The sequence below is a fragment of the Echiichthys vipera genome (genome assembly GCF_963691815.1).
Source record: "Echiichthys vipera genome assembly, chromosome: 16".
NCBI lineage: Eukaryota > Metazoa > Chordata > Actinopteri > Perciformes > Trachinidae > Echiichthys > Echiichthys vipera.
The window spans coordinates 16,253,768-16,374,836 of NC_139841.1; the positions used below are offsets into that span (position 1 = coordinate 16,253,768).

The 121,069-nt window shown below is 39.5% G+C and overlaps 4 protein-coding genes across 5 annotated transcripts; 1 reads left to right on the plus strand and 3 right to left on the minus strand.

The window, feature by feature from the left end:
• Positions 1 to 6,555: 6,555 nt before the first annotated feature.
• Positions 6,556 to 34,061, minus strand: gnaz (guanine nucleotide binding protein (G protein), alpha z polypeptide; the record flags this gene model as incomplete). The annotated part of the gene is made up of 3 exons (XM_083929939.1): positions 33,848 to 34,061; positions 16,018 to 17,357; positions 6,556 to 6,900 (listed from the first exon to the last, which is right to left on the minus strand). Exons 2-3 carry the CDS (start codon positions 16,738 to 16,740, stop codon positions 6,556 to 6,558), a joined length of 1,068 nt encoding a protein of 355 aa, XP_083786065.1. The 5' UTR covers positions 16,741 to 17,357; positions 33,848 to 34,061.
• Positions 34,062 to 42,989: 8,928 nt separating this feature from the next.
• Positions 42,990 to 73,355, plus strand: sppl3 (signal peptide peptidase 3). Of its 2 annotated transcripts, none has more exons than XM_083929937.1 (11): positions 42,990 to 43,443; positions 61,015 to 61,092; positions 63,371 to 63,480; positions 63,584 to 63,703; positions 63,927 to 64,005; positions 64,741 to 64,853; positions 66,762 to 66,868; positions 68,496 to 68,659; positions 69,004 to 69,182; positions 69,369 to 69,478; positions 71,639 to 73,355. In XM_083929937.1, the coding sequence occupies exons 1-11, from the start codon at positions 43,418 to 43,420 to the stop codon at positions 71,708 to 71,710; spliced, it is 1,158 nt and encodes a 385-aa protein (XP_083786063.1). In that variant the 5' UTR covers positions 42,990 to 43,417; the 3' UTR covers positions 71,711 to 73,355. The 2 variants fall into 2 exon arrangements, with proteins under 2 accessions (XP_083786063.1, XP_083786064.1); XM_083929938.1 differs by having other exon boundaries at positions 63,371 to 63,462.
• An 18,691-nt stretch (positions 73,356 to 92,046) lies between these two features.
• Positions 92,047 to 101,216, minus strand: nt5c2l1 (5'-nucleotidase, cytosolic II, like 1; the record flags this gene model as incomplete). The annotated part of the gene is made up of 18 exons (XM_083929936.1): positions 92,047 to 92,120; positions 92,197 to 92,275; positions 92,387 to 92,563; positions 93,663 to 93,723; positions 94,231 to 94,282; positions 94,358 to 94,528; positions 95,831 to 95,897; positions 95,985 to 96,092; positions 96,183 to 96,218; positions 96,647 to 96,730; positions 96,823 to 96,876; positions 96,983 to 97,076; positions 97,229 to 97,286; positions 98,145 to 98,236; positions 99,012 to 99,107; positions 99,764 to 99,881; positions 100,055 to 100,128; positions 101,155 to 101,216. The coding sequence occupies 17 exons, from the start codon at positions 101,214 to 101,216 to the stop codon at positions 92,198 to 92,200; spliced, it is 1,482 nt and encodes a 493-aa protein (XP_083786062.1). The 3' UTR covers positions 92,047 to 92,120; position 92,197.
• A 2,709-nt stretch (positions 101,217 to 103,925) lies between these two features.
• slc2a11l (solute carrier family 2 member 11, like) lies at positions 103,926 to 109,326 on the minus strand (the record flags this gene model as incomplete). Its single annotated transcript, XM_083930133.1, has 10 exons — positions 103,926 to 104,141; positions 104,695 to 104,796; positions 105,031 to 105,141; positions 107,005 to 107,192; positions 107,299 to 107,447; positions 108,125 to 108,254; positions 108,462 to 108,586; positions 108,721 to 108,881; positions 108,985 to 109,083; positions 109,303 to 109,326. 10 exons carry the CDS (start codon positions 109,324 to 109,326, stop codon positions 103,926 to 103,928), a joined length of 1,305 nt encoding a protein of 434 aa, XP_083786259.1.
• Positions 109,327 to 121,069: the final 11,743 nt, after the last annotated feature.

The following is a 121,069-nucleotide window of genomic DNA, read 5'->3' on the forward strand; positions in this document are numbered from 1 at the left end:
GCAGATCAGCAACGATAGGCCGGGACGATGAGACGGGAGTGGGTTCAGGAGGGCAGAAGTTAAATCTGCTCATGGGAATCTTTTTAAGACTTCATTTAGGATGGGTTGCGGGAAACATTAAGCGTCTGTTATAGAGGGGTCAGAGGGGGAGAGGGCGACCAGAGGGTGGCCCAGAGGATGAGCCTATGCTGTCATCACTCATTTAGTGGCGTGAACAGAGGAGGGAGGAGTAGTGACGAGAGGAGGGGATTGAAACAAGCTTCAAGGTCAGAAGCAGACTGATAGTAGTAAAGGGCAGATTTCCTGGCACAGAGAGCGAGAGGAGATGAGATACTTAAAGTATTCCAAAGAAGCTAGACTTATGGAATTTTTCTCCCAGCTGCCTGAAAGCTTGGGCATTTGGATCATCCAGGTGGTTTACAGCCGAGGAACAGGTGGGAACAGATAGTCAAGCATTTAGGAAAGAGGAGAAGATCCAGAGGGGATAAGAGGGCAGGTATAAATGCTGAGGTCACTGACAAGACACAGCAGGAAGAGTTCAGCTGGAGGGAGTAAAGAGGGGAGCTGAGGACCGTTGGGATCAGTGATTTAGCAAGATGTACTTAGCGGTTGTGGTGTGAGGAAGACCAGCTTAGATGAGATCTCACAGAGGGGAGTGAAGAGGGAAATCAATGTTGGTCAACCAGACATGGGTCAAGAGAGGCTAGTGGTAAGGGCCTTCATCTTTAGTCTAGTCTAGTTCTTCTTTTAGAAAAATGTCTGAATAATTCAGGAAGGCTAATAAGCAGGGCCATTGAACATGCCAGGGATTATAGATATTTATTGTCTCATAGCTGTCATCACAGGGCCAAGAATTTCTATTTGTGCCCGTGGTTGTTTGTGAACAACTTACATTTTTAGAAATCCCCCCAATCCCTTTTACTTATTAGATATTGGATGTCTCAATACAGATGAGAAATCTGAGTTTGGCATGGCCCCAGCTTTAATCTTACATCCACGGACAAAGCTCTTGTGATGTTTCTAGAATATTAAAGTTAAAATCGAAAATAGACCAATCCTTATATACAAATCTGTTTGTGATTTGTGATATATATTATTCATATCAGGACACGTTGCATCATGCAGTATAATGGGAAAGAGACATGATCTTTATCTTGTCTTATCTTTTGCTGACGGGTGAGCAGAGACCCCTGAGTGCTGGCCCCATTAATCCCCATGTACTTTAGTGACAGTGAAGTTACTAGCTAATACTAGTGCTAGCTTTGTTAGGAAGGTGCAACCATCAAATGCTGATCAAGACATGTTAGGCAACCAACCACCTTTACAATCAACCCTGATGAAGTGGAAACAAACTGTGAAAGGGTCGAAGTCTTAAAACGACAACACAGATAACACCCAAAAACAAGTTCACCTGATGACAGGTCGCCCTAGCCCCGCCCTAAAGCATACTTTGCTTTGTCATCTATTTTACTCTAAGTGGGTCCATAGTTTTATTAATAAACATCATGCTGTATTGAAGTAGACTTGCTCAATTGAGACCATAAACGGATTAGTAACTTGTTTTACTGCAGTAATAAATCAAGTGAGAACTATGGGCTTTTTCATATTGACTAATATACAATTTGATTTCTCTTTGCCCCATGCTGGAAATTAGAAAGAATACAGGTTCAATGCACTTCCACACTGACCTGGAAGTGGGGGGATAATGGTGTTATCCATCTCTGTGACAATATACCTAAATTAAAACCAAAGAATAGCATCAAACATATAATTAGGCAATGGGCATATTGTATCAATAAAAACAATAGTAGTAAAAAATAAATTCTAGTCGTGAACAGAACCAAACAACTAGTGCACACATACTGTGCTTTGAGCTGTTTTGCAAGCCAAGCCCCATGATAATTGTCCACGCACAATCTGTGCTGGTTCATATTGTGATCAATCTTAGGTAAGTTAAGAGAGAGCAGTCTACTTATCTGTCGATCAACTGATTTGTTTCTTGAAGAATGTGTCTCTTCACATGGTCTTCGGGGTTGACTGAATATTTTGTCTCCGTGTGGCCAGGTCCTAAGCCTCGCTGGGTAGATTTTGTGTGTGGACAGCTGTGCAGATGTCTTTCAACGTTGCTTTGCGCTTCACCATGGAGAGAGGCAATACCGGCAAATAGCGGCTGGAGGAAATTATTTCAGGGGGGCTTTGTCGAAAATAAAGCAGACTTTCTCAGAAACATATTACCTGTTCTGGCAAGAAACAGTGAGAAGATTGTGTCAATATAATATACACAGACATATTGTCCCTATTCCTATCAATAACCTCAAAAATGTAGTTTTAAGATAATGTTTGACACATATTTGTTACTAAACTGAACATGACTAAACATACTTTGCCAATTTTCCATGTTTAACTTTGCAAAGAATTATATTGATTTTTAAACGAGGGATCTCCTTTTTTTTATGTTGCACCAATCTTTATCCAGGCCACTGCAGGAGAATGTCAGACTGCCATTTTTACAAACCACTTGTTAAATGATCGACCATATTATTTCTTCCACTTTTTCCTGTTAATAATAAAATTAAACGATAAATGCCCTTGGCTCTTGTAGGTGATGTTTCCTGCGACAGGTTCTCGTAAAGATGCTTGGCTTCCAGGAGGACCAGGCGATAGTCTTCTCACATCTTACCTTGGCAGGAGCACTTGAGCTTGTACGTATAGATTAGATCAGATTTTTTTTCCAGAACAAAGTGGTACAAAGAAACTTTCTTAGTCTTATTCCTTTACCTCAATTTTACTGTATCATTTACTTTGGTTACTTTTTGCAAATTATGCTGTACTAGTCCTTTTTTTTCTTTTACTATGTATGCAAATCTTCTCAGTGTAACTGTGTGTTGTAAATTTGTCTGTACACCTTTAAATACTATGTTCAGGGTGTGCCCACCGCTAACAGCTAACAGCTAACAGCTAACAGCTAACTAGTGCTCCTCCTGCTGATTTCAACACGGATTTGTTGTTCATGATGTAACATGAGCATTATCAGGGAAAGGGTGCGTCCCCCTAACGTGTCTATAGTGAGTTAACTATGCCCTTTCAGATTCGGAAAGCTGAAAATTCTCTGTCGTGGAGCGCTGTCACTGCTTTCGCTATGTTCTGATTGAAGCAAAACAAACCATTGCATGCTGAGTTTTTGAAAGTCTGGTAATCGAAACCGGTTTTAATGACAATTAAAATGTGAAAAGGTGATACTAACCATGTGTACTCTGCCAGTGTAGTGTCAGCATGTACTGTATGTGAATGAGTCTTGGCGTTTTTGCATTTAGAATTTGAATTGTAGTGCACAATTTCTCAGTCTTCGCTTGAAACCCGCCCCACATGAGATTAATGGATGTGATTGGGGTCTGGTCAGCTGGGAACCTGTTTTACAGGAAGTGGACCAGACATATCTGCCAGAGCAAATAAAAAGTTTGCAGATTCGTCTGGTTCCCAGGCTAAAGACCTGGAGGTATTGGAGCTTTTATGTTACATATAATGTTTTATTTGTATTTGGTTTCCCTTTTTTTTATTATAGTTTTTTCATTTTCTTCTTCCAATTTGAACTTTTGTGAAGTGAGTGAATTTCCAGTCATTTACTTCAACATCAGCTGCTTAGCACCCCTTTTTGACAGCAGTGCTGAGTAAACCCCAGGCCCCACCAGTTGACCATTTATACTTAACAAATAATAAATTGAGAAGATTTCTATACCTCCTTTGATAATTTTTTTATTCTGTAGCTAGTTTTATTTTTATTGTTGGCAACATCTCCTACCACATGACAGTCACAAGGCATGATTTCAGCTCCCTCCTCAATAGTGGATTTTATTTATGTTCATCGCTCAAAACAAATTCCTACTGTTGCTTAAATCAACCCCCCCCCCCCCCCCCTGAAAACCCCCATGACCGGATTATGTTTTCACAAGGATTTAAAGTAAATGAATCTAAAATTGTAAAAAAAATAATATCTGAATTTAAAAAACAATGAAAAACCATCAGCTACACAGTACTGTAACGTGTTATGTATGTCCCATACTGAACAAAATGATCCACATGTGAATGGTGTTTAATAATGAATGATATCACAAGGGCGTTGGGACCATGAGGGGTTACAGGATGGCCTGTTCAGTATAAACATAATCCTGTTACAGTTTTTTTTCATTCAGTTGCAACTCATCATACTAAGTATTCTACGTAAAAAAATCTCAATGTCTAAGCAGTAGTTGAGGTTTGCCAAAACCTCTCTCTGCATACATTTTGCATTAAATAAATGCTCAATTCTATGATAAGTGGGATATTTAACTTTTTAAACCCCTAAAATTGCAAAAAAAAAGAAAAAACTTTTATGCGGGTAAAGACATATTAGCAGTCTTTTTGGGTCAGATGGGGTTTGTATACACTAATTAGAGTGGAATCTGTACGCTGTCAGCCCATCACACATAGGCCAAGTTCATTCAGGATTAATTTGATTGCATATTTCATGTCCAAATTATTCTCGCCCCAGTGGCTTCATTGTATGGCAAGAACAAACACTTTTTATATCATGTTTTTGTGCCCCAAGGATGGAAGCAAGGCCTTCGAAACCATTTGTTGCAGTATAATAATGAAAGGGTAAGAAAGATCGGTTCACGTCCAAAACACATTTAAAGCACTTTTGACACAACCACCACCCAAAAACACATTTGCTACACCATGGAAATTTGCATAAGTTGTTTTATTCATAGTTATTGTCCTCTTTATACTTCTCTTTTAATTGTTTTGTCTTTTGTTGAAGTGGACATCCCGTTAAGTCAAGCCTGAAGCCCTTAGCTGAGTTGTTTGCACATCACCCTCTGAACTGAAAAGAAAGGGTAAGAGGAGGAGTAGAGTGGGGTTTTCCTCCTTCTCTTTCTCTCGCTCACTCTTTATCTCACTCACAGTATATCAACTCAACCTTTATTTTCATTTGTTTGAACAAAGAGTGTACCTTACAGTATATTTACACACCATACTGACTGGCTGTTTAACAATTTCCACTTAGATAATGCAAGGAAGATTGAACTTTCAAGATTTGCTTCTTTGTTTTCATATTTTTCTACAGTCTTGTTCTCCTTTGATCCACTTTCTCCTCTCATACTAACATTGTAGTGAGATTTGCCTTAACATTATTGTAATCGTCATCACCACTATCATCATCATCATCATCAGTCATATTCTTCATCATCCTCATAACATCATATTCAACATTATTGTATTGATATAACTCTTTTCAATAGATTCCTCTCTGACAACTGTACAATCGTACACAGTGTTTGACTTTTATATATATTTTTGGGAATATATTATTTAAACTGGTGAAAAGAGGAACATAATTCCAAAGAAAATATATTAGTATCCCAAAGTAACAAAATCATGCATTTTTTTAATGTAGTTGTCCATAAAAACAAAACAAAAATTAAAGTAATGGATGGGATCTGGTTTTATTTACAAATTGATCTTGGCACTGTTTTTTGTTGTCTCTTGCTGGAAACTGGAATGATCATAAAGAATACTTTTGACTCAACCGAGCATAACACTCCTCTGGTATAATAAGTCAGTGACCTGCTATAAAAGGCAGGCTTGAGAGACATATTCTTTTTTTTTAAAGCACAAAAAAATGATGAAAGAAAAAGGGTAAAAGAACAACATTAGAGAGTCGACCAGGGAGCAAAACAGAAATAGTGTGTAGAAAACATATTTCACTTCAGCTTTACACTGTGGCAGTTTCTTCTTTTAGGCAGAAACCCTGTGACATCATGTCTACTGACATTATTTTTTTCCTCAGAAATACAGGCTCTCCCCGCGTCTCATCAGGTGCACTCATTGGTGATCATTGTTAGGGTGAAAATCCAAAAGAGAATATTGATTCTGTCAAAATTCTTCTTGTAAAGCAGCATTAATTGACTCTGGCAAATAAAATAAAGGAGACAAAAGTAACCGAAAACCACCAGTACAGACCTACTACCTCAGGTTTGGCAGGCAGGTAGGGGTAGCTGTCTAAAATTTCCAGTGTTGCCTTGTCAAACAAGTGCTTGACTGTTGATCCAAAGATCTTGTGTGTGAGCAAACATAAAGATGTGTACCTGTGTGTGTGTGTGTGTGTGTGTGTGTGTGTGTGTGTGTGTGTGTGTGTGTGTGTGTGTGTGTGTGTGTGTGTGTGTGTGTGTGTGTGTGTGCGCGCGCGAGTGTGTGTGTGTTTGTGTGTGTGTGTTTCTGCATACTCATATTCAGTGCAAACACATTGGGTAAAAATCCCCTCTTGACTACGGCCCATCAGCTCTTGTGTTTCGACTGAAACACATAAATCTACAGTGTCGTCCATCCCTGACCATCTTACTACCTCATTTCCTTTGCAGGTCTCTGCTGCACCTCTTCAAAGAGATAAGCTGTCAGGCAGACTGACATGCCTTTTGTTTATCCAGCCTGATAGCGGGCCAACTGCTGCCAAGCAGCCCGCTTTACCCCCCACGCCACCCCGCCACCCCCCACCATCCCCCCAGCCAGCATCAGGTCCTAGCACAGCCCAATGTACTTTAGATTGTTCTGGATGATCACGTCCGTGACAGCGTCGAACACAAACTGGATGTTGCTGGTGTCAGTGGCACAGGTGAAGTGCGAATAGATCTCCTTGGTCTCCTTGTTGCGGTTGAGGTCCTCAAACTGCCGTTGCACATAGACAGCAGCCTCCTCATAGGTGTTTTGACCTTTGTAGTCAGGGAAGCACACTGTCAGAGGAATGCGTTTGATCTTCTCAGCCAACAGGTCCTTCTTGTTAAGGAAGAGGATGAGCGACGTGTTGGTGAACCAGTTGTTGTTGCAAATGGAGTCAAACAGGCGTAAGCTCTCAGCCATGCGGCTCTGTGTGGATGTGGAAAGAGAAAGGAGATAAAAAGAAGATCAGAACATGTGGAAATTATTTCACAGCGACAACCCAAATTGGCCCAATTTATACCACAATCAGGCCTCAATCACACAAGCAGGATCATGTAATTTGGCAAAAACCAAGAAAGTAGATTAGACCATGTAAGGCGAGAATGGAGGATGAAAAAATGTATATAAGATAATTGACTGACTGACCAGTCAAAGGTACGGCTTTTCTGTTATGTCAACAGAAACTCGAGACTCAGACGGATGAAGACCTGCGTTTGAACTCTCACATTCTCCTCTGAAACTGCTGATTACTGCTTTTTAGCACTGCTGTCTTTCTAAGTCTAAAACTGTGATGCGTCAATGAAGATTAGTGTCAGTCGTAATTTTAGCCATTACGGAAAAATATCACTCTTGTGAGGAATAGTTAGATAGAATTCTGCAATAATGATCATATATGAAAATTGGATGTAAGGATGAATACTGTGTTGACAGATCGGCAGTTTACACTGAGGACTGACTGTTCTCTAGATTCCTCCAGTGCAAGTGGTCTGGCTCGATGATATCGTTTTCTTCTTCAGCTTTCAGCTTCATAAATAAATCTTTATGAAGGCCCTTCACGTGTTGATGCATTATCCTTTACAGCTAGAATAACCAAATTAGGTGTCACGTTTTTTCTCCAAAATGAATCGTTAAGATTTCTTCACAATTCTACAATGGAAATCCCTGATGTCTGCCATGTGCTGCAGATAAACGAGTTAGTCATGAGATACGGTTCAGGAAGCATACAGATAAATAGCAGCAAGACTTTGCAGCAAAAGCAAAATTATGAACCATATGACTGGAATCAGCATTAGTCAGACCTTTAACACTGTAACAAACTTAAAATGCATTTATTTTTCATGTTTTGTAACTCTGTTATCATTAGCTTTTTATTTGATTCCACTACACTGGTTCTCAAACTGTGGTACTTGTACCACTGGTGGTACTCAAGCTCTCTCTGGTGGTACTTGAAGGACTCTCCAAAATAAAAATAAAAAGGAAACATTCATTACTAAATAAATATAATACTAAGAAAATACTTAAACTTTTAGGATCCTTGAAATATAATTTAAAATAAGTTTAGCATTTCCTGTCCTATTTTTGTGGAAAAATAGGAAAGTTTCCAGCAATTTACCAAAAAAGTACGCCCCTTTGCAACCCTAGCTGTGATTGGTTACCTACAGTGTCTGAACCGCATTTTAAGAATGCGAGGTAACTGGAAGGCAGGAAATCAATGACACCTCTTGGTATGTTTGATCAAATAGTTCAGTCATGTAATTAGAGCCGAATTACGCGCTAAACTGTGGTGGAAGAAAGTAAGCAGAGGTAAAATGATTGGTTTGAAAACATTGACATGTCAGTTTGGATGCTACTCCTTCCTACACATTGTCTGTTGCTGAAGAAAGTCAACAATAAATCTACTGGTTAGGAATAAACCTTTATGTCTGTAGCTTAACTGTGTAGGCCAACGCTGATGTATTTGAACAGTGTTGTTAGTGGTGGCGCTTGAGAGAGGTGGTCAAAGTTTGAGAACCACTGCACTAGGACATTACAAAAATGTATAATATTTGAATTATTAAACTTGTACCCCATAAGAATTGAGATATGTTGTTTCGAGTAGCATCTTTGGCGGTAAGATCTAATTGAAGGCGAGTCTGTTCTTTCAGAGCTCTCCGTCTTTCACGTTTCACGGTCACTAGTGTTGACTATTTATTTATTGCTCTTTTGTAAACTTTATTTACACACATTCACCTCTCTACTTCCAGTCCGTCCTCTATATGTTACCCTCTTAAATACACACACACACACACACACACACACACACACACACACACACACACACACACACACACACACACACACACACACACACACACACACACACACACACACACACACACACACACACACACACACAATTACACTCTTTCACTTCTGCTCTTACAAGCCTGATTTAAAAGTTGATGTTCCCGATTTCAGATAACAACAAAGCATAACCGTGAAGATCTGGGCCGACAGACCAACCTCTGTCAGCAGCGCCAAGAACATGGTGGCATATTTACATCCAGCCTGGGAATGTCACCACAGACACTCAGACTGGAATACTTGGAAAAAAGGCAAGTAGAAATGCTTTCATTAGTGGGTCATAAGATTATTCACCATTGTTTTAACTCTCTCTTTGATAGAGTGACTTTGCATGTATGCATCCATATGTTTCTTTACAGTTGGTGCTCATGTGATGTTGAATGTATAAGAGAAAACAATTAAACGTTGATTTGTTTATGGCAGCTGCTGGCATGTGGCAACTGGCCAGTAGCTTGTGACCGGGAGACTGTCAGATGTAAGACTGCTGTTTAAAAGGCTACAGAAACAACTTGGTGCTCTGAGCAAATCACAAGATCTGCACAGCATGAAAAGAAGATACTGGGGGGAGTAGGGAAGGAAGGGACAATCATACTGTAGTGCAGATTCAAAGTAAACCCTGATTATTCGGTGTTGTAAATGCCCTATCTTTGGCTTATGATGAAAAGCCTACAGTTATGAGAAATCAATGTTGCATGGTTTTTTTAAAGCAGATTACGTAGGCTAATAAGACAAGATGATTTATGACCATTATTTTTCATGATAATGTATAATATTAAATCATTTAAATAAATTAATGAAATAAATAAAAGTCGCAATCTCGGCAAATAAGGTAACACAATGCTGATTGCGCTAAGGCAACAGACTCACTCTTCACTGACATTACACAGGCAACAATGTTTGGATTTCTGCGTATTGCCATAGGTGCTGCCAAAGAGAACAAACTGGAGATCTTTGAGATGATAACTTTAAAGCTTCCTATTTATAATGAATTATATAGAAAAATAGTTTTTCTCTAAACATAGGTTTTGTCCTTATACAACTAAACAACTAAAATGATACAACATGATAAGGAGGAAATAAACTGAGCCTTTGTTCAATAAATTCATACAAATGCGTAGGTTAAAACTAACCTACGCACCTATGTTCTCCCTATTCTCTCATTTGTTGTTACCCTCAGATCGAAACATAGCTCTCCTTTCTGTATAAGTATGTTTCCCAAGGGACTGACTGGCCCTTAAACATTGTACACTACACATAATCCTGTCAGCCGTTTTGACCTCACTCCTACTCTTTCCAGGGTGTGAAAACAAGAGCCCAGCTGTTAAGAGGGTATGGCAGGAGACAGCCAGCTGAGCCCAGGGAGACTCAAGGCTCTTCACCTGGCCACTACAGGGCTCATACAGTAAGGCTTCCTTAATGGGGGCCGGTAGGAGGGGGAAAAGTTCATCCAGTAGCACTAAAGCATGCAGACCCCCTTCTTTTTTGCTTCAAACACCCACTGACACACACGCACATACCCACAGACACTGCCCCCCGCATCCTCCTCCTGTCATTGTAGTTGAGATGCACAGGCCTTAATCAAGCTTAAGCTTTAATGAGGAAGTTCAACCCTGTGTCATTGCTTTGTTTCCCATAAACCCAAATAACTTAATAAATAATAAAGTGTGCTGCCACGCCTTCGTAATTCATTAAGGTTAATTTTTAAATGTCACAGCCGTACAAGATAGGGGTGCTTTAGTGTTATCTACCGAGACAATTTTCTCAGTCACCATGTTTTTCTGCTCTACCTGAAGATTACATTATTCAGGCTGCTCCCTTTCTGTTTTCCATCTCTTTTTAATTACCAATGTTTCCATTACCGTGGGGAGCAACACTGCTGGGGTTTAGCTTTCATGCATAAACACACTACAATTGCACATAACATTATTATATTACGCGCTCCATTTTCATCAAAATCACATTATGAATTGCCACCTAAGCACGTTTAAATGACGGTTTTGTATATTGTCTGTTTATGTTGTAGATAATGTCCAGATGGAGTGTGAAACAGGAGCAAAACATTATATTCTAGAGTTCATATTTTCTGAATCTTTATTCTTTTATAATGCTTAAAAGTACGATCATGACGTGGATGATACAATACCAGTTTCTGTATTCGCTATCATCCAAAGTGATGACAAATAGCTTTGTTCTATTATGAGGCTTAAGGTGAGAGTAGTGTACTTAATACTACATGTAACATGGATATTCGTGTGCAGCACTAAATCTTCAGACTGGAGGTCATTGTAGAGCATTTCAATAACATTTAAGATAAATTGAATTTGGACAACATACAATAGATAAGCTTTTGTTATTACAGTTTAGTAATTCAATAGTGAGATAGTAGAGCATGTACAACCTGGTAAAGAAAATATTGGCAAGAAAGCATGACATGTTTTTTCACTTGGTGTGTCCTTGAATAAGCTCATTCCGTTTCCTGGAAAGCTCTTTTTTCAAAACACCATTATGTCATATGAGGCAATTCAATTACATGATAGTAATGCCTTTGATAACCCATTAGGCAGTTAAGATGCTGTCGCTCTGTGAGGGAGAACGCTCCTGAATATATTTCGAGACATCGGTCTGACACCTTCCTCCGTGTTTCTGAAGAGACGTGATTTGATTTAAAGTCACCGATCAGGGAAACCGACGCTTGAAAAGGAAAGTGTACACGACAAACCTGGTGATGAATTCCAAGTTTGAGTGATTAATAATATAAGAATTGAAACAAAAGAAATAGAGCTGACACTGCAGTCATTGTCTGCCTCGCTGTTTGGCTAACACAAGCTTAAACAACCACTAACCTCACACCTAGGCTTTTCATTTTCACCGCACATACACACAGAATTCACTGCAGTTGCTCAGCCTCAGCCTTGCATATAAACCTGCACTGCACATTCATAATAACGCACCCACAAACACTCACGCAGGCACACGGTACATGCACAAATACACCTCATATCTATTCTCTCCAGCGTTTGTTGTACCCCCCCACCCCCCAACACACACACACACACACACTCTTCTTCCCTCCACTCCCTTCTCATCCTGCCTTCCCTAGTCACAGCTCACTGTCAACAGTGCAGGATTAGGAGCATTTGACTGGCTTGTTGCTAAGCAACAGTAACCAAGGCAACCGATTCATTATGAAGACAGGGATGGGACAGGGAAAATGCATCAGGGAATGGGTTGATGGGTAAATGTTGTACTGTAATTATAATGGTGTATTTTCTGTCTTGTGTGAGCTGGCGCATTGGAAAACTGAAAGGGCGTCGATCTGGTCGGGTAAAGTTTGTGACGTTGTATGGATCTTTGAAGGTTTAGGGTACTAAGATTATCACTGGACACAACAATCATCGTGCATACAAATGCACATAAAGACAGATGAAATGATTAAATTCCTCATGAACACACTGAGCTTTGTCCCCTTCAGGCTTGTCATTCAACTTCGATAATCCCTGCTGTGTTGTTTTTCTATAAGATAAGACACTGCTCATCAACAAAGCTACTTTGGCTCAAGTTTAAGAAATTGAAGAGACTGAGTTGCACTTGAATTAAAATTGATGAGTCACCTCTGGTCCTGAAACTTGAATCAAAGACTTTGTTTGATTGTTTTTTATTATTGTGTTAGTGCTAAGGTAAAGAAGATCATAGATATATTTGCTGGCGGGTTCCTGTCGTGCTTTCATGAGGACAGGAAGGTCTGTTAATCAGATGTCAGTGTTTTCACAGAGTCAACGAGTAAATATCACTGACGCTAAAGGGAAATGACCTTACCTACCTACATTTTTACAATCACAGCTCCCCCTTAACAATGCAGGGATTGGAATTGACGTTATAACAAATTGATAACGCTGCAGTAGAGCCATTAACTAGCAATCAATGCATAGGCTGTAGAACAGATTTAATGCAAATGTGTTCGACAATTGACTCGACTGAGATGTTTCTTCATGAGAGGTTTAAACCAATACATGTGACATAGGTCATGCCCCTATGGTGCCAATTGACCCAGCTGTTAAAGAAGCATGTTTCTGCCTTATATACTGCAGGCTTCTGTACGTATTGGTTTGTTAAGTCTAAAGAAATAATATTTTGTCTTTGTATCTGTTAATCTGCTGCAGTTTTTTCTTTCTTTTTTTATATCACTGTAGCTTGTTAGTATTATTTTCCCTTTGCACCCGAATCAGGGTCAGCTTAATGACCCAATCTTTTACCATCACACTGTAATGAGCTTCATTCCATGGATTACCTAACCTTAATCTTATATACAGTTATATATATATCATGTATAATGCATAACCAGAGACACACACAGTACACATAACACGCTTCTCTTTCTCACATTGCAGATGTATTGAGCATGTAGTGGCTAGATTATGCGTTAGGTAACAGCTCAGCTTCAGCAGTGTTGTGTCAGCTGACTGGTCGCTTCCAAGATGCAGGAATTTACTGAGGAGTCTTCTGTAGATGTCTGAGGAACCACAGTGACATACTTGCACTTAATCCAGTAACATTTAGATTAGGTGTACACTGCATTCAGAATTGCTGCCGACCGAATGATCCTCCTGCAGAGTTATTAGGGTGTGGCCTGATTTCCTGTATGGGCACCATTACTTGGCTTGTCTGCTAGTACTAACCTGCACTTTTATTTTTAGCCTAAATTACAAATGACTAACATCTCAGCCGCAACATAAATGTGTGTTTACATTACTGTATGAATGTATGTTCAACTTTACAATGTTATTCAGCATTGCTCTGGTGTGTTTGCATAAATATAAACGAGTTTCACTATGCATGGTTGAGTTAATAAGCTTCTACACTTCTGCACATTTCTGTTATGTGCTATCTGTCCATTATATACTGAGTATAATTATACTTGGGGGAATTAAAACCTTGTCACATCTGTTATAAAACTACCTACTGAGAAATGTAATTGGAAGTTATATTAGGTGTAGCCTACTATTTACAATTCTAACTTGCCCGACAAACTGTTTCCTACATTCATGACTTGATGATATTCAATGACAGATGTGTTTATTAAAATCTCTTAAAAGTCATGGATATTAGATTTTGATTTATGTGCGACCAATATGGTGTCAAAGCTACGCTTTTTGATTTTAGTATTATATTGAGTTTCTTCCACAGCACCCATGCAAGAAAACCATTTTGGAAATGCCATAACTAGATTCATTCATGGTATTTTATCAGTTGCATCTTCTCATCAATAAAACAAGTACAACTTGTTTGATGTAGCTCAGTGGTTGGCTCTGTTAGCTGATCCTACTGATGGCTGCATGTGAATAGCATCAATCTTGTAATGAAGAATAACTGTCCCTGGCTAGTTTTGATGTGTGCTATATGTTATTTGTATTTCTGTTAATACTGATGTTGCTACATCACCTGGGCACAGGCAGGTAAAAGGGGAAGTCACAGGTGATCGGCGTTGAGAATTAAACAAAGCCACACCGTTTTTAAATCACAGCATGTGTGCGTCTTTGTTGGTTTCTTCATGTTTCAGAATGAATTTGCGTCTTTGAGTTGTTTTTTGAGTTATAGTTTCTGTAAATACATTTTAAAACGATCATTCCATGGCTGACCTCATTTCTTTTTTGCACCACGACAAGTTGGAAATGACTTCAAGTGGCACCTTTTTTGGTTGTTTGATTGCGACTGTGCTCATCACAGACACAGTAGTAGTAGCAACAACATACAGTATAGACAACAATGGCAAATCTCTGAGGCTTCAAAATACATCTTAATCCAAAATGTACAAGATGTACCATATAAATCCAATGTGAGTCTCTGTGCTGATGCAGTTATTGGAAAAAATAAAGACAGGCTATTTGTGAAAGGGTGTTTTGATCAGATAAGACAACACATCACAGGCTGGCTACTGAAAATTGCAGACAGCAATGATGTCAGTACTTCTATGTCACAAGTTTACCATTGTCCAACTGAAGAAACACTGTTGGTGTGTCCAAAGAGATCTTTAGCTTGGCGTCACATGTTAAAACACATAAAACTTAGGCACTTAGTCATTCAACCACAACCAACTGTGAAATTGTCATTATTTGCAGAGATCTTGCACGCATAGATCTGGTCTGCAGGAGCACAGCTGCTACAATTTCAGGGTGTCTTTCTTTCAGGTACTTTCGATCCACTGCTATCTTCTCCCTCTCCTATCTTAGAATAATAAAAGTTGTTTTTTTCTAGCACCTGTGAACTCCCATTGCTACACAGTGTCTTCACAATCTGTTAATTCTCACAGGTACAGCCTCACACTTTACTCTGTGAACTCAATTAACACCATGCTGCATTTTTCTCCTCAGACTTTATTTTTAACCTATAAAACTAATTGATTTCATGTTCCAACTTGACACAGTGTACTCCCTGTTTTAACCGGGTAACCCATGAATTATCAGGCCAGTTCAGTTACAGGAATGCCAATGTTTCCTCTGATCTCAAATTATTTCTTTCGTATAAAGAGCAGATACTGGATACTGGAACCTCTCTCATTCTTGTGAAGAAATAGAAAATAGCTGAACCTTCATCGTTAGTTTAGTTTAGAAAAGTCAAACTTTATCAATTGTTGACCTTTCATTTTCAAAAAGGCCGTTAAACAAGCAAGAACCAACTATTCCAAACACTCAGATAACAAAACGGATACGCTATGGATAGCAAATTGTTCAAATTCCACAACCATGAAGGGGAGATAATACACGCCACTCTCTTCATTCAGGCAGATTTAAAATAGCTTTTCTGCTATTAAGGCAAAGGGCATGTGCTTTACCCATTTTTACAAAATCCATCCATCATGCCGCAAAAAAACTTTGGCAATTTAGTACAGTAAATGCAGTCAACAGTAAGTCTAACCAAAAAGTGTAGGAAAGCTTTTTTCTGACTTCTGTGGCAAACCTCCAAATAAGGTAGCCTCCTCTCCAAGAGGAAAGATAATTCATGCAACTTCTGATCCCTAAATATGGGTAGACCATTGAAATTTTGCACAGAATGAAAGTTTTACATCTTTAGATGCTGTAGCTGTAGACTTGAACTCAAGGCCCACTAAATCCTCCACTCAGTAGAATTTGCATATGTATGTATGCAACATGTGCATACATTTACTGTGAAAATGTGGGTTCTTTAAAAACAGTTTGTTCTCACCGTCTGGTTGTCCTCGTAGAGTTTGAGGTCATAGCCACTTAGCTCGACACAGAAAATGATTGCGGTCACGCCCTCGAAGCAGTGGATCCACTTCTTTCTCTCCGAACGCTGTCCACCCACATCTACCATCTTGAAGGTGAGCTCCTTGAAGGTGAACTTGTTCTCCACAATGCCGGTGGTCATGTCACGGGACCGTAGGATGTCCTCTACAGTTGGGATGTACTCAAGTGCAGAGATGCGGTCCAGGTCATTTAGGTAGTAGGCAGTGTTGTCCTCTAAGTGGTACTCATTGGATCGCTGAAAGCACTCCTGGACCCCTGAGTCAGCCCAAAGACGTTTCATGACCCCCTGCAACTCTAGAGTGATCTCCCCTTTGCTCTCAGCCGGCCCTGTGAGGGCAAAGAGCTGCACCGCATCGTAGGCGCGATCAGGATTGTGAAAGTCAATCTTGAGGGTGGTGAGGGCTCGGATGATGCGGGTGAGCGAGTCGATGGCATTGTACAGGATGAGGGGCTTATACTCCTTGCAGGCCTCCAGGTTGAAGCCTCCGCTGTGGATGATCTTCATCTGCTTGACAATGGTGCTCTTGCCTGAGTTGCTGGTGCCCAGCAGCAGCAGCTTGATCTCACGCCGCTGCCGCTGACTCTCTGACCGTAAGTGGCGGTCGATTCGCCGAGAGCGCCGCGCCGCTTCCTTCTCCTCCGAGCTCTGACGGCATCCCATGGTCCTCCACCACGTGGTGTTCAAAAACGAACTCGTGCTGCTGATTGATGGGAGAGCAAATTACAACGAAGGGGTACCTAAAAGGAGCTGGTGGAACAGTTGGAGAGGGTTTCCACTAAAGGTAGGAACTCACAGGTAAAGAGGCAGACAAAACTTCACAACAGACCAATTTAAAACTAGACTGGAGAGCCACCACACAGAGGAGTGACTCAGGATTCTTTGATTTCTTCTGTTCGGGGGCAGTCTGTGAGTCCTGTGTGGGCAGAACCCAGACTTGTGGGATGCCCACACAGTGCCTGGCACAGAGGTTGGACTGCCTGCTGAGGTCAATGGAGCTGGGGTGCATAGCAGGGACTCCCCCTGAGGAATAGATCTGAAAGAGGGCTGGGGGAACGTTACGCTTATATCAACAGACAAAGTGTTAGGGCTTGATGCGTGCAAATTGCAAAACCCCCTCACTCTCCTCCCACATGGCTCTTGTGGTACGTTGCCCTTGTTTGGCACTGCAACCATCCACCTCAGTTCGATATTGGCCTACTTTGCTTGATCTTCCTGATAAAATCCTTTCTGTTTCTTCTGCGGTGTGATATCTCCCCAGCAACTGAAAGTCTCCGAGTCTGCCAACAGATAAGACAGAGAAGAGAAATGAATAGCATGTTCCAGACAAATGAGAGCAATGTCTCCACTTTCCATTACATTATTAAAATAATTGTTAAAGGAACAGTTCAACATTTTTAGAAAAATATGCTTTATCGCTTTCTATCGGAGATGAAACGATTGATACCACTGTTATGTCTATGTGTTAGATCAGGAGGTGCCTGGAGTCTGGAAGTAGTTAGCTAGCTTAACATGGAAGCAAGGGGAAACAGCAAGACTGTCTTCCTCCAATGTTTGAAAAATATGTTGACCATCATCTCCGAAGCTCACTAGTTAACATGCATCATGCTTGTTAAACCACTTCGCACACAGGTTGCCTGGTTTGGTAGCAATGTGCCTGTATAGAGACCTGCTCAACCAGAGGCACCCTGCACAGAAGTGCTCGTCAGTTGTGTCAGTTAGTGAGCTTTAGAGGTGCTGGTAAGCAGATTTCAGGAGAAAGGCAAACTTGCTGCTTACCCTTGCTTCCAGTCTTTATGCTAATTGCCTTCTGGCTCAAGCTCCACACTTAACGCACTGATACGTTAGTATTACCAATCTTCTTATTTCAATTTAATAAAACAAAACAAAAATCACATTAAATACTGTGCTTAACCCATCAAATATGCATTTACTGAGTGAATAGCAATGGAAGCAAATACAGTCACAAGCATACTACCTGCATACCTCCCATTCAGCCATTGCTGTGCTACCTTTATTCTGTGTACACTGCCTCTTGAGATTTCTGCTCCTAACAGTCACACACCCAAGCGCTCTCCCTCTGCAGTCCTGTGTTACCATAGACTCTGAACTGCTGACCACGCCTACCCATTTAACACCACCGCACACACACACACACATAGACTCATTATATACACAATGAAGGTCAAACATATACATAGAAACTGGACAAGAAAAACAAACTCCACCATTTGAAAGTAAACGGATGCAGGATTCACATGAAAAATGTGTTTCCTTTCGACCAATACCGTCTTCCGACATTCAAACTACAACACAGCACCTCGGGCTGTCATACTCTCAGAGCTGCTCAGCAAAACGGCATTTGTTGAAATGCTTATTTAAAATCACAGTGGAAAATAACAGGCTCGAGCCAGCAGGTGCCTCTCATGCTTTCATACCGTCAAAAAGCCCCTTTGCCTCGCCCAGACATCTGTGATGTTATCCTTAAGATTCTACACTGATCCAAAAAAGAAGAATATCTTGTTATTCTCTGCTCCTGCTTTGATATATTAGCTGCTCATGAGGCAGCATTTTAATAGAACAAATGCTGAGTTTGAACAAGTTTGAGGACATTAATTCAAATAAAATACTGTCTTATGGTATGTGATAAATTTAAAGCAAAAACAAAATTGGGAGCAGTGAATGCCTGTGGGAGTCTGTGATAAATAGATGCGCATTGAAACAGGGTGTATGCTATTGGCTGAGAAACAAATGTGAAATCATACTGTGGCCTAGTTTTGTTGGCAAAACTACACTCTGCAGACTCGCCACAGAGCGAACGAGGAGAGAGAGAGAGAAAAAGAAAGCATTTCTCAGCTTAGTGAGTGAGGTCCACTCTTTAAATGACTGAGAGGACAAACAGAGCAGAACAAAGCCATAACAAAGCATCACAACACAAACAGAGTGGAGAGCATTGTTTCCTGGCTCCAGGCACCTGACTACCCTCTCAAAATGGCATAGCCCGCCAAACCGGTTAATGCACATCAGTGATTTTGAGAGCCTATGAAACACATTAAAGCTCCGTGTGAAGTCTTTTCAATTTGCTGTTTCAGAAATATGCAGCACTTGCATTTTCGCACTTTTTGAAGTCATACCACTTTAGATAATTGCTAAGGAAGTAGTGCGGCGGCAGTGAAAAATCAGTGTATAATATTATGGCATTAAATTTGTATTAATACTATTGCCCATGCCATTACACAGCGTAGAATAAAACTAGTGTACTGATGGCCTACACCCTAACAACTAGAGCATAACACAGCGGGATGAAATGCCTGGAACCTTTTCAACTAAATAAAATCAATAACAAAAGCGCCTACAGGATAAGAACATGCTTACTCTTTGTAAAACAAATTGCATAGTCTGATTCAAATTTGAAATAGTTTTATTATGAATAGAATAAATATTAAGTTATTGGATTATATACGTATTTCCAGTGTTACCCCTTCTGGTAACTCCTATCTATCCTTATATATGTAAAACCATCTTCAAAAAAAGTGTTATGAGGACACCTGCGCTATCACATGGTACAATGATGAGGCTTGTCACTTTAAGAGTAAAGTGAGTGGAGGTATAGCCACGGGGGCCTCAGGGAGAGGCCAGCATCTCGATGTATCACGAGGGCTGAGGTAATGTGATAGCCAAGATTAGACTGAGCTCGGTCACTTTCCTTCACAGCTCCCGCTGCACATGGCCCGTCAGCTCTCCCCCATCACTCTCCCAGGTGCATTCCTCCTATTATTAATTTACCATGCTGCAAATAATTACAACCCTGCCCTTTTTATAGAGATGAGTACATGTAGTCACAGTATGTTTCTGTTGTATAACGATCTTTTCTTTCATGTTGCGGTTTGTTGAGTACACAAAATGCTTTTAAACCAGGGGTTGATCACATTAGATTGAGTGGTTTTTAATCCATCAAGACTCAATGTTGCTGCTCATACACAATTTGTTGCAAGAAAAAAATGCATTATACGTTATCTGATGATGACGTGCCAGTTTGTAACAGTCTGCGTGCACTTGCAAAGATAGAAATTTCACACTGATGATTAAACACACACACAGGAGGTGCTGGTGTGTTTAAATAGTGCGGCTATTTTTGCAGCCACTTAACACCTGAGAAGATAAGAAAACCTGTTAAAGTGTTCAGGGAGTCGACTACATTCAAACAGCCAGAAACACAACTTTGAAAAAGAGGAAATGAAAGAGAAAGACGGCCGGCTCAGCGAGCAAATTGCCAGGTAAATGGAGACAATGAACTTTGTGTTCCAGGTCAGTACAGCCATTGTTCAGCATATATAGAACATTCAATTGGATCTCATAGCAGCTATTTAAAAAAAAAAACTATACAAGCGTGTTAAATCCGTTATGTGTTGCTGTGAAATTAATCTCACCGTGTGCCACTGAAGAAACCACGGTTTAAATTACATTAAATTAAACCACATAGGATTTCGGAGGAAGAAGGGGAAAAAAATTACACTATGCTATATAAGTCCTGCTTGTGCTCAGGTATGTCAGATATGAGGACGATCAAAAGCAGAAAATGTATCATCCTTATGAATGACAAACAAAAGTGTGTGATCTTAAAAGAAAAATGAAAAGCAAAGGTACGCTTTTAGTCACCTTGTAATGCTTTATGAATGAGGCGTGCAGGTGTGCGTGTCAGAGCTGCGGTCGGCAGGCTTGTGTTTCAAGAGGGATCAGATGAGGTGTTCCAGAGAGGGTAAACGTGCCATGGACAGGCAGCAGGAAGCATACTGCACTTCACAACATGATAAACTGCTGTCTTCTGCAGGGGACCAACAAGCAATCATGTTTCCCATTTATAAGCCAGTTATCCATTTACACCGTACCCAACTAAAGTAAGAAAATAGTCCATTCATCACAGCGAAGCAGGCCAAGGACTTTTGAACAGCAACTTGGGGACTGGCACCTGTTGGGAAAGTGACTGAAAAAGACTAGGTTTGCATGCATGGCCTAGTATTAAGCCAGATTGTTACACTGATTGACAGTGGTTGTGTTTATAATATGAATTTACTGAATATTAATTTCAAAGTCCATCTGCAATTATCTATACTGCCCTACAAAGCCTAAGTGCAGTAACTTCTGTGCAAAATCACTGCACAGCTTTTGGCCTGAAAGTACAGAGGTTATGATTTATTTGGATAAAAATGATACCATGGCAAACTGGTAAAACATAATCCGTCACAGATCTGCCAACTTTTTTATTCATTGGGACAGTAAAGAAACTTTAAAGCCATTTTTTAAAGTTTAAATTCTTTTGTAGTAACCGCACTTTGTAGGGCAGTGTAGTGGTCCCAGTAGGATTTGTTCTTTAAGTGTCTTAAGTAGCATATTATATGGGACATGTGGACATAAATACTGATTGCAGACAAAGGTCACTGCAAGACCTTATGGATCAACCAGCACACTACCATGGCTTTAAAAATAAAAGGAACATTACAACATAAATTAGACATAGTTCACTTGGCAGCATATTCTTTCAATTTGAAAGTTTCCTGGTGGCATTATCTGAGGCTTCTGGTGGTTTGTACGCTCGCACGGCAAGCCCTCTTTTTTTGATAAATGATAGTAACAAGATAGTAGTAATTCTAAGATATGACAAGTGATGCCACTGACACAATACTGAACAAACTGCACACACAGACTGATTGAGCATGATTCTCACCACCGCAAATGTCTGTTAAGTCACTCACGTTCTGTCGCTGAATGAGCTGAAAGAAAAGAAGAGCTATAGGTCGTTGATTCATGCCTTTGCATTTGTACTGCGAACTAAGTGTCTGCGATGATATTTTCATAAAAAATCCCAAGGGGGCATGGAGTCAGTGACACGTTTTCCATCACTCAGCAGTGGTTGATTCACCCCGGAGTGACAAAATGTTGCCAAATTGTTCATAAAGCTAAAATATAGTTTCAGACTTTCGTATGTATTGGGTTTGCCCTGCTTTGCTGCAGTCCATCCAAAAAATAATGTGTGTTACATTTAGTTTTCTCATTAGGATTATACAAAGGGTAGCCTCATGAAACCATCCGGATCTTGCGAGCTCCACTGTATTTTATTCGCAGATCAGGCTGGTAATGTGCGACAGAGAAAATTGTTTTGAGATGGGTTTAAGTATGACGCAACAAGAAGTGACTGTTCAGTGTAAAGAACATGACGGCTTCCACGGATAAGATTAGCGCAGCTTTCGAGCAAATTTTATCAGAATTAGAGTATTCCTTCTCTGAAAGAAGGGCAAAAAAACGGAAAATATCCCTTACCGACATCTGAGCTTTGCCTCAATGCTCTTTTAGTACATCATACGATTTGTTGATCTGATTGGTTGATTTGGCCAGTCTTTAACCTAACATAGCTGGTGATAGACAGATGGTTTATCCAATCAGCAACTAATACTTTCGCCCCTTCCCAAAAGATCTCCAAACTAGATTTCCCAGATGAACATGCAGAGCAAATGCAAATTATGCGAATCAATCCATCTGGCGGAGTCAGGTTAACAAAAGTGCACATGTATGGCCAATTTATCCTTGACTATTCAGAACCGCATGGTGTTATGGAAATGTGACTCTCTGATGACTGCACAGTACAGTAATTCATATCTATCTGCCCCATGGTGATAGCAGATCTATTGAACTTTGTGTGTCACAGTCATTTTCACAAAAGGCCTTGCATTTTGTATTTCAACATGTTATTATATAAATATTAAACTCGTCTTACTGATGGATGTTGACATTGCATAAAGGAGCACCCCAGCAGTCAGACTCCCTCCAGCAAACTTACAAACAGTACATGCACACACAAAAAGAAAACAGCTCACATGTCTCAAAATCAGCTGCACAGCGCTCATGCTTTCTCATCCAGAGGCATCTGTTTTAGTGGCTGGTTGCTTCCTGCTTCTGACTAGCTTTCCCCTGGCTGCTTGACAAGATAAGAGGTTACTGAAAAACTGAATGCTGTCTGGTCAGTGTCCATATACATTGTCAGAGTTTCACTGGAATCTAGCTAAGTGATTCTTACAATAATATCCGCGAACCCTAGGATTGAAACAGTAGCTAATCCCCAGATCTGTACTAAATCCTGCCTTTGTGTCAAGATTAAACAGTTAGAGTTAAAACCATGATCAAACCTTTAGGCTGTGTCGGATATTTATTAGCTCTTTGGCGATGGTCGAGAACAAACTATGTGCAATTTTTGTTGTATAAATACTAACACTAGCTGTAATAGACTAAGAGGTTTATGGACACCTGCAGATAAAAAAATGAATAAAGACAGGTTTGTAAGATTTCTGGGACAGAAAGTTGCCCAGCCGAGCAGGGAAGGCCTCTAAGCGAGACAAGAGGCTCTACTGGAGAGACATTATTAATTTATGTGGTGCCACAGAGGTAGTGAATAAGCAATGCATTAGTGAGAGAATCTGAAGTGATAAATATTTCCTCAGCTACTGTTGTCTTCAACAGTAATCACAGATAAAACTGGTATGGACAGGGCAGACAGTGTTCGTCAAAAATGCAAATTTGACCAACGGTTGATGATCGAGTTAAAAGGACAAAAATTAATACATGGAAAGCTTTAATTTCCAAATGAAGGCATATATAACAGAAAATCTGGTGAACGGATGTTGGAGCAGACTAATCCTCTTTCAGACAGACATGATTGTTGGCATTTTTTCCACACAGGGCAGTGATTTGAAATGCACCAGGGAAGAACAGGCAATGAGATGATGAAAGGACATAGCGTGATAAAAAAAAAAGGAAAAAAATGCTCTGACATGGATTTGCACACATGAATAAGGCAGCTGACCCTATAGGTGGAGGTCAGGGTGACATTCACGGGTTTGTGTAGATTGTTCGAAGCTGTGTTGATGTTATCGAGCCACAGCGACGCATCAGCACTACACACCCGCTGAAGGTTTGCTAAAATTTCCATAGCCTTTAGCATTTCTCTGAAAGGGATGGGAATTTTAAACTCTGGTCGTGATGCTGTTGACAGTTGAAACAAACCCTATCAAAATATCATCTGCAACTGCAAAAACAGGAAACAAAAGAACAGCACTCATTTTGAAAGAGCAGACACGTTTCATTTCAGTATGACACCTACAAAGAGAAATCACAAAATAACTTCTGTGCAAAGCCTGTGAATTCTGTACAAATTTAAGAGATTGAATATTGATATTAACACTTGGTTGGGCATTGACACAGCAATCAGCCTGTAATCACTAGAGGTTTTTGAAATATTCCCTATGAGCAGACATGTTCTAGCAGCGTTTGCCTTTTCAGTTAAAGCGCTGCAGCTGTCAATATTCCCAGGACTTCCAATTTTCTATTTGCATATTTTGGAAGCGATCAAACTCCAAAGTATTCTTTATTGCTTTGTGGCTGATTAATGAATCAACAAATGGCACCAGTATTAGATTCACCTGCAAACAAACAATCTTACTGCCTGCTTGAACCCAATCAAAGAAACCAAATAAATAGAATAATCTAAGAGAGAAATGAGCCTGTCATAAAAAAGCAGATGGGGCCAATAACATCAGGCAAAAGAGAGGATAACTTCACATGAATGAATTCAAACGTACACGCCTTTCATGAGAGAAAGTTCTGATTTGACTTTTATTACAAACAAAAAAGTCTATTTTGGCCTCAAGACATACGGTTTCAATCTTTGTTAAATAGTATGGACCACAACATCTTTGTTGTTGATGGGTTTCACATGACTCAAATCAAGTCTTTAGAGCTCAAACTTATTTTTCGACCGCAGGAACTTCCTCAACAAAACTGCAAACCTTTTAAGTAACTCAGGGATTAAATTAATTTAAACATTCTCCTGTGGTCCTTAATTGGTACAATATTGATACTACAGTACTTCCTTGTTTTATGAATTAAGTCTGTTCATCTAGTTAAGGCAGCCGCGCTGTGTATGTTTGAACAACCAGCGACAGTCTTCCCTGCAAACCCTGAAAGTTCATTTAGGGGATAAATTGGCCCTGGAAGTTAATTTAATCCCTGCGAATGTTTCTCTTTTTTTGGAAAACATTAAAGGTTAATATAGGCTTACTGTCAGCTTCGGTTGCATGTTTCTGGTGTTGTCAGGTAGCCTACTGTATACAAGTAGGACATTATATTAGCAACATAACTAAGGACATCTTCTAAATTAACTAAAGAGCTGAATCAAGACCCGTCTGACACATTGTCAACACAATTAAAGGATAAAGGAAGGATTTATCGCAAGGTTATTATATTGAACCACATTAAGCGACTGTAGATTGTTTTTTAGTGCCAACAATGACCAGTTTGATAGAGCATAGACTTAATTATGAAGGATGGAAATATAAACTTTATTACTTCCCTTTTTCTTAAGTTGATATTATTCTAATAGCTGAAATATTTATAAAATCAGCTGAGCTCATCTCATAGCTTGAGATGTGTAATATTACAGCCACATACCGTATATCTGCAGGCAACGTAGAAACCTTCCTAAAGGTCTGCAGCTACAATCCAGAATAATCAAGATATTTCTCAACAAAAACTGCTATGTTGTTAAAAACATTTACTTCTCATTTAACTCCAAGCTTAAGGTGGAATATTTGAATCAGATATAAGACAATATATTGAAATACACCAGAGACAGCACCACTGACAAACTGGCTAGCAGCAATAAAAGCCTTTTTTTTTAAGATTATTTTTTGGGGCAGTTTTCAATAGATAGGACAAACAGGAAATGAGGTGAGAGAGAGAGAAAGGGAGACATGCAGCACTGCCTCTGGGACCTTCAGCCTCTTTACATGGGGCGGCTGCTCTAACCACTCTGACTTATCTTAACTACAATCTATTTAGGCCTACTGTCTACGAGTAGCTGGGAGGAGTCTTAAATCAGTTGGGCTGCCAGAGCTACTGGAAAGAGTCCTGGAGATGTCACCAGTCTGACAAGGTTTCCAGGAATTCCTACATCTAACAGCTACAGCATGGGAGCTTTGTGCTATGTTCAGACTGCAGGTCCTAATGCACAATTCCGATGTATTGCTCAAATCCGATTTTTTGTTTAGCTGTTCACATTACGTCTTTAAATGTGGCCCGTCTGTGTAAACACATGCTCACGCTCCTGAAGTGAAACACATGTGCAGTTGATCGTTGATGACTTCAACAGTGTTTACGAAAGCAAACATGGCAACAGCAACTAGACTTTATGGCTTCATGCTAAAAACAGTGTGTGGCGGCACCACAAATACTAATGAGGTCTTAAACTTCACTATCCCTCCATCCTCCATGTTTGTTTTGATGCCCGCCTGTGTGCCCACTTTTTTTTTTCAATTAACTTTATTTTCAATTTATTTACAAAACAGTGCAGCACGGGTCAGAATGATGTCAATGTCACATTAAATGCAACCTGGCTGTTCAGATTGTGGTCACATTCAAAAAATTATTTAAGAGTGCCCTAATTCTGATTAGAAAATGACAGATTCAACGCGACTTGTGCTGTTGACACCGTCAAAAGCAAATCAGATATGGGTCACATATGAGCGAAAAAATCAGATTCAGGTCACTTGGAACTGCAGTGTGGACGTTGCCTTTGATAAAATTGAGCTGATTACTTCTGGGATTTTCATCTTAATCTGACAAAATCCTTTTGCCAACTTCATACTAACTAAGACCCAACTGGGTAATGGCATGGTGAGCTGTAGGTAACAGAGTGGATGTTTTTTGCAGTTATAAAGGATAAATACAGAAACTAAGCTTCACCTAAACCGACTTTTATTTTATGTCAATGTGATCATTAGCGCAGTACATGCAAGGCAGAAATCCTACTCTTCAATTTCTGACTTTCCAGTGAAGCTGTCAATCATAGATTGGTGATCTGCAGGACACTACACTGAATGGTTTTAAGTCAATAGACTGGACGTACTGCAACTATAACATTATGGACTCCGGGACAAAAGAGGGACGGTCAGTTTTAGCAACAGAATGATACATCAAAGTCACCCCACTGCAGATCCTCTGGATAACGCGATGTAATGTGATGGTTCTGGAAAATATACTGTGTATCATGTTGACATTAATAACTGAAAAACTGTGCTTTTCTGTGCAATCTTTCAGAGGGATGAAATAATGAAGTCTTCCGACCTAGAAGGCCTGCGTCGGTGTGATGAGTCAGAGCTTTGTGGTAGCCACATCCTACGTCAGAATCATATGAGATATAGGTCGCAGGCCGAGTGAATCTCAGTACCATTCAGTTTGCACCATTTTGTGGCAGATTTAGCATTTGATCCTGCAAGAGCTGCATTCGGAGCTGGTCTTAATATTCCTACAACAATCCCGTCCATTTGCCAGCACTAAATTGCGTGTCCTTGTCTGACATCTACTCTTAGGAAACGATTGAACAATAGAGCGAAAATTTAACAAGCAGGTCACATTGTCATTTAGGCTGAACAAGGATACCTAGTTAACCACAGTTACGCAGTGAAGACACATTTTAAATGGGCTGTCAAAGAGTCTCAAGAATGAGTCTGTCAGCAACCGTGTTTCTCTACAAGAACACTCCTGGGGTAAGGTGTCTCAAAGCCTTTAATGTCAAACAGCACCTTTCGCTTGAACATAATTTGCCAGGGGACATGGTATCTAATGGATTACCCAGGATTCTTGTCACAATTTAAAATGATGTTGTCATTATATCGACTGTGAACACTCATGCGCACCTTCAATTTCTTGTAAAATTGCAGTTTCTAGAGTGGCCACAATGGCTGGCTCCAACAGTGAATCAACCCCTAATGACCCCTTCCTGTTACGATATTGTTTTGACAGCTGTACGGAGGGTAAAAGTTTATATAACTTGCTCGTTTAAATTTTGTTAAGACTTAATGTGAGCAACTGTCATGTTTACATTTTTTTAAGACTTAATGTGAGCGACTCTCACGTTTAAATTTTGTTAAGACTTAATGTGAGCGACTGTCGGGTGCTGTCACAAATGGCCAGCTTTCATATGGCCCACCCTCAGCTCCATCTACGCTCCACCTCTTTGCCCATTTTTGGATTAGCCAGGAGTTACACCACTCATTTTGCAGCTCTACAGAGCATTGGAGACTCTTTTAGTGAATTGTTTTGGTTCTGGGTCATTTATATTTACTGTATGACCCATAGACAGCCTTTCAAGCAAGACATTTAAAAAAAGAGGAATCTTCAAGCTTCCCAATTGTAGACAGACAGTAATAATATAGTTGGTGAAGTACGTCAAACGTCCTGCAAATCATAAGTTGGTTGGGACCAAAACAGAAATAAAAAGATATTGGATTTGTATTCACCAGGAGGCCAATAAACACAGCTCCAAATGAATGCTAATGTTGCTCTCTATTTGCTGGATTTCTATGCAACAGTATGCCAGTGATATGGGCAGTTTTTTTGTGTGGTCCCTAGCAGCTCAAAATTGAATAAAGCAGCTTTAAGAGGAACTCTTTCCTTAGCTCAGGACATGCATGAAATCTTGTCATATTTGCTGTTTCAGTGATTCTTATCTATCTATTCATTATGAATGTACCAAATTGACTGGGAGTTGAAGCTAAATCCAATATAAGATAGTAAACTGAACTGTCTTTCATTGGCTTTATAAAAAAAAAGAGATTCTACGCGAGTGAACTCTTAATTCATCCCTCACAGTTGTTTGTTAAACATTTTGTGCAATCACTTCATGTTATCACTACTGACATGCTGTCCTGAATGTGGACTGTGGAGAAAGATGGCTGTATACTGTACACATGTGAGGACACTACTCATTCATTATTGAAAACAATGGTGGGCAGTGTTCTCCTCTCTACTCCCCCAAAACAGTGGGCTTTTTAGAGGGTGGAGACGTGGTGGGGGTGAGGCCTCTGCATCCTAGATGCATTTTCGTGATAATGCTCTGTTTAACGTTCCTGATCTCAATGGCTGTGTTCCCCCTTCTCCAATTCAGCGGGTCACACTGAGTCACAAGGCCAGCCAGCGATGACAATGGCATGTTTGTGCACAGGCTGAGCTATGGGTAGGCTGTCTGATGTGAAGGGATAAGATGGCACAAGGTGGACACTAGAGTGTGTGTGTGTGTGTGTGTGTGTGTGTGTGTGTGTGTGTGTGTGTGTGTGTGTGTGTGTGTGTGTGTGTGTGTGTGTGTGTGTGTATGTGTGTGTGTGTGTGTGTGTCTGTGTGTGTGTGTGTACACACAAATGTGAGCACGCATGGAAGTCTTCGGATATCTGTCTGTTCAGATCTTTTGCAGCTTTTTGCAGTTTTTTTCTGCTTCCATAGAGAGAACTTCTCTCACTATAGCGGATATCAGATAGATCAAAACAATTCTGGTTACTAATCTTTTCTCAAACATGCCATTAATTTGGGTCATGACAGATAAGATAAATTATTTCTGCAACAGAAGGAAATTGTGGGTAACGGACACTTTCAGGCTTCTATAACCCACAGACATTATCTGCAGTTGGTGCTTCGATAACGGGAACAGGAAAAGAAGAAATAACTCATATCCCAGCACATGCAACAGCCATTACGCCACCCGATCAGCCCTGTTAAATACATTCTATAAGGGACAATGAAGTAGACGCTGAAAGAAATAATAAAGAGTAGAATATCTTACATATTGCAGAGTGGTGGTTGCCCCTTCAGAGATTTTACAAGATCTACACTAAATGATGCAATCACCATCCAAAAAAGCCACTCCTTTATTTTAATTAAATTATGTATAATCTTGTTATATTGCCAAGCCCCCAACCATTGCCAGCCAACAATGCCAGCACAGTTTGAATTGTATGTATTGTGTTTACAGGAAAAATGTGTGAGAGATCTGAGAAAATGTCACCTGTTCAAACAGGGAAAGACAATTGTACTGTTAAACACTGGAAGTCAGAATTGATTTCTCTACAACACCACAGCAGTGGAGTGTAGAGGTCACTGACTTGCACCACCGGCTTCACTCGGCTTTCAGGTATTTTCTTGAAACGCTTTTATCAAAACAAGCTATTTGTTGTGCTTCAAACTTTATTTTTTGGCCGCATTACAGAAAGCCTTTAGTAATATCATAGAATGCAATCCATGTATTCATATAAGACACATACTCATTTCAGCATTTTCAGCATAGACCAGGGGTTCCCATACTTTTTCAGCTTGAGACCCAAAAGAGAAAGCATTATTGTGAGTTTTACTCATAAATAAAATAAAAGGGCGCACAACCCTTTTTGTGCCCCGACCCTAACTTTGGGAAATACTAGCATACACCAACATCCCTCACCAGTGGGTAGTAGGCCATACACTCCCTCATCATCCCCCCTCCCTCTCTTCCACCTCCTTGTTGTCATATGACTGCTGTTATGTGTGTGCAATGGAACACAAAGTTGCTCTGTTAGTCCCGTCTGCTCTGCCCTCTCAGATTTGAGTGCTGGAAGTAAGGCCCTCTCACTCGCCGGCCTCAGGGAAAACAGACAAGCCCCTGTACCAGCAAAGATTAGAAAGGAGGCCAAGGAGAAAGAGAAGGATGATTGGGATGATGTTATTTCATGAACCCCACCAAAGATAACTTAATACTTACTCATTCACAGAGCCCCGTCCTAAGAGTTTGTTCGATTCAGCTGACAGCTTTCCTCATGGGTGCTTTACCGTTAAGTCATTTATTAGTCCTCTTTACATCATTGCCTTTCTAAAAGAAATGGCTGCCAAAGCGATGTCTCACAGCCGTTTGTGTGGAGATGACACTCTGTCCCAATACCTGGCAAGGATTAAAGACCCAAAACAAACACAAATGCTGAGCCAGCTGAATCAGAGCAATGCCCTGTCTGAACATACAGAGTGACAAAGCAACTGAGAGTCCTGAGCTCTAAGGACACATATTTTCTCCCATCAGATATTTCTCATAATGTTAATTCTCACAGCTACTGACGCAAATTTACAAGACTCATGTAGTAATTCTGGTACTCCCTCCCCAGGAAATAAGTGACATCTCAGATTAATCATTTTATTAAGTAGGCTGCCGAGGGAACTAGGCCTGGGCCCCTCGGTACTTAACTGTAATAGAGCTGAGTTTAATTGTCCAAGTCGGCTGTGTGTTCACCTAAAACGTTAAAGATGGCCAGAAGAGTACGTGACATTTGGCCCCTTCAGCCCAAGAGCTCCTACCTCAGCAGCCACTGTCACTTTAAAACCAAGTCTGTCCCCGCTGTCCCCTGCCATTATGTCACCCAGTGGAGTGGATGTAGCAAGTAACAAAGGAGGTGAAAGGAGGTCAACTCAGCATAGGTTTTGTCACTGTTGCTCTCGTTTTTATATGCATAAAGGTCGCTTGAGTGCCATACCATTGAAACAAAACAGAACAAAAAATATTATCTGTTGATTTGCTGTAGATGCGATGTGTTTTCCACTAGTTTGTGAATGCATGTTGATGTTTGTGTAGTTGGATCAAGAAAACCACTTAATCAAAATCAGAGAAATTCTATTTCTTCTAATATTATGGATATGATGACATTTTTCAGTGTTTATGTAAGTGTATGTGTTTGTGTGTGATTGTGTAAAGGGGCTCATTATGTAAGCATGTGATTAACCTTTATGTTTCCCACCAGACCTCGTCATCCATCATTTTAAAGCCAAGGTCATCAGTGACCTCTGACATTTATTTGACAGGTTGCAGATGAAAACTGAACATTTTTGGTGAAATAATTAGGATTGATTAGAGCTTTTGCCACAGTGGGTGTGATCTTGGTTTGTCTTCTAGCTGCCAACCAGTGACTGAGACTATAGTAGTTGATATTGAAAGGAGAACAAGATCACAACTGGACAAAATCGTAAGTTACTCTGAATTGCGCACGCAAAACACAGACGTCTTGTCTGCAAAAGGTTGCATGCAAAACATTGTCATTGACATTGTCTTGAACACAGTTCTGATTCTGGCTGAGGTTTTATAGACCACTGTTTTCCTTTTCCTCCCAGTACTTGACATGGAAGCAACATGACGTGCATCTTCTCTTGAGGTTTAGGAATTAAGTATGTGCACATTTCGGGAACCACCCTAAATCACAACTCAGACCCCCTTAGGTTTTAATGAAACCAATACGGCACTGATTAAACTAACAACAATACATCGGTTTGCTGCACTTTCAGTCCCAATATATTCGAAAAACACATGGGTGTTAATTTGATTCAATACATGAAACAATACAATGGTAATGCAAAAAATACTACTACTAGCTAAATGTCAAAATGTAAAGCATTTTCTTAAAAAAGAACAGTAAATTTGACTTGCAGCTATAGGCATAAGGGCTTATGTCAATCTGTCAGCGTTCCACCATGACAGCGATCAATACTTCTATCCAGTTTTTACATTTTTTCTCACAAACCTCAATCAGGCACCATTACGCAGGTTCAGCAAAAGTATCAATCTAATCTTCCTGATCCATTTTGCTATTAGTAGTGCTGAAGAGATAAGGGCATGGTGGAATTTATCCACCATCTTTGTCTTGTTTCACAGACGTCTTCGGCTTTGATGTGAGCTGCGGCCGGTGGAACTATCGCAGACCCGTTCAGCATTCTTTCTGTGTCACAGAGAAGCGCTGTCTTTACCACTGAGAAATCATCACGGTCTTTCCCCCGTCTCTTTCATCCAATCTGTTCTATATCTTCCCTTTCCTTCTTTCTCTCTCTCTCTTGCTCTCTGCTGCATCAACCTCCGCCCCTCTGCCCCATCTGCCTCCCTACTGTTAACCCCCCCCCCCCACACACACACACACACACACACACAGCCCCTCGACCCCTCCCTGCACTGGTTCTCTCTCTCTCTCTCTCTCTCTCTCTCTCTCCAGCATGTAACACAAACACTCATACAGTACGCACAAATACACATGCTCCCAACCCCCATTGAAAGAAATACAGCAAGGCTCTGTTGAGATATATGAAAAATTGTTGAAACAGAAAAATGTCACAAATCACCCTGTTTTGCCTGCTGAGTAATGAACACACTCTGCACTCTCCCTCTTTTCACCTCTGACCGGTAAGATTCATAAACTAGACACAAACAACTGTAAATGAATTAACCAAATAAATCCCGGCTATGACATTATTAATGAATGCTGATGTATAAAACAGCAGACAGAAAGCTCCACTAGCAAAAATTCTACAGCGTTCCTGTGCCACCGTCAGGCCACAATTTGCCTGTTTTATCCCGGCTGCCTGCAGGATTGTGCACCTCCCTCTGCAAATTCACATTCAATGTCTCGCAGGGCCATTTGTAAGTACTGTAACACCTGATTGTGTGCTTTTACGCTCTCATTTTCCCTTTTTTCCATCATGGCTTGAACACAGAACTGAGACGGACATGTGAACACACACCTACATCTTTGATACATCCTTCACTTGTCCTATATACAGTCATTACATGCACTAAGCACTGAGTTCAGATAGGAGTATTCCGTAAGGATCAAGGATGCTCTGGGGAGATGATGAGTCAAATTGTAAGCATAAGATAGCAGCGTCCGTTGGCACAGAGCTAGCAGGGTGGAGGAGGGGACTGGACAGGCTGCCTGCTTGCCTTGGTGCCATCTCTAAACATCACCTTCCCCATTTTACCAAGAAAACACCCTCGCCCTCTACAGAATAGCTATCATGAAATAGCATCATGCTCTCCCTCTGTGCCCAAACCAGACCAGCCCTGCGGTTATTACAAAAAAAAGCTTTGTGTCTGTCTGAGAGAAGTCAGGCTTACCGTGTTCACAAGCCAGCATCCATTTACAAAGGATACTGCAGACAAGCCCTTGCAGGGAGAGAAAGGCTCTGTGCAATCCACCTTTAGTCCTGCTGCTTCAGCTTCATATCTTCCTCATATTCACAGGGTCATACACACTCACATACATCTTTCTCTCTTGCTCTCTATCTATCTCTCTCTCTCTTTCAGCTCCCCTCTTTCTGTCTTATTAATGTCTGTGTTCTATATCCTCTCTTGTTTGCTCCAAGGCAGTTGAGACACTGCAGCGATGGGGGTGGAGGGCGTGTATATATGTGTGCGTGTGTTTGAGTGTGTCAGAGACAGGCAGAGAGGCAGTGAGAGGGAGTGCAGGACAGAAATGGAGGGAGGAGTCAGCAGGGATAGAGGGAGAAGGGGGGAAATGGTCAGGATTAAATCATGAGAGTAACAGAGAGAGGGAGAGAAAAAAAACAGGCCATGATGGGGTAGCTACAGCATCTAGTGTATCTTTATTTCATGCTATAATAATAAAATATACATCGTCAATGAAGGAATCTGAGCTCTGCTGGCTAGAATGGAGTTAATAAAGTGAGTAGATCTGTTTCTTGAGGTTTTAAATGCTTGCTGAAAGGCCAGCAGTAGGATTGGTTGTGATTTCATTGATGACTGAAACAACATACAAGATAGGGAGAGAGGGAGGAGGAGGAGGAGGAGGAGGAGGAGGAGGGGACTGGAGAGGAGAGGAGAGGAGAGGAAGGGAGGGGAGGGGAGGGGAGAGATGACGACAAAGGAATGGGAGGGGGATTGGACGATGGTGTAATGTGCTGTTTCCGTGCCAACTGTTTCTGTGACAGTAGGACCACTTCCTTTATTGCTATTGGCTATAACCAGGAATTGATAGCGGTTCGGGCAAATGAGGCAGCGTGCCAGGGGGTGTGAATGTGAACATTTCTTCAACTTATTTTAATCTCTATGATCAACACCCCACATACACACATACACAATTGTTTTTTACGTGTTTTTCTTGGCTGAGAACACATGAACACATGGAAACATAATGACCGCAGTGCTGAAGCGCGATGTGAATTATCGCTTTGTCATTATGGATTCCAGCAGTGTGTAAAAAGACCCCTCCCTTCTTCCTGAGTCTGACACACACACACACACACACACACAGACACACACACACACACACACACACACACACACACACACACACACACACACACACACACACACACACAAACACACACACACACACACACACACACACACACACACACACACACACACACACACACACACATACACACACAAATACACTGTACAACAGAAAAAAAATTCCCCTGATCAGGTTGCTCAGGGTGTGTAGTGTATAATGTAATTGCCTGGACACCGACTCTGGTGTCATGAACTGTGAGATAATTAATTGGCTATAGGCCAGAGCAAGCGCACATCTGGTGGGGGTGAACAACTCTGCCTCTCCCTGACCTTTCATCCGACCCTTTTAATCCAGTCTGGCAGGCAGGTGGTTCATTGTCCCCATTCTTTTCCCCTGTCACTTTCTCCCTCACTGCGATCATTAATTACCTTAAACAGACACTCAATCTCAAAATACAGTCCCTTCCTCTTTAGCTGACATTTACTACTGCTTAAATGTATCGTTTCTCTGTTTTGCAGGTGTCAGTCCATGTTCTGAACTTCTCAAAATGTGTAACAGAAACCCGCAGACATAAGGCATGTCAGGTGTATGAAACTGACACCTGCTACAAAACCATACAAAAAAAAAACCACACCGTGAGAGTCAATAGGATACCATTTCTTATACACATAACATATAAAGAAAGTGCCTGTTCCGAGAAGAAGTCCCATACAGTAGCCTTGGCTCTAAATAAGTGGTTTCCACTGAGGGCCTTGGCTCAATAGCTGTGATTTCACCTTCAGATGTCAAACCTGTGAGGGTCTACCTGACCACATCACACAGGGGATAAACGTTTTGATGTTCTGAAATTAAAAATGTCTAACAGCAACAATCAGTCAAGTTCCTGATGATTACAGAGGACGACGATATGCCATATTTCCATTTAACAAACACTTTTGTTTCAAAACTTGCTTCAGCTTGCTCGCAAACTTTTATTTTGGTCTCCTAATACTATAAAGATGCCTTTGTAATGTCCGCTGGAGAACACTTTTGTAACAGTGACAGAGGGAGGGCTGTGTATTTGAGGGTGGAATGACTGAATGTGACTAGAATAGCCTCACAATTAGGACTGTAGTTTAGTTCAGTCTTTGCTTCCCACAGTAAAAACAGATTTCAAAAATAACATATTTTTCATCATTTGATCCCCTTTAAACATTATCTGTTCCTTTGTATTTTCTTCTTTACATTTAGACTACTATCAGATTCCCTTCCCTGTGTGCAAAACTGCAGCAGCGAGGCTGAGGAACAAACGATCATATCATCCCCCGTTAAGCAGCTCAACACTGGTTGCCTGTTAGTTCTGGAATTGATTTCCAGATTTCACTATTAAAGCACAGCAGGGTTTGCCTCCCGGCTCCATATCAGACTTGACACTTCATGAGCTGCAGCACAGCCGGGTCCTCTGGGAAAACTTGGTTGGTAACAGAATGTGGCACAAGCTCCCACAAGGTCCAGACAGAAAAAAACTAAAGCAGCATTATCTTTGTGTTTTAAAGAAAAGCCTTTTTGTAATGTTGTTTTGAATATACTTTTTGTTCTACTCAGTAAACTGCTTTTTTGTTTTATAAATCCCTTCACTGACTTTATCCTCTGTCTTTAGTTTCTCAAGATGTTCTCTGCCAGTGCCTCATGACCCCTCTGTCTCCTTCAACATATTTCCATCCTTTTCACTCTCCATAACCCTCACTATCCCTTTTTGTCTCTCCCAGATTGTTTCTGTGCCTCTCCCAGCTTCCTGTCTCCCTAATCCTTAATCCTGTGGAAATCGGTCAGGCAGAATGAGCCAGCTTTGATCAGGCTCTCATATCAGGCGTGCTAACAGTGTCAGCACACCCGGATCCCACAGAACCCTGGAGCCCAGGGGGAGAGCTTCAAACACACGTTCACCCTCTGACTCTGTTTGAGAGGAAGGGGAAAAGAGGCTGCAGAGTTCCTGTCTCAACTGCCACAGACTCGGCCTCTATTTCTTTTTTTATTTAGCAAACAGTGATTTAGCGCCATTCATCTGTGATAGGCTTTTTCCACATGAGCTAAACTTGCTGTGGGAAAAGAGATCAACAGCCAGTGTAATGTCATATGACGGTGTACGGCACAGAGATGTGAAAGACACTTCTGCTTTTGTCAGCGGTGTCCTTGACAGCGAGCATCGGATCTGTGTCACTGGTTTTTTGGTGTTGTGGTCCACGGCCAGGGATAATACCTGCCTGAGTGGGGGGACATGTCACAAAACTCCTGGTGATCTGGCATAAATGCATCAAGCAGGAAAATTAGCTTTCCTTAAAGGTCAGCTTTGCCCACATCATCTTATATACACAAACTCTGCTAAAGCAATTTGTGTCTGTGCAAACATCCTGCCCTGAAGATGTTTGGAATGATCACTCTAATACAATAACTCAAACAAACCTGCTGCAGATAAGTGTTTTAAGGTGGCAACCTATGTATAAACACGCATTTACTGACTTTGAGTGGATGCCAGGAGTTATGAGTAGCCTAAGTGACACTGCAAATATTGATGTAACCAATTCATTTATCACTGCATTCTTCAATCTTTGCACACAGCCCGCACATAGATGGCACAGACATTTTCAGTGGGAAAGTCATCCTACATTGTTAGTGATTAGGATCGTGTAGAACCAACAGAAAAGGTGCATATAAAGGTTTAGCCTCTCAAAATCACATGACCTGCAGGAACTCTGCAGATCTTCAGCAATGCTGACAGTGAGGTCAGACTCCCCATTAAATCATTTCAGATGTGTAATCAGGTACATTAAATCAGCCAGAGAAATGAAGCATTTAGCAGGTCCAGTCTTTGTACGTAGGATGTGCAACATCTAGCATTTGTGATAAGCTCCATTCCTCAACTGAAGACAGCAGAGGGCAAACTCTTTTTGAGATAATATCTGTATTCATAATCTTGGTATATAAAATGTACATTTTGCAAACAAGACCTCAAAGTAACTGATGTGGGGCCTGCATCGATGACGACATCAAACAATGATTCATAAAAAAGTTCAGATTAAAATGGGAATGTGGTTAAAAGTGTGAATTTATTCAAGTAGAATTACTGGAATAAAACTGTTGAAGAATGTAAATTCTCTTTTGTGTACAGCTCTTTACCTTTTCATGACTGACACTGGTCTGCCTCTCTGCGTGCGTCATTCATCGTTCTTTAAGTAAAGCCTGACATCTAGTGGTTAAATTCATCTGCTACATTGCTAAGAGGGAATATTTTGTATTTGGGTGGGTGCATTTTTATGCACAAAAAAATTATATTCAGGAGTAATATAGCAGCAAACACATATTTTCTGCGTAAACATATATAGGAGTTATAGTGTCCTGAGCAGAGCATGTAGTCACTCTCCCTCTGTGTGCTGTAATCTGAGTTTTTCGGTTATTTGTTGTGACAGACGGTCCGGCCGTGCATGCATTTTAGTACATTTGGCCATGAAAAAACGCTGTTATTTCAATTGTTGGGGTGAGGGCCAGCCTAAGTGGAGGCAATAAAAGCCCACTTTTTGTTCAGTATTTGTAGTAGAGCTAAAAAATATGATTTATATAATGTATAAATCCCTTAATTTAGATTTTTTTAACATAAACTCCCATCAATTCAACCTCAAAGTAAGGAATTTTGATACATGTGCTACACAAACTAAAATTTGAAAGTGAACCACCCAGTAATGTGTGCCAATTATAGTATTAGAATTGTTTAAGTTGCTCATATATTTGTTTAATGATTGCTATACCTCCGTACTAATCTTGAGTGCACTTAACACACAAAAGTGAGCCAGCTACTCTTATCTACGTTTTACAGCTTCATATTTACACTTACACCTTTCTGTAGCCATTATGTAGCTGTCATCAATATGAGATCAGTGCACAACAAATTAAGGCTTCAAATAAATGTCATCCACATGAAGCCTAAATCAAAACATCCTGTCTGCAATAGAGCTGCAATAATAAGTTAATTAATCAATTAGTTGTCAACCATTAGATTAATAGCCAACTATTCTGATCTGATCGTTTTAACTCATTTTTAAAGAAAAACATGTCCACATGGTCTGATTCCAGCCTCTTTAATGTGGTTTCTTTCCTCCTCTTTGACAGTAAACTGATTAGCTTTGAGTTGTGGACAAAACTAGACATTTGAGGACGTCATCTTGGGCTTTGGGGAACACTGATCGACATTTTCCAACATTTTCTGATATTTTACAGACTAAACAACTAATCAAAAAAAGAAATAAATCATTAATGAAAAAAATCACCAGTTTCAGTCCTAGTCAGCGATCAAGACTTAATTAACAAGCTTTACACTAGTCCTTATTTTTCTTTGTACAGTTGGAGCCAGAATAGCAAATTAGTTTATTTTCAACTGCAATACTTCAGTCTTTAGTATTTGGTTCAGATTTCAAATATATGGCTACTTGTTCTGTGCATCTACTCTAACTTCTAAGGACAGCGTCTGGATCCAGGTAAGTTTTGGCATATTTGATATTCATTTCTTTGTAAAGTTGTGACTTCTAATAATGTAAAAGAAGACTTTTAATTAGTCTTTTAAGTTTTAAGGTATATCCAACAGAGACCTGTATTCTGCTCTGATGGTCATCATGTGCACTAAATTGCATACTAAGTAGTTGTTATAAACCACAGAACATTTAGCTCTTATATGGCTTTAGTGATAGACACTAATTCAAACTCAGTTAGCGCTGGTTTTGTGTCACAAGTGCAGGAGCTGAAGAAAACCCTTATTTGCCCTTAGATGAATAAGCCTCTTGGTTAATGTCTTGTGAATATGTGGTTCTGTTGCTGAGGACAGATTGTACATAATCTGTAAGAAAATCAGCTCTTGCAGACTTTGGTAATCCTCACACTCTTTGACTAGAGGGAATCCCATTGACCCCTTTCTAAACCCTAATGCCATCTTTATCTACAGGAAAGACACTGTCTTGTCTGGCATCAGCTAAGCCCTTATAAGAAACTTCTCTATTGTCAGGCACAATGATTTATTTCACTGTGCTTGAATTAGTGTGTAAATCTCACCTCAGACCAATAAATGGACATGGTGGAAAGAAAAAACAAGGCTTTCTTGCATTTTTCTTTGCAAATGTGGACTTAATCAAGAAAGGAAATTAAAAGCTTTGCAAAGCTATGCCTGCAGCCATGTAACAGTCGACTTTCCATGAAAGGAAAATGATTGCACATGATATATAGCATTCTCATGGGCTCACATGGATGGTTTCACAGCCAAAGCAAGAGTCTGTATTATTTTGTTAATGTCACTGAACAACAGGGATCAGAGTAGACAATTGTAGTAAGCTGTGCATAATTCAGGCTTTTTATTCGTCTGACCTTTGTATATTTCATGTTTACCAACACCATTCTTGACATCCAGGCTCCTGCTCCCGTACTGTTGGGAAAACGCATCAGTGCAACCTTTTTTTTTAACAGTACGTCACTGTTTGTGTTTGTAAGTTGCTTTTGAACATTCGGAATTGAACAGAATCACTGTGTGCACTAACAGAGTATGTTACTGATGTACTGATGTCTTACACACTTTGTATTAAGGATGTGTATCCTTCCTTCACTACTCATATCCATCAATGCTTCCATCTGAGCATCAGTCTGTGTATTCATTCATCCAAAGATATTTTAATAGCTAATTCCCCTATGACCTTTTGTCTAGTACCATTTTTATATCACCTGACCCCCTGACCAACCATGACAACGTGTCTCAAGAACAGATGAATTCTATTCCAGAATTACCATATTCTGGGCCCCTAGACAATGAATTGTTGATTGGTTCTCTATCGTAGTAACATTTCCACTTGAACACAAGAAATCTGATGGGCAGATTGCCATGACATTTACTGACCACATCCATGATCCTTAAAGGGTATATGATTTCTATAAACCTACAATGTTTACCTCATGTGGGGCAATAGAGGAAATAGTAGGGGGTGAAAAAAGTCAGGAGACATTTTCCTCTGGAGTCCATGAATGTATGTACAAAATGTAATGGCAATCCATCCAGTGGTTGTTGAGATATATCATTTTGGACTGACACATGTTTTGAAAAACATCCTGATAGCCTCCTGTTGGCTGGCTGCAGTAAAGGTCCCGTACCATGTTAGTAGCTGGGACATGGGTTAAATTAAAAAGTCAAAGTACACATCAAATATTTTTTGCCCTTAAAATGGTTTCTGTCATTTTAGGTAGTTCTTATCACACCAATGCATGTTCATGGGTTTAATTTTTCTGATAAGTTTGGGTTTAATTAGTTATTTGATGGTGTGATTGACACGCTATTGGTCGAATGTATGGACTGGACTCCACCACCTGATCACTACTGCGCAGACTCTGAGTTCGGAAATTATAACATGGTAGTGTCCGTGCATTGAATACTTAGACTTTACGTTTTTACAGCAGGAGGAAGTGGAGACACGTCATCCATCTTTATATAGACCTTTTCAACAGAATTCCATTACTAGACAACAGTCTTTGTCCTTAACTTCCTGTCAGCCGACATCATTCACATTCACAGCAACAGGACACATTTATAATGTTTACGTGTTTATGTTTATGTTTACAACTTTGAAAAGGTCTATACAGTTCCAACACTTTTATATCTAGGGTTGTATATTGCAGCCTTTAGGGGTGCTAGTGGTGCTCTATTTCAACTGGCCTATATGTGGGGATCATCATGTGTGCTTACACACAAAATCTGCATGAAGTTTGAAAGATAATCTATCTTTGACATGTAGAATGGGGCAACAATAAGGATCTGTGCTTTTGTTGAGACTTTTTAGGTCTAACTATGCAGATGCAATATTATTAAAGCCAGAGCAGCTTGAGTGCAGTGATTGGCTAAAGGAGCTCTCACTGAAAAGATTATCCACCCTGAGAGAGCTTTACAAGTAGGCCTGCGAGGGGAATTGGGAAAACTGGGATATCTGGTGAGGATACAGTCTGGAGGGACCAAGACTCCTATTAAATGTTTGCCAACCTTTAAACAGAGGACCTCTCAGGATATGTGCCCAATAGAAAAATATCATATTGCCATTTCTAGCAATTTCTGCTATGATAACAAATTGCAAATACTAGACTAATTGGGGCTCTACCTTTGACCTGGTGACACTGCAATGCTTGCTCACCTCATAGAGTTGCTTTTCACTAAACAGAGGGGAATGATGGCCAGTATTGGAGCCAGCATTTTTGTAATTACAGTGATCAGCCTAAGGGGGCGCTCCAACATACTTTCATCAATAAAAAAGAAAATAAAATTAGTGAGGAATAACACATTTTTCATTATATTTTAATGCATTGGCTTATTGCAACGCGGACTAATGTTTTATATTAAGTTGTTGTGTTGGTCGTACTGTGTTTTTGTGTGCATTTTAGCCTAATATATTTGTCTTTTGGCCAGGGGCCTTCACACCCTGGAGCAAAACTGTTACAGATAATTCTGTAAACCATTTATGTGACAGATACCCCTGGGGCAAGTCGTTCTCTGCTAAATAATACATATATTTATATATATATATACTATAATATAGTATAATATAATATATAAGATCTAAAGCATATATCAGTTATTCTTTGTACAGGCGAAACCCTAGTATTTAGTTGTAATTTGTGCACGTTTATGTAATCCCTGTCTCATCTTAATACTCCTTTAAATGAGTCTGATATCTCGGGGTTGTCCGTTTTTCGGCATTTTGTCATTAATATAAAATCATCTTTGGCGAAAATACTGAAAAATATGGCAGTTAATTAAATATTAATGATTATATATAGACAATTTATCATCGATGTAATGCTCACGGCTTTAGTTGTAGGTGTATATGATAGGCTGCAATGCTGAAGGGAAACCGTTGCGAGCATTTTCAGTGCACGTCCTACTTGTAAAGCTCTACGGCAGGGCAATTTTGCGCGCTCCCGTGACTCTCGCCATAGAAAACAAAGCTGAACGTCTTCCATAACAGCTAAGGGGTGCAGACTTGAGGAATACCCGAATTTACAGTGGATACGTCGGGCTGAATATGGATTTACAGCGGGTGTAGCATTGTTGGAGACCGAGCCTTCTCGGGCTGGGGGTGACGGCAGGACATTAAGCGAAACTGACGAAAATAACATCAGTGTTTTTTTTTTCTCGGGGTGCTTTGTCTTGTCCACCTAACGATAGCAAAACCATCACTCCCAGTTCAATTGCAAGATATTCAGCTGGTGACTACTAGCTGTCGCCGGAGATGTATCATCATGTTGTCACCTAAAAGTAACTGGTAGGACGTTTGGGTTGTGAAGGATACGCAGAAAAACCTCTCTCCGAGGTCCCATCGGGTTGTCACCGGGACCTGAATCTGTGTTAGCCACAGGAACCCACTGTTTTCGGCGATATGGCGGAGCAGGGCTACTCATCCTGGTGAGTGCGCACAGGCATCGCGCTACCGATTAGCAGCAGCTTCCTACTGTTAGCTGCTGCTAGCGGCTAAGCCTGATTGATAATAGGTCACTAAACCAATGAATTATGTTTCTGACAATTCATGAAAACACTTGGCTGCTCTCAAAAGGCGCCTTCAGATGCATGTATCTTTGTGTAGAGAGCAAAAAATGTCACTCATCATATTTTTTCCCCCTGCACCTCTGATATTGCTAACAGCAAACTAGCTAGCAGCGGCTAATCAGCTCCACCAGCTAACGCTATGCTAAGGGTATCCAAGGCTAATAGAAGCAGGCTGGGACACACAAGAAATGTCTGCGCTTCAGGCTTTGACGCATGCGCAGTCACATCTGGTTTACAATTGCCGAGAGGCTCAATAGCTGGCGCATTATCATAGAACAATTAAAAGTATTATGTTTAAGAGTTGTGACCCGGTTCCGAAAGTAATCATACTTGATTTGTAATAGCACTGATTTTGTCACTGTACTGAACTTTATCTGTGTAATTAATAAATGTGTAAAGACTTAGAAGAAAGAAGCATAAGCGCACCCTAAAAGAGCACCTGAGCGGCAACCATCCAACAGCGCAGCTCCAGTTCTATTGCGCAGGTGTCATACCCCAGCGCTCAGAGAGAGAGAGAGAGTGTATGTGTGCGTGCGCGTGTCCCAGCCTCCTTCCATTAGCCTTGCCGCTATTCAGCTTCGGTCAATTGCAATAGTGCTATTGTGAACGAGCGAGTGCTAAAAGAGCTAGCTGACTGGCTAACGGCTTGATAAGCTCATTTGGGTTAGCCAGTTAGGTGAATGACTCGCTCACACTATCAGCGTTTAATTTTCTTTAAAAAAAATTAGATTTTTGCCCGATTAGCACAACGTCTGCATTAAAGTGTCAAGCAGATTATTGCAGGTTAGTTGTGTCAACAAATTAGTGTTGGCTGATTTAGATGGTTAGCAGTCGACGTCGACCCACTGCACACAATAACAAAGGTTCTGCCGTAAAGCTAAAGCTACTAGCTAACACGCATCGCAGGCATCATGTCCCGAAAATGCCAGTTTCAGGGCGAGCTTGGCAGTGTGACACACGACAGGTTCTCATAGATCACGATGGTGTGCAGAACTGCGAGGAACGCACACTTGAAGCCATTTAGTGCTAAAGGAAGAATATATAAAACCAACTCAGATGATGATGCGATCACTGAAATGCCCCATGAATGAAAATGACTAGACTGTGTGGAGGCCTTGCTAATTAATGTACTTCTACGCTAAATTATGCTTGTTTGATCTCAGCAACATGTGTTCAATGTTTATTGTCACTTTTAGAGCCGCATCTGATGCTCATGTTATGTCTGAATAGTCCAAACCAATAACTCTCCAACAGCAGACTAGGTCTATTGAAAGATTGGGGTCCACAGAAATGCTGTGTTTTTATCACAACTCACATTTAATGTCGTATTTTTTTGTGATTATTTTGACTGTCTAATTTTATCAAATCAATTGTATGACTTGAGATCAGTAGACAAAATATCTTTTGGGATATTTGGATACTAGAATATTTGCCAACACTATGACTTTTTTATTTTTGACAATATACTGCCTTTGTGTCATTGCGGTTTTCATAAACAGCGGCACAGTTGGGCAATTTCTTTGTCATGACATTATTCTCAATATTCAGCTAGAGATGCACAGATCCAGTTTTTTCCGATTCAATCTGATACCAATCCGATACTACTGTTGAATGAATGAACCTTGACACAAACATTTGAAATGTTATATAAAATATAGCAGATGCCTGAAACCCAACAAACAATGGCTTAATTAACTTGCTGTGTATGATATTAATAAAAAAGAAAAGACTAATTAGCCAATATCGGAGGCGATATTGGTGCATCTCTATATTCAGCATGTAGGTAACAGCAGTACTTGGATCAGGGAATACAACGTAACAACCCCCCTTTCTCCATTAACATTAATTTAGTAATGTTGATTTTTGGGGGTGTTAACATCTGAGAGGCTCAGTGTATGTCTCAGGTGGTTTCCAGGCAACCTCCTCATGGACTGACAAATTATCATGTTTTGTAGCATGAAGAATAAAACTAGTGAATTAGTTTATTGCCAATAACAGGTGATGGAATCCTGTTTTACATGTTTTTGTTTGTTCTAAGAACAAACAAACAGTGTGGTGGGTCTGGTCAAGTTGTCAACAAACAGTGCTTTACCCAGGTCAAGGGAAGCAAAGCTATAGACGATTGTCATTCATTTTTAAATAATTTTTTTGAGGAGAGACATGCCAACTTCCCCTACTATTTTTAGCTTTTGTCAGGGTTGCTTAAGATAGCAGGAAGAGACAGAGTAGGAGGATTTTTCTTGTAAGAATGTGATCACACTAGGGCTGTACGGTATGGTCTAAAATTTATATCACGGTATAATTTGAAGCATAGACGGTAACAGTATTATATCACGGCATATTTATCTTAAACTACAAGTTTGAGGTTCTTGTTTTTTACTTGCGTGTTTTCTTTTAATGCTACTTTATACTTCTCCACTAAAATTCAGTGGGAAATATTTTACCTCGTACTCCACTACATTTATCTGATAACTTAAGTTACTACTTTACCAATTAAGATTTTTGCTTCATAGACTCGTTAGAGATTAAACACACAGGTTTATTTGCTGGTGAAACACCGTTTTTCTGTGTCAACCTTTCGTTTTTTCAAAGTAGAAAGAAACATTGTGGTGGTGATTTAACGATTGCAAGAACAACAACAGGTGTAAAGGGAAGCGAGCTGTTATTGAGCGGAGCAATGCAGAAGCATGCGAAGAAGTGCGTAGCGCAGCGTTGGGGCCACACTCCTACAGTAAGCGCATGGAGCAAGTCTCCTATCAAGCCGCTATTTGAGACATGTGCGCTGAGATGCAAGAGAGGACAGCAGTTGACATCGGCCTCTATGGCCTTTTTCACATAGGCAAGTAAATATTCCCTCCTGGACCAGATCAGCACGCACGTAGTCCAAATTCATGCTGTAGCGCAAATTCCAACAGGTGTATTCTCTATACCGTTTATATCATACACCCCTAGATCACACGATACAGATTGCATTTATCTTCATCTGGCTGAAATCTGATCAGTATTCTTTGTTTGAAGCACATGTTCTATTAAAATAGATCTATTTGTCTAATTTCTTAACGAAACAAATGCATTTCTTAAAATTGCTGCTGTTTCCTTTAAAAACCACGCAGCCTCGACTAGACATACAAATCCCATCTGAATGGGGCTTGAGTGTGTAGTAGTATGTGTTGATGTGCAAGCTAAGCAGAAAAACATTAAGGACAGTGACGATCTGTTGTTATGTTGTTCTTTCATATTTATGTCTGTAAATCTTGATTGTTTTTAAGAGACATTACACTGTGAGTGAGTGTGCATTCAAGATTGAATTGTAAACCGAACTGAACATTTTCAAATTGCATGATTCTCATCCATCTCTGCATGCAGGAGTTTTAAAAACCTTGAAACGCTGCATTTGGCATGGTTGTAATTTCGGTTGAGATTGAGATATGTTAATGCTGCTGCACTTGTAACTTCATCACTTCTGTATTTTCATTTCTATTACCTGGTCAGTAGGTGGTGTTTTGACTCCATACCAACACCAGGGAGGTAAATTAGCACACACACAAGATGAAATACACAAGGTGCTCTGCAATACACTTTTTATATTAAATATAAAGATGCCAATTTTAAATCAAGCCCATCCAGTATCACAAATCTAGCTTTCCTCACGAACATAACATTCCTTTGGAAATGTTATTTGTGGCAGTTTGGTCTGTTTAATATATCTACCATCATCATATAACATCTTGAGCCATTGATTGCAACGCCATGCTCCCATTAGCTTGAAAGCAGAAACGCATACGGTGTTGTGTCATACCGCTCACTCAATAAGTTAAAGTTCTGCTTTATGAGCGTCTGAAAAAACTATTCTGCATTTTGTTATTGAAATTGTTGCATTAAGCAACCACAGACATAAATGATATTATTAATTGTATTTGATTGAAACAAGTTGTTAGAAGACCTCCAATGACATTGTGTGTTAAGACTGTTTGTCTGTTTAGATGCTGTGCTTGGCAAAATTTGCACGTCTGTTTGCACAATTAGTTTTCTATCTACAGATTACTGCCTGGATAAACTGTTATAAGGCAACCACATCAAGCCCAGTTTAGCCTTGTGGTGACTTACAGGCTAATGCAGTTTTGGAGGGGTTTTATTTGAAAGCTGATAGTCATGGTTTGATCCCACTTTCAACAGCTTTCACAGCAGCAGGTAGCTTGAGTCCTCACCCTCAGTAGATGGCTCCATGTTAACATGAGACTGGTACACATGTGTTCATTGGGTTGTTTTCTCCTAGTTTCTCTTCCTCATTTTCAGTTTTGCATCTTGGCAATTAATCACTCCTGTCTAAGGCAGAACTTTCAACCATACATTTTTGGTGAAATTGTGAATGCGGTACTTTGTGAGGTGAATATATAGTCAGTCAGTCACTGTCATATTAGGTAAGAAGAGACCTCATCTAGTCTGTCATTTTACTTGTAGGCAGAAATTGGCCCTTATTCTGTTTAAATAAAACTTTTGCCATAGTCATTGTTTTGCCTATTTGAACGTTTGTTGAATAGCCAAAGGCTCTTGTCACACAATACCATCATGGCCATGTGATTATTTGACAATTAGGGGTGTAAAAAAATATCAGTACATTTATTGGTTTATGTTTTGTGATACTGTTCGATTCTCAGAAACGCTGTATCGTTTATTACTATCTTGAAGAGGCTGTAGCGGGCTCCGTTTTAAAGCTATAGTGAAGGTATTTGTATACAAATTATATAAACGTGTATTAAAGAAAACTAGACGACCTGAAGAATGTATTGGTACTACTATGACATGCTAGCTTGTCAGGAAGGGGGCTTAATAACATTCCAAAGTTGGGCTAAATTTTAGTAAGGGAAAAACTGCCATTTTCAAAGGGGTCCTTTGACCTCTCCCCTCAAGACCTCTGAATTAAAATGGCTTCTTTGGATGGTACCCATGACTCTCCCTTTTACAGACATGCCCACTTTATGCTAATCCCATGCAGTATTTTTGCATGCAGTAAATGTGTTGTTTTTTACCTATTCTAAAATGCTGGTTTAGTAAACACTTTCCAATGGTTTGAATATTTCTGCATACTGCATGTTCCTAAACACTCTTGGAATTGCATAAATTGGGCTAAAAGGAAAGCCAAGACTCTTGTGGATTCAGTGAGCCCAATTTTATCATGTGTGATGATGATGATGTTAGTCCCTAGGGTTAGTCCTCATAGTAGCCATTTAATTGTAGTGAGACCATTTTTTGAAACTTTACCTCACTGTATTTACAGATTATCACAAATTCATAGATTCTTGCCAATACGTCGTCCTAGTGGCAACGTATTAGATCAAATGTTCCATTAACGTTTAGAATATGACTGAGAAGACAGGACTTTTAGTGTGGAGAGGGAGGGAGATAGTAAGCATTACAGCAAAGTCAGTAATTGAAGGCTAATATAATGTGATGCGCACATGTCTGATAACATGGACCTATTCACATGTTTGTTGGTAAAGTAGCAGACAACTCTTTGTAACACATGGGTAAACAAAGGCATCAGTTCCTTCATTTCCAAGCTTTCTCTCTTTTAGATTTAATAAGAAATGAGCCCAGAGTGATAAAAGGTCATTTAGCTAAACCACTCTGCCCGCAGTGCAAGGTGTAATCTCCAGTGTTTACATGGCAGCAACCACATCAATTGAAATAAAAATCTGAAACTGTACTTTGCTGTGTGCAGTGTTTCCCACACATACTGTAGGGTATTCTTGGCTGACACTAGATCAAGTTAGTCTCGAACATGTCAAAACATTATGACAAATTTCAAAGAACTGTAACCAGCATTGCTATTTTTCCTTGATAATTTTTCACACATGCACTGCAAACCTGAAATTACCCGAAATTACCCGGCAGAGCTACTGTATATGAGAATGCAAATCCAAATCAGGTAGATTGGAGACCACCCCGCCAGCTCCTTTGTACAAAGACTGTTTAATTTCCGGGAGAGCCCATGTGTGAGTAGAGCAGCTCAATGCATCAGAGTATTCACGGCAAACAAGAAGGCAAAGTCTGGCTGGGGAAATGATGAGATTCAGGAACATCTGTTGGTACGAATCGGTCCGAAAATAGTCTGTAAAAATTAAAGGAACAACAAGAGACTTGGTTGTTTATTATCAAACCACAAACTGATTCCGTCACTGTGATTTGATCCACCATCTGCATGCTCTACCCAGGTGCCACCCCTTGTCTAAACCAAACAGTATTTCCAGTAAGTGAGAAGGCGCCTGACACAGAGCGTCTCCTGTTGTGTGCTACATGTGTGACAGGGAAACTTCGGACAATATCTGGCCTTGATTCTCCTCACATTGTCCATAGTTCATACGTGAAAATGGCTTTGGTTATTTGTTTATCAGCTAATTGATAAATTGATTGTTTTAGCACTTTTGTCTTATTCTTAATTCTGTAGATTGTATTGAGTAGTCCGGGCACGAGTAGTTAATTCCTAGATCGAGGGATCACATCAATTCCTCAAGGGCCAATCGAGTACTCGTTTTTCCAAATCTATTTATAGAACTTAACGTATCTTCCTGCAAGAATAATGGTGCACAGCAACACAGCCTACCCACCAACAAATGCTTATTCTCAAAACAGTCACAGTTACCCTTTTTAAGGTTTTATTTTTTCACAACCAAAACTTCGAAAAACATTGTTTCCTTACAAAAATGTAATTAAATTCACGTTCGCATTCTGTTAATGATCAGTCCCGCTGTGGAGAACATGCATTCCGCTGGCACAGAGGTGGCAGGTATCAGCAGGTGATGCTCTGCTAAAACGCTGCAAGAGGTGCGGCACGCACACGCACACAAACGCATGCGTGCACGCAAAAAAAACCCTCAATTGTTGAGTTATCAAGTGTTCACCAATCGAGATAATTTGAAACGAGGACTACTCAAGGAATCAGTCACTCACGCCCATCCCCAGTATGCAGGATTGATTTGATTTGTTAGTGTTGATGTCCATGCGTGGAGAAAATCGTCTTCTGTACTGGTAAAATTACCTTAGCTTATGGGCACACGCAGCAGTGATTAGCTAACATGTCAATACTGTATATTTGCCATCAACAATAATAGCTTTTCTTCTTCTGCAATCCCTTAACAAATCAGCCTAGGAGGGTTACATGGATTTTGTAGTGTTTAGTCATAGTCAATTCTAGCTGCTGCTTGTCATTAGTTGTTACAGTCTTTACCTCTGACTACATACATGGTGTTGTCCCCATCTGTGTATCCTCCTGCTGTAGTGTATAACCAACCATTTCTGCAATATTGTCTGTAGGATATTGTCCGGAAAGTATTATCACACGGATAAAGGTATGTCAAAAATATGTATAATGATAAATAATCCCTTTTAATATTGCTGTCAAATATGCAAGCATTTTTAATGAGATGATGCACGTTCATATTGTCAATATTCGTTAGGTAGTGGTCTTTTTTTCTTTGTACCTCGGGCCTTTTTAGTTAAAAAAAAATCCTTCCTCAGGAAACATGGTTATTAGGCCTGTCGCAATAAATCAATTAATCGCATGATGACTTTTAATGAGCTTGATAACTTTTCAAGCTGCAGTAATTTCCATTTTTCCATTTTCCTGGTGTCTCTCTTACAAAGAGACTGGGTGACAAGAGTTTTCACTCTGGCGCATCTGTTTCCACTGACCCCTTGCTTCTTCAGCGTAATGAGGAGTTAACCCTTGTCACATGTATTGTCAGTTACTTGTCAGCCGCACGGTCTGAGTGTGGGGGGGCAGACCCCTGGCGTTACCCAGAGTGCAGCAGGAGAGCCGTGTGAAGAGCAAGTTAGAGAATATGGGAGTTGAGATTTGGAGGTATAAAAACAAAGATGGAATTGGTTTCAAAGCGGACATCACAGCTGCTGTGTGGGAGCGATTCAGGTTCAAACCGAATGACTGTCGCATTTGTTGTAAAACAGTAGCAACTAAACGTGTCAATGTATTTAAATAGACTGAGGGTCCATTTCATTTATTGTTTTTGGTTGTTTTGTTTATTTATTTTGGATATTTATCACTTATTGCCATAATTTCTGGGGCGGTTTATTGGCAGGTATCGTGACATGTCTAATGGTTATTAAGATCCAATCCCCAAATCCTATTATTAAAACTATGCACAGTACAATATAGGTCAAGCTTGGCCTTTCACTGACAAAATCAGCTAATTATTCACACAACCCACAAAGTAGGTGATGTTGAATATGTTAATTTTTGCATATTTAAAACATTTACCTAAGTAAAAGTAATTGGTGTATTTATCTTAAAGCACAAGTTTGAGGGTCTTGTTTTTTTACTGAAGTATTTTCTTTTCGTGCAACTTTATACTTCTACTCCACTACCATTCAGTGGGAAATATCTTTTTACTCCACTACTTTTGTCTGATACCTTGAGTTACTTGCTACTTTATTAATTAAGATTTTTGCTTTCCTCCGATATACACTATTTACAGAGTAAACACACGGGTTTCACATTGACAGTTATAAACAAATACTTCTCTCTTCATTTGCTGTTGAATTGCCAGTTTTCTGTGTCAAACTTTATTTTTTTCAAAGCAGATAGAAACATTTCGTTGGTGATTTAACCAGGCTGAAACGAGCGTAGCAGGAATACATGGAGCGTTGTGACCACGCACCTACAGGATGCTCATGGAGCTAGTCTCCCAGCGCACAGGTATTAGACATGCTGAGACGGTTGCACTGAGATGCGAGAGACAAGATCTGTCAACATTGGCCACTATGGCCAGGAATTACTTTTTCACGAGCTTCTGCTCAAAGAGCAAGTAAATATTCACTCGCAGGCCGGATCTGCATGCATTGTGTGGTTATGTCAGAGTTCTTTTCCACGACATTAGGTCTGCAAATCATACAATATGGGTGAAACATGGGTTTTGGTATGAAACTTTGTGTTTCAGAAGTGCCAGAGTCCTGCTGTCGCCAAGCAGCAAATGAAACCAACGCGTTGCTCTGCGCCAGCACAGCGTTTGAACGGAGCAGAGATATATAGCAAAGCTGGCGGATAGACGGCGTTGACCCATACCAGCTCACTGACATGTTTTTGCAGCTTGTAATGCTTATTAATGTAAAGTTGTGATTTGATTTTAGCACATTGGGTGTCTGTCGTGGACTTTGAAGTGGACAAATCAGTTCTGGTTAGAATAGGGCCATGAACAGTGTGAGCAGGGGTGAAAGGAGTTTTTATTTCTTGCTGGTACTACCATATTATACTGATCAATAGTCCGCATAGTCTACTTATCAAGCATTCACTAGGACTTTTTAGCACTCTAGTACTTTTTAATCACACTGCTAGTGTTAAAGTACAAACGTCTGTCTGCTAAAACACTTTGATTACCAGCTGCGCAAGTTGGCACAAGATCTGGTTAAGCCGTACGTGCTGCTCGCTAGTTGTCTGTTCAGCGAAACACTGCACACATAAGCACAGTATATTGAAACATCAACATATTTTTCGGTATATGTTGTTTTTATTTGGCAGACTTTGCAACAAACGTCTGTCTCCTAAAACCATGTTGGCGCATGATGGTTAAGCAGTCTGTGGGCTAACTCACTCGTCTGTGGAGTGAAACACTGCACTCAAGGTTCAGACACAGCTCAGAACGAGTTATATGCAATGTATACTGAGGAAAAACGTGTTGCTTCTGGTAATTTGATGTTAGCAGGTGTGTTGTCATGCTGAAAGTGCATTTTTTTTCAAGACATAGTATATTTAAATCTTTTAGTGGTACGCCTCCATAGCAACACCTTTCTGTACTTCTGTTCTAATCTCCGACTTTTCAGGCTTTTTTTTCGTAGCTGGATATAATTTGTAGCATTTTAACATAAATGAGGACAGGGATAGTGAGATACTCACTACAGCTGCATTTCTAGTTGCGATGAAACGGCTGATTCACTGCTTTGTTCTTGATTAAGGCGCTCCCTGTCCTTATCATTGTATTGCTCGCTCGATCCGCCTCTGAGCCCCGCAGGAACACATGCGGCGCGTCAACGTCATTTTGCGGCCCGGAGCTAAAATCAACCGCACCCCTTCGGCTTGTCGAGTTGAACCGAGTTGAACCGTGTTGAACCGAGTTGAAAACATCACCACTGAGCTTCTATAGAACTATATTGATAATTAATCAAGATTCCAGTGCAGCAGAAGACAATTTCAGGTAAGCGCGCTGCCTCCAAATTTATAAAACAGGAAAAACCCGGCGTTAGTTAAATATTACGGGTGGAGCTGTTCGGTTCATATCACAGTTTTGGGGTCACGATTTTCGGTTCGGTTCATTTTTTTTCTATTTCTTTTAGGTTCTAAAAATACCATGTATCAGATCTATAGCCTAATAATTAGATTATTTTTTAATCAGATATTCTTAAGGACATGTCATGCAATCATGCAATGACTGAAATAATGAGGCAGCTTGTTTAGAGATTACTAATCTTAAATTAAAGTGAAGAGGGATTTTGAAACGGTAGGAGAGACATTGCATGCATTTATATATTTATTTGGCAAAAAGGTAAACAATTGTTTGCCTTCTAGGTAAGAATATAATCACTTAGGTTTTCTTTCACTATAATACGCACAAACCGCAATTGCGTAACTGACTGAAATAGGCTACATCAGGGCTATTCAAGTAATGTGGAATTGGGGCCAGTTGACAAAAATTATCCAAAATGAGGGGCCGTAAAAATAAGAGCATCACATTAATGGATATTGTAAAACAATGCAGCGACATAGGAGTGAATATATTGTCCTTATTTTATCAATGTAAATAGTAGTCATAGGCCTCAAAGGGCAACAAGCTTGTCAAAAAACAATCCTTGTTAAATGAACAAAACTGTTAACCAGAGGGTTTCACTCAATTAGACTAAAGGACAAGTTTGAGGCTCTTGTCCTTTACTTTAGTATTTTATTTACATGCTACTTTATACTTCTGCTCCACTTAAAATCAGTGGAAATTTTCTACTTTTTATTCCACTACATTTATCTGATTACTTCAGTTACTAGTTATTTACCAGGCTGACAATCACATATGAAACATTAGTTTATTCATCAAAAACGTGACTGACAAAACTGAACAGAACATAAATGCAGAGTAGCATGATTTGTATCAACTTATCCTCTTTACACACCGATATGGCTGCAGAGTAAACTCAGGCTTCACAGAGACAGAAACAAAAACTTCTCTGTCCATTCTCTGGTGAACTGACGGTTTTCTGTGTCAACCTTTTTTTTTAGAGTAGAAAGAGACATTGCAGTGGTGATTTAACCACGGATTTAACCAGACAGACACGATTGAGAACAACAACAGAGCGCAGCTTAGCGAGCTCTTGCCAAGAGGATTCAGAAACCCACAAAGAAGAGCGCAGCAGGAGCGTGCGTAGCGTTGTGGTATTTGACGCGCTGAGACGGTAGCGCTGAGACGGTAGCGCTGAGACGGTAGCGCTGAGATGGTAGCGCTGAGATGGATACGAGAAAGGACAGCGGTCGTGAAGGCTTAAGCTATGTTGCACCTCATAAACCGAACCGTAAACACGTGTCTCGAACCGTGACAAGCGTACCGAACAGACTGATTTTTTTGATAAACCGTTCCACCCCTATTGAATATGTAGATACAACTACATCGATTACAATTACATCAAGAACGGAGGCCCAGTGTAAGTGGCAGGGTGTAGCAGGATTTTTATACCTGCTGCACAGGTTCTGCCAGGAATGTGTGACTGCTGCCAGCTTAGCTGTGTGTCATTGAGTGTTAACACAGTTTGTTGCTCTGGAAGCTGTGGTGCCTCACTATGCTCCCTACTACAATGAGGTATGTATCTTATTCATTTTCGGACATATTGTATTTGTTTTTTACATAGTTCTATGTAGTTTTTAACCTGTTGGAGGGTAGGTGAGCTACGCACAGAGAGAAAAATAGACAAACTACAGCTGAGCTGTGTGGCACCTGTGGCCCATGTAATAGCTTTAATTGGATATAATGGACACTCTGCTGTGGGCATCCCACGGCAGCCGGGTCGCACCATGGACGCAGCCCATGCAGTTTGGCCTTAATGCTGCTGTGTTCTGAGCTAAGAGCACACGTTGACTTGCTTGGCAGATTACTGAAGCACCTATTGCTTGTGTCTTGAACAGAAACAACACCTAACAGTGGCCTTCTGTATCTAAGATACAGGGATCTAATGCAGGCTGAGAGTTTTACTCATTGTGTTCTGAGAAAATTAGGAAAATTAATAAATCTGAGCCCCAGTCTTGCTATCTGCGACCAGCAGCTAATATATTTAAGATTGTCTTCTACCAAATATGTTCTAAAACCATCATTGTGTGGGGCATTCTGTTCCCTCTGAGTTGACAAACCCAACCCAGGAGGACCTCACATGCTCTCTACATCAATCATTTCTATTTAGACCTTATCTGAACTCATTCACTCAAGCTTAACTGCAGCAGTGGGATGTAAACACACACCCAGAGCAGCAATGTGGGTGAGGTGTACTTATTTTTTTGGAGGCAAAGTCTTCATTGTGGCCTCTGGTGACCTGGCCCTTAGAGGTCGGGTCATGCATGCAACTGGCTTGATGGAGAACGGTATTGGAATTGTGTTATTGAAAACCTAGTCTGTCAGTGAACAAGGACGTCTTATGGCACTTCGGGCTGCCATCCAGCCCTCAACAGTCCGGGATTGTATTTTGTTTTTAAATGTTCCATTCATCTATCTCACCCATGTTCTACAGGCTTCTGTGTGCAGAATTCAGACGAACCAGTTCGATACTAGAATATGAATTAGGTCTGTGGTAGATTAAACCAGCTGTCTATCTGCTCACTGTGTTGACAGTGAGGCAGTGACATCATTAGTGTCTGTGTTTAGGAGAACAAGGTCAGTTTGGTAATCACTTTCTTAATGCTTGAGGCCAAACTGTTGGCAGGATATTTAACCTGTTTAGTTTAGAACTTACAAAAAAGAAACACTGTCATATTTGGATCGGTTATACTGTCAGACGTTTATTATGACCTACATTTTGGGTGTGGAATACTCTTTTGTAATTTGATGAAAATGTAAACATGAGCCTGTTGAGTGTGTTTTACTGTCATTAAGTAGAGGCTGGTGTTGGACAAACAAGACTAGGGCAAAGCTACATGATGCAGTATTGTCCCGGTGTCCTATTTCCACAGTGAACTACATGTTACCCCGCCCCTCCTAGACAGCCTATAGTCATTTCTGTGCTACTGAATGAATGAAAGAGACAATCACAATGAAATTTGTGAATTCTTGTGTCACATGCGCACCAGAATGAAAAATGATTTTAGGCTCTTTTTATGCAAGGGCTGTTGTCAGTACTTGGAAGAAAACTAGTAATGCAGCCCAGCGATACACTGAAGTGAAATAGTATTCACTGCATGCCAGCAAAAAAAGAGCGGAGTTCAGATAGAGGCCCTGATATTTCTATTTGGTTGTTATAAATTTCCTTGTGTAAGGATTTCTATCTTACCTGCACCAATGATTTCGCCAGGAAACTAATCTATGAGCTCATGTTTTATTTGATCTGGCTGATATGTCTGGTCTTCCTCCCATTCACACCGATTTTCAACCAGTTAGATCCTGGGCAAGCTTATCACAACGGTTTATCTCATATGGGACAGGTTTCGGACAACAGGCATTTCAAAAAAACAACCAAGATAGCCGCAGTTGATGTGGAATTACTATTTTCCATTTCTAATGGCTAAAACGGCAACATATACTCACAGTCATGTTGATGCTACACCATCACAGCTCATCTCTGCATGCCGTAGTCTGTTTACCTTTTTCCGTCGGCTCAGTGCTACATGACATGGTTCATTGCTCTGATTGGTTGTAAGTCTATCTAATTGCGTCCAGAGGCATTTTGGCCTACAGCTGTTGATAAAGCCCCTTGGAAGTCGAAATTGAACTGAGGGTTAGAATGTGGGGGAAACTTATCGTAATGTTCTGAGCAGAGGAAGTCTGCTAACCACTAGGCTAATTTATACAGCGTAACCACTGAAAGACTGCAGCAGTGTTGCATTATAACCGAGTAGTCTGATGTGGCAACTGTGGTTACTGTAGCAGCCTGTTGTCGTTTTTTAGGTGATTTAATGAAGATAAACACAGTCGACTGCTGCACGTAACACAATTGCGCTCTGGCACACTACTGGCTGGATCCTTTCCATTTCATGCTGCTAACCCACAGACCCCAACAAAATAAAAAGGTGTAGTTTCACACAAGTGCAATTTTGTATCATTAATATCTTATGCATTGCATTGTATCATATGCTTTTGACACTTTGTTATTGCATTGTGGGACGTCTTGTAGAGCATAGTGAATTTGAACACTAATAAAATGGTGGAGTATAACAATAGCAGTGTCTTCACTTGGTTAGATAAGTCAGACAAATGAATCTGCTGATGGATAATAGATGTCAGTGTTGGATGCACTGGTGCTCATGAAATTTTGGGGGAGCTAAATATGCAGCCTAAGACGATGATGACACTACTGAGGGTCACTGGTTTTGTTTTTTTAACTCCGGCCTGCATTCCTCACCCATGGCCAGAGAGTTTGACAGCAGACAGACAGGTTAGGATTGGGGTCAAATCTGCACCTCCCAACTGAAGGCAGCTTCTTCACAATGGCAGCCTTGTCTTTTCCACAGAAAAGGGCCTGCATTATAAGTTTGCCTGTCAAGTCTGTGCTACGTCAAGGCCCCAGATCATTGATATGGGAACAATTTGGTGCTTAGACGCAGCATCAGTCTACAAAGAAGAAGCCTGATTACACATTTGTCTGTGGGGAAAAAAATGAAATTTTAGGATTAGTTAGATGTGTAATCTTACAAGCTCTTATTTCTGAGAGCTCACAAAATCTTTGTTTGTTTGACTGATTTACAGACTTAAAAATGAGCTGGATAAGTAAAGTTTTTGAGCCACATTCATCCTTCATCCAAAAAGTACACTTCATCCCTCTTGAAACCGAAGTAAGATACCGCTTTCAGTCTAAGGTGTTTACAGCAACCCTTAGCAGAGGACTTTGCATTATGATGTCCTTCATCAGCTCTTTTTTATTTTGTCTAGTCTTTCTCACGAAACAAAATAGCATGTACAGATTGGTAGAGGAGGATGTAGGTCAAGAGGTATTTAGATTATTTTTTGCTGAGTTTCTCGAGTGATTTTAGTCTACAGATTACTTGCAATAAGCCCAGACTGGTATGCTTTATTTTATAATGCTGGGTTTGTTTGCTATACTAGATTGTATAAAGAAGACAGATCTGGCTGATGAAATTCAGCCTGCTCAGGCATTTTTTTTTCTTAGGTCACTGAACATCTGTGTGATGTTTCAGGACAGCATCTTGGCCATATCATACAACTAATACATGCCACCTTATATTGTCTATTACTGACTATAATTTATAAAAAAATTAGTATTAACTGTAAGTAGGTAGCTAAAGCACCTTTTAAAACCCAAGGTGCTGCACAAAAGACTGGTATGACTGAAAAGTAAAACAATGGAACAAATAAAACCACATGTTTTTTTTCTTTTTTGAAGACCAAAGCTATTTAATGCTTATTTTCCAAAACTATGGGTGAGTCATATGCACCCAAATGACATCAGTAGTTGATGACTAATTGAAATTTAGAAGAACAAACTGAAGATACTCTTCCTTTGTAGACAGCCTAGGGCCATATTGATCACATTTGCCTTATTGTTTTTCATAACCAATTGCTTGTTTGCCAATGTCTTTTATTTTATTCTTATTAAAGGCAACAAAATGTTCTTAAATTAGTTTGGAATTGTTTCACTTTCCTTTTCTACATTGCATACTTGTGTGTATGTGACCTGTAGGCCTCATATGTGTATTATGAGGCCTACAGGTCTCAGGGGAACAGGATTTTTTTGGCTCGCTGCAACACAGCAGCATTTTTTTTGTAGCGGGCGGCATCAATGTGTTGTGTGGTAATTTGAAATGTTTTCGCATTGTATTAGATGTTCTCGAAGATGGTCAACTCAGCAAATAAACTCTTTTTTTTAAGCCTTTTATATACACAGTGCAAACATCAAATAGGCATTGTATAAAATTTATATACCACTTGGTTAGTTAAGGCTTGCTGTTATATACATATTGTATTCCTTAATCTTAATTCTAGATATAATATTTTCTCCGCACACACATGAATTTTGGATGTCAAAGTGTTTTTGGCTGCGTATCTCTGCCTGCAGAAATTCATAATGGGGGTGAAAAAATTGCTACACCTGATGTGAGATTATCAGTGCATCATCTGAAGTGATTGATTTATTAAATTGTAGTTGCATACTAAGAAATGGTGGAGTGTCTATACATGTTTCCAACTGATGGTTTGTACGACTGAATGTGTTATACAGTAGGTGGAAAATCGCCCTCACTCAGTGAGGAAGGGATACCTTCACAATTGAACACAGTTAAACAATTACAGTGGTAGTATTTTCTGTACAGCTTTCGAAGCTCTGTTTTTCTTCTTCTCATAATCCAAATTAAAGTGGATTTGGCTAGAATCAGGTCCAATTTGACTCTGTCTCTATTCTGATGTAGCCCCAGTGGGTAATAATTATTTTCATAATAGTTTTGCTCTATTAAGTATTTTACTGATGTGCCACGGATGAAATTTAGGGGCAATGTAATAATACATGTGTCGTGCGGTGATCATACAACAGTATTCTCTTTTGCTAACACCTCCACTATCACGCTTGCAAAAGCACCATGCAGGGAGAGAATATTTTCCTTTCAAAAAACTTCAGAGAGCTTATCATACATTAAATTACTTACCGGAAAAAAAAATTGAATTGATCTGAAGGATAACGGGATGTCTGAGTGAGTCAGATGGGGTTTGAACTCAAAACAACAAATGTGCTTTCACTCACCTCAGCTTGTAATGAATCGGCAATATGGTGAAAAATAAAACGGTTGTGTTGTGTTTTGAGGGAAAAATGCCCAAACTTACATAATTATAATCATCAATATCAAGTTGCAGTCGGCTAACTTGCGCCGGTGTGATTTGCAATGTGTAAAAGATTCCAGTTAGGACCAATAAAAGGAGGAGGCCGCATATCAACACAGCCTGGGAGCGTTTTCACAATACCACTTGTGTATTTTTAGGCGCATTCATCTCCCTGCTTTTCATGAGATGTTTAAGGAAATGACAACTTGTGTTTAGTAGAAAAGTATACAATACAATTTGTTACAGTTAATCAATGTAATGTCAGTATGATGATAGTTGTATTGGAAACAGTTTTTTTTAAGCACTGTACCTTTGTCTCCAGTATTACACTGAAAGTGATGTTCTAGTTTCATTACATAGATGTTTGTGCTCAAAATCTCATATTTGTATTTTCTCTCTCTCTTCTCTTTAGGGCGTACTCCCTAGTTGACTCCAGCCAGGTGTCCACCTTTCTCATCTCCATCCTGCTCATCGTCTATGGCAGCTTCAGGTGAGCGTCACAAAATTAACAATCCCTTTAGCTGTCGAGAGGATAGTGGACAATGACTTACAGAGCACGTCTCATTTGCCACATGAGCAAGGACCTTCAAATTTCTTGTATTTCAGTTAATACTCCCAACTCACAGGCCTGTTTCTTTCCCTGCCCCAAATGCCCTTGTATATTTCTATACACTTTTGGGTCCTAGGCTGCAAGAATTTAAGAACCTCAAGTAAATATGTCTGCTGGTGTTTATGGTGAATATGTGTGTGAATGGTGTTTATTTACCATGCAGTTGATATATGGACCCGTTCTTCAGAGTTCAATCTCGTAAAAACGTTCATAATCCGGTTAGAGTGAGTGAGAAACACTTGTTGCAGCACCGGGCTCTTTCACAGTCCTGGTGTACCCGATGAAAAATAGACGTAATGGGATTTTGGTGCATTTAGTGCATTGAAAGAATCTACAGTCCTGCTGCACCTAATTATGTTTTGATTGCTTTAGTTGCATTAGGATGTAGACCAAAACACATTTGTTATAGAGGAGTCTAATCAAGTAAAAGGCTGGAGAGAAAGGTATGTTTTGCTCATCGATCCGTTATTTGTATGATTGAGGTGCAAAGTCAATTAGGTATCAGCTCTCCAATAAACTGCAAATATATGTGAGCTATTGATACGGTTTTATCTACTGTCCAAATAGAAAGAGACAGAGAGGACCATGCCAATATGATGCTCCATCGTCACTCCATGATAGAGGCCAATTCGTGTGGTAGGAGAAAAACACATCAGGCAAGAAATGGTAGGGGCACATTATGGTTGTTAGATTGCGGTTATTATTTGGAAGTTACGACCGATCAAATCAAGCTGCACTGAGCACATGCTGTCAGGGGATGAAATAAGCAAATATAGTTTTTATACTTAGCCGAGGTGGAAATGCTGTTAGTCGCTTTGTCAATATTTTGGAAATTCTGTATGAATGTACGTTACATTTGTCATGTTACTTAATTTGACAGGGACAATGCACAAAGAACTTTAACCTTATATAAAATAAAGTTGGCTTTTGTGTCCTTACATACAGATTACACACAAGAATAGACATAGAAACGGTTCATAATACCCCCCATGGAAACGTGACTGTAGTGATGTATAAGGATTCTACTCTGCACTGTGAGATGTTTCCGGTACTAAGCACCTTTCACAGCAGACATTTTTACTTGTCGTAGTAGGGGAAAATACAGGTGTTACTCATAACATTAATGCTCCGTTCTACTAAAGTGTGTCTGTAAATCATGACAGTGTGACAGTCAGGTAGCACACTGAGATAGGCTAAATAAATTCAGCCATCATTCATTTTATCATTTACACTTTTTCCTACTGTGTGACATGTGAAAATGTTTTTAGTAGGAAAGGCCTAAACCTGCAAGGGGGTAATACGTGCAGGAAATGAAGGGGAAATAATATTATTACAAGGATATTTGATTTTTACAACTATTTGTATAACTGTCAGATATGAACGGGGATCAAAACAGCAAGGAAATTAAGATGTTGTGTGTTGCGCCGTGATACACTTCTACAGTGGTATGTGTAAAGTTCACAGACCTCCCACTTGCTAAACATTTAGCCACTAATTCAACATCACACCCAAACTTCCTCCCGTTTTCACCAATGAATTAAACTAAATTCTACACTCAATGTAAAAGAAAGATTGAGACATCTTCTGTTGACAGGAAACTGATATGCATCAGAGCTATTGCTTTATAAGAGCCATAGTCATCACTAATCCATTCACTATAGAAGACTCCCACACAGCCTCATAGAAACAATTTACATGCTTTTTAGATTCAAATGACTGACTCCAGAGTCCAACACAATGTCTTAAGTGGGAAAGGTTACAATTGGCATTCATTCCCGTCACAAATGACTCTGTAGCATGTCGGTATTTATTGGCTCCAGCTGTAATGGCTAGGTGGACACTAATTATCGTCCCTAAGATCGTTCCAATTTGTCGGCACCAATTTTAAAAGAGAAACTGAATTAAGTAACAAGTATAAAAAAACGAAGTAACCACCATAACATTGTCACTGGCCTCCATTTAGCTTTCTACTTTTTAGTAACCGCTTTCCAGTGCATTTGTGACATTGAACGTGACACACCATCTACTGGCATTGGGCAAGGACTCTTATCACCTATTTTAAGCAGGGTTTTCCATGTTTAAACTAACCTGCATATGCACCCTCATTCTGGTGGGAAAAGGCTAACAGTCTCCAGCTCTCTTCCCCTCCCTCCTGCAGGTCATTAAACATGGATTGTGAGAACCAGGAGAAGGATAAAGACGGTAACCCCACAACAACAGGGGCTTTCAATAACAGCAACACAAACAACAGTGAGTGTTACATACATGGTGAGGCCTGAAACGACAACCGGACAAAAAGCTTTCCTGTTTTCTTCATATTTTTCCCTGCTTTTTTTTAAATTGCCCTCACTTAGTGTGTATTGTTTTGCAGGTATTCAGACTATAGACTCAACACAGGCCCTGTTCCTGCCCATAGGAGCCTCAGTGTCTCTGCTAGTCATGTTCTTCTTCTTTGACTCTGTACAAGTGGTCTTCACCATCTGCACTGCAGGTGAGTGCAGCTCTTGGGGCATAACACAAAAACACCACAGCGGTAGAATTACTGTAATAAGGCTTTCGGTAGTTACACACCGAGAAAGCCTCTTGTTTGTGTTGATTATTGAACCTGTAAAGACCATTAACTGCCTGATTAAGCTCACAGAAAACATCTGGATTGAGCCGCCGAGGTGTGTTAGGCCTCTGGTTTCACTGCTGTGCTTTCCTCTTCTCCTCAGTTCTTGCAACAATCGCATTTGCATTCCTCTTGTTGCCGATGTGCCAGTATCTGACCAGACCCTGCTCTCCACAGAACAAGTAAGGAAATCATGTGGATTCGATGCATCTGTAAATCACGTCTGTTGTTGCTCCTCTGTAATGTTTTGTCTGTATTTTATATATATTAATACACAGTTCGTACAGGTGCTGGAAATCCTTGAAATTGTATCTGCATTTATTTCACAACAAATAGCTATAGGATAGGAATGTAATCAATTATTACAAAACACAATTTTAGATGTTCATAGCATAATACTAATATTTTTTAATATGTTCACAAATGACGGCTGCTAAGGCTGTATTTTGCATATTTATTATTTATGCATCTCCGGTCCCTTATTATTTCAGGTCCTTTTAATATAAAATACAGATGAGATGATTTACACTTGGCCTGTTTTCTCAGGCTACATGCAAATTAGGGTCAGTGCCACTCCAGTCCAGAAAAAGGTGACAAGGCACCTGGAGACTCCAGAAGAACAACTTCTGCACTTATACTGTTTAGTTACGACATTAGCTAGCTGCATACATAAACTACTGGATGAATCGGGTTTTTTTTTTAATGAATTACAAGCCAAAAGTATTATCCGCTTCACCGGCTCCCATTCGCTCTATTCCCTCACCCATACAGTGCTCTAGTTGTTCTGTGCTCATCGTCAAGAATGCAAATACTACTCCATGGTAAAAAAATCAGCCTGTAAATGTCTCTCCTTACCTTTCATCTGTTTCTTATCTTAGTTCTGTGTGATTTAGTTTCTCTTATTTGTCTTATTGCAGGATTTCCTTTGGATGCTGTGGGCGTTTTACTCTGGCTGAGCTCCTGTCCTTCTCCCTCTCTGTTTTGTTGGTGCTCATCTGGGTGCTGACTGGACACTGGCTTCTCATGGACGGTGTGTCTTTCTGTCTGTCATGATTTGTCAGTGTTTCCATTTACCAGGATTGAGTAGTGTTTTCAAGGTTCCCAGATTATAGTTCCTCAGCAGGTTGTGTACTATGAGGATCCAAAGATTAGTAACATTTCTCTGAGCTGCAGGGGGGTTTTGGGTTCACATTCATTACATTGCCAGTTATTAGACAATGGATTGTGTGAGGAGAAGTTCTGTTCGCATAGCTGCTAACTTTGATGTTGGAGAGTAGTAAAAATGATTTACTAAAGGTGAGAGTCTGGACAAAATTCAGTTCTCATCTCCTGGGGAAGAAGGAACATAATGACATTACATTGACATCATGACTCATGCAACATGAAGTGTTTAGCAACCCTATTTTCTAGCTCTTACTGCTGTGTGATGCATGCTAACACAGGAAGAATACACTGACGTCAGTCAGCTGCTATGTAAAACTGGCATTTAAGCTGTTCTTGATCAAAGTTGGAATATTAGTGAAGCACTGACGAAGCAGAGACAAGTGCGTGGGTGTGCACCTCTTTTATTTGACCCAGTTGACTTCAGTAATTTAAAACATATTACTGGCAGCGTTTGAACATTGCAGCCCTGACACAAATGGTAACACTTCAAAAATAAGAAGCACAGATTCTCTTTGAATTGGAAAATGATCCCACAAATGATTTTTTCAACCTTTTATTTATATATTGAGGAATCATTGAGGGCATGCCCACATTTTTAATGATGTCAAGGGTACAATTAAAACAGTATAGTTTTACTGTGTGCTGTAAAATGTGTGCAGCACAAAAACCAAAGTTTCCCGAAATGTCGTGTTTGAAAGCAGGATTTCAAGCATTAGGTGATCACTTTATTGACTACAGAACCAATTTATTAAGGAAGTGATATATGAAGGAAAATTGCCATTAAGGACTTTATAAATAAATAGATACCAATGCCTGCCACGTCTAACTGTTCGAGATGCCCACCCAGCCTTTACATAAAAGATGCTATTTGGGTAGATTAACTGTCACTGGTAATAAATGTAAGGGTGGATTGATAATCTGAAACTAAAGGTTTAAGAGTGGAGGCAGAGGCGTTTCTGTAGACAACACCACTATGAATTACCTACTGCTGTTGCTTGCTGACGAGTGTCTCAATGTGAAATTTAAACATAACTATTTGATCCAGCCAGATACTAAGATATTTATACTCTACTCTCTCCATACAATGTCGATTCAATGTGGTAATATGCAAACTATTGTCCACAATATCTGTGGCTCTAGAAAATGGCACATGTTTAGTTTTGTTTGCATTCAGAGCTCATTTCAGGTTAAAAAGAGCATTTTATAATTTGTATATATACAAATGTATAATTTGTAATATAATTAATAAGGCTTGTTGTAGGATTTTGATGGCTGAGTGTACAGTATGAGCTGTATCGAAGTCTGCTTATAAAATTCACAACATTTGTAAAAGATTTCGGCTCAAGCTTCACATACTGTGTGTCTCAGCACTGGAACCAGTAAAATAATGTTACAGTGCCCCTCTTGGTTCCTATCACCATTACACCTGCTTAGTACAAATGCCACAATATACACACCATTTTTAACAAAATGCAGTCATTATAAGAATTTAAAATACTTTTATTGAGTCAAATATTCCAATCATGAAAACCCTGATATGCTTCAATGTTTAATCTCACCACCACCATGGGTCTTATCAGGTCATACCTTGTGCACCCAAAAGTGAATTGGGACAGAACTTTCATCAGAACAGTCTGACTAATGAATTATTCCTGTGTGCACAGTAATTAATGTTTTTTAAATAAAGTTTCTAAAATCAGTTCCGTGCTATTTCATTTCCGCTGAAAAATGTTACTGTTACTAACTAAATATCTTGTATTTTTCCTCCCCACAGCTTTAGCCATGGGCTTGTGTGTCGCCATGATAGCCTTCGTGCGGCTTCCCAGTCTGAAGGTGTCTTGCCTGCTGCTGTCGGGGCTTCTCATTTATGATGTGTTCTGGGTAAGATATGCTCCCTTCAAAAACCTCATCTTCATCACAGCCGACCCCTTGCCAGCACACAGGCTGTGTATAGGACACACGATAAAAAATGTCTCCTAATATTATCCCTTTATACGACTACATACAAAATAGTAATGATTCAGCTTTTGAAAGCCCTTACATGTGTTTACTTGACATACACAAGCAAATACTTAATTGCCAGCTGTATTATTAGAAAATGATCCATTTTCCAGCAGCAGTGTGTTTTGAAGGAACTGGGCAGTTGGCATTGATGCAGTAATCACCTTGCCTGGGACCTTTACTTCACACTTCATCAAGTTGTCTGATTTGTCTGGCATAGTGACATGAACCAGCGGTTTCTCGATTGAAAAAGCAATTGATCCAATAAGCGCCACAGGGGGTGACTAACGATATGCCAATAAGCGCCAAGAGCAGGACTAACGCTGTTGTCCAGCTGTGTTAACGTAGATGACATGTCTTCTCAATATCGCTTGGCATCATACTTTGTTTTAATACGCTCCACTAAATGGAAACTGTGCGGATCCTCGCATGGGCGGTCTGCGTTTCGTCACGCCCTGTGAGTAGGGACCCCATTGATCAACAGATATGGTTGAAAATCTGCGAAGTTACCTATTTTAATACCATGGCAAAACCAGTATGTTAGCATGGCTACGCATCAGTGTTGACTTAAAATTATTTTGGATTCCGGCGGATACGTTGGTCTCTAGTAAGTGGTTCAGGGAAATTCAAATCCCCTTCACCCACGGAAGAGGCAAAGTCAGACTGAAGATAAAAAAGTAACAAGTTAACATTTCTGTCTGATAGCCATATACCATGGCTGAACAAATACAACAGAGCTACCTACGATTCAGAAATTAACAAGATACATTCTAAACAGGAAGGCGAGCATGCTACAACGTATAGGAGATGTCCCCTTGAGCCGAAATTTGAATGAACATCACGATTTCATCCTGAGAAATTAAAAAAACATTTATGTGTAGCTTTCTTTTTTCTGGCACTGGTAGATTTAGGTGTGATTTATTAGCCATATATGGATTGCTCCCTACTTTGGATCCGCGCCTGCACTGGGCACAAAGCACAAAAGTAATGACCAGTGAAAAGCTAACATGAAGGGAACCAATATCATGACTGATGATTTTAATATGAGGATTACAAAGGCACACGAGAAATGTTTGACTGCAGAAAACTGCCACAATTTCTCTCAGGTTTTGTTACATATAATATTAGAACAGAGCAAAAACGACATTCTGCACACAAATACAAACTAAATGCAGACTGATCAAATCACAAGTGACACTACATAACAAACTGCTTCTGCTGATGTTGTACAAGAGTAGATTTCCAGCATTTGCTCTCATATTTATCACATTGGGTGCTTAGCAACCTGCCAGCACACAACTGCCTTCAGTGTTATTTCCCCACTGCCTGCTGATGTTAACAATAATTTTCAAACATCAGGTGAATGGGATAAATTGATCTTAGTTGCTTTGAGTTGTTAGATGCAGTGAGTGAGTTTACATTGATATTAATAGAGTATACATTGTGAGTATTTTTGAGCATTCTGATCCTTTCTTGCTCGGCTGAATTCCTCACTTTTCCCCCCCAGGTGTTCTTCTCAGCTTATATCTTCAATAGTAATGTGATGGTCAAAGTTGCCACCCAACCTGCTGAAAATCCCATAGATGTTCTGTCCAGGAAGCTCCACTTGGGGCCAGGGATGGGCCGCGATGTCCCCCGTCTCTCCCTACCTGGAAAGTTGGTCTTTCCCAGGTGAGACTGATGAAACCACAGGGGGAAAACATTCTGACAATTTTATTTTCCATCTGTAATGGGCATTACAGCCTCACAGGGCGGTTAGCGTGAAGATATAGGTTTTTTTGTTGCATGGAAAAAAAATATTGGCTGTACAATCTATTTCTTAACTGCTGATGCACTAACAAGTTGCATGTTAAGCTCCTTTCCTGCTGCACAGGGCTTATATTTGTGCACAGACAGAAGTAATGAAATTTACATTTATTGTGCCTGACTTGTGGTGTATTTGCTTGGGACCATTCTTCTAGTGTTTCTGTATTTTGCCCTCCCAAACTCATTTCCACTTCTTCTCCATCGTGCAGCTCCACAGGAAGTCACTTCTCGATGCTGGGAATAGGAGACATTGTGATGCCGGGGCTGCTGTTATGCTTCGTCCTGCGCTATGACAACTACAAGAAGCAAGCAAATGGGGAAGTCCCAATTTCCGGACGCATGCAGCGCGTCTCCTATTTCCACTGCACTCTCATCGGATACTTTGTGGGTAAGCATTCGATCGATGGATGGATGGATGTGAAAGGTCAGGGGATTTGTTGTTTCAGTGTTAGGTATGTTTGGAGGTGGTAGTTGTAGTTGTTTGGGTGCCATTAAGCAATATGTTCTCTTTCAGCCTATTTTAAACATAATGATAATAATTATGTGATTAATGATGATGTGACTCTGTCTTCAGGTCTGCTCACTGCCACTGTGGCCTCCAGGATCCATCGTGCTGCACAGCCTGCTCTGCTCTACCTGGTGCCCTTCACCCTGCTGCCTCTGCTCACTATGGCCTACCTGAAGGTACGGGATGGGACAGAGATAAAAGTTCAGCTCTGGCAGATTTGCAAAATTCATATCTTTTAATACCAGAATTGTGGGAAAAAAATGTTACCCTAGAAAGAAGGAAAATTACATATTACAAATTTACATATAAACCTCTTTTCTTCATTTTTTCAAGATTTGATAATGTAAAAGTGTTTATATTCTTACCTAGAAGGCAAACAATTGTTTACCTCTTTGCTAAATAAATATATAAACGCGCAATTGTAGCAATGTCTCTCCTACCGTTTCAAAATCTCACTTCACTTAAATTTAAGATAGTTACAGTAATGCCTATACAAGCTGCCTCATTATTTCAGTTTTTGCATGATTGCATGACATGTGCTTAAGAATATCTGATTAAAAAATAATCTAATTATTAGGCTATAGATCTGATACATAGTATTTTTAGAACCTAAAAGAAATAGAAAAAAAACTGAACCACCCGAAAACCGTGATAAACAGTGGATTTTGTGAACCGTTCCACCCCTAGTATTGATGCATCACAAGAAATTATTAGAAATTTGGCAACATTTGACAAAATGTTAATAAAAAATGAATAAATGTACTATTGAAATTTGCTTACTTTAACTTATATCCCAATATGATATATTTAAAGTAAGAAAAAGACAAAATACATGTTGTCAACCTTGATTTTTTTTTACTATTTAATGAAAATGGTGAATTGCAAAATTTCACCTGTAATTCTCTATATTGTTTATTAACATTTTGGTATCTTGCATAATAATTTGTTAGAACGTAGCACAGATCCTTTTGGAAATGCATTACACCTTACTTACCACCAACAATGAAACGTTATGACAAAGAATGCATTATTATTTATGCATTTTACTTCGCTTAACACAATGATGAACTGATTATTCTGCATGGAATATTACATTATACTATAAGTACTTACTACAGCTGAAAGGTGAGATGTGTGTAGGTGAGTTTATGAATACCCTCATAATTCACTATATATGTCTTCATAGAAAGAGTTACTGATGTTTTTTTTTTTTTAATTAATAAAACGAATATGTTTCTTGTAGTAAAGTAGTTGTGATTGTAAATTATGGAATTTAAAAAACAGATGAAGTATCAGACAGGTTAACAGTACACCTCCGCTACAAATATTCTTTACATGCAGCAAAAAGTGGTGTTTCATTACTTTCCTCTCACATCTTCGCCTTTTCTTCAGTCATCAATGATGTATTGTTTGCTGAATAATTATCGGACACAAATGTTCTGTGCGTGTTCCTTGTGTTCCCAAGGAAGTGCAGTGTTTAGTGTGAACTCTTTAGATCTACGGGAAATATTTATTAGCAAGGCAACTTTTTTTGTATAGGACAATTCAACAACAAGTGCTTTGCATAAAACAAGCATTGGGAAAGAAAACATAAAAGATTTAAAACGCATAAAAGGTCATTTAAAACATATATAAGATTGTTACAGTTCCAGAAGTTACAGTGAAGTTTACTGCACAAGTCTTCAGTCTTTATTTAAAAGAGCTAAGAGTTGCAGCAGACCTGCAGTTTTCTGGAGGTTTGTTCCAGATATGTGGCGCATAAAAACTGAACACTGCCACTCCATGTCTAGTTTTGGCTCTGTGTAAATAACACTCTATGGTGTCCCCAGTGTGTAGTGTATTGAGTGTAACACACAGAACGGCTGGGTACAGTCACTCTCCGTCACTCACCAGAGTACATTCAAGAACAGATTAGATTCAAATTGTAATAATATAATATATAATACATCAGATTGATATATCTCTTTTCCAGCTGCTCAAAGACTGTTTCACAATTGCAACTAAAAAAACAGAACAAAACAATATTTTGAAGCACTCAACATCTCAGCACTTTTGTTCCCAGAACTCGCCTGGTCCCAAATAGCAAATGATGCGTATACTTTTAGTATTGCTGGGGGATGAAAATACCTCATGGCAGGCTTATTGCTCAGGACCCAAAGAAGCACAGTATCCAGTGTGAAGCTCTTTGGATGACTGGTTCTCCAGAAAGCCGCGAGCAGCAAAACCGGCGACCAAGCAGTGGAACAAAGTCGTTTTTTTGTGGCTGACCCAGGTCGGTGACGATATATCAGGAAACATATGAACCATCACTCTAAACTGATGTCTGTGATCCACAGGGGGATTTGCGGCGCATGTGGTCCGAGCCCTTCCACACCAAGACCACCAGCTCTCGCTTCCTGGAGGTATGATGCCCCCTGGGATACATGACCAGTGCGGGGAGGACTGCGGATCCTTTACCTTAATTAGAGGGAAGGAGAGAGGGCGCACTCACAGTGAGGCCATGTTGTCATCACTTGTTCATGCTTTCCGCCAATCTTCTTTGATAACCCTCAGAAGGACACCAGTGTGTGGATCACAACGCCCCAACACGACTCATCTTTGGTCCCTACATCCTCCTCGTTTCATCGCCGCTTCCTCTTTCTGTTTATTTCCTCTTCATTATCGCACATCCTGCCTCTGCTGTTTTTGTTCTGCCCCCCTCCCTGTCTTTTTTCCTTTTTCTCTGCTCTATAGTTAGTCTCATTTGCCACTTCCCTCCCATGGCTCGTTCCATTCGTGAGGCCTCTTTCTCTCTCTGCGTTTTTTCTTCTTCCTCTGCGTCTATAATTTTCTCTGCATCTCTGTTTGTCACCGACTCAGATGAACTCGAGGGCCAGGCCTCCCCCCTTTTTGTGGACTTAGGGTCGTGAGGCACGGCTGGGGTTTATATATATTTGTTTAGCATTGTCGTGGTCATTATTATTATTAATATTATTATGGAACGATTTAAACAAAACGGAGAAGAGTCGGAGTGTTGCAGTGGCACAGGACAGTGCTCGGGAGCAGCGACACATCTGTCCCATCAGCGCTCCCCGTCCTCTGACACTCTCTGCGAGCCCTACCCTCCTCCTCTCTGTTCATCTGCTGTCCCCATTCCCCACCCTCACAGATAACTATGTATTTTATTTAGAAAAGTTTTATTCTTGGCATATACGAAAATGATGCATTATAAATTGTTAAGCAGCCCCCAGGCGTTTGAGGGGCTGCTTCTATTTGTATATATGTGTATTTGCGGTATCTTGAGTTTGTATTTGTGTTCGGGAGCATGTTGAATAGGGTGGGAAACTGACGCCAGCCAACAGTCGAATTTCGGTAAATTACGTTGAGTCGACTGGCGAGACGTCCATCATGCAGGTTGTTTTCTAAAGTTTGTTGGCGTGTGTGATAGACAACATAGCTGATGGATCTTTGGGACAAGAAAAAAAACAAAAAAAACAAAACATCTGCATAAGTGGCTGGTTGATGAAAATGTTTCCTGTGTGTGCGTGTGCGTGTGTGTGTGTGTGTGGCTGTGTGTGTGTGTGTGTGTCAGATGAGTGAACGGTTGTTTTACTTGGTTTTAATTTGAAATCATAAAAATGTTTAAAAAAAAAAAAAGCCCAGTGACAATAGTCAGGTTTCCATTGAGTTGGATGGTTGGAACAAACGGTGTCAAACACATGACACGTCTTATGGAAACAGTCTAACTTGTACAAATTTCACAGAAAGCTCAACAGGGGTCAATTTTCAGTCTTTCTGCGAACCGGTGGAAATGTAAACAGTGTTTTTGTTTTTCAAATAAATGATTGTGGAATTAATTTAAAGGTATGTTACTTCTCATCATGAAACCACATTTGTACATCATGCTGGGTTTTGTACTGAATTTCTCTTGTGCACATTCTAAATTTACACATATTTATGGAAACACTAAAAGCATCTTATTGCAGCGTTCACAAGTCTGTACGTGTCTGAGCATGGTGATATCAGACATTTCTTTTTCATACGTTTTGACAAAGTCAGTGGAACAGCACAACAGCACATCTCTTCTGAACTTCACCTCAGTCGATGAAGACCTGACTATTGTGAAAGTTTAGATTCAAAGTGTCGAGATGGGGGGGGGGGGGTTGTACAGTGTTAGATTCAAATGGTTGTGTGTGTGTGTGTGTGTGTGTGTGTGTGTGTGTGTGTGTGTGTGTGTGTGTGTGTGTGTGTGTGTGTGTGTGTGTGTGTGTGTGTGTGTGTGTGTGTGTGTGTGTGTGTGTGTGTGTGTGTGTGTGTGTGTGTGTGTGTGTGTGTGTGTGTGTGTGTGTGTGTGTGTGTGTGTGTGTGTGTGTGTGTGTGTGTGTGTGTGTGTGTGTGTGTGTGTGTGTGTGTGTGAGAAACAAGTCTGTTTGGACCTAGGGAGGGGAGAGAATCAGCTAAGCCCTTCAGAAACTAAAATGGAAATTTGGAATAAAAGCTAGCCCTTATGATGTTTTTACTGTCACCATCTGGTACCGGACAGTCTTGGTCTTTTTTCTTTTCTTTTTTTTTTTTTTAATTAATTGTCCTTCCACTTTTTTTGTGGTGCTTGTCAGTTAATATCTAATGTATACTGGAAAAAGTGTGAGTGATCGCACGGCAGGAAGTCAGACGTACGGATGATGCAGTTTGCTGGCTTTTTGTTTTGTTTTTTTTACTTTTTTATGCTATCTGGCCGTGCATGTTAAGTGTACAGTGTATCATTTCTCAGACTGCATCAACAGGGCTACTGCAGTTTTGAATCTTTGCTGGCTGACAGTGAGGCACTGGATCTATGAGCTTGCCTGCTAAGAGCAGCATCAGTGGGTGGGACAAAGGCTGCAGGTCAGAATGACTGTGAATGGTCAGCTCTGACTGGATATTATGACCTGGATGCTGTCGGGTTGGGACCTCCGACCTGCCGCTCAGTGCAGTCGTCTAAACTGGGACATCATGGAACCACAAGCCCCCTTCACCTCATGGACATGGCAAGAAAATATATAGATTTATATACATATATATACATATATGTGTGTATATGTACATACATAAATAACTGATGACGATCATGGTGACAACAAAAAGATGTTTTTTTTTTATATAGAACATGAATTTCTTTTCCCCCTTGTTTGTTTTTGTTTTTCTTTAGTAATTAAGTATTTTATTTTTCCCCACCTCTTCTCCCCTCCAGCAGAGGACTCCAGCTCTGTTGGTGCATTGATATTACGGCTGAATGGATTCTGTATAGAAAAATGGTGAATAAATAAATTAAGAACTGTGTAGTGAAACATGAATCCTGAAGCGCTTGATCTAAAACACTTTGTCTCCTTTTAACCTCCTCCCTCTGCCCTCTCCCCTTCTTTCCCTCCTTGTTCAGGATTCTGCTGTAAATAAACATGACTCTAACTGTAACAGCAATGTCTTTTTTTTTTTTTCTTCTTTGGCTTACCTGTTTATTAAACACATTTGCATTTCCTGCACTGCATTTATTTGATAGCTATGCTTACTGGTTACTTTTAAGGTCAATATTCTACATAAAAACATGATGGATTTATAAAAAGCACACTTCATTGTTAAAGATTAAAACCGTGATTTCTAAACTCTCACAAAAATCTTTAGTAATTCCACTCTAGAAAGACCACGACAGGAACAACTAAACTGCTTAACAGTATTTTAAGTAGGTAAAGCTATAACAGTTCCACCTCTACCAGTAAACCCATGCTTACACATTGTGTTACGCTTATCCATTTACAAAAACATAAACACTGGTGATTATGATAAGCTGCTTTCCTCAGAAAAGGATATACAGTTAACCGGTTAAAACAAAAAACTCACCGGCATTCTGGATTCAAACGATTCTCATCTTCAAATTCAGCATCATCACATGAAAAATTGGTTTGGGATATGAAATACTGTATGTAAAGACACAAGATAAAGAAGTATTAAAGGTCCTATGTTGTAAAAAAATCTGATTTCCGTGTCTTTTTATTATTATTTTAAGGCAGGCCGAAGTGCTATATAAATAATGTGAAAGTATCAAAACACTCCATCCACAGGGAAATACACATGTATGTTACTTTTCCAATGAATCATGATTAATCACATCTCAGTTCAGCCAGGCAGGAGAAGGATTGTGTGCATTTGAAATAGCTTCCAATGTATGCAGCTTTTTTAAGGAAAAGTCAAACAACATCAGCATCTCACTGCCTTAGTTGAACTTAATCACTATAAGTTAATCTGTGCTAATTCAACTTTGTCCAGCAGATGGCGACACAGTACAAATATCTGAGAACACTGTCAGAGAAGTCAGAATTATGAATGGCCTGATGTAGTTTCTGTACACAAACACACCATGCTCAATATGTTTTTTTAAATATATTTATACATGGTGATCTCAGTCAATATTATAGGCTTACAGAACAGCCATCTTTGAACAGCAGAGTCTTTTCAGCTAAATGAAGCAACATGCAGGCAAACCACAACAGTTTAAAGTTCTTTTTTTTCCACCGTGAGCCTCCTATGAGACATGAGAAAAGCTGCAGAATCAGAAACAATAAAAGAAGGAAATGATTCCTAGACTGAGCAGTTAACTGAAATGAAACGCGCGCTCTCATCACAGAAAGGTAATTGGTTCCTGCAGGGCACCGGTGGGGAGAGATCTAGAGAGCCTTCATGGGAAAATGGCTGCCTCAATGACAGACCAAAGACGCTGAGTCAAGAGTTTGTAGAAAAGCTGCTGCAGAAACGCTGATTTCTTCTCTCTGCGTTCGTGTATGAAGCTTTTATGTCTGTTTGGTTCACTTTAGCTGCTCAGATAACATGTCTGTGGACAATTAAATGACAAGTGTAGGATATATAGTGTATGAGCAGAGTCAAGAATGAAGAACAGCCTAAGGAATGGCACTTTTCTGGAAAATGTGACCACACTCGTTGAGGAAATCCATTTAGCCTTGCGTGAATAGCCAGTTTAACATAAAGGTGCTTTTAGTACTGATCTTACTTTACATGTTTATTTGTGAATTTCATTATTTAGTGTTCTTTGTTGCTGATAATTATTCAGACCTACGGACGACCTGACCCACTGACTGACTGGCTGCTTCCCTGGATGGATGGATGTGGTGGACGGTGGGGGGATGAATAGCAGGACGCCGGGTGGGTGGTTTGGTTGGGGGGGTTGGGGAAGGTCGGTGAGGTCAAGGCAGGCAGGGTACACCCCTCTTCACCTATTGGTCAGACCGGCCAACGAGTCCTGTGCAGCTTTGAAGCCCCTGAAGTGGACAGAATTTCACCACGGCCATGGGGATTGTAGCATGTCATTTGTAGGAAATTTTGACGAGATGGTCCTAAAAACGGAGAGGTTGGTCCACGCTTGGAATGCAGGGTTTTATATTCATAAGGTCTCTCCCATTGATCCTGAAATTTCAGGCAGGCAGGTACAGATAGGGCAGACTCTCTTAACCAAGTACTGCAGCATCTGTTTTGGTCTAGAGGGATAGGAGCTCCCTCTTCTTTTTCTTTTGATTTGCAAGAATATTTCTCTAATATTAAAGGAATCCTTCCCCTTCAAAATGATCATTTGTATACTCACCTCACCCCCTTGGGTTACCTGGAATTCTTGATGAAAAATGTGTTTTTCAAATGCCCTCACGGTGAACAAAGAACCAAGAATTTTCTCAGTTTTTGGATTCAATGTTCACCAGGGAGGCATACAAGAAAAACATCGTTTTTTTTCTTCACAAATCCAAGGTAACTGATACGTGATCATTTTGAGGGTGAGGTATTTATGTCAGTAAACCTTACTGGGGAGTCAGTCATTTTCAAACTCATGCTGTGCAGTCAAATATGATTCAAACACACACAAAAATATCCCCAAAGAGACACCAACGATGTCAAATGTACCACAAATCTCTTTATAATGGCAGAAATATGCCTGAAATGTGTATAACATGATGCAAATATTTCATTTTTTATGAGCGGTGTAGCCAACAGAGCAGGAACAAGCCAATACAGGATATATATGAATCTGTCAAACTGAGTGGAATAGGAGGATTTTTCCAACCTTAAAGCTACATAAGAGAAAAATTGGAAAAGTGTATGTGTAAAGGGTTTGACTGCACTTCCAGGATCCCATACCTGCACAACACATTAAAAACATACAGTTTTTTTGTTGTTTTTTTACATCTTTTTACAGCAGATTGCACATCTATCCCGAGTCTAACCTGTGTATACACAACCAGGAAAAGCTCATAATAAATTTCAGAGTCAGTAGCACATGAAGTCAGCCAGTGCAGGTAATTTAAAAAGTGCTGGTATTTATTGGCGATGGCCCCTGCTCATGTTAATGGCAGAGAGGTTCCTTCCCCTTCTTCTTCTTGTCCTCTCTTCCAACTAGGCATTCCAGGCTTGTTTAAATAAGGCCTGCCTGCCTGGGCGCGGGTGGATTCCCCTCTGGCCCTTTGCCCTTTGACCTAAAGTGCATTCCGTATGTAAAGTGAGGAATTCCTCTGAAGTTCAGTTAATGGGGTTGAGTTTTTTCATCCTTTGGACTCTGCTCATGCACTCGCACCGTGGAAAGGGGGAAAAACAAGCTTGATGTACACTCGCCGGGCGGCTGTGAGTTATGGATGAGGTTCGTTGTTTATCAGCGGTGGTTAAGAATCGATGTCTCCCACCAGCAGACTCGGAGCTTCAATAAAACTTGAGTGATAATCCTTTGGGATCATGACTAATTGATTTAATGGAGGATATTGTGGAGTGGAAGTGTGTAGGCTTGAGGAAGTGGGGTTTGTTTGGTGGAGGTATATGGTCGCTAATGAAATTATCACTGTTGTATTTGAAGTCAAAGGCTTTCTTGGGATGTTATTCATTGTCTGAATAGAGGGGCCAAGGATAGAGGGAGTCATAAAGTGCACAGATTGTAAAGCTCCTTGAGGCAGACATTAAATTGGAGCTATATAAATAATATTTGAAGTGTGAAAGCACAAGTTATTACGTGCAGAAGGTTTTCTATTTTGCAGTTTAAAGATTAAAAGGAATGCTTTTGAATGTTTAGATCATAAATTTACTTTGTGGAAAAACACACATGTTGCCCTTTTTGCTCACTTGTCTGGAGCTCCACTTGGATCTTTCAAAACCCCAAGAAAAGTTATTTTCTAATCCATTTATGGAGTATGCAAAACACATTATTAAAAGCAGGATGGTTGGAAATGTAACATTTACCATATACTTGGTTTTATAAAATCACAACCTTGAACCTTTGTGTTTTGTTGAAATGAACGTTACTGTCCCACACAGACCCCGCTGCTGTGTTAAATGTGTAAGAAGAAGAATACCTGTGAATTTAACTGCTTTCTCTCCTTAAAATATTTTTCATCATCTTCTGACCTCATTAAAACCAAATATGTAGCAGTATTGAAGTGGTAACCCTTCCCATAAATGACCATAAAGTATTGCTATTACACCAAATAAGCAAACATCACATGTTGAACATGCTATTATGCTTCTCTACAAAGGCAAACTGCAACTACAAAATCATTTAAACAAAACAAAAATATCTTCATAGTTTGTTTACAGTCCAAACAAATTAATAGTTGGCACATATAAGCTAGATTATGGTTCACTGGCTTGCTATGGTATCATTTTTGTATCTAATTCAATCCTCACCTCCATACTTCCAGGCCCTAAACTGTGCCTAAATCATTTCATTATTGCTTTCATAGTGATTTTGTAGATATACTATATCTAGTCCTTTTGACAAAGAAATCCACATTAGTGATGTTACCTATGAGTTTTTTTTAACTATCTCTTCGTCCTCTTACAAACAACCCAAATACCCTTATTTGAGATTTGAACACCAATCACACATATAGAGCATATGAAAATCAATTGTATGTATGCGGGTTTCACAGCGTATTTCTTTAGAAGAACTGTAGCATACATCTGAAAACAGCATAAGTTCAAAAATCATATTTATGTGGCCTATAGCTCTGGAAAATGCATGAGGTATCAAGCTGATAAAACAATCCTGAAAATGTTTTTGAGCTGTGAAAGATAACCCCGGGAGTCTTCAGGGATTAAGGAAATGAAGGGAAGAAATGTATTGTTTAGTGACTTATTGTTTTTACACATCCTGCCCTGTGAACTTCTGGGCCTTTAGATCATTTAATATCAACGTTTCTCATTAGATTTCCCAGGTTATGGGTAATGGAGAGCGCACCCCGAACTCCTGAGTGAAGATCTGAAGATGGATCATGGGTGGAGGTTCTTCTGCTGTTGTGCTTTAGGAGCCCTTGTACTGTTGGAGACGCTGTAAAAGGCTCTGTGCCACCCACACAGCTGGAATGTCATGCATGCAGTCCATAGAGTCTGTTTCAAGAGGGAGGCGGCGGGGGGAGGAGGAGAGGAGGGGAGCCCTCTTTGGAAGAGGCAGGGTGCATGGGGGGCTTGGTGCTTAAGGTGGGGTCTTCTACTACTACTCCTACTACTACTACAACGACTGCTACTTCATGAAAAAGATGAAGCAGAAAACTCACTTCCCACCCCCCTCAAAAAACCCTCTCCATTAACCTTTTTTTTTGGCGGTAGAGGGAAATTATCAATGACGATCCATCACGGTTGTTTGGTCTTTGGCCGAGGAGAGGAAGGAGGGGAAATGTGGAGAGAGACGTGAGATGGAGGGATGGGGGTTGGGAGAGGTTAAAGGGCAGAGGAAGAAAGGAGGTACATTTTCGGAGGATGGGAGGTTGGAAAAAAACAGAGGGAACAATAACTCCCATGTTTAAAAGGCTTTTCTCAGCCCCCATGACACCTCACACAGGCAGCAGTTTAAAGTCAGGCCGTTCAGCAGGGAGTGGTGCTTTGTGGCTGTTTCGCCTCAGGCTCCTTTTCACAAGAAACATTCTCCAAAACATGACATTTCCCTCTTTCTCTCTTGTGCTTTCAAAAAAGGTACATTTCAAAAATGCTACACTGCAAACCTGTATTATTCCTGAAGTCTAAACCTGATTAAACACACGTGAGCTGCCGGTGTTTTTGTTCTCTAAATGCAAAAATACATTTCAAACAGGAAATCTTGAAAAAAAAAATTTAATAAAACACAATTGTTTAATTTCTTCACATGATTACAATTCTTTAAAATCATCTAATGATATGAGCTGATTTTGTATGATTGTATTAGTTCTTTTCCCACCTATATTTATCTTTATTTCATTTCAGGTCTTCCACCGTGAGGATTTGCTAACATTGCTTGATGTAAAAGAAAGTAGACCTAATATCCTGGGATGGTGTCAGGCTGTCGTAAAATGGGATAACATTTGTTATTTATGGTACAGGAATATATAAAGTGTACTACCATATTTATAAGTATATATATATATATATATATATATATATATATATATATATATATATATATATATATATATATATATATGAAGTGTGTTAAGAAAGCCTGTATTTCCCTAAATTCAGAATGTAGGCCTGTTTTCACTTTGAGCTGCATTAGTAAAATACATTTATTTCCATGACTTTGAAATTATTGTTTTAATTAATTGTTAAAATACACATTATTACATTTGGAAAAAATGTTCAAGAAATGAGTCAAATGTGACATTCAAATTAGGAAGCGTGTTTTAAATAATTGTTTCAGTGGATTTCTGTGAGTACAGGCACATTTTGAAATGAAACATGAGTCCGTTTCAATGTTTTTCTATCAATTCATTTCTAGTTATTTAGTGGCAGTGTGATTTTCCTTTTTTAAAGAATGAAAAGCATTCAATTTGCAACAAACACAATTGGATCTCAAGGTTGAACATATCTTCCAATGCATATAAACCTCTGCAATGAAAAAAAAGGCTTTGAAGATATCTATGAATTAGACAAAGTGAAAATGGATAATGAGCCTTTTATCTCTTTTAAACGTGTAAATGCATAATTAAATTGACATTTTAACTACACAAATGTGGTGTCTTAATGTGTCCCTGCAGCTTCATTTCACTTTACCAGATTGGATAAATGAACATGTGTGAATTAACTTTTATTGGTTTTTATTCAGTTTTTAAGCCACAAAAACATGTGATCAACCGATCATTTCAACAAATCAATTATTTATATTATACATTAGTTATGTTACCTGTGTCTCCTCTTCCATTGTGAAATGATTTTAACAAACAAGTGCTGGTGAAGGGAAAAGCAGCTAAAGCAACTAAACCTTTGTAATTCCTTTCTAAATACTTTTGAATCACTTCCTTAAACATTTTGAAGGTTTATGAAAAGGAAAAACTGAGCATTATGTTCTAGTAGATAATGATTGATTGTTTTTCTCCATGGAAGCAGATTTCTAAACAGTAATCCAGCACTAAATCATTTAATTTATTTAAATACTTCTGAAATAGTTTTATCTCAGAAACGACTCTCATATAATGCATAAAAAACAGCTGCATCTTTTTAATTTCACATAATAAGGATTCACTTATTTGCACAGTGTGTTCACCTCGTGCTGCTTGTTGCCTCTCTGTGGAGATAAATAATAAGACAGCAGTTGGTTTATGTGTATTTCACATTCACAGATAACCTTATTATTCAGGCACTTTTGCAGGAATGATCTTTCTGTCTGTTTTTATTGGTTCCCGAGTTAGCAGAGGGAATTATGCACAATAACAGCTTCAGCAGCAGTTATGAAAGCACACAAGAAAAAGCATGAAGTCAAATATGCTTCAGTTTAGTGTCAAACCGTTTGACAGGACACGTTGAGTCCAGTTTGAGGAGAGGCTTTCTGTAAGAGGCAGAGGGGGCATCACTGCTCCAAACCTTCACGAATCCATCATGCCCCGCCTTACATCAAACACTTTTTTTTTGCCGACTGGCTGAACAATCAGATCCCTTCTGAGTGGGCTGGAGTCGGGTGGGTGTGAGGGAAGTAAAAAGTGGGCCCTCTCCCACTGGATAATGCCATTATTTCAGCTCCTCTGGCCAGGAATGCCAAATTTCACAGCCCGCTACTCCTCTCTGTGCGTCAATCAAAGCTTCGCGAGGGGCCGAGGCGCCCACTGGGTCCGCCTCCAGCTCCGTGTGATCCGATCCAACCATTGATCCCCCTCAAACCATATCATACGTGCGCGCCTTCCGCGTACTCAAACTGGAATCTCTGCGCGACCATTTCGTATTTTTCGTGGTTGTCTTCAATGATTATCTCCGTGAAGTTCGCTTATAATGCCCGATTCGAAACATAAAGATCGGAATTAAGCGCCAGATATACGCCTACATGTCTATATTTATTTTATAATGGATTCATTTAAATCGATCAATATTATAGGCCTGATCCGTGCTGCCTGTGTGGGAAGATAAGCTGGGCTTTGGTCCATATTTGAACTAATGAACGGCATTACTGTCCCTCCAGGGGCCAATTAACGGCTAATTATAATCCACTTTGTAGCCGCACAAAAGGTTTTTGCGGCAAAAAGTAAATAAAATAATTAGTGATCAAGTATCCAGATATGATGAGGGGGAGATGATGAGAAATTTTGTGAATGGGACACAGTTAATCAGGTATTCGTTGTACGGTGTGACGCTTCCCCGCGCGCAGCCAATCCCGTGCGCGCTGGGAATGTTGAACACGCCGAAACCAAACCAATGGCTCATCATATAGCAAAGACTAGCGCAGGAAGAGGCCAATCAGTGGGAGGCATGCAAACGAGGAATTTGCTCCGGCAGGCTCTGAATGTCAAGTAGTCAAAGATGGAGTCCGGATCTGCGAGGCCGTGTGCTTGTGCATGGAAGACTTGCGATTTTTTTCCCTTCTTCTTCTTCTCACTCTTCAAGCTCCGCGCGTTTGCGCCGTTAGTCGCTCACAGCCTTTTTCTTTTTAGGAAACGACGGCGTGAATCCACAACGCAGCGGACGGCGAAGAGCGGTTTGTGGAGAAGGGTTGCTTTTCTTTGTTTTATGGACAACTTTTTCCCCCTTCTCTTTCTGCCTATAACGGATTGTCCCTCCCTTGGCCAGATACTATTCGTGATTTTGGAGGAGGAGGTGGTTGTGCAGCGAGAGAGAGAGAAAGAGGGAGAGAGAGAGAGAGAGAGAGAGAGAGAGAGAGAGAGAGGAAGAGAGAGGGGGGGGTGTCCACTGTGAGTTGTAGCCGATTTTGCGTAAATTGTCAGGAGCTCAGTGCAAAACTCGGAAGTTGCAAAGGTCGAGACGCAGAGACCGAGTGTTTATTTGTGCGGCGTAAGGGAAGGAAACAGCAGGAAGAGTTAAGAGTCAATCCCGCGCGCTGCGCATCTGGAAGCTCGCTTTAAAAAAAAAAAAACTTGATCAGGGCGCGATTTAACGCCTTGTGGACAGATAGACGCGTCCTGCGCCTTATTGGGCTGTTATCGTAGTGTAATGGGTCTCCGAGGGGGACATTTTCACGGTGCTGGCGTGTGTGTGTGTGTGCGTGCGTGCGTGCGTGCGTGCGTGTGCAGCCTATAGGCGGTTGTGCAATCTAACAAGTCGTCAGTATTGTACCGTGGGCTTGTGAGCTGGCAGGAATGGCTCGCAGAGCAGATCCAGAGAAGGAGGCGTATAGGCCGCTCACACAGATGTATGGCGGAGAAAACGTTAAGATTTCAAGAACAGGTAAAAAAACAACTGAACAAACTAAAAAACCACGTTGATGTGTTTTACAGGAATACTGAGACGGATCAGATAGAGAAAGCTGCATGGTTCTAGAGATTTCCAGCGTCCTTTTTTTCCCTTCCATGGTATAGATTGTGTATGTTGTGTAACAATGCGTTGATTGTGCAAACTTAGCAGGACCTAGCCTACTTTGCTTTCTTTTTTTTCGACGTTGTCGCGGTTCATTGTTGAGTGATTTCACTGTAAATGCAACTTTATATGAAGTTTTTTTTTTTCTCTTTTTTTGTTGAAGAAGTTGTTTATTTTATCGGAGCATGCGTGCGTTTGTTTTCAGCCATCATTCGGAGGGGAGAATTAAAATATGAAATGTTAAAGAAAATGTGTTCGATAGTTAAATTATGGGGGGTGGCAGCGTGTAGTCCTCTGAAAGCTTTAGGTGTGTGTGTGTGTGTGTGTGTGTGTGTGTGTGTGTGTGTGTGTGTGTGTGTGTGTGTGTGTGTGTGTGTGTGTGTGTGTGTGTGTGTGTGTGTGTGTGTGTGTGTGTGTGTGTGTGTGTGTGTGTGTGTGTGTGTGTGTGTGTGTGTGTGTGTGTGTCCCTCCCCTTGCTTCCAACCTCCCATTTCTCCCCCAAAATTAGAATGCATGTCATTCACTGGAGAGAATAGTATGGGCCCACATGCTGGGAAATACCCATTCTCCCAGGGAGAGAGTAACCAATGCTGCTTAATTTAGGAAGTCTACTCTGAGAAGTTAGATTGTTAAGCTGTAATACCCCATCTGTTTCACGCAGATGCAGAATTAATGCTTAACAAATTTCCACCTATTTACAGGCTGGTTTTGTGCAGTTAAAAACTACAAAAAAACGAAAAGTTCGAAAACTTAAAAATCCAGTTGCTTAATTCGATTATTTATGTTATATAACTAGTGTTGATCTCCTCAAAATAAAAGTACATCTCTATGTTTAGTGTAATTTATGTGATTTTTTTTTTTTTCTTTTAGGAGAAAAGGGTGCAAGTTGAGTCAGTATGTGCAGAGGAGTCTGATGGTGTCCATGTTGTTGTCCACTGCCCTTTTTCTGTTGCACTACTGGACATTGAGATGAGCAGTGCAATATTAAAAGGGCATTGGCTGATAAAACAGACACACACCTCCCTTTACTGCCTTAACTGTTAACCTGCACGTGGAGCTGTAAGGGTGTCCTCAAATGGGATTATGGGTGTGTGTCATCTCTCTTTTATTTTGTAGGAGTAGAGGTTAACGTGACATAACTAATACATTTATATTTCCTTTTTTAGCCCAAACCTATCATTCATTAATACTTAAACATCAAATAAATGAGCTCAATTCAAATTTCAGCACAATTGGATCCTTTTTCTTTTCCTTTTTTTCTTTTTTTACACCCAACATTCGATACAGACAAACAGCATTGTTGCTTATTTAAATGTAATTGGAGTTTGGCAGTGAAGAATGGCTGTCCCCAAGTCCACGTGCTGACACATGCTGAGGTCAGCTGCTTTGACAATGTTGCACTACTGTACCATCCATTCTAGCAGTGCAATAGTATTGTCATAGCATTTGGCCTCAGCTCAAACTAAACTGGTGCTAAAGGGCTCGTTTCAAACGAGTTTGTGTAGAAGTGGAGCTGATGACTGATAGCAGGTGGTGGCGCTGAGCAAAGCCTCCTAAACTGTTTACTCTCTTCTGTATTTACAGAAGAGAGTTTACACACATTTGTAGGCGGACACAAGCCCTCGTAACCTAAATGTTAAGTATACATTAGAAACTGACGCACATTTTGAAGGAAGAAACCAAATTACATGATGCCTTTATCCAAAACTATAAAATTGTTCTTTGTCCCATCGTGTGTGATGGTGGCATTGATAATCCACTTTTTTTTATTTTATTTACAACACAGCTCATGAAAAATGTGGCTACTATATATATATATATGTATATATATGTATATATATATGTATGTGATTGCATTTAAATACCTAGATCTTTTCCATCATCTGAACTGGATTTTCAAGTTTTATGGTAAACAAATTCTCTGTTAAATCCACCTAATTTTCAAGTGGAGTTCAGTCTTCTGTGTTTTTTCTCTACCTTTGTTGTTTTGTCGTCACACCAAACACCGTGTATCGGTGTGCTGATGGTAAAATAAGCAGAGGGGTGGGTAAAAAAAAAGAGTGGGAGAGGTTGATGTGTGTTTTTGAGCATCCTCAGTGGTAGCAGGTCGACGGGGGGAGGGGAGGTTTGGGAGGAATGTAGGGAGCAAGGCCCTCTCTTCCCCCTCGCGTTTTGCCTTCTCTACTCTGTCTTTCTTTCTTCCTGTGTTGAGATTAGGTGTCACTGCTCCTGTGTGCGCCTCGTGTTTGAACCATAAAGTAAGAGAGTAAAGAGGTTTGTTTGTTTTGATGACTGTCAGCAGACCTCTCCGGGTGGAAATGTTTAACCACAGTCCAGTTTGCTGTTACAAGCCGCAGCAGAAGGACGCAAGTAATTATTAAAAAACAGAAAAAGGAAACATAGGTTGCCTTTTTCGGCACTGCTGCAAAACATTGTTTCAGGTGAAAGAATGGTTGTGGTGTACTAGAGCCAGTTTGTAAAGTCTTATCGTGTTTGTCTGGCTTTTAAAGAGTACTTTTGAATTTTAGAAGACTCAGAATTAAAAGTATATTCATGTGATTGCACACCGAAAAGAACGCAAAAAAAGGAGACCTCAGTCACTTGACTGTGTGAAATTCTCCCTGAGTAAAGAACGTGACTTGTTTAGGCTTGCTTGCAATGCTTGCTGGGAAATCCTGGAATGTGTGGAATGGGGGACGGTGGTGCTTCTGCAGTTATCTGACTGCATAGAGCAGCAAGTATCCTGCTGCAATGAAACCCAACATGTCAGCGGTGCTTTTTTTAACAGCTTTTTCATGTGCTGATAAAACTACAGAGAATACAAGCTAATGAGATAATGACATCTGCATTTCATTAAATACATCAAACACAACCTGCTCTAACGGCTAAGCATGAAACTAATGTTTCCCATTTTGTTATGTGTCCACGAGCCTGCTGTTCATGTGTTTTCAGTACACTTATAATCAGTTTATAATTACATCACTGTAATTTGTTGGAAGGAAAACGTAATAAAATGCGATGTCAATATGGAATAAACAAAGTTAAATATATAAACTGTATGTTTTTAATGGTTTTTGTTGTGGCTCATGAAACATTTCATATGAAAGATACTGCTGTTATTTCTTCTGTGACACCTCTCTGAATAAAGATGATTCAAGTTTTCCATTGCTCATTCTTGCTTTCTCAGAAAAAGAAGTTAAAAAAGCTTAATTTAATGTTTGAAAGAAACCAGTTGATAATTTGCTGTTAGATATATAAAAATCGGACTTGGAAATAGTCAATATGACACATTACCACCTGACTTTTGTGTTTAAAAAATTATAAATCCCAAGAATCGTATTCCCCCGTAAAACTGTTAGTACTTTATTATTACATCCAAACATTGAAATATTTGCTTTTTTTTCAAAAAATGTAGTGCATATAAATCCTCACAGTTTTGTTATGTGAATGAGTTTTGTTAGTGAAGTTTCACTGTTCACAGATCAGTTTTGATCCCACAAACTCGATAATAGTTTTTTTTGTAACCCCATGCATTTATCAACTCTTGTAAACTTGTAATGTGCAGCAAAGCTTTGATCAAATCAAACTTTATTTATATGGCGCTTTTCATACAGAAAAGTATCGCAAAGTGCCTCACAGAGGTGTACAGAAAAAGAGAAACATCAAATAAAATCAGGAGAAGAAAGTTAAAAGAACCCAACCCTCCCACAGTCATGCACAGAGACACATACAAATGTATATACGTTCATTCACACATTCACATAAACACACACAGCCATGCAGGCACACAGATACACAGACTCACACCTACACCAACGCTAGCTGTCACTACAGAGACATGGCCAAACAACTTTATTTTCAATTCTAGAGAAATTGTTTTCTAAAGACATCAATTACTAATACATTTTGGGGGAAAATGTGTTACATAAATCTAGAATATGTCTGTCTGATGTAATGACAGCTAAAAAGAACATGAAGTTTGAATACTCAGCTCAGTGGGGACAATGATGTTGACTGAAAGAGTACATACTGTAGCATAGTGTGGAAAAGGGTCATTTTCTGAAATTAAAGAAGGGAAATTCAAGGAGAAAATTGCAAATTGAAAAGGTGTCTTCTTTGGAAATGAGTAGGTTTTAAATCTGAACCGCATTGTAAATAAAAACCCACAATAAAGTAACTAATCATCTATACATATTATTTAATAAAATAGGAAGCTGTGCAGACACCGACTGTCACCTATAACTTAACATTTACACCTGGGATCACTATGATGTCCTTTGTTCTGTGATATAATTAAACAGAAGTCATGTTCAGTGACATCCACTTCCTGTTCCAGGTTTATATCATTATCCAAGGTGTGACTGAGTGTTGTATTATTTTAAAGTAAGCAGATATTTTTGCAGTGACATGTGGGTGAAACTCTAAACAACAGCACAGAGAAATGGATACTTTTCACAGCTCAACAGTACAGGTACGCTCTGTGTGAGAAGACAGCTCTTATATCACAGTGCAGTATATTGTCTCAAGGAGAGGAAGGAGGGGTCAGAGAGTAAGAAACTGTGTGTGTGTGCGTGTGCGTGCGTGTGTGTGTGTGTGTCTGTGTGTGTGTGTGTGTGTGCGTGTGTGTGTGCGTGCGTGCGCGTGTGTGTGTGTGTGTGTGTTTGTTAGAAGTTTTACAACTCTAAAAGCAAGATTAAATAGTACCAGCAGGGCTGGAACATATATTTAAAACATTTCCTACAGTTTCTCACAACAATTTAGTTTGATTAAATTAAAAGTACCATATTATGTTAATATTCAGGTTCATACTTGTATTTGAGGTTTCTTCTAGAACATGTTTACATGCGTTAATGTGGAAAAACACTTTTTCCCCCTCATAGTGTCTGTCTGAATATACCTTTATTCACACTCTGTCTGAAACGCTCCGTTTTAGCGCCTGTCTCTTTAAGACCCCCCCTCCTGAAAAAGCCCAGTCTGCTCTGATTGGTCAGCATTTTCAGGTCTTCCGCATCTGCGTTCTCGGCGTCTCGTTCGTCATTGCAGCCGGGGAATGACTGTAATGGCCCTTTATAACTATGTACTGTATAGTATAGTTGTGACATCGCTGCACATAAGTCATGACGGTTTGTTTCAAAGCACAGTTTCTGAAAACAGGCTGTGTACATTTCTCTGTGGATTGAATGTTTTGATAGTTCACACAATTCATATAGCACCTTGACCTGCTTTATAATAAAAAAGACATGGAAATCTCTCTTTTTAAAATATGGGACCTTTATTATATGTAATGGTCCAGGCTCAAAACAAAGGGGGACCATGCTTTAACTATTTTAGTTTGGAGGAAAAGCCTCCCCCTCACTGACAGGACGGCTGAATCTGTACCACATTTTTGTTAAACTTCTAAAAAAAACTAGCTACATAGGCCAGCATTAATTCCTTTTTTTTTTTTTTCAGGAATTGTCCTGTTGATTTTAATGTGTCTTTTTGTACTGTTTTGTTTGTTATATTGCTTGTATTGTTGAGTATCTGTTTCATTAACTGTGCATATGTTCTTCGTGTACTATTATGCATTTTTAAACACGGTGACAAAAGGTAGTGGAGAAGTGAGGATTTGAACAGGTGAGAAAATAATACATGACAATAATAAAAAGAAAACAAAGAGTAACAATAACTCCAGGTGACAAGCAGACAATGACGAGGGAAATACAAATCGACTGAAATAGCACTGATACAGGAAATGAAATCATCTAGGAACCATGTGTTTGCAAGGGGAGGTGCCAATCCATGCAGTGGGTGGCCCCTAATTTGGATTGACATGTGATGTTTAATTCAGTTAGACTATAAATAGTGTATCCCAAACAGTTATCATGTCAAGATATCCTTATAGATGCTGGAACAATCCGAACATGAAAAATATTTCTTAATTTTTCTAATTTTAATTCAGCACTGCACCTAACAGGGTGTATTTCTGTTTCCCCATCAGTTTACATTTAAACTGTGTCCTGACATCGGCAAAGGCTTCATCATGATGTCTGCTATGCCAACATCAATATCAAATATGAGACTGAGACTATATTTGTATTAGTTATCCTGCAGAGGGAAATGTGGGGCAGATGTGTCTCTGTAGAGGAGCGCAGCAGGAAAACAAGAGATACTCAGCACACTTCAACCCTGCAAGAACACTGTATCATTTCCTCTTATACATAATCACACGTGAGCCCTGATATCATACAGTAAAGAAGAGAGAGAGAGAGAGAGAGAGAGAGAGAGACAGCACATTCCTCTCAGCTCATGATAAAGGTTCAGCTCTCATGGGAGCAGGACTGTTTGAGCCAAAAGAGAGAACAGGAGGGAGATACAGAGTGTGTGCGCTATAGTATTACACAGGTGTGTGTTTTTCACCGTGGCGAGAACAAAATAAGAGTATTTATTAGGTTGTACACAAAAACATGCAGCAGTTTCACCTGGCAGTAGATGAGCTGCTGTATTTATTGTTGAGGTTTTAGAGCATGTATTTTTACTGTATTTTATCGTATCTTACTGTATTTGATTGTGACTTATATATATTATATATTCAATATTGGTGACTTGTTTTATCAGATAAAACAGTTTTAACTTGTTTGCACTGTTCAACCGGTTCACAAACAACACAAACACACACACACACACACACACACACACACACACACACACACACACACACACACACACACACACACACACACACACACACACACACACACACAGATCGATCTGACCTGAGTCTGTTGCAGAGGTGATACACTGCCATCCAGTGGAGAACAGATGCAGGTCAAAAGGAAAACCTTAAAGCAGGGGCGTCCACCCTGCTCTTGGAGGGCCACTGTCCTGCATGTTTTAGGTTTCTCCCTGCTCTAACACACCTGATTCTAATAATTTTAAAACTTTTGACAAGCTTCAGCTGCTTGGTAACGAGCACGGCATTAGAATCAGGTGTTCTAGTTCTAGTTCTGGTTTCATTTTCCCAGATTTTACATCATCTGTCCCTGAAATTTCAGCCTCCTCCTCATTGAGAGAGATAGGAGAGAGAGAGGAGAGGAATGGATAGATGGATCTTTGTGGTGCTGAAAAGTGGCATTTGAAAAAAATACAATAACAATAACAATCCGTCCTTCCAGAAACATTGCCCTTTTTACTCTGAATGATCCGCAGACTTCACTTTGGAGTTTTAATTGGAACTACTTTCTACTAAATAACTAGTCCCCATGAAAACTGTCTGTGTGAGTTTCAGGAGCCCCAAACATAATGTACAATGATTATGTGAGCATGTTCTTTAAAGGTCCCATACTGTAAAAAGTGAGATTTCCATGTCTTTTTAAAGAATGTATTATAAAGCAGGTGGAGGTGCTATATACATACTGTGAAAGTATAAAATGGCTCAATCCACAGGGAAATGCATACAGCCTGTATTTAGAAACTGTATCAAATCACAAAAATGCTGTTACAAGCGGCGGAAGCGCGGATGCAGAAGACATAGAAACACTCAAACATCAATCAAACATTAAAGCATGAAAACATGTTCTAGTAGAAACCAAAAGCACAAGTATGAACCTGAAAATAAGAATAATATGGGACCTTTAATATTAGCTGAGATTCTGCACCGACAGGTTAATGTTACTTAAAGTTGTTGTACTTAAAAAAAACAAAAAAACAATGACAACAAATATGAATAATTTATTGAAATGATTCAGCAGAGGTTGCAAAAACAACAAATACATAGTTACCAATTAAAAACCATTTCACAAACCTAACTTAATGTGCACGTGCACCACAGACACATTAACACTCATATATACAGTAAACCTGAGTCTGTTATTTTGTTTTGAATCCTAAAATCTTATTTCACGGCATAACACTTCATACCCACAAGGTGGAGCAATACGTTTTCTGTAAAGGAGTCACACCATAGCTGCAACAAACCCTTTATACAAGCAGAGGTGCCAACAGTCACCTTCATCAGTGAACAGAAATTCCTCTTCGGCATCGTCGCGTGTTCTTTTGAAACACCTGTCTCCATCACTGCGACAGAGAGAAATGTTAGTAACCATTAACAGAATTCAGATCAAGTTGAATACTGCATCATAAAGATATTAACCTCAGTTTCTGTTCATCGTGACAATGTTGTTGGTGACAGTGAGCTCTGAGGCATGCGGAGACACCGCTTCATGGGGCATCTGAAAGAGTTCATGATTGACAGATGAAAAGTGGACGTCATGATGAACTATGAAAGAACACAGATTTGTTTTCTGAACAGGTGTAAATTATGGGTTAGGGCGAGGGCTAACCAGGACTGGGGGAGCCATGAAGAGGTAATTTAAGGGGTAGTGCAGCAGATTGAGGAAGGTGGAGGAGTACAGATCTGCATAACGCATCAGCTGGCTGGCAAACAGCGTCTGTCTGGAGCCGCTGCGCAGGAGGCTGCCCATCTGGCCGTAAGACATGTCCATTCTGTAGGTCAGCACCTGCAAACACAGACAACAAACCACATCAGCAGGAAAAACTGGAGGGTAATAAAACATCATAAACACAACTGCTGCACAACCGACATCTCCTTTTTGTTTTTTTGTTGAAATAATGCAATCTCAAAGTTATTATTATTGTTATTCTCAAAAAGAAAGGAATCCCGCACACTGTTCATTGCTTTCACTTCCTTTACTACCATACTGTAAAATATATATATCATTATTGTTATTATAAAAAGTGAGTTAAAGCAACCGACAGAATGCAGGATTATGTGTTTATAAGGTTTTTTTTACCTACACACCTGTCACGGAGACAACATCAGGAGCTTCCTACAAATAGTAACAAAGATGTGGACACGAGTTTCCATGACTTGACAGAAAACAAAAGACTTAAGACTTGAGTTGGACTTGGAAGTTAAAGATTCATGACTTGAAGTGAGACAAGATGACTCAAATGACTTGTTTATGTTCATCCTATGTTTTCAGTTTAAATACAAAATATTAAAACTGTCTGGGTGTCGCGTATTTCAGTGTAAGAAGCTTTTCTAAAAATGAATTGTTGTTTTGTTTGATTACACTTATTTCACTGAATATCAATAACTATAACACAAATGAAATTCATTGCCATGTCTGTTGAACAGGTCAGATATATTGTCCCGTCTCATAGTTAGACATTGTTGTTTCTCTTTGTAAAGACTGGATACTGCAGGTAATACTGCACTATCTTGAGGAGAAAAGGAGACATGACAATACTTGATAATTAAAAAAATTAGACTTAGGACTTGCTTGAGACTTGGACCAACTGACTTGAGTCACATGTCTGCTGAGTAGACAACAAATGTCCCATTATTTCATGTGTTGTTATTGATCTAATTAACTGCTGTACTGATTTGGGGGGAAGATTTTGAATGGAAAACTAAACCTTTACCTTCCTGCATGCGCTTGAATATTTCTAATGACAGTGAAGCGGTGTCTTAAATGTTCCAAGCAACAAGACAGAAACATCTCGAGCGACATATTGTGTCCACTTCTGAAACCCCTGTATAACTATCTGAAAAAACAGAAAAAATGAGGATGCGTTAAGATACGTAGAGCTCACCTTCACTCGCGTCTGAATGGTCTCGATTTCAGAAGACTCTCGACTGTCACTGTCCAGGTTCCTTCAGACGACCAACAAAGAAAACAATTAACTACGTAATTCAGCGTCATGCAACCATGTTGTAGTTCTCGTACAAAGTCAACAATGAAAAGCTGATGTCATGGCAACAATGTTACTAAAACGTAGTAAATGCTTTCATAAATGTCACGCTTCAAACAGGGACTTTAAAACATCAACAAATGACAAATGTTTCATAATAAATGAGTAAAACCTATTTTAATCACTAATATACATGATTTGTTAGTTTTTCTAAACATTTCTGTATGATCTAAAGCTAAAAATGATTTACAAATGATGAATTTCTAAAAGTATACTTAACTCATGCCTTTACTAATGGTACAATGTTATACATTATTAGACATTCTTAGGGTATAAATGCTAAATCATAGATTATATTTAATATAATATAATTCAATGTGAGCTCATGATTAATCCATCATTTCTTGGGTGTTAATCAACATCATAAAAATTCAATAACTGTTGATCATGTAACAACAAAATAACTCACTTGTAAAGTTCAGCTAAGAAGGCGTCAAGACGTTTCAGCTCCTCAAACACATCTGCAAAAACCAAGAAAGTCATCAAGACTTTGAAACGATCAAAATAAAACAGCAACATCGTCTACTTGTTCTTACTTTTCTTCTCCTCCCACACTTGCAGCTCCTTGTTGAGCTCCGGTACAACCAGAAAAGTCTTCCAGCCCTGGCGTTTCTTAGATTTGAGGATGTCGCCAAAGATGTGGTCGCCAACGTAGAGGATGTCTTTACCTTTGACATCCAGCAGATCACAGATGATGTCTGAAGATCCTGCAGAAAGACATTTGTTCTAAATATAACGTGAGCTCACATTGAAGAGGGTTTCAATTATAACAACACATTCACATCACAAGCACACAGAACAACGCACGTACTGATGGAGGATTCGAAAGGCCGAAATAATTCGATTTTCATACCTTAATATTTAACTGTGAAATTCAACCACAACTGAATACTTAATAGGTTTAATAGTTTGATATCTGAATTTGTAAAGTTTCTCATGTTAAACAGTAATAAACTTGCTCTATAGCACCTTTTTAAACAATGTTACTGTCCAATTCAGTCTTCATTTCCATTTACCAGGGGTACAATGATACAATTCTCTCTGTGTCTCACTGTTTCGGAACTCAAAATGTTACCTGTACCAATATTAGTTGATGCAGATCAGATAATTAGTTTGTCAGTTATGCCCCAAAGCTGTGGAACAAACTACCGTTCGGCCAGCTCGCTAGATATTTTTAAAAGCAAGCTAAAAACGTATCCCTTCACTTTAGCTTTAAACTAACCCTGGTCATTTTTACACAACTTGAACTGCTATTTGTTAGTTTTGTCATAGTACAGTGCAGAACTTGTACTAGTATCTCTTTTTTATAGTAGTATCAAGTGGGTCTTATCCATGTGAAGATGTGTTTTATGTATTTTATTCTTAACTTGTTTATGTTTTATCTGTGGGTTTTAGCTTTCATCTTATTTTACATAACTTGACACATATATTACTGTTTTTATGCATTTTACACATTCTGTGTCTTTTTAATGTGAAGCACTTTGGGCTGTATATCATGTATGAAAAGGTGCTATACAAATAAAGTTTATTATTTAGTAATATTATCTGTAAAATAAGAAAGCAAAGTATATCAGTATGTTATTCCTTAACCTTTTCCTTTTAAAGTCAACTACAACAGCATAGCAAAATTCCTAAAATTCACTAATGGCTTTTTGAGTTTGGTTTGCTGCTCAAAGATTCGCAGGGGTCCCATCTGGCCATCCCATCTTGCCTGTGCAGAATTTCATTGAGTTTCTGTCTGAAAAACTACTTACCCAATATGAAAGTATAGGCCAAAATTGGACATATCAATAATCAACTTGGGTGTAAATAGGTTCCTTTTCTTTTTATTTTCATCCACATCTCCGCAGTTTAAACTCTCCAAACTGCGCTGAGCAAAGGAGCTTTGGATTAATCATAATAAAAGTATTGTGACATCTCAGAGTTTCTTAACCTCCAATTTCCTTGTTTCCGAATTTCTGAAAAGAAAACAAAGAATTAAAGAAAAACAACTCATGAATAAATCTCACCTCCAGAGTAAACAGTTCCATGTTGGAGGTCGCCTGTGTACGTCCCAATCCGAAGCTTTCCTGTGTCCTGTGTCCCAAAATACAACGTATTATTGAAACCTGCTCTGATTCAAACACAACATCTAAATCTTCTGTATGGGAGACTTTTTCATACCGTGTCCACTTGTCTTAGCACAGTCCCCTCTGCGAAGAACAGCGGCTTTCTGGTGTCCACCACGATGAGGTCAAAGAAGGAGCGCCAGGAAGTTTTCGAACTTCCAGACTACAAATGAAGAGTAATGAGAAATTCACAATGTAATTCAATTCAATGGATGCATTCTGAATATTCAAAGCAAAGTTAAAATGATCTTACCTTAGCAGTATTTTCAAGCAGGTATTTCATAATGGCCTTGATAAGGAATGAGGAAAAAAACATTTTAAACGTCTCCACTTTATTTTCATATAGTCTATGATGTTTAGCACCGAAGCCCTGTGTGACATTTTTCTTCCTAGTGATACATTTTCTAGGTCTGATCTAAAATGTTTTCTCTTTTGTCTATTTGGCTTAAGAACAGGTGAAAACAAGGTTTTGCAGGAAGATCTTTCTAAACTCCTTTTTTTCCTTCATTATTAGAACATGGGGTAGTGCTGCCTCTTGTGGCTGAAATGAGTATTACAACAACTGTTATCTGACATTAATTGTTCTTCTGCCAAAACCTTTTTTTAAACAGGAGAAACAACAAAGCAGATCAGACTTAGAATATGGATTTTTATTCTAACTTGACCGTCAGGACTTCTGTAGTTTAGCCATGGTACACTATATTCTTAGAGGCTCACCTCAGTGTAGGCGTAGTCACTGTTGGTGGCAAGGAAGACCTTGGCCACGACTTTAATGCGGGTCAAGAGTATGGGGAGATTTGGCTGTAAAGAACACATTCATGTGTTGAATATTGCAACTATTATAACTACAAATTTTTTGTCATTTTGGTGCATAATCTTATCAATTTACTCACATCTTTAATAACGTATTTGTCCAAATTCTTGATAGTTCGCCCCTTTAGGATTCCCTTTACGACACAAAGATTTAACAGTTAGAAACAAAGTGTTGTTTTCCACGGCAACAATGGGACACAATTCTACATCTTTACAGAGAGATTTGTAAATTGAATTCACCGTATCGTGAATAAAGTCCATTGCACTTCGGACATCCTGGAACATGCTCCTGAAGGACATAAACAAGTCCCCGTGCTGGAAACCTTTTAGGAGGCTGAGAGAAATGTAACAGCAGAGAAAGAGTAGTTAAGTATGACAAATAATTCACTGCTTCATTTATAGTAGTTTAGGGCTGGATGATGAGAAAAAAAAGAAGCGTAGATGAACAGTCAAACATATATGAGGGTAATAAATGACTATATTCACTTTGTGTATCTGGTGCATCTGGTGAAGAAGTCCACAAGGCAGGTGTAGAAGTAAGTTTCTGCAGGGTGCATGCAAACACACGTCAGTTTATACTTTTAAGTTTCTGACAAGAGAGCAGACAAGATAATTACAGACTCTATATCTTTATATCTCTAAAACGGTTTATCCGATCTGCTTCACACTTGACCCAGGGGAGTGTTTTGTTAGATGTGATGCCGTTTGGCCAGATGGTGGTGCTATCATAACAAACTTTATGTTCTGGCCTGTAACTTTTGAACTGTAAGTCTAAGAAACACAATGTAATCATTTACCATTTTGAACTGTGTCCAAATCAGTTTTCTCGCTTTTCGTTCTATATATTTATTTATTTTTTTAGCAACGCTCAGCATATTGATACAGAACATCTTTTGATGATCCATACAGTTTAGCTACAGTTGACCATTAAAGTTTGATCAAACGCCGTGGGCAGTGCTTCTATTACAAAAACTAGCATATCTCCTGAATGCTTTGTGCTATTCTAAAAACATTTGATGGACATGTGCAGATATGAGATCTGAGTGGACGTGACAAATTTGGTGCCATCTGGCCAATACGTGGCGCTGTAGCAACATCATCTAACTATGAAGGAAGAAAATCTCTGTCTGTGCAATTATGCATGTATGACTGTCCTTGGCATATGTCAAGAACCGTTCAGCCAATCAACTTCACACTTAGCAGGTGTTTTGCTGACGACCCAAGAAAGTGCAGTATCAACTAAACCACTATTTTCATCCTCTTCATACATAATCAACAACACTACCCAATCAAGAATGTGAAGAAGAAACAAAGAATGAAAGAAAAGAAAAACCTTCATAATTTCTTTATCTTGCAAAAGATTAACTGTCAAATTCAACATTTCTGCAGGTGCGTTTGATACCTGAAAGATTGAAGAGAGTGTTAAGAATGTAGAAACGGTCTGTGTCGTCCCTTTGAATGAACTTGTTGGGGTAGTAGTTGTGAATGTCTCCTCTGTGGAACACAAACATAACACGGGTCAATATAACATACGCACAAATAAAAAAATAACTGACTGAAACAACACACAGCAGCAAACAAATGTGCATAATTTTTATATTTCCGGGTTATAAAATGTGAAATCTTGTGATAATCTATTAAAAACAAACTACTTAGACTCACTCATTTATTTTATCGTTATTTTATCGTTTATCTGCTGCTGTTGTTTGTAACCAGAATACAAGTGAAACCACACTGAGTCAGCTCATCTCAGCTGATGGCCGTGCTGTAGTCAGAATTAGCTGTGTGTGTTTTCTTTGTCAATAAACAACAAGGAGTAGCATTCGAACACAAATTTCGATCAGGTTTTGGTTAAACTGCTCCAACATAAGGGCGGGAAAGTACTAAACTATAGGGGTCTTAAGTCTTAACAAGACATCTATCTACTGTTTGCATCAGCATCATAAGCCAATAATATACTTTATGTTTTCTAATCAGTCCATTTTAATACCACTTAGTGTGTTCAGGTGTACAGAGACCCTATCCCAGCATGCATCTGGCAAGAGGCGGGCACCCTGATTTCCCCTAGTTTGCATGTCTTTGGACTGATGATGCCAGGTTTCTGTTTTATTTCTTCTAGCTTTTTAAGATGGGCTTTACTGATTAAAGTAACCTGTTGTATTGTTAAGTTTGCATGTGCATCCGTCTCTGTCTGACCTGGAGATGTCCATGATCAAACAACAATTCAAAACTATTTCTGAACCTTATTGTGTAGATATTGTGACTTTACCCTTTAAGGAAGCGGAAGCCATGACTGCAGACTAAAATATTCCCATTTGAATCCACCTTCAGGAGGTTCCCGTATGTGGTGTCGATCACTAAACCGCTGAGGGGGGAAAAAGTAAAAGAGGTGTGAACGAGGTTATCGACATGAGCTTGAAGCATATATGTAGGAGGCCACAGTGTTTATTTCAGGACTGCAGCTAGCACATTATTGATGAATCTACTGATTATGTTTTTCAATTAACTGATTAATCGTTTGATCTACGAAGTGTCAGAAATAGTGAAACTTCACTAATTCAATCATAATTTCCTAAAACCCAAGTTGATGTCATGTTGCTTGAAAAGAATACAAACATTACTCTACTATCAAAATATAATATATACTCTTCGATAACTGTTTCAGATCTAGTTTCATCTTATTTTATACAAAATTTTGTCTTTATAATCAAATTTAGGAATAATTATCCACCAATTTGAATTAGTGTTTTTTACTTTGATGTTTGTTAATTAAGGGGTTTATCCTTAAACTTTCAAATAAAGCAAAGAGTTGTATTTTGGGAAAACCTGTGGGCCGTGGATAACATCATCCATACACTATAATAACATATACAGCATATCTTTCCCAAATTGTGTTCCCTGGGCAAGAGAGAAAGAAAGGAAAAACAGATTGAATGTTATCTTCTGTTTGAGTAAGTCAGATAAACAGATTATTTAATTGTTGCATGACTTCTCAGTTACAGATGTACATTTAAAACTAACCGTGTGGGGAAGCTGGGGTCGTATGTGTAGCGTAGAAGCTCATGAGGGTATCCAACAGACACCATTCTGTCTCTTATCAGCTCAAAGCCCAGGCTCTCATAGTCAGGAGACTTATACACTGCAAACAAACACACAAACACGAGCGCCGTCAGCATAAAGCCGGTAAATCTTGTGTGGCCAGTTTAAAGAAAACCCTTAAGTTATAGTATAAAGAAGTCGTTAAAGTTCAGATTCATAACTTCTTCACTGTGACATGACATGTTACACATCAAAGGTCTTTCTGCCACATACTTGCCATCGTGTAGTCCATGTCAAACCCATAGCATTTGATGTTTTCCAGTGTCAGACTTCTGTTGACGAAGACCCTGTGATCAAACAAAACAACACAGCTGAAATCTGTAGATGCATGACTAAAAAAAACAGCAAAAGACCTACAGTATACCGGTGTCACGGGTTCACTGTAAATTCCATTGGTGGATTTGATTGAAGTTTGAAGTTTGTGCAGTTTGCATTAGTTCTGCAGAGGTTGTGTTCATGCGAACCTGAGGTGAAGACGTCATCTAATGTTAGGAAAACTTTTATTGTTGTTTTAAAGTCAAGATTTGTTGCTTTTCTGTAAGATTATTAGGTTTCCTCTTGGTTGCATTAACGCCTCTTTTTTTAGAAACCAATTCAGCTACATTTAAACCTCATAGCTCCTATTTCCTTCTGGGTGGAGCTGGGTGGAGGGTAGAGATGTTATCATTGCCCCCAACTATCTCCGTCACTGTTTCAAATGACTGCAAAGGAAAAGATGAATGATGATATATTTGTAACAGACTGTCTTGCTGCCTGGTGCAACTGTTCATGGTTTTCCTGTGTCACTATGCCCCTCTTTATCAGTGACACCCTGACACACAGAGAGAGCCCTATCTGCAGCACCTCCAGTCTGAACGGCCCAGTCTCAACTCTCCCTGACAGTTCATACATATAGGGTTGCTGTAAATAATTTAGCCGCAAGCTCTTGTTTTGTAAATGTGTTGTTGCTGCTGTGCTGCTGCTGCTGAGCTACTGGTGATCTTTCTCCTGAGATCACTCTGAGTGTTTCTGATGCAAGCATGCTTATAATGTAGAGTGGCGGCTATTTCTGCTGATTTATTTAAATCCTATTCTGGATTGAAGCAGGTGAGGAGGGTCAGGAAGCAGTTGTGATTTGTGGGATAACTGTTATAGCCTAATGACTAACTGTATAATAATGTAGTCCAATAATGTTAATAATGTAGAAAGAAATACAGGACATCTCCAGATCTGGTGTGGTGGCCAATCACAGAAATGACAAGAAAAGTACTGTAGAAGGTTGTTGGGGTTTCCAAAAAATAAAAAATACAAAAACTTCACACATTCTCACTCACATTTGCTCATAGCCTCTCTTCACCCTGGGCTCCTCAGAGGAGATGCTGGGATCTGTGTCCATTGCGTCCTTCTCTCGTCCAATCCAATCTCGCGTCCTCCTCTTGTCCAACTCTCGTGAGTTCAATTCATGTGCAACACTTCTGCGGTCTGCTACTCAGCACTTTTTGCAAACACTCATTGGTGAGGCATTTAAATGTCCTCATTTACCCAAACGTTGTAGGCGTGGATATAGTGTTTTTCTCTATTTCGTACACGCAGGCGGAAACTCCTCCCTGTGACTTTTTGCGTGGTGGTGATGCAAACGGCAGCGACCCACGCGCTTACTCGTCCCTAGAAGACATTTAGCTGTGAGCAGATTGTGTTATCAGAGGCGCACACATGTGCCGGGCATACACGCCTGCGTAATAGCGAGGAGTTCCCCGATGGATGTCAATACCGCAGCTAAACTGTGTTCATCAAAACAAAAACCATTCAGATCATTCATTCATTCATTCACCTTCAAGTATTTCGGCAACATGTAGCCCGCTAGAGACACTACAGGTGAATAGGGCAACACGTTTAAGTAATCGATATCATCATGGAAGTTCCCAAGTAGATGACTTACATTATTTAAATATGCAAAGTAGCGCGGATCGGTCCCAGTTTAGAAAGCTGAACATTTGATAAAGGTTCAAAAAGATTGTTGTATTTCGTATTAGAGTCAAGATTTTTTAAAAAGGGGGATTTTGGCTCTTCTCTTTTTATCACTCCGCAGAAAAACCATCAATGTCTTTAGGAATAAAATGTGATATAAACCAGGCAATGGCAGATATACCTACAGTATACCTCCCTGTAAAAACCGTCGGTATAAGTGCTACAGAAGTAGAGATTCCTGGTGCAGAGTACTGTGTGAGAAAAAATAATAATTTTGAGAAAACAGCTTTTGGAGATATTAATTGTAAAATTGCATACATTTTGCAAGACACTTCAGATGAATAGGGTAAGGAAGGTCAACTAAAAGCTATCACCATGAACCTTCACCAGTTAATTACTTACATGAAGTAATCAAGGAACTCGCCCAAGCATTGTAAAAAAAAATGTTACAGATTTCCGTCCGTTCTCACATGAGGGCAAACATGGATATTAAATAATCAGTCTTGACAGCACTAATTCAGCACTAATCATCAATCAGTGTTTCTGCATAACTGCCATGATACTCATTTATTTTATGCTGTGTGTGTGTGTGGGTGTGTGTGTGTGTGTGTGTGTGTGTGTGTGTGTGTGTGTGTGTGTGTGTGTGTGTGTGTGTGTGTGTGTATGTGTTTGTGTGTGTGTGTGCCCAGGGACTGCAGATCCCTTTCCCAAATCATCTTTTCGCACTATGTAACCAATTAGTTGTGTACATGGTCCCTGAAACAAATAAACTAAAGACAATTATTTTATTACAAGGTTTCTGAAATGTTTCAATGTGCAAATTATGCATTATGTAATGCTAACTTTTACTGAATTAAGGCGAAACCTACAGAAGCAAATAGACAAAGTGCAGTAAAATAAATAAACTAAACGTATAATTTGTGGATGTTTTGGATGTTTTCTTTCTTTAAGGAAGCAAAATAGCCCAAAATCTAAAAATTGACCACAAAAATAATGTTTTTGCCTGGAGTGCCTCCCCTTAAAGTATCAAAAGTATAAAACCTAAAATACAAACAGATCATCTCATTAAAAACATCCACAGAAGATACATATGTGGAGCATAAACCAGGTTTTATGATCTCCCTGAGGGGAAAAGACTCAATGTGATTTAGGGGAGATTGAAGAATATTTTCTGTTTTATTGTTCATTATTTTAAATGGCTTCACTTTTTACATCTCCATGTCTGATGAGTTATGCTTGTTGGATTATTACAAAAACTTTATGTGTGTTCTGGGAAGGGAACCTTTTATGTGATATAAAGTTTGCAGTGTAACGTTTTATGTAAGAAGGCTTTTCTGACTGTTGTGGGACTTGTTCAGGCATCATATAAAAGTGACATTAGTAGGCTAACCAACTGCATCTTATGATGACATTAAGATATTAAACTGTAAAGTAGTGCTATCTAATAATACAGTAGCAGGTGAACACACACACATTTGCCATTTATGTTTAGTTATGTTTTTATTTTAGTCATATAATTGAACAGCACTATCATGTTTTAGCATTTTTTCCCTCTACTTGTGTTATTTTCTTCTTTTAATATATAATATAATACATATTTATTGAGCATTGTTAGAGGGAGCGAGAGATCCAAGATTTTTAAATTTCTAACAACTGTTTCTTGTAAATGTTGTGCACATGATAATAAATAACTTGAAACAATGCACACACGATCCAATTCATGGTGAAGTTTTTGCAACCGGACACAAATATGTTGTTATCGCTATCTGTTTAGCCAGAGGTCAAACATGCGAACCCCACTGGTAACCAAGGACAAAGATGAACACAGCCTTTGTTTAAGTTCGCTACTAAAATAAGAACACACACAAAAAATAATGTCACAATGAAAACAAAGAAGATCCCAAGACAAATCATAAAAGACAGCAAAGCTTTATTTATATCCTGCTGCATTGTTCACATGGCCGGCTTAGTAAAATTGACAATGTCAAATGTCATAATATAATTAATCCGTATGACTATGTGGGTTTTATCTTGTATTTCTGCTACATTTGAGCAATTTAAATCTTCTCAATGTGATATAACATGAATCTTTAAGCTCAATGTTCCTTGTTTGACACCCTATGACCTCTGTACATGATCAGAATTTGGTCTCGTCTGTTTGGTTTCCATCAAGTTTTTGTTTGGTGAATGTTGTCGTCTGTGACTGTCCAGCTTTGCAGTGCATCTTCTGAAACTCAGCAGCAATCTCCAGTGATGTCAGATTCTCAATGTTAGGGACGTTGAACTTCACATACAGTCCAGAGGTGAAGCAAAAAAACAGGAATATGAGAAAGCTAAAGGATTGCAGTTTCTCCTGGAAAAGAAGCATTTTGGAGGACATTCATAAATCAGTGTGAGTGATGCATTTCACCTGAATAGTTATGAATGAATATATCTACTAGCCTGTAGTTACATAAGCCAGAACTGGCCAAGATAATAAGGTACTTGCCACTATGAAAGGGAAGGTCATCCCTATGAAAAACATGCCAGTCCAGTTGATAGTGAGGCTAATGGTGTTTCCAGCTGCTTTGAACGACTCAGGTAATATTTCCGATGCAAAAGGAGGTGTTACTGCAGCTGAGGGTCAAGAACACAGGAGGGTTATAAACACTGCACTTTGACAAAAACCAAAATGGCAATCCATGAGAAATGATAGCTGTACCTGGTCCACCGGAAAACAGTAAAATGAAGATGAAAACGAGGAGCATGTTGCAGTACCGTATCCAGGAAAACTGATTCTGAAGGCAATTAAAAGATCTGTCGCATTATTTGAGTTTATGAGTGATCTGAGTTGCTGCCAGTCAGCACTTGTCATGTTTAAGCATCGAAATATGCAGACATATGCTCCAGACAGTGTGCTGACTCACTTGCAGGTACAGAGTGATGGTGAGGAGGGTCAGTGTTGCAGACATACCCATGTATCCTCTGAACAGCAGGGCTTTTTTGCCTGTATTCTCAATAATCATTAACTACAACATTAAAACACATGAACAGCAGTAAACCACAAGGGGGAGCTCTAAGTATACATTAGAACAGGTGTCACACAGATGGCGGCTGAGAGAGCAGAAGAAAGTTTTCTTTTCCCTAAATCACAAAAAGAAGTAATTGAAAAACAAAAGAGGGTTTACTTTTAAAATTCACTGATGGCATTAGGCCATAAAAAAAGATGAATCATGATGTGGTAGCAATGAAATAGGACTTACACAGGCTAAAGCGGTGCACAACTCACACAGCCCTGTTCCCAACGTGACATAACGTAGCTGGTGTTCTTGGATTCCCGCAGCACGAAACACCTCAAAAGAATAAAAGTACACCTGGAGGGAAGAAAGTTAATGAGAATCTAATGACATGTCTGTTTGGAATTTAAAATGTACACATGTTCACATTGCCAGTTTTGAGTTTAATATGCCCAACAGGCTTGAGTGCAGTAGTGCAATGAGGAGAAATGGCGTGGAAATAACCTCATTTGAATGTCTGATTCGCTTTGATTGGAAAAAGAGGGCTTTGTGGGGGAAATGAAGCATTAATGCCAACTTGGGTTTAGCTCACACATCTGACTGTTATCAAATGGCATTGATTAAAACTCTCCAAATAGGCATGCATACACAACCAAAGATGTAGAAATAAGTTCTCAAACAATCTTTACTTCTGCATCTGGAATTCGCATTCACTCTAGATACAGATTCCTGTATTAAATGCTTTACAAAGATTAATCAGCAGAAGGGGGATCTGACAATGGTGCAAAAATTCCTTGGAGCCAACAGAGAAATGAATGAAGCTCTGGTTGCCTTGAAGCACAGTGATGTGGCACTTTCCTCCCCCGACAGCATCCTATCATGGTGGTTGTGAGAGAGGATGAAGGGTTACAAATTGTCGTTTGTGAGGTAGAAGTCCTCTGTCTCATCTAGTGATAGTCCAGACCTATCACTAGATGAGACAGAAGACTTGGAGGCTCTCACACCTATTCACATCCTTCTCTTAACAGGAAAACTAGTTTTACAACCTGGACTTTTTCAACAAGGACATCTATACATCTGAAAGGATATTCAGCAGGTACAGTATACAGTATATGTGGCATTTTTTTGAAAACCTGTCATTTATCATCATTGCAGATGCTACAGCCACCCAAAGCTCTTGGATGATAGCCATGGTTTTGGAGGCTAAACCAGATGCCAAAAGCCTAATACACACTGTACACAGTGTACTGGAAAGGCATGTCACAAAGGTCGGTTTGCTACTAGAGACAACAGACTAGACCAATATGAACCGGACTTTTCTTATTTTCACAGAAACATCAAAGTAGAGACAATTCAGTTAGGTGAAATACATGACACATACCACATATTATTGTGGATAATATATGCTTATTCATAGGGTGTTATGTGGCAGATTTTTTCTTGTCTGGGGCCAGTAACTTCCTGGAGTCTGGTTGACTGATAACTGTTCAAAAGTAAATGGTCCAGCACATAAACCCACTCTAAATTGTCCTTTTTACATTAAAACATTTTGTTGAAGGGATACTTTTCCATTTTTAAACCAGCTCTGTATCATGGGGCAGTGTGCACTTATAAACAGTGTTTGGCTTCTGTCCGTGGCAGAAATCTCAACAAAGCGTAGCAGTGGAGGAGCTCCGATTGTCTGAGCTCCATATGCTGCGGCCATTTAAATCAGCAAAGTCTATCTTTAAGTGACCTTTAGAGGTGTCAGCGCAATTGGTTATCCCGTTTCCAGTTTTTGTACTAAGCTAACCAGTTCCTTGGTTTAGCTGCATATTCAACAGACTGATGTGAGAGTTAGAGCCTATGTTTCATCACATCTAATATTTCAAGTGTATTTCCCAAAATTTCAACCTTTATGTCGAATCTTTTTGGACTTTGATGTTCATAAATGTAAACACTGAAAGAACCGTTTACATTAACATGGACCCATTTAGTCCTACATGTATATTCAACTTCCTATCAACAACTCACACAGCAAATATATTAACGCATACTGATGACCAGTGCAATTAATACTCATGTTCCAGGTTTTGCAAGCCTAATAATGATCATTATTCTACATTACCTAAAAAGAGCTGAAATGTCAGATTACACAAAGGAATGCAGTGTAACCCAAAGTGCAGTGAACATTTACTATTTTTGTGCAAAAGAGTGCTCATAGTAATACATATCACCCACGCTGCTGATGCCACAGAACTGCATTGTGATGGAGACAACGATGATGGTGAGGACTTGCCAGCGGACTGTTTGGTTCTGAAGCAGCTCCATCACTGAGCAACTGCGAATGTTCTGCAAAGCAACTCTCTCCTTCAACATCTCCTCCACATCCTTGCTGTGGTCCTTGTTGCCCCATAGCCTCCTTAGAGCTTGAGGAGGGTGACAAAGCAACAGGTTTAAGACCATTACAACAGAACTGAAAAGAGATTTATTCACAGAAAGGATCCTGTGAAGCACAAAAAGGATTTTTCTCACCTTTATCGCAGGACAGGCGGTCCCCTTTGTACAGCAACAGGAACCTGGGAGACTCTGGCAGGAAGGGCAAAGTGGAGAGCTGGAGTAACGCTGCCACACCATTGAAACCAAGCAGCCAGGGCCATCTCTCCTGTGTACCAAGCAACTCACTGCAAGGGCAACCATTGTGCAACAATTGAGCTTTCATAGTGGAAAATAATGGCATGCATACAAACACTAAATGGTAAAGTGTTTTGTTTAGAGGGACCAATTTTGTAAAAGTTTATTACAACTTGGGCATTTGGGGTTTTGTTTTTTTTTTGTTTTTGTTTAAAGTTTTCAGGCTATCATTCTGATAAATAAAATTGTATTCAAAGTGAATTATTGAGATCTGAGAGCACAGTAACATGACAGAAAAGAAGTGACAATAACAATGTTGTAACTAATTACGATGGTCAAAAATCAGAGCAGACTGTGTGTTTTTTTGTGAGGGGGCCTTAAAGACACAGGCGCTAAAATGGAGCATTTAAGACAGAGGGTGAATGCAGGTACAGACAGACAGTAATGTGTTTGGAACATTAAATCATCTTAATATGTTCTAGTAGAAACCCAGAATACAAGTTTGAATCCTAAAAGGAACATAAAATGTACTGTATTTAAATATACATATGCAGTCATGGTGTAAAACTTCATACACATCTGATTTAAGATTTCATCCATGTTGCCCTCCTGCACAGATAACACTGATTGATCTTTAAGAGAGTTCTGTCCAAATGTGAGCTGTCATTTGAACCTACCACCTGACCTCGTACTTGACTCACAGTATCAATGAGGGCGGTCACCTCACCTGATCCCTAGCAGCTGACCGCTGAACTTCCCTAAGGAACAGAAGGCAGAGATGGTCACACCCGCTATCCCTCGCAGCCTCTTGGGGGAGCATTCGATAATGTACATGGTGTGAGCTGCTAGACCGATTCCTAGAGGTGTACACAACGGAATCATACATTTTGAGAAGAGTCGATGACGATCAATAACTCAGTGACAAATGACAGAGGGAACTTATAAATAGAAATTGATTGTCTGTATAAGGTTAAATGGGGAGCCAAGAGTGATGGAGCAGCCATCTCTTTGGAAGATAAAGTAAAAAGAGAGACGTAATGGGTTTTCTCATACAGTAGGTTCACCTGTATTGATGCCGTAGAGAAATCGTCCCACTATGATCATCTCAAAAGACATGGCTGTTTGACTCGAGAACATCAACACAGCTCCAATTATAGCCACACAGTTGTTAAACAAAAGGGTTTGCCTTCTGTGGGACAGGGAGACAGAGAGCGTTAAAGCCTAAGGACATCATTAAAAAACAAAAAGTGAATCTGAAAGTTTAATCTTGTTTGTGTGTAGAGGTGCTACTTTAATGAACGTTTTCTGTTCATGTACAATGACCTGCCATATTTTGAGATCAGCTGACCAGACATCAGTGACCCCAGTAACCCCCCGATGCACAGAATGGACACAGTGAAGGACCAGATGAGAGAAACCTGCCACTGCTCCAAGGAGACACTGTATCTTTCCAGACATGTTTGGTTCACCAGATCCTTTATAAACTACAATTGTCAAATGTACAGTTAGTCTCATGTTTTCTGGTCATAATAGTACCTCTCCCCCTCTCTTTATTTTTTACCATGATTTATTTATTTTTGTACTTACAGCAGAAGGGGATGTCATCACAGATAAAATTAATCCATATTGAAATGTCCCACCAATGCCCGCTGCAAAAATGACAGCGATCACAGCAGGATAATCTAGCTGAAAAAAACGAAGCATATATTCCAAACATGTTATATCATCAAATTCTACTTTTCTCAAATCTTACATTTGTCAAATCATTTATGTTGGTTATGTTGTTTCTGCAAGCTACATGAATCACTCCTAATACACTCACTTAATAGAGCTTGCTCTGAACCTTCATCCCAAAAGAAAAAAAAATAGAGATAGACGGACAAAATCATTTTAAATATTACCTACCAGGAGTGTCAAGTACTGTGTCATACTGTTGGTCTGGTTGTTGTCATGTCTAGGGTATTTTCAAATGGCCCATTCAATTAGTGCAGAAGGCATTTAACTGTGCACTGAAATGACTAACTTTATATTGAGGCCAAAGAGGAAACAAGAGAGATCACATGCGTGTGTGTGTGTGTGTGTGTGTGTGTGTGTGTGTGTGTGTGTGTGTGTGTGTGTGTGTGTGTGTGTGTGTGTGTGTGTGTGTGTGTGTGTGTGTGTCTAAGTGGGCGGTGTATTTGTGTTTGCTTAAGGATTTTGTACAATGATGATGAAAGACTTGGTACAACCAGTATTAAAAGCAAGTTTTTTATTGTTTGCTATCAATCTATCTATCTATCTATCTATCTATCTAACATTGCTGTTCCAATCAGGCTGGAAATGAAAGTTTGCCAATTTAAATATTTTTAGGTTACAAGACCACAAGAACGTGACCGGCGGCTGACCAAAAAGTAAACGAGAAGAAACAACAAACAAAATATAACATATTTGTTTGTTTGCTGCTATATTAATGGTCTCAATAATGAGTACAGCCCCTTTACCCTTGCTGTGTTTCTTTGTTTTAAGTTAAGTGACTGTTGGCTGTCAGCTTCTGATCTAACTCTGCAAGAAAATGTTGAACTAGTCCTTTAAGGGTTCTTCAGATAACCCTGCTCATATCATCACCATCACTTATAATGTGATGAGTGTGATTTGAGACTTGCAATAGCCGAATACACGAGCCTGACTATAATCAGACCTACACTGAACTACAAACAGAAACCTCCTGCCATTCTGTCAGACAGCCTATCCTGCCAGATGTCACACAGCTGACCTCCAGGAAGGAGCTGGTGACGGCCGCCCTGCATTGTCAGTGGGAGGCGGCGGCTTCAGATGACAACACACCTGTATTGTGACAGACCACTGAAAGACTGAGACCTCTAAAAAAAAAGAACTGTCACAGGGACTGTTGCCAGCAGGAGATGAAAGCCCTTGCAACTTCCAGGGAAACTCTATTTAAAGCTTGACACAAGCAGAAGTGGCTGACACTGCATGAAAAAAGGCATTGTGACACATTTTACATATCATCTACACACAAAAGTAACCCATACTCAAATGAAAGTGAGGATGCTGCACAAACACTAATGTTTTTCTCAAGGAATCTACTGTTTTTTTTTTGTTTTGTCTCCTTAAGCTGCTACGGTGTGTGTGTGTGCGTGTGTGTGTGTGTGTGCGTGTGTGTGTGTGTGTGTGTGTGTGTGTGTGTGTGTGTGTGTGTGTGTGTGTGTGTGTGTGTGTGTGTGTGTGTGTGTGTGTGTGTGTGTGTGTGTGTGTGTGTGTGTGTGTGAGCGTGTGCGTGTGCGTGTGTGTGTGTGTGTGTGCGTATTGGTGTGTAAGCTTGTTGTTTTAAATGTGTCTTTAAAAGGTCTAGCCTATTCTTTTTGATGCTTTTAATGTTAAATTATTTATGAACTTTAAGGGATTGTACTGTAAATTTCGTAGTACTGGTTGATAATAATAATAATTGAACATTATTGAGAATCACATGATGAAGCACTGTGTATTGTCTTTTACTGTGGAAACTCCCAAATGTGTCCTGTCAATAAGCACCTCGACTGACTCATTCTCACTGTGGAAACGATGCGAAAAGTGCTGGGTTGGGTGAATTCTCGAAGACTTCGGGTAATAAGGTAAGTTAAAAAGTGCCACCCTGCACCTTCAGAGTCAGAGTGAGAGAAACAACACAGAATGAAAACAAGAAATTAGGGCACTGAGATCAGAGTGAGAAATAAAAAGATGTGCTTCATTGTGTTTGAGGAGGGAATAGCGAGACCAGACCCTGATTATAAATGGGAACTGGGGAACATGCTGCATCTGCCAAAGGCAGAGGAGAAGAATGATTGGTTTTATAGCCCCTGAAAACAGAGAGAAAATGTGAAAGCCTGAAATTGGATCACAAAAGAGTTACATTATCCTATTTTTGAAAGACAAAACGGTCCCTATATCAGGTAGATTATGTTTTTTATGCTGCCTGCTATTTGCTGGACAAAAATCACTGGTATCAAACCCCTCACACTGCACTTTTTACAAGGGCCTGGATCTCATCAGTAAAAACAACATACACAAAGACAAGCTGTCTTATCAGCTTCCTAACTTGATTGTTGGATAGAAGTTATTTTGAGCAGCTGGTAGCCAATTTGTAGGGCCACAGACATTATGAAGCTTCAGTGTGTGGAAAGCACACAAGACCCCAACTGCAAAGCAAATTAAAGCTGAACGCCACTGAGTAGGTTTATGTACATTCTGACTAAAACCAATAAAATCTAATAGAGAGATGAACGCAATACTAAGGCTAGTGTTATCAACGTCCACGTGAATATTAAAATCTCCTACAATGATTACTTTATCAGATTTAAGGACTCAATCTGGCAGAAACTCTTAGAATTCAGATAGAAATTCATAGAGTATGGACCAGGAGCACGGTACACTATAACAAGTATAATTGGCTGCACAGTTTTCCAGGTTAAATGTGAAAGACAAAGAACAAGACTTTCAAATGAATTATAATTTAGTTTAGGTTTAGAGTTGATTAATAGGCCTGAGTCATAAATAGCTGCAACACCTCCTCTTCGGCCACTGCCTCGAGGAGGAGGTGTATTAATATATTAATATGTATTAATATGACTGGGAGTGGATTCATTAAGGCTAACATATTCTTCATGACACAACCAGGTTTCAGTCAGACAGAGTAAATCAATATGGTTATATGATATCAAATAATTTATTAATACAGCTTTAGATGACAGGGATCTGATGTTTCACGCATTTTATTTTACAATTTTGTTGCATTATTGCAGATTCGGTGTTGATTTGTACCACGTTTTTCTGTATAGCTCCTCTTCTGTTAATTTTTGATTTAATTAATGTAGATGACCGTGAGGCACACCGCGTTTGTATAGGACTCTGACCTGGAAAGTGATCCACAGGGAGCACGGAGAGGTGTGCAAGACTGCAACTCTGCTTACTGTGCGTCTGTGGTAAGGGCATCGCAGAGAGGTTTATTAAACTATGACTCTGCATCCTGATCCCAACACTGGGTTGTTGTCACACAGTGTGTGCAAACCTTTCATCCACAGCAGGCATTATATTTGTAATCATACAAGTCTAATAAAATGTAGTAAAAGTTAACACCTTGGAAAAGTAAAGTGTTCACCTTTTGTAACATGGAATAACAAGTGACTAGGTAATAATAAATAAATAAGTAAAAGTTCTGAATAAACAGACCCCATAATTCCTACTATGAGTAATCAGTGAAGCACATTATCAGAGCTCATCAAAAACCTCATCCCTCTGTCAATCTCACAGCCTCTTGCATTGCCTTTAAATTTGCCATGAGGTGGCAGCACAGTTTGTGATGTCAGCATGCGTCTCTTACTCTAACAGACACTGTATGCCTTTCAGTGCTGCCTCTGTTTTTTTCCAGGCCATCACACAAACACTTGGCAGCAGAAACGGACACTCACAAGGAGTCGTGCCAAACTTGTAAGGTTCTTCCAAGTAGACAGAGAGTCATGGCAACGCTTGATCGTGATGAATAATGAATGGCTAACAGGTTCACTTTACAAGCAGCTTTTCAGACACACTCAATATATTCTCATTATCTGAGTGTGAACTGCAGTCCGGGCAGGGTGACTTATACCAACTGTTGTTTTTACAACTCCTCTGCCTCTGCTGAATATTTCCAGAAACAGTCAGTGAGTTGCATATATGATGGAACAATTTCTGCAACAGACACCTAACCACATGTGCCAGATGTTTATGACACAGAACCAGATTTTTGTGTGATCTCACGGTCCTGCGATCCTTACGTAATCTCATTATATCATATTACGAGAATCCAGCTGCCGTCCAATGTATGCCAAAAAAAACCCATGTTAAACTCAACTCGTCGTTTTTTCATTTGCTATAAAGTTTTAAGCTTTAGAGGCTAGGTGTTTCAACCTGTTTTTAGTCTTTATGCTAAGCTAAGCGCCTGATGTCTGTCTGTAGTTTAGTTGCCTTAAGCCCCTTTCCCACTGGACAAATAGCACACTAACACCCACTTACATCTGACTTTTGTCTTTAGTGGGAAAAGTTACAATTGGCATTCATGCAATCAATATTTATCAGCTCCAGCTTCAATCAGCAGTGATGGAAACCTGGGTGAAAATGAAAATTCTTGCTCCTATGACGCACTGTGTTTTCATCTTTAACTTCTGTGACTCTTTTGTCACAAATCAGCCACAAATTCTGCTCATACACAGCGCTCCAACGCAGCTCCAAATTAGTCAGCACCAAGTTTGAAAGAGAGTCTGAGATATAAAAGAGAATTAACCACACTTACATGTCACTGGCATCCATGCTACTCTCTACTGTTAACTAACCCTGTATTTTCCGGCAGGTTCGTGACATTGAACGTTACACACCAGGACGTGTAGCCACTCTGGAAGACTTGCCTTAAAAGTTTAATTTCACATTCACTTTCAGTTTTATTTGACAGATGTGAGGTAAATATTTGTTCCTATTTTAACAAACAAGATCCAGCTGCCAGGGTCCGCTGAAGTTTTTCTCATCTGTAGGTGGATGATGGGTCAGACTAATAATGGGATATAGACCAGAAGAGATCAAAAAGCAGTAAAGGTAAAAAACAAAGATGAATGACATTGGGATAAACCCTTGTGAATGTAGCTATCAAAGAAGTACGCTAACACACAATACCTGAGCATTGCTATTGGTAACGGCAATTTGTACATTCAGGTTCCCTTTGTCAGACGCACACACAAAAGGACACACACAGAATTCAAAGATAAAATGTGCAGAGCTTGTCAAATCTGTCCTCAAAGTGCCAGTCACGATGGATCAATTTTCCAATCTCCAGTGGCAGGAAACAGACTGATACAGCGGAGGATAAAGCAAGATTAATAAAAGGATTTAGCAGGTATTGATGTTAATAATAGCATTCAGTTATGTCAAATACAGTATGTTATTGTGAAGTAACCAGACTGTTTCCAATGTGACAGCAGTCAGGAAACACTTTCTCACTTTGTATGATACGTTCATCCTCAGTCGGTGGCGTCGGAGTCATAAAACAGGCCATAAAACACACTTGTGTATGAAAAAACAAGACACACAAACCAATCAGGCAGTGGATTACTGCCCATGTGTGCAGTCTTGTAACCCGTTCTCCATATCACCAATGACAAATTAACAAACGAACCAGCACAGCAGCAATATATCACTGTGCTCATGGATATAAACTGGAAACCTGAAGTCAAAATCCCATGTTGTATTTCGTGCCATCATGCCCTTGAGTATAGCTCTTAAACCAGATTGGCAGTAAATCTAATGCTCAACACAAATGGCTCTCCTGTCAGGGTTGACACACCTTAAAGCCCCCTGGATTCAGGTATCAGGGACATAAGGCGAGAAATTGGAGTGAAAACAGGTGCAGAATGCTGCTGGCTAGTTTCAGTCACGTCAAGTATCAAGTGTCCATATGACTCAAAGCTAAATAAATCATGTTCAGTTCTTCTACAGCACAATGGGAACAGGTGACACTGGGTTTTTGGTGAAACGTGGGGGAAAAGGATGAACAACCACAACTCTATTTTAGTTATTTGTCCTTCATTTGTCTTTTTATATCTTGATTATGAAGCAGATAGTGGTGTTGCTTTGAAAAATACTGCGGAAATTAATCACTTCATTTAAAGGCCCCACATTGTGAAACTTGTGGGACATACAGTATATTGTGAGATTTCCATGTCTTTTTTAGTTATATTGCAGTCAAGGTGCCAGTAAAAGTATTAAAACACTCAATCCAAAGAGAAAAACACTTTGGATTGAGTGTGATAGAGGTTTCATTCACTGGCTACAATGAAGGTGCAGAAACACCCTGAACGCAGAATGCTGACCCATCAGAGCAAATTGTGCTTTTTCGGGAGCGGGTCTTAAAGAGACAGGCTCTAAAATGGAGAGGGTGATTACAGGTATATTACGACAGACAGTAAGAGAAAAATAATGTATTTTTTGAACATTAAATTGAGTAAACATTTCCTAATATAAACCCAAAATACAACCATGGACGTGGAATTATATGAGACCTTTAACTTACATACATTAACATGAAAAAGACTGCAGGGTCACTTCTAATTTTAACATCTGCAGCATTTAATTGTTTCGGAGCATACTTTACAGGCTAAATGTTATTTAACATAACATGTGATACCAAAATAAAGAGAGAGATGGACGAAAAATTCAAACCCAAGTCCAATTTGGTCCAAAATGTATTCTTTAACATTTTTATTTTGTATTTTGACCAAATAGATATTCTCCTTTGGATTGGACTGATAACCCGTAACAATAGGGAACAAAACAATTCTTATTGGAGTCAAGGAGAGCGACAATACTGGACAACACCAAACAGGGTTTAAAGTTAACATACAAGCACGAGAGACCGCACACTTTTCTGACAGTTTGTTTGCTAGTTTGAGAGCAGCATTTTAGTTAATAGTCATTCATTCTGTCATATAGTTAAATTTTTCTTGCATTAATTTATGCAGTACCTCTGTTCTTGTTCATGGATCTTCAGTGAGTCTTTCCTTGGTCAAAAGATGCAGCACTGGTTAAATTGGCTTCTGAAACAGCAGGAATTGGAACAACCCAACTGTGTAGTGAGAGAAGGGAGTCTGACATTTAAAATCAATGTTAAATCTAATTATATGGGCACTTTACATTTTGTTGTTTTTGTTTGATAGTTAGATTATCTTTATGAACCGTTTTAATATTTGAATATTAAGGTTACGTTTTAGTTTTAGGAGTTTTAGTAGTAGAGTTAATTGTTTATTCCTGCACCCTGTGCATGAAGGCTGGCCTCTGTCTATATAAACATTCCCTCTTGCTCACTTATGTTTAGTTCATTGTTGTCTAGTTTTTTGCATTATTTTCTACATGTTAAATATGTTGGTTACCTTTAATTTATTGATTAACATCTTGATTATTTATGATTCTAATTATAATTGTAAATAAATTACTGGTTTTGCCTTTTCAACAGCTTGAACCCCACTGATTGGTGCCTGACAGTCAACCCAGAATCAGTAGTGTATGCTTTTATGTTGTAGCATGCCAAGGTAGACCTGAAGGGGGAAAAAACTCCAAAGCACAGTAACAACAGACGGAAGTCTCATTTTATGGATGTTACTGATTTTATTGTGTTTTGCGTCATGTTCTACAATGTGTCCAGATTCTCCCCGGTTATCAAATTAGTTATCATGAATAAATGAGGTTAGATCATGAGTGATGTGGGCATGATTTGTGAGCTGCTCTCTAATGTGGGTGCAGAAAATAGATTGATTCAGGCTTAATAATGAATCAGCTCTCCATACAAATGTTGACAGCAAGGAATCCTGGCTCTTCCTGATGTTATCAGTCAGGACACTGGACTTAAAAATCAATTTTAAAGCATGACAATGTAGGCCCCGTACTGCAATCATTGAATAGTCTGAATAAGGAAATGTTCTATTACTATTTAAATAGTTTGTTGAACTGACTTTTTTTTTGTGAATCATCATCTCAATTTTATTAAGTGGGGCCAAGGTAGAAATATTTTAAGCAACTGAGCTGCAAGGATGTCTGTAAAATAATTGGTTCACCCTTTACTTGCAGTCAGAACCACTAAGTATCACAAATAATAAGCACTATTATGGCAAAGAGGTTACAATGACAAGCGGTGACAATCCATTGGGTCATCAATACAACATTTGTACACATATTGCTCTGGAGAGCTAGCTCCCTAGGTTCTGGAGTGAGTTTCTGCCCCAAGTGAAGGAATTCAAGTATCTCCGGGTCTTGTTCATGTGTGAGGGTTAATTGGAGCATGAGACTGACAGGCACATTTGCACAGTATCAGCAGTAGTGAAGAGGGAACTGAGTCAGAAGGAAAAGTTTCCAATTTGCTTCTACGTTTCAACCCTCACTTATGGTCATGATCTTTAGGTAGTGACTGAAAGAATGCAATTAGAGATACAAGTGGCCAAAATGTATTTTCTCCGTAGGGTGGCAGGGCTCACCCATGTGGGGAAGCGCTGCTCTTTCAGGTTGAAAGGTGCCAGTTGAGCTGGTTCAGGCATCTGATCAGGATGTTTCCTGGATGCTTTCCTTTAGAGGTTTTCTGGGTACATCCAAATGATAGAGTCCAAGGTAGACCAAGAACATGCTGGAGGGGTTAATGTATCAGGATCCTCAACAATCAGCTGAAAATCTCTGCTGGGGAGAGGGACGTCCATACTACCGCACTAAGCCTGCTTCCACCACGACAGATAAGCACCCGAAAACAGATGGATAAACAGCTATTTATGTAGAAAGGCTTTTAACCACAGCTATAGGAAAGTCATAATATACAGTCATAAAAATCACATTAGCAAATTGGACCACACAAACACTGGGGAATATAAAATAGTAAAGTATTCAATCATTATATTCTGCTTTGACATAAACAATATGCAGAGCAAAAGCCTTTTTTTGTTTTTACTTTGTTTTGGGGGAGCAAAATATGAATATTTTCTTTTTAAATAATTGATTTTGCAAGTACTTTGTGGGAATATTTGTCCAAACAACTATATGACCATTAAAATGGAATTATTAGATTAAAGTTACTAAATTCAAACAAGACTTGCAGTGTCTGAAAGCATAGCGTTTTGTTAACTTTTTAAGACTCTGCAAATACTCAAGTACATGATAAAGTTGTGACAAAATCCTGAAAAAAATAAAAAATAAAGATTAGAACCAAAACGTATAACCAAAGAAGCAATTTTGTTTCGTTAAAGGACTAGATATATAGGCATTGCCTTTTGGCCTTGTTATCACCATCGTCATCTATGGAACCTTAAAAGTTGTCGAAGTGTTGTCTGATAACAGCAATTAAAGTGTCTTAATTAGGTTTTTAGGCCAGGAGGTCAAACTCTGGAAAGCTCAGAAAGGCCTGAACTGAAACAAAGAAAGGAATCATGCTGCTCAGACAGAAGATTTTTCATCAAAAAAATATACTAATTAATGTTTTATTCCTCATGATCAACTCTTATCTCATCAGAGTTTCTCCCATACATATACAGTATGTTGACGTTTGTAACAACTCTAATGACAGAGAATACACTGTAGTCATTTATTCCATAAAGTACATGAAATGCAAACATAATGACAAAAGAGCACTACTAATCCGTGGATGGACTGAATTTGAAATATCCATCCAAACAACTGTAATAGTTTTAAAATGCAGCCGATGTACAAAAATGGACCAGCGGAGTCCAGTTGACTAAACTTTCAAATGAAATCGTTTTGTTGTCCTCTCGTCTTTTTGTCTTACACAACAGCACAGTTCCACATAGTGCAGATTCTCAGTCATCGCTAGGATCTTTCATCTGTGGTGTCAGAGTCACTGGAGAAAGCCTTGAAGTTATTAAAAAAAGACATCCTGAAGCAAAATGAAACCTGTGCATGACAATAAAAAATCAAAAAGCAATTTCTCACCTTTATAACCATGGGAATTTAAAAGCGATCAATGTACTTCGAACAGCCAAAGTTTTTCTAATAAAATGTACAGGAATGTGTCACAGTCACTGGTGTAAAGACATACTGATAACTTTTTAAAGCACCTTATTGACATACATCTGAGGATACGGATGAGAGTCTGTCTCAGTTATGCTGCAAAGGTACTGTACGGTGTATATGATGTAAAGTTTAGATCTAGCTTTGCAAGAAACAGAAGCGCCTGACTGAAAAACAATACTTGTGTAAGTCTGAAAAGTACTTTTTTTTATACAGAGGAGACAAAGTAAAAAGGTTGGTAAAGAATAGCTACAACTCTCAGGAAGAAGCTATTGAGGTCAAGGGTGTTCTTGATGCTCGTGGTCTAAATGGACCAGTACTTTCAGCCAAAATAAAACTGTAATAGGACTACTGAGGATCTGGGAGGCTGTTTCTGTCAACCTATGCAGGTAGCTCACTGTGCTACTTGCTTCACTCCACTTTTCTTTTTTACCCGCACTTGTCCGACTGATCAAAACACAGTCAAGTAGGTAAACACATAGAGGTGGAGAGTAAAGTGGTGCTGACTCTGTAATTGTGTGAGGCAGCATTATGTTTGCCCTTCAAGGTACATCAGAGGAGCAGCAGAAGAGAGCACAGCCATGCAAACGTCTTCATTTGTGAACAAAAAAATCTTTATGTGCAGACTTAAAATCACACTTGCTCTGAATTACATTTCATCAATAAAGATAGTGTAGATATTATTAGCTAATGTGTGGATGTTGGAGGCCTTTCTTGACCTACAGACTCTTTCTTGACTGTATACATGTCATCTGAATGAAATGTGCTTCAAATGTACTAAAATATCAATTTGTAGATCAATTAGTAAAAATGAATATATTTGTATTTTGTGAACCAGCACCTCATTAGATTGTTTCTCCACACCTCTTATTGACTTGTCAGGCTCCCTGGTCACTTTTACCACTAGGGGGGGAGCAATAACCAGTGCCACAGACACTAACAGAACATGAATGAATAATATGACTAATATGAATGCACTTCTACTAATTATAGGGGTTGATCATAAATCTCTGACTGAATGAATTACTGACCATCAGGACTCTTTTGGTACTCTGAGCAACTCATCTCATCTTAGATCTCCGTCAGCAGGGCCTTGGTGTTTGTGTGTGTGTGTGTGTGTGTGTGTGTGTGTGTGTGTGTGTGTGTGTGTGTGTGTGTGTGTGTGTGTGTGTGTGTGTGTTGCTTTTTAATGTATTTTATACCTTTCTGCTTTTCCTATGTTCTAACATATGCTGTTGTTTGTGAGTAGCCATTATTATTATTATTATTGTTATAGTTATTATTATTTTTATTATTACCTGTTATCAGATATAGTGGGGAAATGAGCCAGTCTCAGCGGGACTTACCTCATCATAAAAATGTATATGAGAAACTTGACGTCAAGATGTATTTTCTTTTAATTCATATCCAAGGTAGCGGCCTTATCAGAAAACACAATAACACATTTTTAAAGAAGCTTAGTGGAATATGCCTATTTTTCCATTAGATAGATAGATAGATAGATAGATAGATAGATAGATAGATAGATAGATAGATAGATAGATAGATAGATAGATAGATAGATAGATAGAGAGAGAGAGAGATAGATAGATAGATAGATAGATAGATAGATAGATAGATAGATAGATAGAGAGATAGAGAGATAGATAGATAGAGAGATAGATAGATGGATGGATGGATAGATAGATAGATAGATAGATAGATAGATAGATAGATAGATAGATAGATAGATAGATAGATAGATAGATAGATAGATAGATAGATAGATAGATAGATAGATAGATAGATAGATAGATAGATAGATAGATGTGGCATTAAAAGTTAAAGTTAGTTTAAAAAGTTCCATTAACTTTCAGATTCATAAAACAAAATGCATAAGTACTTGTGGTAAACCTTTATGGGGGTGAAACTGCCTATTAGGTAATGATTCGGGGGATGCTGGTTATAGCGGGGAAGTCATTAAATGTTATTATTATTATTAGATAAATACAGACAAGATAACAGGAAAATAACAAAATAAGTGCATGTTCCACGTACTGGGTCCATCCTGTGACGCTGTGTGTCTTGAATTAATGCAGACTGTCTTCATTCACTGGACTCCCCACACAGAGAGAAG

Coding starts and splice junctions, on each gene's coding strand:
- sppl3 (XM_083929937.1), top strand. CDS start 43,418: ATGGCGGAGCAGGGCTACTCATCCTG. Junction 69,183..69,368: donor TCTCATCGGATACTTTGTGG/GTAAGCATTCGA, acceptor CTCTGTCTTCAG/GTCTGCTCACTGCCACTGTG. Junction 69,479..71,638: donor TCACTATGGCCTACCTGAAG/GTACGGGATGGG, acceptor TGTGATCCACAG/GGGGATTTGCGGCGCATGTG.